Consider the following 137,537-nt stretch of genomic DNA (forward strand, 5'->3'; position numbering starts at 1 on the left):
GTAGAGGATTGGCAGTCTGGGTTGAGTCGGATCATCGAGACACCTTGTTACTTAGCTTCAGGCGAGGGGTGGAGATCTGGTAGGACGGTTGCCGGTGTTTCTAGTTTCGCTGGCATCGACGTCTCTCTGACGGGAGGTTTCGATAGTGAGGGCGGTGTCCTTGTTGGCGGCAGCAGCTTTAACGGAGATTTCGTCGGCGACGCTGTGGTGCTATTGGTGGCTTGCGGCAAATTAGGTTTGGGCCTTAGGCCTGTTTTGCTGCTAGTTTGGTTGTTCTGGATTTGGGCCTTGAGTCTAATTGCTGAGGTGGACGGATTGGAGAAGGAAGAAGGCATGGAAGGGGAGAATTCACCTCCTCTTCCAAATGTTATTTAATTTTGTTTTTTGGTCACAAAGATCAAATTCTCTGAGGGTCATTTTACTTATTTACTTCGGAGGATTCTGATCTTTGTTTGGAATAATGGTGCGTGGATTTCCTAAAAGGTGGGTGTACTAGGGGTTTCCTGAGTCTTATTCTTGTTGCAGAATGGGTTTTAGGATTCCCTAAGGAACTATTCTTTCTGTCGACCCCATAGAGGTGTTTCGTTTATGTACTGCTTGCTGAATCTATATAATGGGCTGACATTTTTTCATAAAAAAAAATGTACAATAACTTGTACGTGAAATTATCTATTTTTATAAGTTGTCACAGTTCTTAACTTTTACCAATTTAGTTTGTATTGCACGTAATCAAAATTTTGGGTTTTATTTCCTTTTGCTGTCATAAGTAATTATATAATTTATTGTCATTCTCAATGAAAAGCATTGCTTTTTTTTTTATGTGTTTTCTCAATGAAAAGCATTTCTTTCTTTTATGTGTTTTACTAAGAATTGATTGTAAGATTATCATGAAGGAAGAGTTATGGACCTTATAGTAATGGTACATACGTCAGTGCCTGATGACTACGATACACATGGCATAGTATGAATATGGTGGTCACCCCGGAAACCACATACCAAACCAATTTAATTATGCTAGCTTCTCATATTGTATATATAATTGTTCTGAATCATATGATTCACGACATGGATTTTATAATTTACTAATGCAGTTGAATGGTCTAATGTAAACTAAACGTAGTCTACTTAGTAATGCTATTATTGTATATTGTATTGTACAACATGATCGACATTACGAAGTAGGGCATTTTTCACAGGTAGCTTCAAGCATGGGTTGTTGTCGACTATAATTAATTTATGAGTCTAGTTGAAATCGTTGCATGTACACCACAAGAATATCAACAGATCGATTAATGAGCAATGAAGTGTTGGATTTGAACCGTACCACGTGTTCTCTTTGCAATATGTTTAACTTCGAATTCTAATTAGTTTATATGCTTTGCGTTTCTAACATTCTTTACTACATTGTGAAACCCTAGATATTATTAGGGTTCTTTGACAAAAAAAGAAGAAGATATAATTAGGTTCTTTGCCATGGCAGCTAATCTTGACTTTGGCTTGCAATTCTAACACTGGAAAGGAGACAACCTTTTACATGTATATATTGAGGATTGAGCTAGTGATACGCCTTTGCGGCACTGTCATTTGTCAATACAAGTACGTTGTCAGTTGATAGAGAAACCAAGCAACGAGTTGGTTACTAAATTAGGGTTCCCACTACACTAAAAATAACAATTTGAACATTAATTGTAACTGAGCCGAATTGAGAATATTAAGTTGGTAAGAGATTACGGTTCTAGTGATCACTAGGATAAAACAGATTTAATTTAATAATAACATATTACTTAGAATGGAAAAGATGTAAATGGGGTTAGGTAATCGATATTCCGCACTTTCAAAGAAAAAATAAAGATTTCATTCTAAATAAGTAAACATATCAAAAACTCTAAAGACGAAGATTGAAAATTTTTTGCTTTTCAAAAAAAAAAAGATTGTATTTTTTTGGAGAAATTACTGGTCACGCCCTGTACTTTGGGTGCCTAGACAGTTCAGTCCCTTACATCTTAATTTTAACAAATAACTCCTTGAACATTCAAATTTCACACAATTTGGTCTAAAATGACCATTTCACCCCTCATTTCCTCCTTTTTTTTGTTATTTTTTCTACTTCTCTCTTTCTCTCTCGGCAACCATCTTACCAAGATGCATTCCGACATGCCCCTCATGATACATCACCAATGTACCCATCAACCTAATGCATTCCTTTCGAACAATGCTCTTTTGTTCCAAATCTGTATCCAAAATACACGACAAAAATGGAGCAATCCCATCTGGGTTCAAGCACTCCGCAATTTTCTCAAGCTCCTCGACACCTATTTGGTAAGTATCCCGATCAACAACCACCTTTTGTTTGAGCTCGAAAACCACCTGTTGCACAGTGAGTCTCCCATTTCCTCTCCCCTTAGCATGCGTCTTCATCTTGATCATTGAATCCTAACTCAATAGCCCCAAATTCCACCTATTCCCTGCACAATCAAGAACCCCACTTCCTAACTATAGGAATCAAATCACTAAAATCCTGCAAAATTGAAAGCAAAACAAGATTTCAACAACCCAAATCAACATTATTGATTCCCACACCATAATGAACCTAACATAAGCTATGTTTTCATTCAATTTTTAAATAAAAGATTTGGGTAATAAACCAAAACATTCCAACTAAATAAAGATCAAAACTTTCTTTCTCTAACTCTACAAAAACTTGCCCAGATGAACAGGAAGCTTCAGCGTGGTGGAATAAGAGAAAAGTATGGGAGCTTCGTCTTGTTCTTCCGCCATTTTTCTCAAGCTCCACAACGGAAGGGGTGTCGAAATTGGGCTCACCAGCGGCTAATCGGATCACGGGGACTCCGGCGTGGCTAATCACATCCTCTGAATCTTCCGGCGCCATCTTTCTGAGCCGAGAAAGAGAGAGAGAGAGAGAGAGAGAGAGGGACTTGGTGTTCGACAATGAGGAGTCTAGTCGAATAAGAGGATGAGGGGCGATGACGAGGCTTTCTAATTCGTTTGAAGATTTCGACGATGAAGGGCAATGGTGGCTGCTTGGCTGGAGAGCAAGCAAGCAAGATCGGAGTGATCCTATGCTCGAACAGGTCGCAAACGACCCCGTGATTGGTTCGAGTTGGGGTCGCAAGATCGGGTGGCGGCTTCGTTGGGATCTACTGGCGTCAAGTTTGCGGCGGGACGACGAGGAAGGCTCAAGCGAGTTGGCAAGAGAGAGAGAGGAAAGACGGCACCGTCTTTCTGAGCTGGGAGGGGGGGGGGGAGAGAGAAGGAGAAAAAATAACAAAAAGAAAAAACAGAGAGAGAAGAATAAAAAAAAAAAAAAAAAAGAGGAAACGAGGGGTAAAATGGTCATTTTGGATCAAATTGTGTGAAATTTGAATGTTCGAGGAGTTATTTGTTAAAATTAAGATGTGAGGGACTGAACTGTCGAGGCACCCAAAGTACAGGGTGTGACCAGTAATTTCCCCTATTTTTTTTCTTTCATTTAGTTCAAAGCAGAGACTTTAATTTTTAGGGTCCTTGACCCAAAGCACCAAAATTGACCAAAATCCCCAACAACATATTTTTATTCTCACTTATCCAATTTCAAGTAAAATGACAATTTGGCCCTCAGCTTAATTAAAAAACTACATCCATGCCATTGATCTCTCTTTCTCTTCTCTCTCATCCATCTCTGATCAGACTCTCTCTCTTCTCTCTCATCCCTCTCCGATCAGACACACACACACATACCACACACTCTCTCTCTCTCTCCGGCACCACCAGCCAACGCAGCTGACATGACCGGCTCGACGGTTCCTGTTTCGCAATCATGGCGTGAATCCTTCCGCAGCTGGCCTCGCTTCCGTTTCCCGAGCGAGGAATCGACGCCGGAAATCGCACCTACCAAGGCGCCGAGTGAAGGCTTCGGCGCAGCGCGGATTTTGTACTGCACGGTGGCGGTGATTTGGAGGGGGATGGAGGGGACTGGATCTGGTACTGGTGCTGGTCCCATGACCTGAGGGTTTTCGATGGAAGTGATGCAACACTTGCCAATTGAGGTTGCTGAGGTCGGCCATGACGTCCTCCATCTTCGTTGCCAATTGAGGTCCCCGGTTCTGCACACTCTCTCTCTGATCTATACTGTTTTATTTGAGATTTGATATATGGTCGTAACTTAGATTCGATTCGATAGTTGTGAGAAATGTTGTTAGTTCAAATGTACCGGGTATATTGATGTTGGGGAGTACTTGATCGGAATCCATGGTTATCCAGTTAAGCGGTTATGTACAAGTATTAAGGCTTTGTTTGGCCTAAAAGATCGAGAGAAGAAGATTGGGAAGATTGAGGGGTGCCCAAATCAAATTCTTGCTTCTTCTTCTTCTTTTTTTTTTTTTTTTTTTTTTGGCGGTAAATTGGTTCAGAAGCTCAAAATGAAAGAAAAATGAAAAGAAAAAAAAAAAAAGTTCTATTGGGGCAATAGAGGCCTGTGAAAGATCTATTAGGGGCAATAGACGTTTTGAATTGATGTAATCTTCTTATTTTTTTTATGTAATCAAAGTTTTCTTTGTCTAAATTTAGGGAGATTAGTTTCCATTATGGCGACTGGGGGGCAATACATGGCTGATATACGTCTATTGGGGGCAATAGACGTTTATTAGAGGGCAATAGACGTCTATTGGGGAGCAATAGAGGCCTATTGCCCCTCTATTGGGGGCAATAAACCTTTCCAGTAAGGTTTTCAGAAAAGTCCGGTGGGCGGCGGCCAGTGACCAGATTCCGGCGACCGGTGACGGGGCTCCGGCGAAGTCCCCTATGGTTTCTCTCTCTTACATTTTCTCTCTCTCTCTCTCTAAGTAACAAAGGTGAGGGTAAAATGGTATTAAAAAAAAATAAAAACAAAAACAAAAAAATCTTAATGGGGTATTAGGGAAGACCTCCTTAGAGTGTTTTGGGTAAGAGGGAATTAAAAAATCTTAATGGGCTCCTTAGAGTGTTTTGGGTAAGAGGGAATTAAAAGAACTTAATGAGGTAAGTGGGAAAAAAATCTCTAGAAATAGAGTAAATGGACAAAAACCCTAATTTTTAATTAGAATCTCTTCCGATTAAGATACGCATGTTTACTTACAATGGAAAAGATATAAATATGGTTAGGTACTCAAAATTTCGTAGTTTCAAAGAAAAATTAAAGATTTCATTCTAAATAAGTAAACATGTCACAAACTCTAAAAAAGGAAAATTGCACTAATTTTTTTTTTTTTTCAATTAGTAAAAGAGGAGAGTTTATTTTCTAATAAAAAAATGTCTCTCGATTAAGATAAACAAATGTGTCATAAATTCGAAACTCATTTCATTAGACGAATTAGAAGGGCAAGTTAATTAGGGTATGCTAATAAATCCAAACATCTATTAGATGTACTGTGCTCAAAACAAGTCAAACCGGTATACTAAGCCAATTCATATTTTATATTCACTTGCTGCTTATTACCCAACAAGCTATCCAAATTATGATTAATGACATATGGTTTTGAGAAAAATAAGAGGGTTTAAATGGTAATTGCATGAGTTCACATGTCTGTTTAAGAATTGGAGCATTCTCACTTTCCACCACACAACAACTCATAAAATATGACCCACAGATCATGCGTGGAACAGCTCAATTAGATTTGTTCCTTCGCTATTCACAACAGAAGGCCGGATCGATATCTAATCGAATTTATTACAATCTTTTGGCCAATTTGGCCAAATCCTCCGTAATTAACTTGATAAGTTTTACCATTCATCTCTTTTAGGAAACTATTTGAATTTGATGATTTAAAATTTGAATTGAGCAAGATTTTTCCCTATTTAATCACTCTCTTGTAAAGAAAGATCCACAGCTAGATAGGGTACCTGCTTGAGATGCAAATATGTAAATATATATTCCATTTAATTCCCAGTAGACAATTACAATCCCTATGAAGCTGCAAAAAGATTTCTAGAATCTATAATTTAAATGGTGATTTGGTCCAACTTCATAATGTGCATATAGTATACTTATTTTATTAGTTTTTTCCTTTCTTAATAAGTTGCTTAAAGAATGTTACAGCTGGGGCTTTTAGGGCACACTGTGTAGGCTCAGAGACAAATTAAATTTGATCATGGAAGTACTGGAAATCACATGCAATGTGGAACCCACCTCAGGCTTAAGCCTAGCACTATTAATCAGTATCAATCTGTTTATTTGATCAAATAAAATTAGGGATAGGTTTCTATATATCTCTTAGTTCTACGGCCAAATATATATACCACCCAGATGTCTATCCTAAAATATCCACTTGCATGAATACATTGTGTAATTCATGAATTATAAAAATGGAAATCAGGTCTTATTATTTTGAAGGAAAAATGTTGAGAAAAAAGAATGTGGGAATTTGCATATTTTTCATGAGATTATTGAGGAAGAAAATGTTTGATAAGAAATAAAATTTGCAGACAAAGCCGTATGAATGAGTTAGTGACATCTACAGCGCGTGGGGTAGTTCTTGTTTGTTGTTATATTAATCCAAATATTTTAACACTTCAAATCATAGACAATCGCTTTCAAGTGGTAGTCTCCAAAGTCCACATCTAAAGCGAGAAAATGAAATTGTTTATATGGTAGAATAATCTATAACAATTATCACCATCATTATTAAAATAATGAAGCAATATTTGAATATGGAAGTTCTAAAATTAAGGCAAAAGAGAAGGAAGAGAAAAAGAGCATAAAATCTAAGCATATAAAACATTAGAATCTACACACAATCTGATCCAGCGATGCAATTATTACTGGGGCTTCCCCAACAGGTTTAAAAACCCCATTTGGAGATCGCTCATTTCAATTCTCAGCTCTTTCGATCTCTCTGCTACCACAGCTAACCTCTGCAATATTTGGCACAAAGTTTGGGATTTGCTCATACTAAAAAAACTCTCAGAGCTCGATCTCATATTTCTCAGGGTCGATCTCTGTGTGTATTCTCTCACTTCTGAAAGGTTAATTAAGGAGAAGATGGGGAGCAGTTATTTTGGGGAGCCAAACATGGGAAACGAAAGAGGAGGCGGATCGTCTTCTAGTTCTTCAAGGAAAGGGAAGAAGAGTAATTCGGACAAGCCGAAGCAACCGCAGAGAGGGCTTGGAGTTGCTCAATTAGAGAAGATCAGATTACATGGCCAAATGGGATTCATCAATCCTTACCCTACTAATAATTTCATCAATAACGTATGTTAACTTCTCTCAATCTATCAATCTGTCTATCTCTCTCTCCTTTGACTAGAATATATAGGTGTTTAATTTGGTGATGAATTATTGTACGTGCAGCAGCAGGTGGAGGATAACAGAGTGCAAGCAGCAGCTTATTCATCGTCTTTCGCTTCTTCGCAGTCTTCTTCATCTCCCTCAGTCTCTTATGGCTTCCACCCTAACATCATGGTATGTAACTGTGTATTCAAATTTTGAATTTTCATCAATTACTTCCATATATACACATGGAAAGTAGGCTTTTTTTTTGTTTTTTTTTTAATTTTTTTTATCTTAATTTCCAATTTCTTCTCTAATTTGTTGTTCATGACTCACCTTGCATATCTATCTGCAAACTTATCCATTTTTTTAAATTATTATTTTCTGCATATTTGTTTCCGATCATCATTCATCAGTCATCAATGCGTTCAATTCACATATATAGTTCTAACCGTTCTGTATATAATTGGAAATAATCTTTTAGATAAGGAGATTTATCTTGAGGTATTCATGAGCTACTTTACAAATATCAGTAGTAATTCATTAATTGGTTCCAAACCCTAGCTAGAAATTGAGAGGCACTCAAGTAGTAATTTTTGTTCAATCTTGAGGTGTTTCTAACTGATCTATTATCTATGGTGGTATTAATTTAGATGGGGCTCGGTGAATATGATCAAAGAGCAAGCATCATATATGGTGATCCTTCCCAACGAAACAGTACAACACCAAGGTTTGTATTTTTACTCGTATATACCTCCGATCCCATGCTTCACTCAATCTAGGAGGTTTGTGAAACTTCAATTTCCAGCAAGTATCATTTATTCAATCTGATAAAACTGTGCATCTAAATCACCGTACCTGATCTAAAGTTTGCTAAAACCAGCAGATGGGAACCCAGCAATGCCATGTTAGAGCCGACCCAACAGTTTGTGCAACCAGGCATCACTACTAGACACCTCCTAAATCCACCTGCAGAAGTACTAGAGGTACTTGATTGTTACTATACATGCATATGCCTTTCATATCAAACATAAAGCAAATTACCTATGATCTTCTATTCAATTTACATTGCTATACCTCTATATATATCAGTATATCAGTATATGTGTGTGTGATTGAAGCAAATCCTGTGAGAACGTAACCTAACTAATTTTCTCTTGTTGTTCATGCTTACATATAGGAGTTTCATCACAAGAAGAGCAAAAAACATAGAAGTAATTCAATGGGCTCAAGCAGTCAGAATTCTGAATCAAGTGACTCTCAAGAAGTAGATTTGGAACTCAGACTCTCACTTTAATTAGTGTAAGTTCAATCATTTCCTGCCACTCAAGATCTGCAAATTCAAACTGAAAATGGGGCTAGCTTGAAGTTGAGCAAGGGAACAAAAACATCAAGTTCATTTTCATTTTCATGTGGAAGAGCTCACCTGCTCATGTAATGCAAAATGTAAAGGCTAAGATGAGATTGACTTTTTCTGCATAAGACAGTGATGGAAATTTTCTTTTTGATCAATCATTATTTGCCAAAGAAATGACAAAAGTCCATATATACCAGGTTCTTATTTCTATAAAGATATATTGCACGAAGAGCTAGCATTAATTTTCACTAAATCTTAGTGAATTTATATTGATTTGAGCTACCTATAGGATTGTTTCTATTTTCCGAGTCCTATATATACAGTACATCCTTCGGGGAGGGGGTTCTGTTCTAATTTCTTAAGTCCATATGTTCGAATAGTCCCTGAACATTAACTGAGTGGAGTTTATATTCTGTTGGGTAAAAGTAAGAGACAACTTTAACATATTGGATGGAATCATTCGTCTTTTCCTTACATAGTAATATTCTAGTAATATTCTTGATATAGATGTGAGATTGAACAAATATATACAAAATATGTGTGTGTGTGTGTTTTGATAACTCTTAACCCTAGCTATAAAGATGAATGTGCATTGTCCTTAAAACATACTGTATATATCCTTCTATGTGCTCCAAGAGATGATAGTTCCTATCTTCGGTTTTCTTTTTGTTTTCCTAATTTTTTAGATGAAATCTTTGTCTTATATCTCATCTACCGATATCGTGCTTATATTGAAATTACATTCTTTAATTCAAGCTCCTATAGTCTTCAATATAAGCATTTCTTTGATTCTGAACTCTAAAACTGCATCGCTTTGTACAGCAACCTAATTACGGCACTGATAGCTAAATTTATAAGCTATTGATTTTCCTTATTCACACTTAAATGATGGAATTGAATTGAAAAAGAGGATTTCATAATTCCTAAAAGCCAATTCCCTCGTTTGGCATTATCAGATTGGAAATTTTAAATTTCTCTGTGGAAAAAAATGAAGAAATTCGTTATTTAAATTCCTCACTTCAATTTCCACCAAAATAGATGTCATTTACGAATTCCTTTGTAGTATTCAATTTTTATTTCCAAAACAAGATTTTTTTTCTATTTTATCTTTTTATTTGTTTTAAACTTTCTTAATTTATTACACATTTCAAATCCTAAATAGATGCAACCAAACAATAGAAATTGCAATGAATGGAATTTTTGATTGATGGAGTTAGAGATTCCATCATTTATAAATTCCTACGGATTTTATAATTTTCTCATCCAAACGCACCGTTAAGATTGTCAATTGTAGCAAGGGTAAACAAGGGTCTTTCCCGCAGAGGACTAAGGTTATAACTACTCAAAACAATGTCACAAAAGTGACCACTGTCCCTAGCGAACAGCAGTCGAAAACCTAATTAAAAACTTAATCTAAACTATTCAGAAAATTACGAAAATTTACAGAGATATACTAGACACACAGAGCGTCTAGCACACAAAATTTGGTATTATTCGGAATTGATTTACTATTCTAAACAAATACGAAAATATAGAGTACAGAAGCTGAAAATAACAAAAACTGGTTTTAAGATGGTTTGAAAACAATATGATGAAGATAGTTAGGGAAGATGCATCCACCCCGGACAATCACACACAAAATAAACCCTTTCTTACTTCGTACGCTAGGCAGGAAGTGCTCTACACCTAGACTATTCCCAAGCAATGCAACCTAAAGGTACGCTTATTAGATTAAACATGCAGAGATCATTAAGGTCTAAAAGAGTTTGAGACATCACTAGGCATCGCAATAAACTTAGCGCCTTGCTAAACCTAGGACTTAGTTTACTTGATAGTGAAAACTAACAATTGCTTCTCTAGAAGGTTTGAGGAATCCAACTATTGATCCAGGCATCAAACAATCAAAGCGGTAGAATCCTAACATGCATACTAAGCGTGCACTCAAAGCATACAAGCAAGAATTCATCAATGGAAAAGCAGTAAACTAAAGTCTCATCTTGAATTAAAAGAAAATAAAATCAAAAGTCAAATCATCTTGTAGTTCATGTCTAGGGGCTTCAAGCAGCCCCCTAACTAATAAAAACTAATTAAACATGGAAGAAACAAAACAAACTAAAGAAGGGGAGGCAGAGAGAGCGAGAGAGAGAGAGCTGCTGCAGAATCATCTCCTTTTATATGGTTAGAGGTTGCCTCCATCTTTCTTGTTGTGTAGGAAATCCAAAACTTAAAAGAATTAGGGTTAGCGTGCTTAGGTGGAGTTTTCCTATTGGCTCTTGAACTTGATGACTCATTCCAACCATTCACATCATGCCATTTGTCTATATTGAGCTGATATATGAAGCACAAACTCGTCCTCGGGCTTTTCGGTGTGATTTGGGCTTCGAAACATAAATTCCCGTCCAACCTCAGATTCACGCGCAGCCTGACCTTCTTGTACTAAATCGGTCATAACTTCCTCTAGAAAAATGATATTGACGAACCGTAAAAAGATCTGGAAACTAGACATCCGAGGCTTTCTATAAATATAAAGATCATCATCTGGATCGTTCTGAGCTGGTCTCAGTGCTCTGTCGAAGTTAACTGATCTGCACAGGCAGATTTCCCGATTTTGCCTTTCAATCCCTCTTTTACTTCTTTTCTCCTTCTTTACTCCAAGATACCTATAAAACAAATAAACAACGTAAATAACTAGAAAATATACTAAACTAACAAAGAAAGTATAGAGATTAACGCTATTAATATCACATAATTATGCTCCTATCAGGCACTTTATTTAATTTCTAATGTAATCCACCAACTTATTGCCGCTATCATCCATATATATATATATATATATATATATATATATATATATATATATATATATTGTAAATGATCCCTGTGGTTTGGGGTCATGGCTATGTTTGCCTTGGTGGTTTAAAAATATATAATTTTTGTCCTGGGGTTTCATTAATCAACTAATCTTAGTCTAACTTTAACAGTCCGTCTAATACCGTTAGTAGGCTCTCACTTGCGCATCACATGCTAAGGTATTTTTATTTTTTGCATTTAAATCTCAGTTACCCACTCTTTGTTTACAACTCCACATTTTAACTGCATCTCTTTTGCTCTCATATCTTTCGCACCGCTCTCAAGAACACCAACAAGAATTGAAAAATTAGGGCTCCTCATGAATTGGAATCTGCATCAAAGATTTCATTCCTCGATCATATCAACATGCGTCCCAGGTTTGTTCATACAAGTTCATTATTGTTTAATAATATATAACATTGAACAAACTTTGGCTAACGTGTTCATCCTTTGCTGACAAACATTAATTATTGTATTTGCTATTTCATCTAATCACCCAACAGTACTATACAAATCATGCACTTAAAATTTACTACATAGCCTTTGTATAAAGAATGATAGCTAACTTAGAATTCAAGATCTCAAAATATAACTTTTTGGCTAACCGCTTTCTAAGAAAAATAGCACAAAGAAAGATTAGGATATTCTAACCTAGGTTAGGAGGTGCTCTGTCGAGTTTCATAGAGGAGATGGTCATCTGACGAAGAAGATACGCAGTGGAATTTGATTGATATTTTGGTATTCCTAAAAGCAGTTTTAAGAAGATAGAGAATTGACACGTGGGAGTTGTAAACAAGGAGTGGGTAATTGAGGTTTAAATGCAAAAGACAAAAAGAACCCGATATGTGACGCGCATGTGAGAGCCTTACTAATGGTGTTAGACGGAATGTTATAGTTGGACCAAAATTAGTTGATTAATGAAACTCCATGATCAAAATAAAATATTTTTAAACCATGGGGGCAAACATAATATGACCCCAAACCACAGGGACCATTTATAATGTTTATATGTATATATTACGTACCAGCTGGTAAGATCTTATAGTAACTTCTTTCATGATCTTATACATATATGGTCAAGCTTGGTAAACTAGTAGTGTTAATGATCACCTGGACATGACCAAGGAACTGGTGGTCATTCCCCGATCCAACAATGTACTTTAATCTTGAGCAATACTTAATTAAGCTAGTTATGAAGTGGCTTCTAGAGTGTTTCGTGTTCCACTCTACGAACTCCAAAACGCAGATCGGACAACTTCATCCAAGATTGCACGTTAGATCAAATTTGAATACAAGGCTAGCTTCATCATTTTAATTATTCATCGAGTCTTGTTCTTTGCTCTTGCTAGTGTGGCTTTTTGAATATGAGGGTTCTACTCTCTAAAGTCATGAACATCAAATCAGAGATTTTCTTGTTTGATGTGTTGCCACAGTTCTTTCTTAATAAGTTAGTAGGTGTATCTCTATTTATTTATTACTTTTACTGTAATGCTGATTCTTTCTTGTTCTTCTTTTGGATCGTGCACATATATTATGATCATTTTAACAGGTTCTGTACGATGGAGAAATTTCAAATAAACAAACAGCTCTACCGATGTTTGGACATATTTTCACTTTATGAAAGCAAACTAAAACAGAAAGTGAACAGCTAACAGCTTAATTTGTCTCAAAAGAAAGCTACGTAAAGACATCGGCACACTAAGTAAGAAACTAAGAGCTGTCTTGAAAAATTCTTTTATGCTTAATACAAATGTATTATATCAAATAAGAAAAAAAACTGCCACCATATTAATTCCATGGGAGGGTGAAGACTTCTGCAGCAAGTAATTGGTTTACTGGACTTCGTCAGCTTTTGGTACATGCATAGGCTAAAGGCCAGGGTATCACACAGCCAAAGCAGACGAAAGAGCATTTATCTCATAGATTATATATGACAAAATATAAAAAGGTTTTTTGTTGTTGTGAAAGTTAATTATATTCATGTATATGCTGATTGATATAGGTATTAACATTACAAAGATACACAGTGTTGTCCAATTAACAAAATCTTAGCTAGTCTGAGCACAAAGATGAGGATGCCAAACTTTATTTAAACTAAAATAGAATAAAATAAAACAACAAAACCTCAGCTACATTATATTATTGATTGGTTCGAATAGTTGTTCGAGTAATTTTTTAAAGAATATAGTTGCTACCCCCTACCTTTGGATCAAAGGGCTAGAGGATGAATATGTGCGGGGATCGACCTTGTCCAACAGGTCAACTTACAAATTAAGTTATCTACTTGGTTGCAATCAAAGAACAGCAACATTCGATGTAGAGTTGGTCTTATGAGAAAAATTTGTACTATCAATTTGCCTTCCATAGTCAATAATTGCTTATTTGCTTATAAGAGGAGGGGCTACAAACACGGGCCAAACAATTGCCTTCATTGAATCCTTCATGTGCCATGGTCTACATGATGAATAATTACTGGACCATCTATTTTTTCGTCAGCCATCTTAGTGTTTATGAGTGGTTTTACACAATTATCATAAACATAGATGATCGAAAAACAAAATATTCTTCATTATGAATGAGAATTTTTCCGTCTCTTTTTTTTTTTTTCCTGAATTAGTCATTTTGAGTGTCTAGTCTTAGCTTAATTTTCGTTCTTCCTTTTCTTTTCTTTTCTATTAGTTTCATTGCTAGAAATTAATACAGCCATTTGCTTCCGTGAAATGATCTGGTGCAAAGAGAATTTTCGGCTTTTCTTTTGCTTTTTTTTTTTCTTTTTTAAAGATGCCAAATGAATGAACATTGACAACCAGATGTTATTATATTCTTTAATTTCTTGGGTTATTTTTGGTAAAGAATTGTATACTTTCTTTAGTTACCAGCTACTTTGGGGTTAGTTCTCTGCATGCATGTGAATTTATTCCCACCCCAAAATAGCACAAAACTAGGTTCCCTGCAAACAAGGCCACAATCTATTTTTAACAAATTTCGAACTACCTTTAGGCTTCTTTAAATTATAAAGAGAGATGGGGAGGAAAAGCAGGTTGCAAAAGAGCTAAGAGCTCATAAAACATAAGCCATTGGAGACACTCAACTCTTCAATGGCAGCCTTACACATCAAGCTTTTTTGCATCCTTCCTCTCCTCTTCGCCCTTGGCATCAATGCACAATGGCGAGGGCTTCCTTTTATCCCCAATCCGTTAGTTTCACACCACGGACACCACGGATTGGGTTTTAATCTTGACCCCAGCAACGGGGGCCAATTTCAGTTCTTTGACCCCGAGCCCGTCACTTTCAAAGCAGCCGGCGATAAACCGAAACCCAACGCCGGGGGTAAACCCAAACCCATCGCCGGGGGTGAACCCCAACCCATCGCCGGGGGTGAACCCCAACCCATCGCCGGGGGTGAACCCCAACCCATCGCCGGGGGTAAACCCCAACCCGACGCAGGGGGTAAACCCAACGTCGGGGGCATACCCAATCCAGCGGTCATTAAAGCCGAAGATGTTAATACTGTTCCCAACGCACAACCACAGCCGAACTTCCCTATTGGCAATAACCCGGGGGCGTGGGCACTTGTTTCCAATGACGCCGGTGTGTCTGCCATGCATCTAAATGTGCTTCCCAACAACAAGGCCATAATGTACGATGCCTCGGATTTCCATATATCGAACATCAAATTGCCCAACAATGAATGCCTTCCCTGGAAAAATAATAAGGGCGATGCAGGAAACGATTGTTTTGCTCATGCAGTTGAATATGATCTTGACAAAAACACAGTTAGACCACTCAAGGTTGGTTTATCGATTGATCTCACATTAATTTCATGCACTAGATCACGTACATTTATTTGCATCTCAACGTTGTATATAATGATTTTTTTCTTTTTCAAATTAATATATTCATCAAAAGCTCGATGTTTTCTAATGCAACAAAAAGCTAATCTCGTGATGATCTGCAAACAGGTTCAGTTTGATGCATGGTGCTCATCGGGAGGGATTTTGCCCGATGGTAGGCTCATCAGCACCGGTGGTTGGGTGAACGGATATAGAAGCGCTAGATATATAACCCCATGCAACGACGGCAAATGCGACTTCAAAGAGTACCAAAACGCATTTGCAGAAAATAGATGGTATATATTTCAAAATCATATCAATGCTAAAGAGCAACGGGACATTTTGTTATAATGCATTTGTTGATTAACTTGTTATTATTAGGTATGCAACTCAGATAACGCTAGCAGACGGTAGGGTGATTGTGGTTGGTGGCCGGAAAGCATACAGCATCGAGTACGTGCCACCAGAGGGACAAGAAAACAAGCAATCCATCTTCCTGCCTTTCCTTGACGAGACCACCGACATGGACGAGAACAATCTCTACCCGTTCGTCCACCAATCTACCGATGGCAACGTCTTCATCTTTGCCAACGACCGCTCCGTCCTCCTCGATCCCAAAACTAACAAAGTCATCAAGGAGTTCCCCAAACTCGACGGCGGATCCCGAAACTACCCGGCCTCCGGCATGTCGGCACTGCTCCCCATCGAGCTCAATGAGCAGAACCCCCCGGTCATCCCTGTCGACGTCCTCGTCTGCGGTGGCAATAAACCCGACGCTTTCAAAATGTCCGCACAGAAACCACCAGTCTTCGTCCCTGCCTTGGACGACTGCGGACGCCTCCGGATCACCGACCCTAAACCGGTCTGGGAAAAGGAGGTCATGCCCTCAAGACGTGTCATGGGAGACATGCTAAACCTTCCCACAGGTGAGCTCTTGATGATAAACGGTGCGATGGCTGGTGCCTCAGCTTGGTGGCAAGCTGAAGAACCCAACTTTACCCCTGTGATGTACAACCCCAAATTGCCCAATGGACAACGGTTCGTCAAGATGGCACCGACAACTATTGCAAGAATGTACCACTCGACCTCGGCAGTGCTCCCTAACGGTAAAATCCTCGTGGCAGGCAGTAATACTAACCCGGGCTACGACTTCAAGGCCAAGTACCCAACTGAGGTACGGGTGGAGACCTTCACCCCACCTTACATGGATAAGGCTTTGGACATCCACAGGCCGGAAATCAACGCCCAGGCCTCCGACAACAAGCTCAAGTACGGCGCACCGTTCGGCGTCCAGTTCAAGCTGAACGAGCAAGATAAGCCTACAAAGGCTGATATCAAGGTCACCGTGTACGCTGTTCCTTTCACAACACATGGCTACTCCATGAACCAGAGGCTTGTTGTTTTGGCGAACACTGAGCTCAAGGCAGAGGGAGCTGGCTTATATCGTGTCACGGCGTTGGCCCCACCAACCGGAGCGGTGGCGCCACCAGGGTCCTACCTGCTGAATGTGGTTCACCGCGGAGTGCCGAGCACGGGAGTGTGGGTGACGATTAACCAGTGAAACTGTGATACATGAAAAACGGCTCTAAGCCTGATATATTTGGTCCCTGAAAAATTAAAAAGAGGAATATTTTTCTTAATTATTAATCGTCTTCTTCAATCCTTGTATGCATATATATATGCATTTTTGTTATAACATTTTTCTCTTCAACTATGATCGATGCACGTAGCTATGATTGCTCATACTATTTCGATCTCTACGTCCATCCAAGATCGATATAATGTTAATGCTTATATACTTCCACTTTCCTAACTATTTGTGTAGTATTTTCTGATTCCTGTGTGAAGTTGTCTTCTTCAAAGAAAAATGTAATGAGCTAGTGGCTTTCAATCTTTCGTACGTCCACATCCGAGTATTTGAAGAAATGACCCAAAAAAATTAATAATGATATAATTATTAATAGATATTTAATTAGGATGAGTGAAATTCACACTCCCTTTATAATCCATGCTCCTTATTCCTATTTTTAGTAACTTAAATTTTGTTTTCAATAACTTAATTTTTGTTTTTTGTAAAATAGGGAGTGTTTTAACAGTGTGGAAGTCACGGGTTCAAATCTCACTGACATCAGGAATAGGGTGGAGTGGGGAGTTACATTGTCGTCCATAATATAAAAAAAGTTGGGGTGTGGATTTCACTCTGCTTAATTAGTGGCATCATTATAGGGTACTGGTATAGTCCCTTCAACATTTTTATATGCTTGTGAAATGTTTCCTATAACTTGACGGAAAACGATAATGTCGGTTAGGTGAGAGGTTTCAGCGATCATTGAGTACTTAAAGCAATTTCCAACCGTTAATAACCGGAGATGAATATGCAACGGCAGATTCAAAAGATAGGGGGTGAACATAATCCCCGGCTTTTCCTAGCCGAATTTCTAGTAAATTTCACATCTTATGTATTATTTAAGCGTAAAAACGTATTTAAAGGCATAAAGAGAGTGATAATACATACTAGTACTCTTTTTTTTTTTATCAAGAAGAAACTTCATTAATAATGAACTGGTTACAACGAGTTTTGGCAACATCTCTTACACAGAAATGACCACTGGACTTCACACTAGAACTCCGTAATGACTGACTGATGGAGTCAAAAAAACCCCGACTCAACTACAGACTCAAGACTCGCACATCAACTAAAAGGCAGAGACAACATGCGCAGGAGCAGTGGATGCCTAACTCACAACTTTGTCAACACTAACTCGCCACCCAGAGTCCTCCTGACCTGCCTTTGATCGACCAAGTCGACACTCATTGTGACTTAGAACCCGACCAAAATGAAATGCTGGACCATCAGACCTGAGACTAAACTAAACCCAACTCCATTGCCACCTTAATGTCAACACCGACAATCCACAAATACTCCAAATCGCCATCACCTCCGACCCGAAGCCACAAAGGGACGACCCATTAGAAGGCCAAGGATGATTGTCTAAGCTAGTATGCCACAGCCAGACATTTTCGCCACCGCTGCTGACCCAACTCCAGTCATACTAGTACTCTTTATCAACACATGTATCGCATGTGTGTAATAGTTTTTATTTGTATTTATATTTTTGGAGAAAAAAAATAAAAAAGAAAAGTAAAAATGAGATGAGATGAGGAAGATTCTATGGATATAAAGTGGGTTGGGAAGTTATCAAACATGTTTTTATTTTTTGGGATTGATTCAAAAAAAAAAAAAAAACAAAGGTTATTTTTTTTTTTAATTTTATTTATTATTTTGCTATTTATCGTAATATCCTTCATATATTAAAAACTATTTTAATTTATAGATAATCTTTTCAAAAAAAAAAAAAAAGTTTAGATAATTAAACGAGTATCCGACTTTTAGAAAGAAAAGCTAATCGTTTCATCTCTAAATATATGGCTAAACATTATTCATGCACACAAACACGACTAATTGTAGCATAGATCTGACTCCGTTGGACTAATGAGGACTTCTTGATTTTGTTTTAGCCAATAGGGACTACCTTTGAAGTTAAACCCATAGAAATAGTAGGATTAATATCTACCTCACTCTCAAGGGCTGCACGTCCTGCCAAGCAAAGTAAGAATCGTTCATAGCTGTCCTGCCCTAGTTGGCTACTTAGTACTTACGTAGTCACATTAGTAGTCCTAAGCACGACTTTCTCCTTAGCTACTTTCTTGGCGTCCCAGCTAAGCTACAATCACACAAATACTCATTCCCTAATTTCTCTATGTTTTTTTTGCAACATATGATAGTTACACCACTCCACTAAACAGAGTTCAACTCATTAATCAATTAGTTCTTAAGTTTCAACTTTCAAGTATTTGTAAGGAGCTACGTACTTGCTCTCTTTCGAAACATGTATTAAATTGGGGAGGTCAAAAACTATGACAATATCGTAGGAGCGCATATTTGAAGGGTGCGTCAAGCTATTTAAGGGCATCACGAATCTAAGACAAGACACCCCATTCTAAGTTTCAAATTGTCAACAACATAGATTGAGTAATAACACAGAGTAAGATGGCGATTCTGCGAGCTTTCTTGATAGGTTTATGCATCATTGCTTTTCATCAAAGTTTAGTTGATGCAAAGTTTTCGAAGAGCATGTACATCACCTGGGGTCAGCAACATGCTGCAATTCAAGGCAATGGCGAAGATGTCCAACTCGTGCTCGATCAAACTTCAGGTTAGAACTACTTATTATTTTGATTTACAGTGTGCTCCAGGTGCTTAGAGGCATTACTTTACTGACTAAAGCAAACAAAGTGTAGGCATTTAAACAGGGATTCGATGCTGCATGTAAATACATTGTTTAGAAATTAGTTCATCCATGACACATGGCATTCGTCATGTAATGCACTAAATTTGTAACCCACGAATTAAATGCCTATTGAAAATATAAACGGTCATGCAAAGGCCAGACTTTGCCTCTAATCAGACTACACTAACGGATGTTGTTATGCAGGATCTGCTGTTCAATCAAAGAGAGCTTTCCTATTCGGAAGCATTGAGATGCTCATTAAGTTGGTACCTAATAATTCCGCAGGCACAGTAACAGCTTTCTACGTAAGTAAACTTGAGCATGATGCAAAGTTGGTGTTGTTTCTGTCTCAGATTCATCGTTAACTTGCACATACTTTAGAAATTGATGCAAACTCCCTTTCCTTCAATGATGATTACAAGTCAAATTAAGTCCCCTAGGACCAACAGAATGACGTGCTAATTTCCCATACTTTTTACAGCTATCATCTACAGGAAGCACACATGACGAGATAGATTTTGAATTCTTAGGGAACGTTTCTGGACAGCCTTACATTATCCACACAAACATCTATACACAAGGAAAAGGAAGCAAAGAGCAGCAGTTTTACCTCTGGTTTGACCCAACAGCTGATTTCCACAACTACACCATACATTGGAACCCAACCACAGTTGTGTAAGAATCTTATGAGGACCTTCTTTAAGTAAACATCATCTTTCACTGTTGTACTAGAGACACATAGACATGCTTACATGCTGCTACCACAACCTATAAAAACACTATGGTCTCACTACCACAACCATTCCATCTCATTTCACAGTATATTTCCACTCATTTCAAGGTCTCACTACCACCAACTGATTCTTAACCTAATGTTCACTTGTACGATTTTAGGTGGTACATCGATGGACTGCCAATTCGTGTTTTCAGAAACTACGAAAACGAGGGGATTGCTTACCCCAGCAAGGAAGGAATGAGGGTTTACTCCAGCTTATGGAACGCAGATAACTGGGCAACCAGAGGGGGACTAGTCAAAATCGACTGGACCAGTGCCCCATTCATAGCTAGATTGCGCAACTTCAGGGGAAGGGCCTGCAAGTGGGATGGACCAAGCAGCACCACTCAATGCGCCGCCACTACCCCTGCAAACTGGTGGACATCCCCCATACACAAACAGCTGAGCAGTGCTAAATTGGGCCAGCTTAAGTCGGTCAGAGATAACTACATGATCTACGACTACTGCAAAGACACTAAACGATTCAATGGAAAGATGCCTACTGAATGCTCCAAACAACAATTCTAACCTCAAGCTAGCTATCGAATGCTATTTCAACAAAAGCTAAAGATCCTGCACAGTTTTCTCAACTGCCAGTTCACAACTGAGAAATAAATGTTCTTGTGGTTTCATATGTTTCAAGTTTCAACCTTTCAATTTTTTCATTCATTCCCATTTTGTCTAATTCGTGTATTTTCACTTTAATCAGTAAAAAAAAAAAAAAAAAAAAAATTGCTATTGAATTTCCCCTCATTTCTCAGAGCCAAACTAGCAGCTATGAATTTTATTACATAATATGATGATTCAAAACCCTACTATGTTATACAAAGCCAAATGCCCAGAACAATCAAACCCGTACCGAACAAAGCGAGGCCCAGGTGGGTCTGTTCTCCCAACAGAATTCCGAAAACGGCGGTGGCAGCAAACGTCGTCGCATTGGTGACGGGGACGGCGAGCGAGATGGGGGTGTGGCTGAGAATGGCGAAGAAAGTGGCGGAGGCGGAGAGGTTGACGGAGAAGGGAATGGTGTACTGCCAGATTGAGAGGAGCTTCAGCCATTTCTTGAGGGAAGTGATCGGCTGTGGCTGGGAGGATGAGGTGGACGACTTGAGGGCTTCGTCCCATAGGAGAGCGCCACGTCGCATTAGCGCGTTGGTGGCGCCCCAGACCAGGCCCACCGCGATCATCTTCTCTATGTCTCCGACCATTTGGGGTTTCAAGATCCGATCTCTCTCTCTCTCTCTCTCTTTCTGAGTCTCCGTCTCTGAAGTAGCAGTGAATGAAACGAAGACGACACCGTTTGAGCAATCACAAACAAGGACTCAAACGACGACGTTTTGTTTTTAATCATGTTTTACTGATTGTAAAAGGAATAGTTGCTTACCATTTCCTTACGGGAAAGGGACTCTGTAGTCCTATTCCTGTTCGGATAAAGTCCAGGACCGACCCTCTTGTATAAAATGGGCATATAGCAAAGCAATAACAGTTCATTCATTCCGAGAGAGAAACCAATTTTCTCTGAAACTCTCATCTGCAACTTTTCGTCTACGTTTATGAAAATGAAGAAACAGGGAATGAACATAGACCTGGATGAAGCAGAGGACTGGTGCTTCGTCTGCAAAGATGGTGGAGCCTTGAGGCTGTGTGACTACCAGGGCTGCACCAAAGTCTATCACCCCAAATGTGTGGGAAGGAAGAATACTTTTCTCAAAAGCGAGAGGCGATGGATTTGTGATCACCACTCTTGTTCAGTGTGTTGCTCCGGGATCAAAATCGGCTTCTCTTGCCTTCTTTGCACATTTTCAGTGTGTGAGAATTGCCGCAAAAGTAGTGATGACTCTGAGTTTGCGGTGGTGAGAGGGAAGGAGAAATTAGGCCTCTGTGAGGATTGTTTAGAGCTTGTTAGGCTTGCGGAGGAGAATGCGGAGTATGATGGAGATGGAGATAGGTTGGACTTTGAGGATCAGGAGACATTCGAAACCGGATTTAAAGAGTGTTGGGAGATCATCAAGGAAAAAGAGGGCTTGACTTTGGATGATATATCTGAAGAAAGAAGAGAGATGATAGATGAAGAGGAAATGACATTGAAAGAACTTCTCCTGCGGAAACACAACAACCGAAAATCAGATCATGTGGCATCATTTGATTCTGAGGAAAAGCCTAAGAAAGTGGTTTGTCCTAATTCTCCTAGGAATACCGAAGAAAATGGGATGAGCGAGGATGAGGATGATGAAACTACAGTGAAAACTTTTTCGCTGCACAAACAGAGGAAGAGAAAATTAGTGATCTCAGATTCTGAGACATCATCTGATTCTGAGGAAAAGGAGCCACATTTAGAGAATGGGATTAGTGAGGATGATGAAGATGAAATTACACTGACAGATCACGCCGCGTGCAGATTACACAAGAAGCCAAAACTGGTGATCTCTTCTGATGTTACATCACTTAATTTTGACAAAAAGTTTGAGGAAAAGGAGGAAGTGATGGATCCTAATCCCACTAGGAACGCCGAAGAAAGTTGTTTTGCGTCTGTAGTTGCTAGTAATATGAAGCTTGTCTACTTACGAAGGAGCTTGGTGGAGGAGTTGATGTCAAAGCAGCCTGATAAATGGGAGAGAAAGGTAGTGGGAAGCTATGTAAGAGTGGAAAATGACCCCAAAGACTATTTCCGGGGAAATTCCTCTCACCAACTTACACAAGTCAAAGGCATAACTAGGAAGCACGACGGTGAAGAAATTCTCCTACAACTGCTCACAAGAGATGTTCCCATTTCCTTGCTATCGGATTGCGATTTTACCGAGGAAGAATGTGGGGATTTGCGAGACAGAGTGGAGAATTATCTGATAAGGAGACCTACCGTTGTTGAGATTGAACATAAAGCAAGAGAGCTGCACGAGGATCTAACAAAGGATTGGATTGAGAGAGAATTCATCCGGTTAATGAATTGCATTCGTCACGAGACAAATCAGAGTGGATGGATCAGCACGAAGTTATCCAAGTATTTGGAGCTTAGAGAGATGCTAAAGCAAATATCAGAACAGGAAAGACTCTTGCAAAAGGAGCCACAAGTCATTGCAGAGGTCTTGGACTTGAGCGACTTATGCCTTGTTTAATATGTGTGTCATCATTTTGATCAAAATCATGTATAGGAAACAATTGTTTGATTCATGAAGCTTAAATTTTGTATAAAAGATCAACAAATCAGAAACAATACATAATGGTTATTCTCAGTGTTAATAGTCCATAAGAAATTACCAATTGTTTTTACTTTTTAGTTAAGACTCGAGATTTCAGTGTATGAAATTGAAATAGTTATTCTCAGCAATATGATCCTCAAATCCCTCATAAAAAATCAAAATGACAAATCCACAGCAATGAGAAAATATGACAAAAAAGGAAAGAAAGAAAAAAAGCATGGAAAACAATCATAATAATATGAATGCGCAACAAAAGAATTGAAACAACATTTTCAGAAGAGTTTAGAATAAGACTTCCAATGTCTAATTTGGTCTATGAAGTAACAAAAACAATCACATTAACGGTAAGAATGCGGAACAAGAAAATTCGACCAACATTGTTCTCATTGAAGTTTTGTCCTTGTACGTGATACCATATGATGACAACATCCCCTAATCTATGGATTTTTCCATATTCCCAAACATTTCCAAGACCAATCGAATCACGCCACTTCATTTTGAAGCTCAGGCGCCATTTAGCTTATTATCAAGGGCGGCGTTGTAATCCTCCGCACCCTATAATTGCAGGCTGTGGGCGCCGATATTGACGTGGACCATAATTATACAATTATAACATAACGGCGATGGAGCTAAGATAAGGTCCCCTGTAGTCCATTCCTCACGTGCCATTTGAAACTCTTTCTTTAACTCATTGTACCTTGTAGTTTTTTTTTTTTGGTTACATAGGGGCATTAAAGCCCAGAAAAAGAAAAGAAAAACTACTGCTAAATCAGCCAAAAGCAGTTACAACAATTCTAGGCCTCACTAGGTCATCAATATCGTCTATCAAAACTTGATTAATAAAGGAAGGGTTTGTGTCTGGTCTGCAAACTCTTAAATTATTGTCCAAACTATAGTTAGCTAAAATGTCTGCTATCATATTTCTTTCTCGATGAATATACTTAAAAAGTTGAGAGAATGAGATTTAAAATGAATCATTAAATATTTGCAATTAATATCCGAATCATTAAAGAGCGTAGATCAATAACATTACTTTGAATAAAATTTATGAGTATTTTGTAATTCTGTTCACTAAAAGAAAACCCTGACCGGCACAATGCAAAAAACAAAACGCTACCGTGGCCGTAGGCAAACAAGTCCCGCGGGCGCCGCCACCACAGGTGTAAATTACCAAAGTAGCCCCGACACAGTACCGCTAAAACCCCGTTATCCGTTACGACTTGCGACACAAATCTTACTTAGTCAACAAGTCAATAGCCTCCTCCAGACATAGAATTACAAAAGTACCCCTATAGTGTTTCCCTCTTTATTCCCCGTGATACCTATCAGTCCCGCCCCAGCCCTCCTCCGCCTGTGTGTGGCTTCAGATTTTTTCTTCTTCGAAATAAAAGAAAAATATAAATAAATAAAGTACTTGAAAGAAAAGAAAGAAATTTTTTTTTTTTTTTTTTTTTTCTGAATTGGTCGGAATTTCAGTTCGGATCGGAAGTTGGGAACCAGAGCTCCGATTCTATGATTTGAGAGACCCGATCGGGTTGAATTCGGGCATGGAGCGGATCGTCGGCGGCAAGTACAAGCTCGGCCGCAAGATCGGTAGCGGATCGTTCGGTGAAATCTTTCTAGGTGAGTAATTCAAATTTGAATTCCGAATTGTGATCGGAGAACAGTCACTGATCGTCTCTGTGACCGTTTTCAATTTCATTTTTTTTGCAGCTACTCACGTGGACACGTTCGAGATCGTCGCTGTTAAGATCGTAAGGTTTCGAACTTGAAATTCCTGAGCATGATCATCAATTTTGAGCTTTTGGTATTGGTTGTTGAGGTTGATGAAGTCTGGCGTGGTCAAAGAACTGTGTTTTTGGTAGTTTAATTCTGATTCTGATTTGTGGTGAGTGCAGGAGAACAGTAAGACGAAGCATCCACAGTTGCTGTATGAGGCCAAGCTGTACCATACGCTGCAAGGAGGAAGTATGTAGTAGTTGTGTGGTGTGATGTGAATAGATATAGACATGTTGAGGTTTTATGTTTTGGGTTGTGAAGATTGAGTTGGTTTGATGACTTGTTTAGGTGGTATTCCGAGCATAAAATGGTCGGGGATAGACGGCGAGGACAATGTGCTGGTTCTTGATCTGCTGGGACCAAGTCTTGAGGATTTGTTTGTGTATTGCGGGAGAAAGTTTTCGCTCAAGAGTGTCTTGCTGTTAGCTGATCAAATGGTAATGACAGTTGCTGTGTTTCGATGGTCTTTAAATGGAGCTTAACTCCAGCTCATATGTTACATGAATTCCCATATCATTAGTTTCTTGTTCTATCGTTTAGTTTTTCAGTGCAATTCTCTTCACAACATTGTGATTTCTTTTTATGACCAGATTACGAGGATAGAATATGTGCACTCGAAAGGTTTTCTGCATAGAGATATAAAACCTGATAACTTCCTTATGGGTCTTGGTCGAAAAGCAAATCAGGTGATGATGCATCTGCTTTCTATTCCTCTTTTTTTTTTTTTTTTTTTTTGAGAAATTCTTTCCAACCTTCCTTTTTCTTGGTTTGACCTGTCTGTTTGCATGTCAGGTTTACATAATTGATTTTGGCCTTGCAAAAAGATATCGGGACTCCACCACCAATCGCCACATTCCTTATAGGTAAAATATCCAGTTCACTGGTTTGAAATTCGAATTACATCTCTCTGTCTCTCTCTCATATGTTGTCTCCTTTGCTGACAAGTTTAAGGAAGCATGTGCAAATCGTCAACCTTTTAGTATTATATTGATATATATTCTCATTGTTAACCTTTGCCTCATGCAGGGAGAATAAAAACTTGACAGGAACTGCTCGTTATGCTAGCTGCAACACTCATCTTGGAATTGGTAAGTTAATGATGTTGAACCTTATAAACTTGAAGACATAAGTACTCATCTGCCTTGTTGGTGTCTGTCTCAGAGCAAAGCCGGAGGGATGATTTGGAGTCTCTTGGATATGTTCTTCTATATTTTCTGAGAGGAAGGTATAAATTCTTTTGTTCTTTGCTCAACTGCTCAAGACAACAATTTTCTTCTCTGGGGTTGGTAGTCATAAAAGGATGTTTAAACTACTTTTAAAGTTGTCAAGTATACATTGGAAGACTCATATGAAATAAGATAATAATTTTTTTTCCATCTTATGATGTTTTCGTTATTGTATGCTAATGATTCTTTTTCTGCCTGTAGCCTTCCATGGCAGGGTTTAAAAGCTGCCACAAAAAAGCAAAAATATGACAAAATTTGTGAGAAGAAGTTATCAACCCCTATTGAGGTATCCTTCAACCATTCATGTTATGGGCTCTTTGGAACTTATATATGGTGTCAACTAGTCTGACTGCTGTTTTCTAAAGGTTCTGTGCAAATCTCACCCAGTGGAGTTCGCATCATACTTCCATTACTGCCACTCACTGACATTTGATCAGCGACCTGATTATGGATTCTTGAAACGTCTATTCCGAGACTTGTTTACTCGTGAAGGTAGTGATATTCAAATTCTAACATTTTGTTACACTGCATATGTCCTCTCCCTCTTGGCTTGTAGTTCATGTTTTTCGGCAAATGGCAGGTTATGAATTTGATTACGTATTTGATTGGACCATCATAAAGTACCAACAATCGCAAAAGAATAGACCTCAGTCTCAGTTACCCGTAAGTATCATTCTGCCCAGTCAGTTTATTAGATTTTTTTTCTTTCTTTTTTCGTAATGGATCATGTTTCAAGACTGAATTATTCTTGTGCCTCTGATTTGAATATCCACTTGTTTCAGCCGGGTCCTGGAGGAAGCAACAGTCGTGCAATGCCAATGAATGTAGATAATCATCAAGGTTAGATCTTGCTGATGAACCAACGCCTCAGATAACTGATTTCTCAAGTTTGAGGATAGATGTTAACAAGAGATGTGATAATTAGACAACAGCAGGAACATCTATTATTGTCACAATCATATCATAGTTGGTGTTTAACCTCAGATGTCTTCTTGTAGAGCTAGTAATAATTTATGAGTGATAAGCAATTGCTTTACAAAAATTACATTTTTTTTATATAATTAATGGCAGGAGGTGCTAGTGCTACTTATCCATCTGAGGTGACGGATCGAATTAAATCAAGCAATGCCACTGGTCCAGGGGTCCGGATGCAATTTAAACCACCAACAAGCAGGAACTTAAATTACAATAATCCTCTTGAAAAGAATGTGAGTCAGTGTTGTTGAATAACTACTTGGATAACAAATAATAATAATAATAAATAAAAAATTTCTAACCTTTTACATGTTTCCATTGTTCTCGTATATTGTTTTGTTATTGAATTGTCAGACTTCAAACATATAAATTTTGTGCAAATTTTCCTTTCACAGATTGCACCTGAAGCATACACACCTCCGTCTACGTCATTTTCTGGCACCTCAAGAAGGAATCACTCCAAACCTCTTTTGCCTGCTGAAACTGCAAACACTAGTCACGGACATGGCAATAAAGTAGGTCCTTCAGGTAGCTGGATTCAATCACTGCAGCGCATGTCCTCGGCCAAGTGATTTACAAGGTAATTTATTTGGTTGGATGCATACTTACTCTGCACTGTGTATTAGCAACAGACCTGCTCTAAAAGATTCTAGCTGTACATCTTTGAAGCTGCAGGTGTATGGTGATTTAGGAAGATTGTGGTGATGCAGCTGTGGAGACATTGAATCAGTTCCTTGGTTGGTGGAAGCTCTCATTATTTTCCGTAAGGTGACTAAAAATGTGTTGGCTGTTACAAAATACAGAATTTCCAAAGCTTGGATTCTGTGGTGTACATAGATCCCATAAGTGACAAAGCAATCTTGTATTTAAGTTTTTCTTGTAACATGAATGATGTGTGATACTATTTTTTCCCCATTCTTGTTATTAGGTAATAAGTTGTCTCCATGCCATTTGATGGCTGTTGACTGTTTCTTTGTTTGCTTATGCCTAAAAATCACCGTTGTAGATTGTAATCGTAAATATACCTCATGAATGAAGTATCAGGCCTGATTGGCTTCCTTAAATTTGTTGTTTGTTAATTTGTGGGAAATGGACAAGTGGTGAGAAATCTGAAATCATGTTTGGAGTATTTAGTTTGAAATCTGACTTGTAGGAACTGGAAGTTTTCTTTTGTTAAATTTTCATATGTTTTCAGCTGCATTTAAAACTTATCTGAGAAGTTGAAAAAAACACAGAATCAAGCAAGATGTCTTGTGCGATAAAAAGAGCGTTTGGCTGTTATGAAGACAAGTTCATTCCAATTCCTATTCCTATTCCTCTCATAGATCTCCATCATCAGGTATGCATCTCTCTCTCTCTGTCAGCTAATCAAGTTATCTATCCCAGTTTAAACACTCTTATACACAGATTCTAATTAGCTCCTTCAAGACTTTGCTTTAAGCGGGAATGAGCGATAGATGATATATGGATGGTTGAGATCATGGAGAAGCATTTCACCTGTGCCATCTTAACTGTTCATATTTGATCTAACAGCTGCTGCAGAAGTAAAATAACAGACACACACCCAATCACAGACAAAGCCACACACACACACATTTCTATGTTATCAAATGAGTGGCTCCCCTTGAACTTCGTTCCGCTGTAAGATATGGCAACTATTACTGCATAGAGAATGTTCAATAGGAAATTCAAGCCAAGCATTCTCAATGTAAGCTTCAGGGTGGCCAAATTGTTTTTTTATGGTGTGGTTGAATTGAAGCCTTAGGATTGATGAAATGAGTAGTACATCGGATGGTTGCTTGCTGCACAGATTTATCTACGTGATCTGCATGCACTGTTGTTTGCCATCTATTTTCCGAAGTCATCTGATATTCTGATTAAGCTGGGAGATAATTTATCAGATTGTAGCTTTTCCATCAGTTTAGCATAATAAGGTTTTTGCTTGGACTTTGAGTTGAGGTTTTGAAGGTGATTGATGAAAGCTAATGCTTCAGTTTTAAGTACTTAATATTATGCAGCAATTGAGTTTCTGAGGTGAACTATCTATAGGGCCTCTATTGTGCTTGTTACTTGAAATGAAGGTTTCATTTATCTACTCGGGAAATGCACGTTTGTTGTATGTCATGCCCAAACGCTTGGGTTTGTAATTTACGCAATTTAAGGGGTCTTCTGGTTTTGTTGTTTGACTGCATAACCTAGCATCACTAAGGATAACTAACAACTTCATCCAAAAGCAGGTCCTTTTACCACAAGAAACTTGAGTAGGTTTAACCTCTGACGATATACAAGAGATTGAATATAAGTTTCTTGAAGCAGGTCCTTTTATTTTTCTTTTTCACCTTGGGAAAAATAGCTAGTTTTCCAATTAGAGCTTTAGAATGACACCAACATCCATGAAACATAAATACATCACATGCACGGTAACATTTTCGTTTAATGATTAGGACTATTGCATTATAACTGACATGTACAGTACGGAGCAAATAGAAGATCGGGACATGACATTCCATTTCTTTGCCCGTATAATATTACAAAAGCCCAACCTCAAAACTGTGCAGCACAACAAACCCATAAATATAATGGGTACCAAAATGAATGCGGTGTCAAGCATTCCCATCCCGTCAATTCTTTCCCAGGTTTTGCCGATCTCTTTGTTCGTTCACCAAAAGTGCACCTCTGGAGCTACGTTGTCTCAGTAAAGCTCATGAGCATGCAAAGTATCCCTACTCCAATGACAGCATCACCAGGCGGGTCATTTTTGGAACACTAAAATTGGTCTGTTGAATCCCGATTTGCTGCCCGACACGCTGGAAGTGATGTCTTCCACTGTTCTAAATCCAATCTGCAATCATGTCAAATATCAGATATTCCAATAGTTGGAAGAAATATCCCCATTTTGGTGAACCATTCCAAATTTGAATTATAATAACAATGTAAGCAACATACCTTATCCAGAAGTATATCCTGAAACAGCTGCGGATGGAATATAATATTTTGATAATTGGTTCTTGTTGCCTGCAAAGTGAGACAAAAAATGCTTTGGCCCAAATACAGTAGACAAAAAAGAAGGGGAGGGGGGAAGAGTTGAGAGCTGACAGGCTCTAAGAGCCATAAGAGCTTGGTGCAAAGTTGCTTCTTGAAAACGCAGAATTATTAAATAAAGGAGGGAAAGAATACCTCAGAAACTTTATGATTCTTATCATAAGACTTCCAGGGTTGAGGTTCCAGCACAAGAATGCCACCCTGCTCAGAAGGAAAAGAATTACTCAACTTTTTCCCAAGGTCAGCATGTGACCGCGGAATGCTAGAAATCAAGATCACATTTGGCTAAAATTGCATCGTTATTTTACAGCAGATAAAAAAATAAAAGAAAAAGGAAAAAGATGCATGTTAAAGAATAGACATAACAATTACCGGACGAAGTAGTCTCCATATCTTTGAAAATAGTGTAAGCAAGCCATCATCACCCCAATTCAGATGAATCCATTTTGTCACGCTCAAACTGAGAGTCAGGAGACAAATATTAGCAAACAAAGAAACACAATAAGGCTAAGAAACATTGGACTAGCAAATTAGAGTTTGTAAATAAATAATATGATATGACATTATACACGATTGCTATTCTCAGCTACAAGATTAGATCAACTCACATTCCACTAGTATAATAAAACTGGCTCTTGATAAAGGTTTGTAAAGCCAGTATGGATTACACCATAGGTCACAATAGGCTCCTTCTCTTAAGACTGCTACACTTGGAGGATCTATGGATACATATAACTGGTTACAACTGATATTGTAGAAAAATTGATATTTCAAAATTGAATGGTGTTCTGATACCTAAATATTTGAAGCTGTGTTCCCTAAGAGCCATGTTATCTATAGTTTACAGTCTTCTTATTTGGTAATCCTGTTCAGTTATTAGAGAGATCTGGTAAAAAGATTGGCTGGGGAAATAGTTGTAACTTTTAATAAAATATGGAGTAAGAGAACCATCACACCATTTCTTATATATATGGCTATACATATGGTAAAGTTCCAACATTAAAATGGTCTTTCTTCATAGGAATGAGATCTTATAAAAGATTAGCAAAAATCAGGAGCTTACCATAGAATGGTGTCATAATGCTTATTCGGGGGATCTCGGCTATTAACAAAATCTTCATTCCGGAAAGAGACTATGTCAAATAGATCTGTCTCTTCCGAAGAGCAATTCCTTGGGCTATCCTTTGTCTCTTCATTTGATGAACCTTCAATGCTGCAATCTGACCCATTTGCACTCTCACCAACCTTCAACTTAGAAGCATTTCCTGGTATCTTTTTAGCTTTCTTCATTCTCATAAGTTTTTGGAGGTGCCAGTATGCATCCTGAACTCGATCTGAAACATAAAACAAATACATGTCATATTATGTCATTTTTTTTTTTTTTGGTCATACATATTATGTCATCTACAACAAGTCAACAACACAAGAACCTCGAGGCCCAATATACATATTAAGCCTCCAACACATCAGCACTCTACCTATTTTCTGCTTGGGGGAACTATATCACAGAGTTCTATTTGACCCAATTAAGTTGACCTTAAATGAACTGGAAAAAAAAGGTCCATCAGGATTTGGGCTAATTTGTTAGAGAAGTAGGGGAGCTGAGTCTGATCACTTATGCAGAGTGCAAGAACTGCGTCCCAACCACTTAAATTTTCAGTCGGAAAATGCATATTGACCTAATATCTATAAGGCCAAAGCGAGCAGCTATTACTTGCAGAGACACATTATCTATGCATGTCAACTGAACTGTGTCCTCCACTAGCAAACTAGGATAGATACTGAACAATAACCATAGTTGTATTAGTACATGCTTGCCTTCGTGCCTGCACAAGTGCATAGATATGTGCATAGGAAATACAAACAACAAATGCTACATCAGTGCATCCTAAATCTCATGCAGGCAAGAGCTTAGCAAACAGTGTACATTTGGACCAAGATGCTGACTATATTTAACAGAGAATGAAGTGCAAAGTTTCAAACTCTTTTAAATTTCACAGACAAATATCAACATCAGAATTACAAACTCACCAGGATCAATGTCAACTCCAAGGATGCTCCGGCAGCAAAACTTTTTGGCTGTAGATACGTACAACTGTTAAATCACTGTAGGAAAAAAAGAACAACAAACACACTAGAACCATATACAAAACAAAAAAGATATCCTCCAATTTACTAAAAAAGTCTTAAACGAATAAAATCAAGAAATTCACTACATTTCCTCCCCTGACTCAGACTATCAGCATGTATCCATGTAAGCATTACTACTTCCGTTTGATTAGAAAAAGAGGAAAAGTACAATAAACCATAGCTAATAAACTCATAACACACAATGACGATCATTATAAGTAAGGATAACTACCGATTTGTATAGTGATGATCCCAGCATTGCAGCCAATGTCAAGACAGTCCTTGCCTTCAAACCATTCCTTCTTGAAAACCTTCAATCTAGGATCTTCCTCTGTGTCTTGACCAAGCTAAAACACCAGACAATACGAAGTAAGATTACATTTTCATAGAGAGAAACTGTATGCGGAAGGGTGAAAAAAAAAAAATCAGGAATCAAACAGAATCCTGTTACTTTCATAAGTCGATTCTCTCAAATACTTGAGAGAAGGTCATAATGAATCATGGATGCGACTTACACTATCATTCAAAAACAATAACTCGAATACCATCCATCCATAAACTTCAATCCAGCAAACAGAAACTACTGAAATTCAAAAATACCTAACCAATAAACTTCGAATTTGATGCCCTAATCTCAATCCAGCATAATGGGGAACCCCATAACTCCACCAAACACTAAGCACAGTTCAATATACTCTAGAAATAACTAAACAAAAACAAATTGCCCAAATAGATATTAGATTTTTAGCTTTTCATCGAATCGCCTAACCTCTATGAGCAGCAAGACACTATAACTGAAATTAAAGGAAAAAAAAAAAAAAAAAAGTGGTGGAGTAGGGGATTACACGATAGCCGTAGTAGGCTCTGTAGTTGCCGTAAGGGAAAACTTGCTTGCGTTTTTTATTTCTGTGCTGCTGCTCATCTTGATGATGATCATGTTGTTCGATCTTCTTCTCTTTCTCATTCTCTGAGGCAGCCATGTTCGCAGGAGCTCAGAAGCTTTGAGTGCTTTTGCTCTAGGGTTTAAGATGAACACTTCGTTAAATGCTTTTGTCTGGTTTTGGCTTTGGGTTTATATAAAATTACCCTTATTATATTAGTATACTTTACTCTTTTTTTTTTGAATCAATCGATAAATGATTGTCATTATAAATCTCATACCAGAATGGCCATTACATACCCCTCCGCTACCATTCTAGACAAGAGGTTGTGGGGGTACCACATGGTACATAGGGACTAGACCACTCATTAAACAACCAGTGCTCACTTTAAAAGCAAGCCTATTACTACGATAACCTAGGACATAGTAATAAGCCGAGTAAACTATATACTCATTAGCGCCCGAAAGAAAAACTAACAAGCATAGTCCCTAACAAGGGTTATTGAAAATACTGGAGACTGAGGGGAAAAACCCAGCCCAAATTAGAAAACCCTAAAGAGCAGCCCAAAAAGAAAAGCTGAACTCAAGGCCCAGCCAGACTGGCCCAATTCAAGCCAAGCATCTCCATTCCCTGTAGCTCCATGAAACAGTTATGGTGCACCGCCGCCACCACGACCTGCTGCCACAGCCTCAACAACCCATGCCACCACGACCCAAGCCTCCGCGGCCCACATCGCCTCGACCAAAGCAGCCACCGCCCGCACTGCCTTGAAGCAAGCAGCTATGTAGCGTCCCATGGTCCAAAGCGCCTAGACCTCAACGCCCCGCGCCGGTCCCGGAAGCCTCCAACACGCCCAGACGCACCAAAACTCCCTCGCCGGATCTACACAGAAACAACGCCTAGAGATGCCGCCCAGACCGCCGCCAACCATCCACATGGTGCACAACATGAAAGTCTCCCCTTAAGTAGTTTGCTCCCTGAAGCATTATGTTTTAGGAAAAGCAGTGAAGTAGTAGTGTCCAAACAAAGTGATATATTTTCCTGTTTCAGGCATCCTTCTTGTCCTGGGTATGAACTATTTTCGATAGACCTTGGGAGCCAACAATTTAAAAGTCTTGGGATTTGTGGATATAGTTATTACATTGTCAGTTCTTACGAAGAGAGCCTCGTCTTACTAGACATGGAAGAAGCAGTTGCTATTGAGGCAAATAAAAGATTTGTAGAGCAATAACATCCTCTAATTTGCTGGTGTTCTATAACGTGGGACTTCTAATCCGATATGCTGAGGGACTTCTCATTTGCAAGTATTGTGAACTTCAAATTTCCTAAAACTTTGGTGGTATCAGTTATAACTTTAATTGGTCTTGTAGTTTGAAGCTTATTGTAAATTTCAAATCGGACTATTAGTTACAATTTTCATCTGGTCTTGTAGTTTGAGACTTCGTATTGTATAATAATTCACTGAATTTCCTGAACAAAAATAATAATAAAAATGTAGATACCTCTACTAGCAAGGCTAGTTTGCTATCTCACCAAGCATAATTAACACCCTCTTTGGGACACCCACAAGCCATGGTGAGGCCCAACCGCTACTTGCATCTTGTAGCCCTATGTTCAAGTTACGCTACGGTATCCGGAAGTCGCAAATCCGTCGCCGGGAAGCCACATTTCCGGCCTTGCAAAGTTGCCCTCACAAACTAGGCTTTCTACACTAGAATAGTTATCTTTGCTTGTCCCACATCGAAAACCATGTAAAGGAAGAGCACTCTTTCACCTATAAAAGGAATGCCTCCTCCCACAACTCAAGATCATCCCATTACATGCTTTGTAATCCCTTTTGCGCCGCAAGGCTCAGCACACTAGTTAAACATTCAAGTGGACGTAGTTTCCCGCTAAGGCGGGAAATGAACCACTATACTTCTTGTGTCATTCTTTCTCTCTCTCTCTCTCTCTCTCTCTCTTTAAAGCTAACTAGAGACCCCTCGGTCACTAACGTTAACATTGGCGCCATGCTTGGTGACATCATGTGTATAACTCCCCAACCAAGAAGCTCCTCTTACTTGGGGACTTCGGGGACTTGTAGATACCTCTACTAGTAAGGCTAGTTTGCTATCTCACCAAGCATAATTAACACCCTCTTTGGGACACCCACAAGCCATGGTGAGGCCCAACTGCTACTTGCATCTTGTAGCCCTATGTTCAAGCTACGCTACGGTATCCGGAAGTCGCAAATCCGTCGCCGGGAAGCCACCTTTCCGGCCTTGCAAAGTTGCCCTCACAAACTAGGCTTTCTACACTAGAATAGTTATCTTTGCTTGTCCCACATCGAAAACCATGTAAAGGAAGAGCACTCCTTCACCTATAAAAGGAATGCCTCCTCCCACAACTCAAGATCATCCCATTACATGCTTTGTAATCCCTCTTGCGCCGCAAGGCTCAACACACTAGTTAAACATTCAAGTGGACGTAGTTTCCCGCTAAGGCGGGAAATGAACCACTATACTTCTTGTGTCACTCTCTCTCTCTCTTTAAAGCTAACTAGAGACCCCTCGGTCACTAACGTTAACAACTTCATCGGTAACTGCTTAGATAGAGATGAAAATCTATTGAGACATTTTTGGAGTAGTATATAATTCTAGAACTAAAATCATTTTACTACCTTGAAATCATTTGTGTCCGAAAATGTAACTTTTTTTTTTTGTCCGAAAATATACCTTGTCCGTCAAATGAGCCACAAATACACTAGTGTGCGCCATAACCCTTTTCCAAAAAGTTTCATCCATAAATGCAAAAAGAGTTTCATTGGTAACTGCTTAGATGGAGATGCAATTCCGTTGAGGCATTTTTGGAATAGTATATAATTTTAATATCAAAATGGGAAAATGTTCATTTACCCAAATTTGAGCTACACTAACCCCATTTACCCAAACATCTTAAAAGATTGCCTACTCACCCAACAAATTACATATTTTTTGCCCTAATACCCAATTAAGTTATTTTGATTAATTTTTGCCCTCTCTCCCTTTGTCATCTAGAGAGAGAGACTTTACCGGACTCCGGTCGCCGGCCGCTGGACTCCAGTCATTCGCAGCTGGAATCCGGTGACTGGCCGTCAGAATCCGGTGTCCGATTTTATTGCCTCCTAATAAACTTTTTATTACCCACTTTATTGCCCCCTAATAAATTTTGTATTGGCCCCCAATAAAAATTTATTGGGGGATAATAAAAGTCTCCAACGACCTTTTTGCGAACTTCCGACAACCTCTGGACCGGTGACGGGAGTCCGGCGTCCTGTTTTATTGCCCCTCAATAAACTTTATGAAATTTTATTGGGGGGTAATAAAAGTCTCCGGCGACCTCTTTTGAAACCTCCGGCGACGGGTGATTGGATTCCCGCGGAGGGTGACCGGGGTCCGGCAAAGTCTCCATTGACTTTTTAATTATTTAAAGGGCAAACTTGTCTTTTGACATTTAAATTGGGTACGCAAATCTTTTAGTGGAGTAAGTGGACATTTGTTAGGCGCAAATTGGGTAAATGGTCAAGAGCTTAAAAAAATAAAGGTTTTGCGGTTTTGGTTTTATCCCAACCGACTTGAACAATTTGGGCTGGAAAGGAAGGATGGTTTAAGGTAAAGTCTACGATTACGAAAAAAATGGTCTAAATTGGCCCGGCTCATGTTTTATTTTCTTAAAGTAGGCCCGTAGCAAACAAAATTAAAGTGAAGTCCAATGATGAATCCCATTCCGAAGCGCAGTCGGATTGTGAGGAGGAGCTGAGGCTTCGTGTGTGTATATAAAGGCCCATTTCATTCTCGATCTCAAACTTTCTCGGTAAAAGCAAAGAAACATGTCTTTGTCCTCCAAAAAACCCAGGTTGAAGTTGAAGTTGGAGTTGGAGGAGGCTAACAAGTCGCTCTACATGTGTGTTCTAGAGCACAGGAGAGACTGGGTGGCTTATGTTGTCCGCACCATCAGACTGTCGGATTTGTTATCATCTTCGGGGGACGATCCATTGCCATTACGGCAAGTGGCTTATGAGGCCGGTTCGCATCTTCCCGGATCTGTGGGTTGCGGTGTTTGGGGATCCCAAATTTTTTTCACCGGCGGCGTGACACCCAGCTCCTCTCACGGCTGGAGGGAAATAGGTCCCGACTCAGTTTGTCATACAAATGTTTATGCCTTTGAAACACGCACAAATGAGATCAGAAAGCTTGATGCCAACTTACAAGGAGGGAAACTTTACCCTCTGATGGTGGAGCTGGGCGGCAAACTGTACGCTCTTTCCTATAGGCTTGTCGGCCATCCTCCATCGTTTGAGGTATTTGACCCTAACATAGGCAAGTGGGAAGGTTTGCCCCAGCCTCCATTTTTCCAAGTTTCCTCTCCATATTATGCAAATTGCAACTTCTCTTACGCAATCGCCGGCACCAAGATCTTTGCCTCGGATGAAAACTGTCCCGTGTTCTGCTTTGACGTCGCCCACCCAGACAGAGAATGGAGACTGGTCTCTACTATGTGCCGGGGTGGCTCTTTTCCCTTCGATAACAAAGTAGCATTAGTCCTGGACCTGCAGCAGGGGGACGATGACAAGAAAATAATGTTTGCCTACAGTCATGAGCCTTGGCGTCTATGGGTATATCTTATGTCATTGTATGAAAACCAAGAAACTATCACAAAAATCGGTGATCTGAGGATGCCAGTGTTGCCTGATGAATTCGGTTTGCCACAACGCTGTGAATTTTTGCACATAGGAGGCCAGAAAGCCTGCCTTGTTATCACCGAAATCGGCTTCCTTGATGAAGACGACCCTGCTTATAATGAGCTCGGTACTCATAAGAGACACGGTGCAGTCATACCATTTCAATTTGAAGTTGATATCACCAAGGTGGACAAGGACAAGAAAAATTGTTTAACACTCCAATTTATGCCTCTTCGCAGCTTCGAATACCATACCAACCCATCCACTCTACCTGAATCTGAAGCGGTTGGTTGCTTTCTGTTGTAATAAGTTTATTGCATTGCTTAAGATGTTATCAATAAATAATATATCAGTCTCCTGATTTATTTGTATGATTTTACAAGTTCAAGAAGAATTGCTGTCGTGAAGAATTTTACCTTGTTTTTCTGTACTGGTAGCTCCAGCTTAAATTTTTGTCCATGAGTGCACAATATGGTTGTCTAAAGGCACAAATCTTCACTATCCCGGCCTGCCTTAATGAAATACAATTATCCTTGTTCCTAATTTTCTGATAATATATGATTAATCATTCAACTATAAAGGCAGTAACATGAATGTATGTATTCTTGCAAGATGGAAGCTGAATTCAGACTCTAGCCATGAGCAGTCATTTGCACATTCAAGATTCAAAAGGCGGCATCTTGTGCAACCAAAGATGTTCAGTTATAGGGGTTGTTTAAGATTTGATGAGAAAAGGTGATCAGCGTTCTTTTGTGCAAATGACTTGGGAGTTGGAATTTGTGGTAGTATAGAAAGGAAGGACAAAATGCTAGCTTAAAACGGGTTACAAAGGAATTGGAGACGAGCAGGAGAATCCTCCCATTTACAAGATTACATTTACATGTATAACGGTTGAACTGCTCGAGGTGGATGGGAAGTCTGAAGGCTTTTAAAATGGATTGTTGGTCGTATTGATATTCCTGATCAACTGACTGGAGTAGACTGGCTTATAGAAGAGGGACTAGCACAAGCAGTCAACAGTGGGGTGCCTAGGTTTCCTGATGCCTTCTGGCCTGCAGCGCAGAGTGACTTGTTACATCATGGGATGTGTATGACACTTGCTATTCTGAGAAGTGTTGCAGGGAAGGTAATTTTTGTTTGGTCTCAAGCTTGCAGGTAAAGCAATTTTTGTAATATAAGAAACAAAATTGGCATACACTAATATTTATACGTGCTGCTAAGACTATCTAACGAGTAGTTATTTTCATTAGTATTTGATTTCTGTGCCACTTGAGTTTTCTTTTACCCCATTTACTGGTATAAGGAGGTGATATGAGTATTCATAGGGTTCAAGACTTGAAGCTGTGATTGGATTTGAGTTCCAGGGGTTTTAAATCTAGAGGACCAGTGATGTCTATTTCTACTTCTCCGGTGCAGTTCTTAGTCTTGTGTGAGAAGTTTTTGTGGTCCTGTAATGTTGTAGCCTGTGTATGACGCTGGCTATAACCAGTATGGTTGCAGTTAACTAGGTAAGGCGCTAAGGTATTCTATTTGGACCCAATCTTGTTGTGAGTCAAGCTTGCATGCAAGGTTATTTCTTTTCATAGAAAAGCCAGTCAATGACATAAAAGAGGTTCTGCCAAACTTCTAGGTACCAATAGTCTGAGAAAAAGACCGCACCTTGGAGAATAGGAAGAAGAGTGTTATATGTTCATCAGTCTTTGCTCCTAATGGCACATGGTTTTTGCTTACCCAATTTAAGTATTATGTAACTTACTTAATCAGTATAAGAAGATTGTTACAGTCAACTGTTATGTTTGTTTTTACTTGAAAAGCATTTGTTTAAAATCTGGCAAAGGAATTGCTTGAATGTAGCGGCTATTGTTACCATGTGGAATGTTACTATGTGGGATGCAGAGCCTCCTAATGCTGTGCTAGTGAGCTTTTTACTGGAATTATGTGCAAAGTTTCCATTTTTAAGTTCTTTTATTGGGTCCTTTCTTGGTTTTATACATGTTAATGAATTCGGCAATTTCCCCAAGTGTGCACAAGGTTTTCTGATACTATCATCTTGATTGTCAACAAGTTTTTGAAACTTTGCTGGCTTGTGACAATTTAGTTTGGAACGTTGTACACACTTTCGGATGAGACTGATATATCCTCCTAGTGCCTTCTGAGATTTTGATGTTCTGGTGGCGTCTTTTTGTGTGTCTATACTGATGTATAGGTTCATCTTTGATTTCTGATTATCACAATCGTCTCTAGGATTGCTTGGATCATTCAATCTTCATATTAGTTTCTTGTTTTACTCTCCCAAGTTTGTAATCAGCTCATTTCTTTTCTAAAGTTACTGGCGACATTAAATTTTCTGATCTTGTGCCTGCTTATTATCAAAGTTTGAGATTGGCAATGCAAAGGATAATGCTTTGAAGTTTGAATGCTATTGTTGTTTATGACAACTCAGTATATTTTATCAGGAAAGGTGCTTCTAAAATCTGCTGCCAGTGACCTATAACTTTCAATTAAAGCTGCTTTTTATTTATTTACCATGCACAATAAAATCTAAAATTTTGAACAAAGCTGATTTTTGTTAAAAGCGAAGCAATCCCAAATAAGGTCTTAATGTAACGATTTCATGCTTAAGAGTATTATCATAAATTTTTTGTTAAATTGACATAAAACGACTCTTAAGAGCACAAAAAATTAATGGATTGAGTTAGACCGAAGTTGATTTAAAAAAAAAAACAAACGTAAATACTTTCTTTCAACAAACTCAGGTAATCATTTTGTAACAAATCCACCAAGAAAACCGAAGTTAATTAGTTCATTGAAAAGAATACATAACAAACAATTTACAACCTAACGATTTCTTACTTCAGAGTATTACCATAAAATTTTGGTTAAATTGACATAAAATGCTTAGAGCAACTCCAACAGCTTCCCCATATTTTGATTTTTCTTCTTTTGCTCCAACAGATTCCCTATAACTTTCCCTATTTTAGGGCACTAAACCAAATTCCCTATATTTACAGCAATCTCTAAAATTTTAAGGAAGAATATGGAGATTTTAGAGATTGTTATAAAATAGGGAATCTGTTGGAGTTGGAGAAGAAAAAGATGTTAAAGCTTTAACTTTTGCTTCCTTATTATACAGAAATTATAGGGAAGCTGTTGGAGTTGCTCCGACTCCAACAGCTTCCCCATAATTTTTGTATTATAGGGAAGCAAAAGTCAAAACTTTAAGCAATTTTTCTTCTCCAACTCAAACAGATTCCCTAAACCCTAAAATCTCCATAATTCTTCCTTAAAATTTTAGAGATTACTGTAAATTTAGAGAATTTCGTTTTCTCTTTCCTCACTATCCCTAATATAGAGATAGTTATAGAGAATATGTTGGAGCAAAAGAAGCTCATTTTTCCCTAAAATAGAGAAAAATTAAAATATAGGAAAGCTGTTGGAGTTGCTCTTACGTTTTATGTACTAAGAGCACAAAATATTAATGAATTGAGTTGGACCGAAATTTTGGCCCCATTCTTCACAGTACAAACTAGGCACAATTCATTGTGTTTTGGTGGCACATTTTCATGGATAAAAACCTCTCTTATACGCTTTCCATGCTCAATTAAAATTTTTCCTTTATTCTGAGATTTGATACATTCTTGCTATATATAACAGAAACAGATGAATTGGCCCCCAGCAAATGAGTACAAAGAAAATAACAGAGAGTAATTTCTCAAACTAAACTATAAGGCTGCAAAACTAATTATGTGATAAATATTTGTTACACTGGTTATTCAAACTTTAATTATAAATTTATCTACAAAGGGGATTTAATACATTCTGTAGGAGAATAGCTTTAGCCCAAGCTTTCAACATCAATCACACAATCTTGGTACCAGTAAGCCTTTCTCACTCACTCCAATTCCTTGAGGAAATCAACATTATCCACGAAAACCTGCAAAATGTGAGATGAATCAGACCTTGTAAATCAGGCAGGGCAATAAGCACCTATTAACTACGTTTGGTCTGAGTAAGCCAATTCCATAACGTAAGCACCTAAGTTGTACAGCCTCTACATTTTGGCAAGGAAGTTTACTTAATTGCACCCTATATTTTATACAAACGTATAATCTTTTACTGATTGAAAGCCAATCAAGTATAACTAACAAAACCAAGAAAGGCATGAACCATACCGACTTCCAACCATCAGGGTCCAAGCAAGCAGTGATCTTTGTGTTAAGACCAGGTAATGGCCCAGGTTCCCGGGTAATCTTGCCTCCGCAGAGTTTAATTGCTTCAGCAGTTTTATAGACATCATCCGTGCCTACCGCTATCTGTTCAAATAACAAAATCGCTCTACAAGATTAGTACATAAAAAGAGTGCCACAAAACCACGTAAATCATTGTTCATGTGGTATGGCAAAACTGGACTAGAAACAAGTAAAGGAACCAGATAACAAAATAGTATCCCAACTATAACATGCAACACAATAAGAAATCACACATGTCAGAAAAGCAACATCTTGTTCATAACAGATTGAAGAAAAGGGTCCATGTTCTACCTGAGCATAAGCATTTCCTTTGTCGTATTCAGTGACCCCATAGTTGTATGTCAATTCCAGAACAGCATTTTTGTCTTCAGGGCCATAACCAAGCATTGCGATAGTATACTAGAAGTATTGAGCAGAAGATTATGTCATTAAGGTATAATCACCAATCCCAAAATCAAAGAAGACTCTTCCAGACTTCCAAGAAACATATTTCACAAAATCATCCGTATTAATTGAGAATATATGGTAGTGGCCATTGGAATTTGATGACAAGCCACAATTTGTAAAATTATTGGATGGGGATAATTGTCTTATTCTCATCACGATTCTCATTTTTAGCTCTCATACTTAAATATCTTCAATGAAAGAGGCATCATAAACCAGGCTTTCTCATCTAGATCGTGATTCTAACAAGTCTTTGGAAACTTCAGAGTACAAAAGGCAATATGTTGATTTAGCCATTTAGGGGAAAATGTAAGTTACCTTGTACTCTGGATTATCTCTCTTGCGAAGAAGCTCCATGCCAAAAGCCTAGATAGCAAGAAAGGAAATAAGTATTGTGAAGTAACAAATGACTTCCAAAACAAATTAGCAGGAGAGACAGCAGATACAAAAGCAAAGCATATTCTGCCCAAAACAATTCTCACCTTCTCATAAAAAGCTATGGAACGATCAAGATCACCTACACGAAGCATAATTTGACACAAGGGCTCAGGTGTAGGCCCTCTTTCCAAGAGTTCAAACTTATAACCATCAGGATCTTCAACAAAAGCAATTACTGTATTTCCACCTTTCACTGGACCAGGTTCTCGGGTTACCTTGCCTCCCTTAGCTTTTACAAGTTCCACAGTCTTAGCAACCTAACCACAGGAGCACATACATTAAGTCCTAGAAGGTCCCCAGTTAAGAACGATCCAATACCAAAGTCATATATAAGAATAGAATAGGGACTTACATCCTCAACAGCAACACCAAAATGACCAAATGCAGTTCCAATATCATACTTGTCAACCCCATAATCTGAAAGTGTCAAATATTGAAAGTGGACATAAGAACTCTGCATCAGGACAAGTGCTTATCGAAGTAATTCACAAGCAGGTTTGCTTGAGCGCTGATGCCTCAGAATTTAGAATTTGGGAGAAGTTGATGAAAATAGTTAAAGATTGTTTAACTGTAAGTGAGTTCGATGACAAAATGGGAATCCTCCGGCCCATATCCAAGAAAAGCATTTGTATATCTTTCCTCTGGTATGTCACGTTTCCGCAGCAATTTCATTCCCAGGCACTCCGTGTAGAACCTGCAGTCAAAACACAATTTGAATTGAATTCTCGTTTCCTACTTTCATAATCATCCAAATACAAGACGACACATCAAATCAGCTACGCATGATGCACCGAAGAGAAGAGAGTTCATACTTTATGGTCCTGTCCAAATCCCCAACGCGGTATACAACATGGAGAAGCCTCCGTTTGTCCTGCTTGACCCACTCCAGGACATTCTCCGGTGAAGCTGTTGTGCTTGCCTGTGCTGCATTACCAGCAGACACCACCCCCATGGTTTTACCATCACTCCTCAACATCCTCGAAGCTTTCAAACCAAACGACTGCGACTGCGACACAGCTGTTAAACAATTCCAATTCATCAACTAGGTCCAAAACCAACACCATCTCATACTGTACAATCCACACACATTGTCATCAATTCAGCTCAACTTCACTACTATTTCCATGATCTAAACCACTATATTCTAAGCTCCAAGCTCCGTATTCAAAATTCCAAACTATTTCAACTACGACCATAGTACCATACTATTTGCATCACAAAAATCAAATTCACAGCTTCGAATCCTCAATTGAGCAACCTAGAGGCGAATTCAGCTCAAAAGTTACCGATTTAGGATTTAAGAGAGAGGGAAGCTTACCGCTACCGAGGTGGAAGAAGGCGAGCTGCCTCCGGGGCGGAGCGAAGGCGGTGAGGGAGAGGCCGCCGAGGCGGGAAGCTCCGGCGAACCTGAAGGTGGAGAGGGAGGGTCGGACGGAGGAGGCGGCCATAGGTATTATCCTCACCATGTCTCTCTGTGCCTGAGAGGCTGAGGCTGTGAGTGACTGAACTGCTACCTCTGCAATTTTGGGTTGTCGTTTTCGTAAGGAGAAGAAAGAGAAAGGAGAATAAGAGAATAAAAGGGAAAAAAGAAAGCCCCAGATGGAGTGGAATTAGAGAAACAAGGAAGATTCGAGTCGTCCTTCTAGATTTCTCAGAGAGGCTTCTGTTTGTTTTCGAGTTGGGCCTCCGCGGCCCAATGGTGGTCTGGTCTTGTTTTGATTGAAATGAGAGAGCAGACGAAACGGAAATGGAGACTGGAGAGAGAGAGTTGGGCCCGTGACCCAAATATAACAAAGATTAGGCTGGACGGTGTGACAGTCTTGGCTGGTTTCTTTCTTGATTTGGGACCTGGCTGTGGTCCATAACTCCATATCCAAATCCAAAGCATCAAAACCAAGAAAGTTGCTACCCATGCTTGTTGATTAGGTCTTAGAATTTCGTTCTAGTTCGGTTCGGTTCGGTTCGATTTTGTTTCAAATAATTTGGTGTGCGGAATTAAGCTGAACTTCATCAGTCTGGCCGATTTCCTATGTGATAGCAAATCGAATCATAGAAAATACAGTTGTTGCTTACGATGATTTAGACAATGAAGAAATTATAAGAGAGACAGACAAGTTAGAGAATTAAGAAATTTCAAGCTACACAATGAATATAGAATACGAAAATTGATCCAGGGTGTAATAATGAAGGACTTTGAACAAAACATACCAAAAACTCAGCAAAATATTCCCTTTAGGTAATGTCATGTTAAGGGTTTGGGTCCCAACTTTTTTGGCATTTTGTTGTAATCTAGCTAGTATCATGTATAGGTCAGTGCATTGTGGAAATGGAGTCATGGAGGTCCACCTAGGACCTAGCCATTTGTGAAAGCAACGAAGGGTCCAAAATCGGCCAAGTAAAAGTAATGAAAAGAAGTCACAGATTCAAAGGACGGCTAACTAACCCATACGCTAACTATTGCATGATTGGCTATAACAAATAGGGATCTCCCCGATTGGCTCAGGTGGTGTGGTTTGTGGCGGTGGCGGTGGCCATAAAAGTTGGCATAGTGTCCAGACTGTGGGGTTGGTCTGTCCAAATTCCAATAGCCAAGTTTTAATTTGTAAAGCTTTTTTTTTTTTTTTTTTTTTTTTGAGAATGAATTAATTTGTAAAGCTCATGTGACTTGATTGCGGAAAGAAATGAGACCAAGGCTCCCGAGTCACGGCTCTGATCACCTCAGCCTCACGAAAGTTACTATAGTCATGCGCGGCCGCCTGCACGCACTAAATAGTAGCTAGGTCAATCGATCTCCCTACCTCTCACTACCTTTTTTCTTTTTATTGTTGTTTGTTCGAGAGTTCTGTTACAGTACGTACTCTAGTTAGATTGGTTAATATTTGCGGTATGAGCTATTCTGGCAATTTATGTATTCATAAGTTCAGCAGCACTTTAAAATTTTTATGCTCCTCAACATATTTGTCCTTTATTTTGATTAAAAAATGAGTCCGATTGACTTATACGTCTCTAAATTTACTTTAAAAATACGTTGGAGTTTTACCTTTAACATTAAAAATTGAAGTTGACACTAATTGAGATATTAGTGGAGATTGAGAACGATGGATGGTGTCACTATTTTGGTTACACAACACTAATCCAAACCACATGTTATAAGCTCATTCATTCATTTTGTACTTATCCATTTCTTTATTTAGAAAGTTCGGCTTAAAACAACGACGCATTTCCCTTTTCTGGGTTGTTCCCACTTCCCACCATAAGACGAGAATGATCATGCATGCTCATGTTTTAAAAGTTTCCTATTTCTTTTAGTCTTTTCCTTTCTATCTAGCTCAATTGATGAAGCCCCAAAAGTTAAAAGCAAGGCTGTGGAAGAAAGACGTGTGTAATATTTAAAACCCAGAAAGAAAGAAAGAAAGAAAGAAAAAAATTAGGAACAAAGAAGATTGAATAGGGGATGAAACAGTCATGCACGCACTCTTTTGATAAAGCTAGCGGATTTGAATTATTGCATGGAAAGGGGAAAAAAGAAGATGTCATGGGATGAGATAGGTTATTATTATGCGAGTCGTTTTCATGATGTGTCGAAACTTAAAACATTAGAATATAAGTAAACGAAGCAAACGGCATGGTATAAATACCTTTATTTTTTGAAATGAGAGGGACTATACATTAGGGATAATGAAGAATATAACTGAGTGGTGATGATCAAGGAGATTTTAGAGGGTGTATTCATTTAAAAGTCTACAAATTTTTTTTATATTTTGGAAGTCTATGGGTATTCAATTGAGATTTTAAACAATCCTTTAAAATCTTAATGTATTTAATTAAAATTTAAAATTATCCATTCAAATCTGCAGATATTCAAAAGTATACGGATTTTTAATAAATCTTTAAATGCTGCATTTTGAAGGATTTTATAGTGCTTTTTATACATATCAAAACTAAAAAACAATCCAACCACTTTCTAAGAGATTTTGATGGATTCTTTCTCACTCAAAAAATGAAGAAGCTCTTCACCCAAAAAAAGAAAAAGAAAAAAACAGCTCTCAATAAACCTATCTTCCCACTATCCTCCTCTGCCTCTGCATCTGCTCTCATCTAATAATTTGTTTATTTTTATCACTATAGCTCTGGAAGCCTTAATCTTTCTAGCTAATTAAGCTCACTTTCAATGGTATTGTTAAGATGATATATACACACATGTTTTTTTTTTTTGAATCAAACCCGAAGCCGGATGCCGATATATATATATATTCATCTAAAGTCAGAATAGGCCGTTACATACACACATGTTTCTTTTGTAAATTAGATATAAAATAAATTATATTTGTGTAACATTTTAGTTGATTAGTTTTATCTTATTATTCATATATCATTATACACAACATAAAGAATGGTAGATTGCCATATATATATATATATATATATATACAGATCCTATCCAGAGCGGAGCTCCGCTTTGAAATTAACGTGTGAAGTTCGAGTTTTGGGTCACTTTTCGGTCGCACATCTACATCTCGACCGTTCAGTTTTTAGGTACTAGTGTATAGATCATCTCTGCAAATTTTCAGCCAAAATGATGATCGTTAAGGCATTGATAACTCCCTTAAAGCTAGTACGGTTTAGGTTGACAGATTCAGTCCGTCCATTGGCTTAGGCGAGTTAGATACCTTAACTATCATCAATTTGGCTGAAAATTTGCAGAGATGATCTATACAATAGTACCTAAAAACTGAACGGTCGAGATGTGGATGTGCGACTGAAAAGTGACCAAAAACTCGAACTTCACATGTTAATTTCAAAGCGGAGCTCCGCTCTGGATAGGATATATATATATATATATATATGAGACAGTTTTAAGGGACTGTGAGGGATAAATTCATCTTAACCACATGTATTAAATATAAAAGCAAAAATTATAACAACTTAAAACTGTGCTTTTATTTTCAGCCGCCAGATTCACTTGTCCGTCACAGTCCCTTAGGTGAGCATGCATTTGTATAAGCAAGCCATATTTATATAGGCATCAAATCGAATAATAAATTTATCTACAAGCATAAAACTGAGAGTAAATGATGGATAAAAATTCAAAAGTTATCTAGAGATTTTTCATGATATGAAATATGCTCTAAATAACAATCTACAGTGTTTAACAATGTCTCTAAATAAAATTTCAAATTCATATTAAAAAAGCGGACATTGTATAACGTACGAGACGAGACCGGAGACCTTAATTTTGTTCCCGCCAAGTTTTCATATCATCCACGCGCGCACTTCATCCAACTACATCCGGTCAGAACATCACATTCCATCTTCATTCCTTCTTCATTTTATAAAATAAATAAATAAATTCTTCATTCAATCCACTAAACGCCAGTGTGTTTGTTGTGCGGAACTAAAATTAAGAAATGAATTTCGAATGCATTAAAGAAAGGCATCTACACATTTGGGAAAGGCCGGTTTAATGACTTTGGATTTGATACCTACACAAATGGAGGATTTGAAAATCAAAGTACAAGATCAGGTAGATTTGGAATTCCATATTTTCCCAAACAAATTACACATCATTACCTGATCCCTCCCCCAAACACGACGACGGACGACCCCTCACAGCGCGTCGCACGAGCGGCTGTCCACAAAAGCTGAAGACCCCGCACTGACACAGACTCAGAGGAGAAGAGAAAGGGCCTAATCCACAAAACGACGCCGTTGCCCCACCACCCCACGCGCTCTCGATCCCAAACTCAGACCCCAAGCCAAAGCAAAGCACCACATACCCAAAAAAAAGCTCCAAGCTACCCAAAGGCACCAACCACATTTATGCTGAAACCACTTCTGGGGTCTTCTTCTCCCTTAAGTCTCTGTTAGTCCCTGCATTTTACCATTTCATTTTCAGTTTCAGTCCCAGTCCTTATTATATTATTGGGTTTCTTGTTTTGTAACTGTTTATTGAAATCACCAACCGTCACTTTCTCCAATTTGTTGTTTGTTGCTGCTTTCTATCCAACAGTTTTTGGGTTATATTGTGGGTCAGTTTCTCTTCATTCTCTGAGACTGTAATTTTCCCGGGGGCGGGGCTCTGGAAGATAAGGTTTCAGTGATTATGAGCCGGTTTGGGTTTGGCTTGTCGTTTTGAGTGATGGGTTGCGTGTATTCGAGGGTCTGTATTGGAGAGGTTAGTAGTTCAAGAGATGCGAGAAGGAAGGAGGCCCAGAATGCGAGGAACACTGAGATCCCAGTTTTCTCACCCGACTCTTCAAATGAGGAAGATGGTGATCAGTTCAACCAGGCAAACCATAGCAGAGATGCTGAAATGGGGATCACTAGGCTGTCGAGGGTTTCGGCACAGTTTCTACCTCCAAATGGGTCCAGAACTGTGAAGGTTCCTTCCGGCAAGTTTGAGTTGAGGTACTCGTATTTGTCCCAGAGAGGGTATTACCCTGATGCTCTCGATAAGGCTAACCAGGACAGCTTTTGCATCCACACTCCGTTTGGGACGAACCCGGATGACCATTTTTTCGGGGTGTTTGATGGCCATGGGGAGTTTGGAACCGAGTGTTCGCAGTTTGTCAAGAGGAAGTTGTGTGAGAATTTGCTTAGGCATAGTAAGTTTCAAGCGGATGCTGTCGAGGCGTGTCGCGAGGCGTTTCTTGCCACCAATTCGCAGTTGCATGATGATGACATTGTGGATGATAGCATGAGTGGAACGACAGCCATTACGGTTTTGGTTAGAGGTAGGAAGATATACATTGCCAATTCGGGGGATTCTAGGGCTGTTATAGCCGAGAGGAAAGGGGAGGAGTTGGTGGCGGTGGATCTTTCGATTGATCAGACCCCGTTTAGGGTGGATGAGCTCGAAAGGGTTAAGATTTGTGGTGCAAGAGTGCTTACATTGGATCAGATTGAAGGGCTGAAGAATCCAGATGTGCAGTGTTGGGGCACCGAAGAAGGTGACGATGGTGATCCGCCTAGGCTGTGGGTGCCGAATGGAATGTATCCTGGGACCGCTTTTACCAGGAGTATTGGTGATTCGATTGCTGAGTCAATTGGAGTTGTTGCCAACCCTGAAATTGTGGTTTTGGAGCTTACACAGAATCATCCTTTCTTCGTGCTTGCTAGTGATGGAGTGTTTGAGTTTATTTCTAGCCAAACCGTGGTTGATATGGTAAGGTATCTTGCTCTCGCTTTCTTGCAAATCAAGTGTAGAATCTGTGACAGTTATACGTGTTTCATCCATTGGATATTTATTGTGGTTCATGGCCAAATCTTATGTTCAGTTGCTTTCTACTTTGTTGTTGGATATAGCAGTTGTTAGGTATATCTCATGTTCAACACAAATAGTCATTAATAAATATGCGTATGTGCTGAACCTTTGATATTTGGGATTTAGAAGTTATTATCATGCAAGATGTACTGAATTCAAGAATCACAATAACCAAAAATTGAGGATAGGTTCAGAGTTTCTGAATTTTTGTGTACGCTATATTTTCTGTATCCATGGCGGCTGATCCTAGAGTACGTTTACTGACAGTCACTTCTGAGGTGTAGGTTTGCTGTTGCAAACCTGTTATATCAGCTGTTTAGAGTATTAATAAAAAAACTAGAGCTGTGCTGCTTCATCACATTACTCAATTTTTTAACTCACCTCTGATTAAATGCTATATGAACGAACTTCAAACAGACTTATCAACAATAGGTCAGATAATGCAAAAATATAATAATAGGCATTTGATCTAAACACTATTACAATCTTCCACATAACTGTTTTACCCCCCTCTCATAAACTGTGAGGTGACTGGCTTTTTGGGTTTATAAGTTACAATAGTTTTTAACATTTTTCTCTTAACAAGTATTCCATCCTTGCACAGAGTTATTTTACTAATCATTATAATTTTTTTACAATTTCACTTCTCTATTTATTCCTGTAAGATCCCCCGTCTTTTCCTTTTAGTTTTCTTAATCTTGCTACTATATTTTATAGGTTGCAAAATATAAAGATCCACGTGATGCTTGTGCTGCAATAGTTGCCGAATCTTATAAACTCTGGCTGCAGTATGAAACCCGTACAGATGATATTACAGTGATCGTGGTGCATGTAGATGGGCTAACTGCTGTAAGGGGACTGTCCAGAATATGATGTTTTTTCATATTTATTGTTAAACTTAGAAAACTGATAATATCTTATTCCCATAGACTGCTGTTGGTCAATCAGTACATCCTGGTTCTGTTTTACGGCCACCTGTTCCTCAAGTTGTAGAGGTTACAGGATCAGAATCTCCTTCAACCATTAGCTGGAACCCAAGGAACCCTCGCATAAAACATGATTTGTCAAAGGCACGTCTTCGTGTGATTGAAAATTCTCTAGAAAATGGGCAAGTTTGGGTTCCTCCACCTCCAGCCCACAGAAAAACCTGGGAGGAAGAAGTACTACTCGATTTCTTATCCTTTTTGCTTTCTCTTCATCATAGATTTGTATGATAGAAAATAAATGGCAAATTTCTCTAGTCATGAGTTCTTATTTGAAGCATGGTTTATGTCAGGCACAAATTGAGCGAGCTTTACATGATCATTTCCTCTTCAGAAAACTTACCGACTCTCAGTGTCATGTTTTATTGGATTGCATGCAAAGGGTTGAGGTCCAGCCTGGAGACATTGTTGTTAGACAGGTTAGGTTTCTTATGTATAGTGTGATACCCTTATGTATTTTTCTGCTCTCATACAAAATTCATTGTTTTTGGCATATGGATTGGGGGAACATATGGACTAGTGAAACCAACAATTTGGAAAGGATTAATATTACACAGTCAATTTGAATGTGGTTCAATTTTCTTGGAATGCTTCAGCAACATCAGGAATAGTAAATGCATATAAAATGTAGAAAATGAAATTTTAAAAACATTCTCATACTGGTTCTTATAATCAGGAACCTTATATAAATATAAGCCAAGCATAATTATTACATGTGTGATATAGGACAAAGGTAACCCCCTGTTTCAAAGAAATTTGATTTTCAACTTGGTGATCCTTAGATTACACATTGCCAAAACATAGCTTTTGCTACTAGTAGATTAGATGAGGAAGTTCAGAGGTTAACTTTAGTGTGAAATTACTCAAATTAGTAATTCTAACAGTTGCTATATTTTGTAGGGTGGTGAAGGTGACTGCTTTTATGTTGTTGGCAGTGGAGAATTTGAGGTGTCGGCAACCCAGGTTTCAAATATATCTTCTTCTGACTGTGCTTCATTTGGATATTTAATTCATGAGGTCCAACAATTTGTGCTGACTGGATACAATTGTGACAGGAAGAAAAGAATGGAGAGGTTCCGAGGGTTTTGCAACGATATACAGCTGACAAACTGTCATCCTTTGGAGAACTAGCACTAATGTGAGTCAATTATTCCTATTTTTCTTTAATCTGTTAATGCATAAGCTGAAAACCATCACAGCTTCTGTAAATTTACAATATGTTTTACACACGTGATGTAGAAATGAACAGGTCTGGGAATTTAAGGTTTCACACTCCTACGTGTGCTTTTGTCTCTTTTATTTTCATCTTTTTAGTTATGGTGCCTGAGAAAATGGGACACACAATAGCTTGATGGATTGGATTTTGGCTCGTCTCAATCTTTGTAATTCACCCTATCATACTTCAGGTATAACAAACCACTCCAGGCATCCGTTCGTGCTGTCACCACTGGAACTCTCTGGGCTTTAAGAAGAGAAGACTTTCGTGGAATTCTAATGTCAGAGTTTTCTAATTTGTCATATTTGAAGTTGCTTCGATCAGTGGATCTTTTATCCAGGTTGACGATATTACAGCTCAGCCATATTGCTGATTCTCTTTCTGAGGTTTCATTCTCAGATGGGCAAACAATTGTCAATGAGGTATGCTTTACTTCGTTGAGGATATCCATTTACTCTGTTGTCCTTATCTTACAGATACCTATCATGTATTTGCAGAATGAAGGCCTATTGGCATTGTACATTATCCAGAAAGGAAAAGTGAGGATTACAGTTGACGCAAGTTCAGTTAGCAATCCAGTTGTCTGCAATCTCATGTCTGACAATCAAAAACAAGGTGATAATCCTCAGAGCGGTAAAGAGATCATAGTGGAGAAGACAGAGGGAAGCTACTTTGGCGAATGGACACTTCTCGGGGAACATATTGATTTGTTTAATGCAGTTGCTGTGGGGGATGTTGTTTGTGCTGTTTTGACAAAGGAAAATTTTGATTCAGTCATTGGCCCAATGACAAAGCTTACTCAGGATGATCAGAAGTATGTTGTATTCTCAGAAAGTCTCAGTTCATAAGTTTTAGATCAAACTTTTATTTTGAACTCCATGGCTAACTTTGGAGCTCTCTGATTACAAATCAATTTTCAACTATAATCCTTCATGTTGTATTTGATAACTCAAGACTGTAGCATAGCTCTGGTACTATTCATTGATGGAATCTTCTATCCCTTGTTGTACAGATCAAGGGATCAATCTTCGGAAACTTTAATGGAATCTGTTAAAAGTATTGATATCTCTGCTCTTACTAAAGTTCAGCTTGCTGATATGGTATGGTATACAGTGTCCACTTGTGGTCATATTTCCAAAAGTAAATTTGTACTTGGATTCTCACATCATCTAAATGGACGTTGTGTCTTTCTTGTTCAGGAGTGGAGAAAGTGTCTGTATTCTACTGACTGCAGTGAGATCGGGCTTGTTCTTTTAAGAGATCCAGGTTGGTTTTCTTTTTTTAATCTCATTTTTTTGTTACCTGGTCTTCTACCTACTTGATGGAAGTGGTTCATGTTAAACTGGGATTTCTTTTTCCTTCTTTCGGGTGGGGGAGATCATTACTATGCCATTTATTTGGTGAACAGTTTTTGTGCCTTTTTTTACTTGGCAATGCAGTTTCTATGCCCTTTGTTAAAGAGAAACAAAGTTTTTTTTGGTTAGAAAAAGAGAAAGAAAGTTGATTACACATACTACACTGAATTAGATGCAATAGTTTTCAGAAGAGTTTATTTCTCTATGAGCAGTGCGTAAACTGATGAATATACGTCTTGTTGACATTGATTGCCTATCAGAAAATTTGCTTAGTTTGAAAAGGTTTTCAAAGAAGAAGGTCAGAAAGCTTGGAAAGGAAGCACAAGTATTAAAAGAGAAGGATCTAATCAAGAGCATAAGCCCTTCAGCTTGTGTGCCACAGGTTCTATCCACTTGTGTTGATCAGACACATGCTGCAATACTGCTCAATACATGCATTGCTTGTCCATTGGCCTCAATACTTCGCACGCCCCTTGATGAACCATCTGCCCGATTTTGTACAGCCTCTCTAATTACTGCTTTGGAAGATCTCCACAAGGTCTGCTGTCTGCAAGTAGCTTATTTCCTCCGCTGTTTTTCTTTAGCTCTTGATTTTGCTCGTAACATCTCTCTTCTGCATCTTTGTCCTTTTCTGTTTTACTTTTGAATTTCAGAATGACGTTCTCTACAGAGGCTTGTCTCCTGATGCATTAATGTTGGACCACACGGGACATTTACAGGTTGGTGTACTGCTTTTTAGTCTAAATTTGTTGATAGTATCTGGATTAAAGATGGAGATTGATGGAGAGAATTGGATGAGATTATCCCTAACTACCACTTTTTTCCTTTATTGTAGCTTGTAGACTTCAGATTTGGGAAAAAGTTGTCTGGCCAAAGAACATATACAATTTGTGGAATGGCAGACTTTTTAGCTCCAGAGGTAGTTCAGGGAATAGGCCATGGTTTCCCAGCTGACTGGTAATTATGTAACTTGGATGATGCATGCCATGTTTATCCTAGAACTTAAGTATTCCATAAAGTGATGCATAAAGGCTTGAAAGGAAAATATGAGACGTATCGTGCGGAAAGTAAATAAATTCAGATCAGTTTGTATAGTCAGCAATGAAATTGGGAAGATTTACAGAGGGCATATTCATAAACTCAAAAAATTAGTGTTCGACTCGTGTGCAAGTATGATAATATATTCTTGCTATTAACTGTAACTAGTTTTGTTGATTAAGATTTATGGGAAAATTTTTAGAACAAGAAGCTAGAAGCAAATTTGTTTGGATATTTCAGGTGGGCATTGGGAGTCTTGATATATTTCATGTTACAAGGTGAATTGCCTTTTGGGTCATGGAGAGAAAGTGAGCTTGATATCTTTGCAAAGATTGCGAAGGGACAACTTAAACTTCCTCAAACTTTCAGCCCTGGAGTTGTTGATCTCATTACCAAGGTATTGCAGAAATCTTTGGGTCATCTCTCCTATATATATATATATATTTATATATATAATATCGTTCACATTCTTACTCCTAATTAATAATGTGTTCAGTTACTTGAGGTTGATGAAAACACCAGACTAGGAAGCCAAGGTTGTGATTCTGTTAAAAGTCATCCCTGGTTCGATGGTATTGATTGGAAAGGGATTAGAGACTCTAGTTTTCCTGTTCCTCAGGAGATCACCTCTCGCATAGCTCAACATTTGGAAAGTCACTCAGACGAGTATAGTGCTCCTCAAGGTTCTCCGTCACACAATGAAGAAGAACTTGACATTCCGGAATGGTTTGATGACTGGTAGAAGGATGAAAATGTACAGGATTTTCAACCTTAGTAAACAAGCGGCATCTCTTTTCTGCTGTGAGATTGACTCATGGTTTTGCTGAGCAATGAGAACCGCGGTCCCATTATACTTGACTTGATTTACATGTGATATTTCACAGGCTCTGCTTCTAATTAGCCATTGTTGAGGTCAGTGAATAGATTTCTTTTCTTTATTTATTTTTTCTTTTCCTTTTTTTGGATGCAAGTCCCCCTTCTGTAAATACATATATGTGTAAATAAATGAAGATCCTTCAATGCAATCATAGATTTCACGTTGCTTGTGTAATAGCAGCATTGAATTCTTATATCGTTTATTCGAAAGTAGTTTGTTTCTGATTTCCGAGCAAAAATTTCAGTTTTATAAAATTGGCTGGTGGTCTATTACATCCAAAACTCCGAATAGCGATCTTCTCCTCCGAGATGAATGAGTATAGACTATAGAGCATCATGTCTGAGCTAGTTATAGTCGAAGACTATACAGCAAGAGTCTTCAACTACATGAAGTGCCAATGTTGAAAATAACATTACGGCCGTTACATTATTGACAAATGTTGTTTCATCGAGGGGCCGTTGCAGTTTTTGGACCTTAAAGAGGGGACCTTGCCACTTTGCCCACTTCTAGCTATGTGCCGGGGGCCTTTTTGGATCATACAAGGGTTTGAGCGTCAAAAAGAAAGAGGACGAGGACGGAGGTATTTGCTTTTTGACGGTGTTTCCGTGGCTCGAGGGTTGGGAAACAAGGCCGAAGCAGGTGTTAGGTTTAATTAATTGGACAAGATACTTGACACGGCTCATAGATCGAGTCCACTAGAATTAATTATATCTTCAAGACTAGCTTATGAATTATAGAATAAGACTAGATATATACATAATTATGAGGCATCGAGCAGACAACTTGTAAAGACAAAAAAAAAAAATAAGGTTAACATAAAACATGTAAAGATGATTCATAGGTGGTTTCCTTGAAGACAAACAAAGCAGGCTCAGCTCTTGCATGCGTCAATTTTTCATACAATAATATACAGCCTTGCAGTGATCAAAATACATATTACAACTCTTGCGCCAGCGATTTAGACAGGTTTAGAATCTTGTTTGAGGCTCATCGTATTATATTTACAATCATGGCTGACTTATAAAAGAAATAACAAACTTGCATTTCACCAGAAAACAACTACAGACTGACGATAACCTCGATTCCGTTTTCGTATTAGTTCGATGCTTTTGAAGAGATTAAGATATTTCATAATCAAAGTCATTTCTAGAATAAAATGAATTAGCGTGATTTATTTCATGGAGACCAAAGTGGCAATCAATTTCTTGTTGCCTAATTAATGAAGTTCCTTTCTTGGCAAGGAAGCTAAAGCAAAGCATATTTGAAAGTTTGATGAGAATGATACTGCAATCACGCAATGTATAAACAAACAGTTTGTGTCTTTGTGACCAAGGAATCCATAGATTAAAACAAACAGTGTTTGAGGGTGTGCCTGTTCCCTCTCTGAAGTTATAAACAAAACTAGCTAGTACCTAAAATCTATGAACTAATGATTGCTTCCATAAACAGAACATGTATGATGTAGCAATTACACATTTGAAGAATGTTGAGGCTGTTCAGACCTTTTCTCTCTATTGGCAAACCACTGGACTGTTCTTCTGGCAATCGGCAACCAAAGCCGCCTCATTCTTTCCTCTTTCACATTGTTACCAAGCAATGAAGGCTCTTTGGTTCTGTTCTTGATACCCCAGTTTCCAAATCTCGAAAGAGCAGTGATTTCTGACATTGATCTCTTCTCACCTTGATTCATAGAACTCGAGGCATGAGTTGGTAGGGTTGAAGCTGCAAAAGTAGTACTGTTTTTGTTCATTGTGCTGCTGACTTTGTTTTCGAACAATCTCTTCATCTCCATCTCCTCCCTAATCTTCATAATCTCATCATTTCCTGTCGCTTCCCTCGGCGAAAACTGCTCATTGTTTAAACGAGCTGATGTGAAGAATCTACTGCTTGACATTGTATTAAGCATCTCCGAGTTCAAGAAAATGAGGTCCGAGGAACTCAGATTACTCCATCTGTTCTGGAACACAAAATCAGACACAACAATTTTGTGCTTGTGTTTGTGCAGGACCTTGTCATCATCATCATCCTCCTTGAGAATCCCAGCTTCTTCTTGGATCAACAGTTCCTCTCCTTTATCAACGCCCTTCTCCATTTTCCGAAAGCTACTTCCCACACTGAACCTTGAAGAGCCGCAGTGGTCTTCCTCTCTCTGAACAAAGAGCTCAATGTTTGAGTCTTCTCGCCGCTCTGATTGGCTATCCCACAAGACTCTCATACTGTTGGAGTATGCAATGAACGTGAGGTCCTCAGAACTGACCTTGTGCCTGCAAAGAGGACAGCTGGAGTGCTTCTCAAGCCAGTGATCGATGCAATCAATGTGGAAAGCATGCTTGCACTTGGGAAGCAATCTGAGGACTTCGATGTCTTCAAATTTTGACAGGCAGACTGCACATTCTAGCCCTTCCTTTGACCCTTTAAGATTAGAGAATCTGAAAAAGGGAAGTGCCTCAATCACTGTCTTGTCAATACCAGAAAACCGAGAGCTTGTGCCGATACGCCCCCCTTCCAAGTGATGGTTGCCATGAACAGAAACTCTTCTATGGCAGAACTTGGCATACACTAAGAGAACAAAAGTCAGAGCAAACATGAGGGCTAAAATACCTATAACCACAGCAACACTTGGTTGAAAATTAGATTGATCTGTTTCAGAATCATAACCGCCTACAGATTGTGTTTCAGCATCCATGAATGGCACAGAAATAAAGAGAAGCAAAACAATCAAGCTCGAACGAAACATTGGAAAGAAATAATCTTGAAACTGACCTAAGATTCTAATCATCCTTCCCAAGCATTCTGTAAGCACAAAAGGTTTTTCAGCACATATTCATGCCTATATGTGCTCTTAAAAAATTTGAACTATAGGGAAAAGGGTGAGATGGGTTTGTTTTAATGTCTATTCATTATATATATATCAATCTGATTGTTGACTTACGATCAGTTTTCTTGGTTTCTTCTTAGGCAGTTTCTGGTGTGTCCTCATTTGATTAAATCAATTTTATATAAATTCAGTGTCTATACGCTAATATAGATACTTGAGAAGTGACGATAAGGTGGGAGAAGGATTAATTGCATGTAGACAATGTATGGCTTCTTATGGTAGACGCTAATATGCATTGCTTGCTTAATGATCCTGCATTATATTATTAGTATCACATGCAACATGACATCATAGTGGTTTAAAATTTCAATCATTCATTAAGAAACCATTAAAGTAATGAAGTTGAAACCTGGTTTTAGAGCTTTTCACAGGTAATGTTTGTCCCCAATGTGTTCCGCGTTGAGTCTGGTGTTGGATTAGCTCGTCTTCCCAACATTGTGATTTGACCGAATCTACAGAGATTATTAAGATTTTTAGTGGCAAATGAAAGTCAAAATTATAGGTAGCGTATGGTGCATGCTGTATGCATTAGCAAATATAACTAAGAAAGTCAAGATGATCGAGTTGGATTGAGGGATTTGGTTTAGGTGATCTCATTGCACAGGACAGCATTTTAGCCATAAAATTAACTTGGCTCCAACCAGTAATATTCAGACCTGAAAAGTACATATAACCAACCCTGAATTTGATAAGCACTTCCATTGAGTTGAAAATTGGGTTACTGTCTCATTAGTGTTCAATGGAACTGACCCAACTTTTCTAAGGGAAAAGCAAACTCTAAGATGTTTTTATATTATATGTTCGAAGATGAGGTGCCTCATATATTCTGTCAAAGATTCAGGTTTTTTACATTACCCATTTGGGAAAGTGAAGCTGTATCATATATAACAAATCTGCAAGCGTTTCAAGGACTGCACATGGAGGATGATGAGGCAGTAGGAAAATACAAGAGTTAAATGACAGCGGCATGGCAGATAGTACGGAGACTTAAGAATAAGATAATGAAAATGAACCCCCCAAACCCAAACCACAACCATATTCTTTAAGCTTCTTTTATATGTTGACAATGAGATTCTCCATTTGTGGCATTATTCAAGGCCTGCTCTATACTCCACAAGAACACATCCAATGCACTTGGTAACAATATTCAATAAAAACAACTTGATAAGGATCGATAATCTTTGCAGGCAATATACAAGTTGTTGGTACCATAAGATTATATACTAGATACACTAACAGTTGCATACCGCTTGAATCCAGAGAGTTCATGATTTCTTGCAAGATCATTTTGAAATTCAGAAGCAATTTATGTGGAAAGTAATGACACCTTGCTCAAGAACTACTAGAATGGAACTGAAATGTAAGGCCTTACTATCACAATAGATTGATAGAAGAAGGTTATCACTACAGAAGTAAAGAGATGAGCATAAAAAACCGTTGCCAGGTTTTCCTGGCCAAGTGTAATTTATTAGTCTGGTTAAGCGTAAACATACTGCACACAAGCCCAGAATCAGCTCTGAGCAGAGGCAGCAGGATTGCCATTTGGGACTGTCGCCAAACCTGTGCCACTTTCTGGATCAGAAGGCTCTTCACTTGCATGCCGAACAAAATCATCAGGGGACATGTGGGAACCGTGGCAAGCACAAACTATTTTGATTTGGTTTGTGCTGTATCTGTAAGTGACACCAGAAATCGTCCTACCATTGGGGCCTGGACCTTTGGTAGAAACCCATGGTAGATTTGGGCGGGAACCAGATCCCCCAAATTTTATGTCCGCAGCAATTCCTGGTTTTATAGCTGAAAAATCAAGAGAGAAATCCTCTGCCATTGAGCGATCAGGTGCATCTTTTGTCCTTGAATTCGTGCTGCTTACTTTCATGTCTTCTTCTGCTTGAGAAGAGGAGCCCTCTTCAGTGACATGCTGTTTTCCATCACCTTTTGCCCGTTCTAATCTCCCATCATACTGTGCAGCCTCAGATGTATTATGCGAAATTACTTGCATCACAGCTACATCAATACAAGAAGCATAATAAATTAGTTTTCAACCATCACCACTGAAAAGTGAAAGCAATAGTCAAGGACAGAGGAATGCTCCTGGGTACTGGGTACCTATACAATATGTATACAGGACACCTAAAATTTTCAGTCCACAGTTACCTGGGTTTGGTGGATTTCTGCCAGCATAGTGAAACTGCTGAGTATGGGGACCCCAAGAATTATCCTTATCCAATATTGGAAGCTGGACAGGTGAATAGCCAAACATAACTGGCAAGTTTCCAGGATTCATGGGTTGAGTCCCTGACCGTTCACTTGCAATAGGCATCACCTGCATCATTGCAGGAATCAGATGGCCTGATGTGCTGGGTGGACCAACAGGGTTAGAATCCTTCGGGAGAGAGTAGGGCATATTCATCATGTTTACTGATTGCACAGAAAATGGACTGCCATACGTCATGTTCCCAACCTTGTAATCATTTTCTGATGAAATATTAAACCTCTTCTGCCCATTTGGATCCACATTACTTGAATCAGCAAACCTGCGAAGCTCTTTTGGAGCATCAGAAGAGTCACCAGATCCAACAAATCGTTTAGAGCCATCGTCATGTTGGGATATCAGCCTTGAGGCTGAGCCCTCTACTTCAGAATCTGCCACGTCTTCATTTTCAGCAGTAGAGCCATCTTCTGTTATGGAAATATGGGATGCTCTTGTCTTGTCATGCATATCAGTGTAATGAGCTTCTCTCTCATGCTTCTTCTGTTGGTTCATCTCTTCAAACAAAGTCTTGCGTTTATTACCAGCATCTGTTTGTCTTTCCTCTATTTCATCAGACTTGTTATTCTTTGCAGCCCAGACTCCTCTCCCATTCAAGTTCATTGATGCGTCTGCATCACCATTGGCCTTGGAGAGGTCATTAAAGAAGTTTTCCTTAGGTTTCACTGAATCACTTCTTTGAGAGCTACTACTTGACTCTTGCTTCTGAGCCCCTCCATGAAGAAAGTCTTTAAAATCATCCGCTAGTTTGTTGTCTCTATCACCTTCTTCCGCTCTAGTATTTGAGGAGGCACCATTTTTACCCTTGGACTTCACAGAAGATCCCCCACCACAAGATAGACCCAAGCTAAGCTCAAGTCCACTCTCATCCTCCATTTTTTCTGAAAAATTATTTGAAGATTTCTCTTCTGTCCTGTACTCTATGCAGGCTATACTTCACAGTATCGACACCAAAGCAACGGTTCTAAATAGTGATTCCTGCAGAAAAGGAAATATCATTACAGGATTCCAGTAATAGTAATGTTGAGAGCATCAGCACTACTCCACTTCCCATACATAACAAAGACAAAGATCAGACAGTGGCTTTTATCTCTGCTTCAGATTAGATCATTAGCCCGACAATAAGGTCCAAGCTTCAGAGTAGACTGAAGCCAGTAAACAGAACTTATTGATACTATATGAAACAAGAGCTGTTACAGAGGTACTAGTCTAACATTTTCCACCCAGCTCCGGCAGATGGTGATTGCAGTCATTTCAGAACTATATATAATCACATAACTGACGAAAAACTCAGGATCTTTTTGCCACAAATAAAGCAAGACATGCCTTCAGAACACAAACTAAACCAGTACATAACCAACAATTTACACAAACTTGCGCGATTAATTACATTTGCAATTTTACATTTTCGTTCATAAAGTGTGAAAACCAAGACTGCAAACATTACATTTTCCAATTATTTCTTGTCCCAGGAGACAAAAAAAAATATATATAATATATACTCCAAGCAACTGACTTTAACAAACTACATAGGGCTAATATGAGCTAAAACTAATCATTATGGGAAATAAAAACCATAAGTAGCATAAGACCCAATTTAGGGGAGAACCCAGATCTGGTCATCATCATATTATGCCTATTCTTTAAAACAGAATACAAAAACGATCGCCCACCAAATTGAAAGACTGGAACTTTAACATAAAATTCAGTAGATTGAACATGGAGTCAGATAAGATGGGATAATCAACCAGTTACTTACTGTGATTAGATCTTAATGAATAGAATTCCCAAATTTCACAAAAAAATAATAATAATAAACTTGTAACAATTAGCTACAGATTTAAACAACAAAGCTGAAAACTTTGCAAGAGTATTGATGAGGAACACAAATAAGGAAAGAGAAAGAGAGACCTGAAGAGAGATGATGGAAACCCCAATCAAGCTGGTTTAGTGGTTTCTACAGAGAGCAGTGAAGGAAGAGAGAGAAAGAAACGACTTGTTACCAAAGGCAAAACCACCTCCTTCAATTTCTCTCTCTCTCTCTCTCAATTTTTCGGGTTTATTTTTTGGCGCACGTGAATATCATGCAAAAAACACTAAAAAAGACAAAAATTTAACAGGTAAAAACAGGGCAATTGTAATTAATTGTTGACACCAATCAATAATATCGTTTTCATCCATGGATTCTTCTTCGATTGGTGTTTTCATCCATGGATTCTTCTTCGCAAAGTGGTACCATAAGTTCTCTAGTGACAATTATTATATAAAATATGATATGTATGAAAAATGTTAACAGTAACTATATCTTTTTATTTTATTAACAAATAACAATTTACAGATGTTTAAAAATAAAATATATATTACATCGGATTGTCGCATAGACTATTTTGGTGGAGTCATATTTTTTTCTTACAAACCTTGAACAAATTATAGAAATATCATTTTCAACAGATTTTCAACAGATTTGCTAAAATATTATATATTTTTACCGTATTTAGCTCATAAATAAATATCATGTTTCCTCTGTACTTGAGACTCGTGCTCTCTTTTCTATTTTCAGTAAGATGCTCATCCGCGCCGTGAGACCCGAGCTCTTATTTTCGATGCTACAAAATCATGCATATGTATCTGCAAGGGAAGCGCATCTATATATATGAACGAAGAATCTGGGATCACGTACTCTTGTATAATATAGCTAGGATGATGATACAGGTTACTTGGTGAATTAATGTAGATATTTCCAAGTAATCAAGTTGAGTTTTGGCCACAAGACATGTTGATCGATGATTTTTTTTTTTTTTTGATAAGCACGTTGATCGATGATGATGTTGCCATTGTATATGTAAGAGAAAAAGGATCAGAAGAAGCAGTAAGAGGTGTTGCAGACTTGCAGTAGGAAGTCATTTTTGTTTTTGTTTTTGAAAGGAGTAGGAAGTCATTATTAACACCAAGTGTTACTGGTACGTAATAGTACTAGTATTACAGTTGGATCAATACAATATATTGGTCGAAATTGTTTGTCGACTTCCTTGCATTTATGTTGTTCAATGCAAGCTAGTGTGGTTGTAAGGCTTGGTTCGCTCTCACTTGAGTCATTTCTAGTCCTCATTTTGTTGGCCGCTTCATATGTGTCCTTGATGACCATGACCGGGGCCCCTCGTATGGAGAATGCTCATCGGATCAGTAATTTTTTAGGTGTCCAAAGTAGCAAGCACTTTGTCTCTGAGTTTCATAATGCGCGCCTATTCCAGCGACTGGACCACGGCCGCAGGATGAACCAGTTGTGTTAGGGATGCACAATGACTTGGTCATGTTGCTCTTCCTCGCTCTCACCCCTCGAGCTTACAGATCAGTACACAACAACTACACATGGGGTTCATTTGTGATTTCTACTATACCTACTCGAGTAGTACCAGCACTAATACTAGTACTACTACCAATACCAGTAGTATTTATTCAAGCAATATCCAAGTTAATGCCGATTATAGGTGGAGTGTTGTGCGAACTTCATTTGCAGATTTGGTCATGGATATCTTCTCTTCTGAAACGGCCGAATGGAGAGAGTTAGTATATATTGAGGGAAAGAATCCCGTGTAATTAGAAATGGAGTAATTGTAATATTCTAGATTAGGATTGTAGCTATTATGATATCCTAAATTGAGAGTTTGAGTTGTATTACCATAATGATCCCTAGAATTGTGGATCGAGTATTAGCATGGTGTGTATAAGGTGTAGGCAACTGTACTGACGAGAATTAAGAATTAAAACTTTCTTCATCACATCGTTTTCTTTATGGTATCAGAGCACCGACTCTGAGGCATAATCTGAAAACAAGAAAACCAAAACCAATCCCTCAATGGCAGGAGACGACGTTTTGAAGATAGAGCAGAACAAGGATTCAACCTCTGCTTCACAGAGAAACCCCGAACCATGGGAGAACCCAAATCACCCCCCTTTCTCCATCATTCAGATCAACCTGGCGTAGTTCTTGTGTCACAACCACTGATGGAAGATAATTACACCACATGGGTCCAGTCTATGAGCATAGCCCTAACTATCAAGAACAAGAAAGGTTTCATCGATGGGACTCTCAAGAGACCAACACACAATCCTAATGAGCAGCAACAATGGGATCGATGCAATACCCTTGTCAAGACTTGGCTACTTGGAGCAATGTCAAAGGAAATCTCGAGCAGTGTCATTTACTGTAAAGAAGCGAGAGGTATGTGGACAGAACTTCAGGAGCAGTTTTCTCACACAAACACAGTTCAACTATTTCACATAGAGAATGCTATTCATGACTGCGAACAAGGTGCAAGTTCAGTTACAACATTTTTCACAAAGCTTAAAAGTCTTTGGGATGAAAATGATGCCCTCTGTACTTTTCCACCGTGCCAATGTAAAGCAGCTGTTAAAGTCAAAACCTATCTAGAAACACAGAAGACTATGAAGTTTCTGATGGGACTTGGTGATGGCTATGTAACTATTCGAAGTAATGTAATTGGAATGGATCCACTTCCAAATGTAAACAAGGCTTATGCCATGGCCTAGCGCCATGAGAAACAGGCAGATGTCTCTAATGGGAAGACAACTGCACCACCTGAAGCGTCCGCCTTCTCTGTGAAGAAATTTCATCGAGCTACTAATTCAATAGAAGGAGAGATGAAATGTGAGAAGTGTAACATGACAAACCATAGCACGAAAAATTGCAGGGCACATCTCAAATGCACCTATTGTAATGGTAAAGGGCATACCTACGAATATTTTCGTAGGAGGAAAAATGCAATGGAAGGAGGGCAGCGAGCAAGGACCAACCATGCAGCCTCTTCCAATGACAACAAAGAAGGGATGACAACCTTTCCCTTTTCACAAGAGGAGTGTAATCAAATGCTTGGCCTTCTAAGCAAATTTAAGATTGTTGCTAGCAACCAAGACGAGTATAATCAACTGCTAGGAGCCTTGAACAAGCCTAACACATCCGCAGTCAATCTTGTTGGTAACGTTCCCAATTATGAGGAGCTTTCAGGTAAAAGTTTCAGTGTTTCTCGAGTCGGTAATGAACCAACCTGGATACTTGATAGTGGTGCAAGCGATCATATCGTTTGCCATCCTCATTTTCGTACATCACTCAAGCCTGTTCATAATCGTCTTGTAAAACTACCTGATGGAAAATCTGCTCATGTTACTCACATTGGGACAATTGTTTTTTCTCAACATTTCATCCTCTATAATGTTCTTTGTGTTCCATTGTTTTACCTACATCTCATATCTATTAGCAAACTTGCATTTGATTCCTTTTATATCACCAGTTTTCTTAGACAAGTTTGTTTCATACAGGACCTACGATTGGGGAAGACGATTGGGACGGGAACTGAGAGTGAAGGACTTTACTGCCTTAATCTACCACAGAAAGGAACATGCAATGTGGTGCGCACCAAACCTCAAAACTTATGGCACCAAAGACTAGGGCACCCCTCCAGCAAAGTATTTCCATTGTTTCCTTTTCTTGCAAATAAAACTTGCGATGCAAGTACCTGTTCTGTCTGTCCTTTGGCCAAACTGACCAAACAACCTTTTCCATTAAGTGTTACATTGAGTGAATCTTGTTTTGATCTCATACATGTTGATATCTGGGGTGGCTATCATGTCCCAACATTTTCTGGTGCACAATACTTTTTAACTATTGTTGATGATCACTCAAGAAGCACATGGGTTTATCTAATGAAACACAAGTCAGAAACACGCACTCTCATTGTACACTTTGTTCACTTAGCCGAAAATCAGTTTGGGAAAAGAGTCAAGGTCATTAGGAGTGACAATGGGCCAAAGTTTAAACTCACAGAATTTTACTCATCCAAGGGCATTTTACATCAAACCAGCTGCATCAACACGCCACAACAAAATGGCATTGTTGAGCGTAAACATAGACACTTGCTGAATATGCCTCGAGCGCTGCTTTTTCAAGCAAATTTACCTAAGCCTTTTTGGGGGGAAGCTATACTTAGTGCTGCCTATTTAATTAATAGAACACCAACACCACTTCTTCAAAGCAAATCACCATTTGAAAAACTTTTTCACAAAGAGCCAACCTATTCACATTTAGGAGTTTTTGGATGTCGGTGTTTTGTGTCAACTCATCCTCTTCGTCCTACCAAATTTGATCCTAGGTCCACTGAGTGTATATTCATCGGATACCCACATGGGCAAAAGGGGTACAAAGTTTACAACTTGGTGAGTAAGAAAACTCTTGTATCAAGAGACGTGATTTTCTTTGAAGATGACTTTCCTTTTCAAAACAATCCTCCACGATTTTCTCCTTCAAATCCTATCCATAATAATCCCTCAAATATCTCTCCATCACACTCTGGGGTCATTCCTTCTTCGAGTCAATCACCACAGTTTGATTTTGATATTATCACCCAAATCTCTCACCTAATCCTCATCACAACTCCTCATCTTCCGCTGACTTGAGTCACTTGGCCACATCTTCTACACAAGATCATGTCATTGATACATTACCAGATCCTATTCCCCAAAATATGTCTACATCTCTACCACCAGACAGTACACAAGCCCCACATTTACATTCCTCACCACCACCTCCACGACGATCTTCTCGTCCCACCAAGCCTTCAACCAAGTTGCAGGACTTTCATATTGAGGCGGCTCTTCCCTCACGTACTGTCCGGTCGTCTTCTTCGAACGAGGTCGAGATTCCTTCCGCAGGTACCATTCATTCTCTCTCCACTGTCCTTGCTTATGATAAGCTTTCCCCTGCTCACAAAGCCTTCACTGTCAAGCTTACTATGCAGCGAGAACCTAATTCTTTTTCACAGGCTGTTCAAGAGCCAAAATGGCGAGAGGACATGCAGAATGAGATAAACGCCCTTACGAAAAATCGAACGTGGAGTTTGGTACCTCTCCCTGCTCACAAGAAACCCATTGGGTGTAAATGGGTGTACAAAATTGTTAGCCAAATAGCCACCCTCAAGTATAAGGGGTACAAGTAATAGTATAGAGATTTAAGAAAAGTTGTCAAACCCACGAGGATTGGATTCCTTTCACTAGCTAGGGTGTTAACCTAAGGAGAGCTAGAATATGCAAATGTACAATCACAAACCTAAATTCACAAGAAATCTAGGCTCATGGTGAGTATGTGCATTGTGGTGGTAGTGAGATTATTTGTTGGATAGAGTGGTGAACCAAATTAAATTAAATGCTCAAATGTAAACTAAACTACTCTAAAATAAACTAGTAATATAATGGACGAAGTTAGGGGTTGGATTGTCTACCACTAACCTCCCTTGCAAGTATTGAAGTTCAAATACAAGTGATGCTATTCTAATTTTCCAATTACCCTCTTTGCATCCGGATAAGACTACAAAGGCTTAAACTCCTTTAATGTTATCAATTCCAACCGGATATGTCTAGAATTAACTACCTAAGAACAATTCCTATTACCGGTTAAGTCTCAATTCATTGTTCCTAGATGCATAAAGCTTTGAGTTTAGATAATCATGCAAGCAAACCAATCCTAGATCTAGGTGATTTTAACTCACAACCTTCATATGCACATAGAGGATGCTATCATGCTATCAATGCTCAAGGTTAACTACTCCCTAAACATTTTTTTATGAGATGACAAACACAACACATTCAAAGTAGTTAAGTTTGAATGAATGCATTCACTTCTTGAATTAGCGTATGAAGATGAAAATCACAAATAACATCAAATGTAAATTAAAACATCAATTCATACAAGTTTGGCTAGGGCTTTCAACCCTAGCCCCAACAAAGTAACTACTCACTCATAGTCATACAAATTGGCATCAAATCTATAAAGTAAATCAAGGTAAATTAAAGAGTTATTAAGGGAAGAAAGAACTAGTTGAAGCTTGACAAATCAATGGGTAGTTTCTCCTTCATTTTCCTCCTTTAATGCTCCTTGAATCCTTCTTGATGGTGGAATGGATGGATAATGAACTTCTTGATGGTGATGATGAATAGAATGGTGATGAAGATATGATGCTCATTTGGCTAACTTTGAGTGGTAGTGATGGAGTAGTAGTGGTGGTGATGGAGTTTATGATGGTGGAAGATGGTAGTTGTGGTGGTGATGATGGAGGAGATGGAGTAGATTGGGTATTATGGGTTTGGATTTTGAGATGTGGATATGGAGGTTTTATGAAGGAGATGAAAAGAGAAAGAAGATGTAATGGGGTGGAATGGGTGATGCCTTAAGAGTGTGATGAATGGATGCTTATATGGAGAAGAGAGAGAGGAGTAAAATGATGAATGGAAGCAAAATGAGCATCTCAAGCATTGTAAGAAGCATGGAGATGGAGTATGACTGTATGAGAGTGGTAATAGATCCTAAAAACAAGGGAAAATGGTATGGAAGAGATGGAGTAAAAAGAGAAAAGTAATGATGAGCTATGAGAGTGTAGAGTAGAAAAGATGCCTAAGGGAGAAGAGAGGAGCAGCTAGCTCTCTTTATTAGGCATGGAAGCATGAAAATGAAGAGTGTTGGAGTGGCATTGGGTCACCAAAGTCAAGGTAACAAGCATGAGAGAGAAATGGAGAGAGTGTGCAAAGGATGCCTATTATCCAAAAGATAATATGATGGATTAATCTTGCCATAGTCTTGTAGGATTCTTCTAAGGCTCTCCTTTATAATTTCAGCATCATAGACTTTCCAAAAATGCACAAGAAATCCGCCCAAAGAAGGTTCTAGGCCAAACTACCATGTTTTGACTTTGTTTTCTGCTTCTGAAGCTTCCTTCAATTGAATCTCCACCGAGACTTCGGAATTGGCCTTCGACTTCTTCATACCAAATGTTCCTTGATGAGTTTAGATCATCCTGGGAAAATTTCAGAGCTTAGTTCATCGTGGTTTGGCCGGAAATGCTGCCGGAATCAGTACGGGTCCAGTTTTGCCGTTTTCGTCTTTTAGTCAGAAACTTGGACCGATCTTTTGAAGGCCTTTCACTCCGAAATAGCTCTTGTACTTTTCATAAGAAATGATCATTAGAATGTCTAGAATGTATCTGGAAAGTTTAAACTCATTTGGAGTTTGTTTGATCAAGATGCCACCTCTCATTTCTTGTCTAGCTCGCTTTCTCCAAGCCGGAGTAAGAAAATGTGCTAAGGTTGACTTTTTAGTGCATTTCCATGCTTCTCTATCATTTCCTAGCATGATAAGGAAAACAATATAAATATATATAAATAAACACAAATGTTAAGTAAAAGTACAAGATTAGGGAAATAATGGAATTGAATTAGTCAACATTAAATTGGACTTTAGAACAAGTAATTTCCATATTTTAGGGCACAAATATGTATATGAATTGTGATCCAACAAAAATAAAGTACAATCCTGATGGCACAGTTGAGAGATATAAGGCACGACTCGTCGCTAAAGGGTTTAGTCAAGTTGAGGGTGTTGATTACAAAGAAACATTCACACCAGTTGCTAAGCTGACTACAGTTCGCGTTCTGTTAAGCCTTGCAGCTCTACGAGGTTGGCATCTACATCAATTAGATGTCAACATCGCTTTCCTGAATGGTGATCTCTATGAAGATGTCTACATGCAACTCCCACTTGGTTTCCGACGAAAAGGGGAGTCTCGTGTCTGTAAACTTCACAAGTCCTTATACTCCCACTTCCAAAATGCACCCATCACACCTCAAACTCTTACTAACTTAAGCATCGAAGTACCTTTTGCAGGTATTCTCTTTTTGAAGCTGAGAGCGCCAAGCTCAAAACCCAACTCTAAGGATCGTCACCCAGTTCCTGCAACACGAAGCCCCCACTCCCGCTCCAGTCAGAAGAAGTATGTGAGGAGACTTTCCGTGAATTTGTTTCGCACCAACAGAGGCTGGTGGAACCAGATCTCGTGTTGGAAAGATTCAAAAGCAGTAGCAGCGAGTCTGTGCTACTGTCATCCAACAGAGCCCCATTGGCATCAAGCTCTTGGTCTGCACTGCTAAGCAACTAAATTGCTTCCAAGCAGTCACTTTCAATGGTGACATTTTGCAAATTCAAAGACTTAGCCAAGTCCATGGGTCACGGACGAACGACTCATGAACAAAAGTCTCATAAAATTAGAAAGAAATGCACAATTGCCAATGAATGATAAGCAAAAATAGTAATCACATTTTTGGATTCATCTCATATGTGATTTATACAGTAACGATATAAATCCAAGTTTCTCTCATTCATTTCATTTAATTGTTCATTTTTTAGGTAAGTACATATCTAAAGAAAAGATGAGGAACTGCGGCGTGGGTTGGAAGCTTCCATGGAAAGCACGAAGATGAGGATGAAATCATCACCGCGTACATTAATTCTTGCATATGTAGGGTCTGAATAACAACCTATTAGAGCACCACTTTCGAAACTCCACATTTTGGACACAGCCTAATCCAATATTGCTAGTTGATATAGTATTATCACACCGGCAACAGAAATCAGCTGCTTGCATTTGCTATCATGTGACAATGTCCTTCACAACATTGAGATTCGATGGGCAGACTCTCTTCTCTGCACTATGGGCAAAATACATGAACTATAAATTGAGTAAAAAAAAAAAACAAGCTCGATATCATAGATTGATTACACATAATCCACCCATAATGACACATTGTCATCTGGATAAAAATGAACAATCAAGCAACATGACTCCAACAATCTCACAAATTATAGCAAATCATATTTCATAAGTTAACAAGGCATATTAAACCATGCATACAGCTTGGGGTTGTAGGAATGATCAAACCAGTGTTGAAGTCTGTAGATACCTCTACTAGCAAGCTAGTTTGCTATCTCACCAAGCATAATTAACATGCTCTTTGGGACATCCACAAGCCATGGTGAGGCCCAACCGAGACTTGCATCTTGTAGCCCTATGTTCAAGCTACGCTACGGTATCCGGAAGTCGCAAATCCGTCGCCGGGAAGCCACCTTTCCGGCCTTGCCAAGTTGCATCCACAATATGCATTTCTATACTAGAATAGTTGTTTGCTTGTCCCACATCGAAAACCATGTAAAGGAGATGGCTTCCTTCACCTATAAAAGGAATGCCTCCTCCCACTTAAAGACCATCCCATTACATCTCTTGTAATCTTGTTAGGCCGCAAGGCTCGACACACTAGTATAAGCTTTCAAGTGGACGTAGTCTCCCGCTAAGGCGGGAGGCGAACCACTATACATCTCGTGTCACTCTCTCTCTCTCTTTACTTATCGTTAATTAGATTCTCCAACAGATCCAAGCATTAACATTGGCGCCGTCTGTGGGAAGCCAACACAAAGGCTTCGTCACCTACTACGAGCTTTGACCCGAAAGAGTCGAGTCAATGCTCGTTCAACATCAAAACAGGGCCGGTCAACGCCCATCAGGCTCGGTCAATGCTTGGTCAACGCTGGAGATGGTCGGTCAACGCCCGGCGGGGCCGGTCAACGCCAGTCAAGGGTAAGTCAACGCCCAACCAAGGTCAACACTGATTACAGCCGGTCAACGCTGACCATGGTTGGTCAACGCCAGCCACCAAAAAAAAAAAAAAAAAAAAATTTTTTGAAAAGTTGGCGGCAAATCTTCTCTGGACACCCAGAGATCTGCTTAGGCCACCCTCCTTCTTCTTCGTTGCATCCTCCGCCAGCAAGGCTCCGCTGCCCAAACTCGGCGGCACCGCTAGCCTTTCAACCATCCCAGGTCGGTCAGGCAACAGGTTCCTCCGCTAGCCTTCGCTAGAATCCTCCGCCGGACGACTCCTCCGCTAACCAAGCCTCACCGCTGACCGCAACCAGCGGCTACACCTCCGCCGAGCACCATGCTCCGCTCCGCAGGCCAACCCGCTGGTCAGGTCACCGCCGAGCTTCGCCGTTGGCCAAAGATCCGCTAAACTTCATCAGCGGACCACCATCCAGCAACCTCCGCCGGGCATCCTCCTCCGAGCTTCTCCGCTGGGAAACCTTCGCCAGAGCTCCTCCGCTGGGCATCACCACTGCTCCGTCGGTCATGCTCCGCTAGATGCGAAAGCCAACCACCGCTGGCATCCTCCGCCGGCCCTTACTCCGCTAGGCACCTCCGCTGAGCTTCTCCTCCGCCGACCAAAGCTCCATCAACGAAGCCCGCTAGCTAAGCTCTGCTCCGCTCCGCCGAACTTCTCCTCCGCTGGACTGTTCACTGCTGAGCAGCACCTCCCTGAGCACCATGTCTCCGCTGAGCTCCGAACTCAGAGCTTAACTCCAGATATCCGCCGAGATTAGAGCCTCCGCTGAACTCCAACTCTCCGCCGAGCTCCGAGTCGCTGCCGAGCTCTATGTCTCCGCTGAACCCCAAGCATCGCTACCTAATACCAGCCAGCACGCCAGCCTAGCTCCAGCAAAGCCTCCGCTGAGGGAAGCTAGCGGCCAACACCCCTCCCCCATGATGGGTCGTCTGGGCTCATCTTCTTCTTCCGCCACCCACCCTGAATTTCTATGATTTGAACTGAATTGTGATATAGATGAGAAGGGCAGTGACTGCGAAATGGGTTCTCTCTCCCTCTCTCTCTCTCTGTGGTCCCGAGTCCAAAGGAGAAGAAGATCTAATTCAGTTCCTGCTGTTACGCAAAAAGAGATAAGTCTTTATATCATTTTCTTTGATACGCACGTGCCTCTGCAGAGACTAGCAATTTAAGGCCACACATAAATTGTAGTCTTTTGTGCATATTTAAAGGACACGCAACATCACTCACTTTGGTTGCAGCATACTCACTGGTATGCACATGTCCACGTGCTGCACATAATCATACATAGCATGTTGTCTGTCAAATAACTCGACGCAACTATATACTTATGCACGTTTGTGCTCTTGTCTGTGATATTAGCTGCACGTGTCCTCTATATTAACACTATGCCACATGCATAAATTCTCAATTGGACACCACACTAGCTCACACAACTATTGATAAGAACATTAATTAATGACATCCAATTCCACATGCTACCATATATAGAGTATTATAATTCCCTCATGTATATATATGCTGCCTTATCAAATAACAAGATATATTCAATGTCATGTACAGATTGATGCGCACGAACATGTTGGTACCCATCTAATTATATATTGGCTAGCTTCTTATGCGATTTTTATCAACTCGTAGACACATACACATATAGAATAATAAACTCAACTATACATACATGCTGCCACTTGGCAACCTGTGTCATGTAAATTCAAGTTTCATTACCTCTTTACTTTCTTGTACTAAAAAGTACTTCTCTAAATTTCATTGCCAATTAGAAATCGTACTAGTGACACACTACCACACATGTTATTTGTCATCTGTTACTACATTGCTTATACTTGATACATATATTCAAAATCTTGATTATATCAAAGCATAGAAACAAGCTACAAATATTGATTTCGAACTATTAATCACTTATTTTTGTTTTTGGAGGAAGCAAGACCGATCACTTCAAACCAAACACCTCTTATGTGGACAAGGCCAAACAAGCTATTTGCGGTCATTATTCGATCACTTGGAGCGTCATGCTTGGACAACTCCAACGTGATTTGGGTACCTACACCAATTTCTCCTCCAACTCGCTCCAAATCGGCATAAGATAAGTCACTATATCTTATGTTTTACGCTCTTGCAATTAGAGCCTTTGCCATGACTATACATGTCTCCATCACCCTTAAGCATGCCTACAACATGTTATTAGCAACTTTACTACAAGTACATGCTACACACATACATGCTTAAATTCAATTACTTGTGACATGCATCTAGAAGCTTGTGACACTTACGACTTACTGAAACATGCTCGGATAAACGACTTGCTCGGGTTACGACTTGCTTGGGTATCGAGTATGGCCACGACTTGCGTTTGGGCCACGCCTCGCATGCTCGCACAGCGCCTACACACTCAACTACACCCAACTTGCTCGAACAACCCAACTTGCTCGAACAACCCAACTTGCTCGATCATGTCCAACATGTTTTACTTAAGCCCCAAGTTCACAAACGCTTCGTTCTATGTCACGGGGACTACTCCCACAAAATTACTTTGGACACCCATTACACTTACCACTATCTATTATGCATGTTATATGGTCATAAGATCCACATCTACAACTACCAATATTTTTCGTGTTCATACACATTAATGGAATATTGAATTCTTCTACCATTTGTTGCTCACTACAAATCGAATTCTTTTCGCATTCCATTAATACGAGCGGTAACCAATATAACAAAGCATTCTACATATGCGTGTTTTTTGTCTCATTGTGCAGGATTAAACGAGTCTCTTCTTGCTTACGGAGTTCGGGGACTTGTAGGGGCTCCGTACCGCCCGGTTACTTATGCTTGGTGACATCATGTGTATAACTCCCCAACCAAGAAGCTCCTCTTACTTGGGGACTTCGGGGACTTGTAGATACCTCTACTAGCAAGCTAGTTTGCTATCTCACCAAGCATAATTAACATGCTCTTTGGGACATCCACAAGCCATGGTGAGGCCCAACCGAGACTTGCATCTTGTAGTCCTATGTTCAAGCTACGCTACGGTATCCGGAAGTCGCAAATCCGTCGCCAGGAAGCCACCTTTCCGGCCTTGCCAAGTTGCATCCACAATATGCATTTCTATACTAGAATAGTTGTTTGCTTGTCCCACATCGAAAACCATGTAAAGGAGATGGCTTCCTTCACCTATAAAAGGAATGCCTCCTCCCACTTAAAGACCATCCCATTACATCTCTTGTAATCTTGTTAGGCCGCAAGGCTCGACACACTAGTATAAGCTTTCAAGTGGACGTAGTCTCCCGCTAAGGCGGGAGGCGAACCACTATACATCTCGTGTCACTCTCTCTCTCTCTTTACTTATCGTTAATTAGATTCTCCAACGGATCCAAGCATTAACAAAGTCAAAGTCAACAATCAAGTCAAGGCTTACCCAAAGTCCACGTGTAGGGCTGAGATTGTTTAGCAAGAAACAAATGTTAGAAAAGTTAGCTGAGCTTAACAGAAATTAGTTACAATTAGCTACAGTCCCTTCTATATAAATGTATGGATGTAATTAGCTTAGCATTATCTCAAGCCTTATCAAAGAAAGAATAGAATCGTCTTCATCTCTCTTCCTCTGCTACTTCTTCTTCTTCCTTCTCCTTTCTTTACAGCCCTAGATTTTCAGCATGGTATCAAGAGCCAGGGAATTTCTCTTCTAGCATCTCTGCAATTACTCCAATCCTTTCTTCTTCAAATCTTCTTCTTCGATCTCTCAGTCTTTTCTTCTTCGATCCCTCCAATTTCATCTTCAAGATTCAAGCTTTCTTTCTGCAACAATGGTGGCTACAACGATTTCTCTTCTTGCTACTCTGTCTAGTATAATCTCTGTGAAGCTCGATGACAACAACTATCCTACATGTCACTTTCAGATATACTCTCTGCTTCGTGGCCATGGTCTCCTCAAGTTTGTGGATGGCTCTCACTCTTGCCCATCTCAGTTCTCCATTTCTGATGATGGTCATCTCACACCAAATCCCTCTGAGGATCTTGAAGAATGGCTTGAACAAGATTGCAATCTCATCTCTCTGATTACTGCTACTCTCTCCCCTGAAGCACTCTCTCATGTTGTTGGCTGCAACTCGACCTTGGAGGTATGGACCACTCTCAAAGATAGATATGCAACTGTGTCTAGATCTAATGTGCTCCAATTGAAATCCAATTTGCAATCTATTGAGAAAGGTTTAGATAGTGTTGACAAGTATCTACTTAGGGTCAAGAATGCTAGGGATCAGCTTTCAGCTATAGGTGTTAAGATTGCAGATGAAGATATTATGATACTCATACTTAAGGGATTACCATCTGAGTTTAGTATTGTGAGAATGATGATTAAGGCCAAGCATGCTCCGATTTCTATGTCTGAGCTTAGATCCTTGCTTCTTGCTGCTGAATCTGAAATTGAATGCGAGTCAAAGTTACAGTCACTTTCTTTGGGTTCTATGAATGCTATGGTTGCCAAGAATCAATTTTTATCTGAGTCCTCCGAGTCTAAAGGTCTTTTGCCTACACCTGTTGGAATTGGATGTCAAAGTGGATATAATGGGTTTGCTGCTTTTAACAATGGCTACAATGGGTACAATGGTGGTTTTAGGCCTAGAATCATCTGTTAGATCTGTGACAAGCCAGGACATTCTGCTCAAACTTGTTGGCATCTTGGAAAGGTCCAAGGCTCTGGCTCTTCTTCGTTTGTGCTTGAGTGCCAACTATGTGGTCTCACTGGTCATTCTGCAGCTGATTGCAACCAGAGACAGTCATTTGCTAGCCTTCAAGGTCAACAGACAGCCATGACAGCTTCTATCCAACACACTCCTGCTACTCCCACACATGAAGTCTGGATCACTGATTCTGGAGCCTCTTCACATTTGACATCAGATATTTTTCAGCTCAACAATGTGACTACTTACTCTGATGGCCGGTGACCAAGTCAATATTGGCAATGGTGCAGGACAAGGTGACTGGCAGGGTGCTGTTCCTAGGTCTCAGTGACAATGGCCTTCATCCCATGCCAATTTCCGATCCACTTCCAAACATCTTTTAAATCCTTATACAGCTTCACCTACAGTTTTTCCTTTGGTTCCAAGATATCTCCATCTCTGTGGCATAAAAGACTAGGTCTCTTCAAGTGTAATCACTTCAACACCTTGCTGAAATTCTTACTAAAGGTCTGGATATTCTCCTCAGTTCAGATATCTTTGTGGCAACCTCATGGTTGGTCCCAACCATTCGGTTGAGGGGGGATGTAGGAATGATCAAACCAGTGTTGAAGTCAAAGTCAACAATCAAGTCAAGGCTTACCCAAAGTCCACGTGTAGGGCTGAGATTGTTTAGCAAGAAACAAATGTTAGAAAAGTTAGCTGAGCTTAACAGAAATTAGTTACAATTAGCTACAGTCCCTTCTATATAAATGTATGGATGTCATGAGCTTAGCATTATCTCAAGCCTTATCAAAGAAAGAATAGAATCGTCTTCATCTCTCTTCCTCTGCTACTTCTTCTTCTTCCTTCTCCTTTCTTTACAGCCCTAGATTTTCAGCAGGGGCAACTCAGGCACCCATATATAGATGCATTGTCTAAAAGGTTCTAGTTACTGATTCCTTCATTTCAGTTCGAGCGGTTGCACGGTGTAGGCTGTCCAAGCTCCCAATTTCCTGTAGGACAATTCCAAGACAGGTGGGTACCAGATTCATTACAAACATCACAATACATCATATGAGATCTGTAGACACCGCTGCTACAATTTTCACAGTGACACATCCGACAAACCTTTACAAATCCCTCCTGCAGATGTGCATCATCTTCACCCAAGAAAAAGTCTGGTCCCTCGTACCCTATTATCACCTGCTCGCTGTTGAAATCTTCAAGATCTGGTACTGTAGGGCCATCCATAGACAAGTACTCGCTGTGCGCCGTCAAAGCATGTTTTTGCAACCAATGACTATCCTGCAAGCTAGGATAATCTTGGGTGGTATGTTCAACCTCCAAACAGAGCTTACAAGCCACTGCATACCAAACCACTACAGGCTCCTCACTAGGAGGCTCCGCAGACCTCCTAAATCCCCCCGTAGTGTATGAACGTACAGAGTAGATCCGAAGGAGCTCCGCCTCTGAGTGATATGGTATTGGTCTTGGTGCCATACTAGTGTCTTCATGACATTGATTAATACCTGTAGGAAGGTCAAGCAAAACATCGCGGTGGATTGATGCATGTTGATGGGTGGCACGACAATCCTGCAAGTTAGAACCCTCTTGGATGCAACCCACAACAGAAGCACACAGCTCACAAACCAACGTAAACCATTTTATAGGTTCCTTATCTTCTAACATGTCAGCAGGACCTGGTCATGGTTCCATTTTTGAATACAAAAGAAAAATAAAATCAGTGATGATGAGAAACCACCTCAAAAGAAACAAACTAAAAAAAAAAAAAATGAATCTTGGGTGAAGCATATACAGAGACAGGGCTAGCTATAGATCAAGCAAAGACATTCATGAACTCATGAGTTGATCCAAAAGTAAAATTTTGGCACAAGATGACTGGGCTGAATTTTGAATCGATGTGTATACAGCAAGCCAAGTAAACAAAATGGTGATGAAGAAGGAACCTAGGAGCAGAGGAGAGCTAGCATACCAGGTTCCGGAACCAAGTCGTAGATCTTACGGAGCTGGCCCTCTGAGAAATCTGAAGATGATCCTGGTACCATACTCGTGTCTTCATCATGCTTATCCTCTTCCATTTTGGTCTCATTTTCTCCTAAACGTAAATACAAAAACAATAAAATAAAATAAAATTGGGGATCATGCTGATGCTGACGACAAAACCAAAAAGATGACTGGTCACATGACATTGATTACCGTGGATGATTGCTGCATGATGTTGGAGATAATCATAATCCTGCAGCCGATCACAGTTGATGCGACCGTTGAATTTTTTACAAACGTTACAAAAGACCTTAAACCATTTTTTACGTTCCTTCTTGTTGTTAAGAGGGCCTGGTCATGGTTCCATTTTCGAATACAAAATGGAAAAGAAAATCAGCCCAAAAGAAACAAATACAAAAACAAAAATGAATCTTGGGTGAAACATAACATATGTAGAGACAGACAGATCAAGCAAAGAGAGTCATGAACTCATAAGTTAATCCAAAAGTAAAATATAATTATTAGGCTGAATTTGGAATCAATGTATATATAGCCAGCGCGCCAAGTAGACAAACTCGAAGGAACCTAAGAGCACAGGGAGGCATACCAGCGACCGGAACCAATGTGTAGATCTCACGGAGCTGGTCCTCTGCTAAATCGTCTGGCCTTTGCTTTGCCTTTCGGATCGGGGGATCTGCCCATCCGGGGACTTCACGCTCCCGACGCGAACTCATTGCGGCGAGTTCCAATTTTATCGGATGACGCCGAAGGGACTTCCTTGCGGCGAGTTGAGGGGATCTCAGTTATCACTTATGACCTACTTACCAGGTCGACGCTTATATATGTCACGAATCTGCCTTGATCAATTTTTCGGATGCAATCACGCTATGGGACAGTGAATATGTATTTCTGATAGAGCAAGGCTAAAGTCCCTTTATATAGCTAGGCATACAAGAATTCAGAACCTCCCATGAAGATTCCTAATTCTATATTGAATAGAGCTTTCCTAAACCATGCATGTTCTGGTAGGGACAACTATTTTCCTTAATAAAATAGATATGCATTCCTTATTGACTATGATACTGGAGTAGAACTTACCATATTATCTCGGTTACCTTTTGCACTAAAATATAATAGCTAGGTAGTTGAGAACTTGAGATGAAGCGTAAACAATACTAAGTCCATAATGATTATTATAGGCCTTTGTGAACAGCTAGCTTATACACTATCTATGAGATATTAAATGTGTATAAGATAGAGCAAGGCTCGAGTCCCTTTATATAGGCATACAAGAATTTAAGAACCTCCTATAAAGATTCCTAATTCTATATTGAATATGCAAAGAGCTTTCCTAAACTATGTCCTGTTAGGGATAATTGTTCCCTTAATGAAATAGGTATGTCTTCCTTATTGACTACCATTTCCGGTCAATCTTTAAGATATTAGAGTTCCTTTCTTGGTCCTCCTCTGCTGAATCGTCTGGCCTTTGCTTTGCCTTTTTGGCCTTTCGGGTCGGGGGATCTGCCCATTCGGAGACTTCAAGCTCCCGACGCGAAATAATTGCGGGGACTTGAAATGTTATCGGATCACGCCGAAGGGACTTCATTGCGGCGAGTTGAGGGGATCTCAGTTTTCACTTACCAGCTCGACGCTCTCCCCATCTGGGCTTCGTTTTCTCTAAGCCCAAATATTAAACAAAAATAATAAAAAGATAGGCTTTCTCCTTATATAATATTTACGTTTGTCCTCCCAATTTGGCCGATTCCAATTCCTAAACTCTCCACCAATTAGTTAATTTGCTCTAAAGTAACTACGTGTGCAATTAATGTAGTTCTTAGTTGCTGCTTTGTTTCAAAAAAAAAAAAAAAAAACTATGATTTGTTATATGGTGAATAATCATGCATTTCGTTTAACGAGTGTCATGGGACGTTTTAACGTATCTATAAAATACACATTAGCTTTTGATATCTGATTTTACATTATTTGAGGGACTATTTGTCTTGATTCGTATATAGTTGATAAAAATTCAAACAAAGTCAGGAGTTTTGGTCATATTGAACATTCATAAGAGTTCTGATCATATTCATCATCTCCTCTCTGTTTTTCTTTTTCGAAATTGGTTCATCATCTCCTTATCCATATTCAAATTAGATATTGGATAATTGTCCGATATTCATTTAGTTAAGCAAATCTTCTCACATCTTAAATGATGTAGATCATGGATAATAAGATGTATTTTGGATAGACTTTTACCTTTTTGTTTTATTTTTAATTTATATTTCATCATTTATCTTACTGAATTTACTTTGGAAAAAAATGACCTTAATTTTTTTTTTAAGGACAATTACATTTGTACTTTTTTTTTATGACCATTTGCATTTGTACTTGCAAGTTTCAACGTTACAAGGGCTGTCACAAAGAGCGTGATGAACTCCATATGATTTGTCTGGAGGAAAAACGACGTCCACTAGAGTTGAATACTTTGAAGATTCCTTGTAAAATAATATTCAAGACCAATTATACTATTTATTTTTATTAAGATACAGCTAGTCCATGCATGTCCTTCTCTTAATTTTCAACTTGTTTTTGGTTTTTGTGTAGAAATAGGAAAAGATAAACGATACAGATAAGTAAGGACTTTATTGTTGATTTGTTATTCTCATCTATAAAATAACTACTGTTTTTAAAATACTGAGCTGTTTTTCTTGGGTCTGACATCATTGGGTTGACCAATCAGCTCCCTATAAGTTGCTCCAAACTTTGTACTCTTCCATATATACCTCCTCATTCCCTTCTGTAAGTTTAAGTTCTGATATTAGAGAGAGAAAGAGAGTGAAGAGGAGAGAATGGCAGGAGGGTTTGGAGGAGCAGAAGTTGTACATGAGAGGGCTCAACACTATGAGCATAGAATTACTTGGTATTTCATCTTTACTTGCATTATTGCAGCTCTTGGAGGCTCCCTCTTTGGCTATGATCTTGGTGTTTCAGGTCAGTCTTCATTTCATTGCTTTACAATTTGTGGCATCAAAGATTGATCAGATTCTCCTTTTTTGTGTTTCATACACTTTGTTCTGGGCATCTTTAATTCACTGATATCAGCAAATCTTGTGACCATGTTTGTCAGACTGAGGTTTTCTCCAGAAAGTTTTTCTCTTTTTTCATTAGCCTTTTAAGTTCAAAACCAATATGATATGTGTTCATTCTTGCCATTGCCATTGCCTCTTAGATTAAACAGAACATTGAGAGGTTGAAGAAATGTGTTCATGGAAATATGTAGAGAAAAAGGAAGTTTTCTTTGTTTCCATACAAAATTTGATGCTTTTAAGGTATAATCTTTAATGATTCTGCATTTGTTCAGGGAAATTAATGGGAAAAGTTTTCTTTCCTTTTTCTTTTGAATTTCACATTATTATCATTTTCCAAATAGTTGAAACATATCATCAGTGATGTGCTGCATGCCTTACCTAACAATTGATCATATCTGTTTTGTGATTTACTTGTCCACAAATAGAGGTAAAAGCCACAGAAATAAAACTTCCTCTAAATTTGGATAAGCAATCAATGTATACCATCTGTCCATTACAGTTGAAAAGTTACATTTGATTTCTAAATTTGGATAAGCAATCAATGTATACCATCTGTCCATTACAGTTGAAAAGTTACATTTGATTTCAAAATCACTGCAGTAATTTCACTTGTTATGCTAAATTTCAGGTGGAGTGACTTCCATGGATGATTTCTTGAAGGAATTCTTCCCTAAAATCTATAGAAGGAAACAATTACACCTCAATGAGACAGATTACTGTAAATACGATAACCAGATCCTGACACTCTTCACATCCTCTTTGTACTTTGCTGGCCTGATTTCAACATTTGGAGCTTCCTATGTTACCCGAAGCAAAGGCAGGAAAGCTAGCATCATTGTTGGATCAATCAGCTTCTTCTTAGGAGCGGTCCTCAATGCTTCTGCTCAAAACATATTAATGTTGATCTTGGGACGAATATTTCTTGGCGTGGGCATTGGATTCGGAAATCAAGTGAGCCTAAACTAATGCACTTCACCAAAAAAATGTAGTGTACTTTGATGATGAATTTACTGACAGCTTTTCTTTGTTGATCTATGTATAATCCAGGCAGTTCCGTTGTACCTCTCAGAAATGGCTCCTGCAAAAATTCGAGGTGCAATTAACCAACTTTTCCAGCTGACTACCTGCTTGGGGATTTTGATAGCCAACTTGATCAATTACTTTACTGAGAAGATTCATCCATGGGGTTGGAGACTGTCGCTTGGTTTAGCTGCAGTGCCGGCAATTCTTATGTTTGTTGGGGGTCTCTTTCTTCCTGAGACCCCAAACAGTCTTGTAGAACAAGGCAGATTAGAAGAAGGAAGAAGGATACTGGAGAAAGTGAGAGGTACAACAAAAGTTGATGCAGAGTTTGCTGACCTGGTTGACGCCAGCACTGCAGCTCGAGCCATTAAGCACCCGTTCAGGAATCTACTTACACGAAAAAATCGTCCCCAGTTGGTGATTGGGGCATTGGGAATCCCGGCATTCCAACAGCTCACTGGCATGAACTCTATCCTCTTCTATGCCCCCGTCATATTTCAGAGCTTGGGTTTTGGCTCAGGGGCATCTCTCTACTCATCTATCTTTACCAGCGGAGCGCTTGTTATTGCAGCACTTATTTCAATGCGTTGGGTCGATAAGTTTGGCAGAAGAGCTTTCTTCTTAGAAGCTGGCACCGAAATGATATGCTGCTTGGTAAACTCGGTTCTAATCAAGCTCATTTTTCTTCCCTAATTTGTATTACATACTCACACTAGATTGTTCAATATACTGCAGGTTGCTTTGGCCATTACTCTAGCACTGAAGTTTGGACAAGGAGAAGTCCTTCCAAAAGGAATTGGAATCTTCCTTGTGATTGTCCTTTGCGTATTTGTTTTGGCTTATGGAAGGTCTTGGGGTCCTCTGGGATGGCTAGTTCCAAGTGAGCTATTCCCCTTGGAAACAAGATCAGCAGGACAGAGTATTGTGGTGTGTGTCAACCTCCTCTTCACAGCTTTGATAGCACAGTGCTTCCTCGCGTCGCTATGCCATCTTCGATACGGGATTTTTCTGTTGTTTGCAGGCTTGATAGTCATCATGAGTAGCTTCATTTTCTTCCTCCTGCCAGAAACAAAGCAGGTCCCGATAGAAGAAATATATCTTCTCTTTCAGAAACACTGGTATTGGAAAGGAATAGTAGGAGATGGGGAGCAAGTTGAACCCAATGGGAAGTCAGGAGCAGTAGTTTAAAACCTCTAGCACAAAGACATTGTGCAGTGCAGATTTCTTAGTCACAGTTGATTTCTGAATTCAGTTTTAGTTTTATAAATAATCAAGAATTAGTTTCAACAGATGTGGAATATGTCATGTGTGAATACCAGTGCGTGACTTAATCCGCCTCACCTCCTATTAAGCCTTGGGGTCAATTTTATATCACATCTGAGTATCTGACTATTTTTAGTAGTGAATATATATATATATATTTTTATTTGAAGTAGACAATATTTGAGAAATCAATTCCTAAATGAATTTTGTAAAACAGAACTTTGTCCTTGGCTATGAACACCTTGACTTTCCGTAAGAGTTAGTTAATATAGGATAAGAAGTTGGGAACAGATTTGGTGTTCAACCGAATTAATCAAATCCTTTCTTTAAAAACTTGGATATCCTTATCCTAATGGACGATATCCAAATGGATGTGTTCTGATATTACCCTCTTATCCCATTTCGTCTTTAGAAGAATGCTTTGCCTAATTGGGATCAATGACGTGACACCTAGCTATCTGTGTTAACATTAGTATTCTTCCCAATCAAGCAAAAGAAAGAAGAAAAAGAATTAAAAGACCAAAGGAAAACTTGGATATCCTTATCCTAATGGACGATATCCAAAATTCCAAATGGATGTGTTCTGATATTACCCTCTTATCCCATTTCGTCTTTAGAAGAATGCTTTGCCTAATTGGGATCAATGACGTCGAGCAAAAGAAAGAAATCTAGCTATCTGTGTTAACATTAGTATTCTTCCCAATCGAGCAAAAGAAAGAAGAAAAAGAATTAAAAGACCAAAGGAATAGCATTTTGAATTCCAAGGACCAGTGTACGTACCTAAAGAATACTCACTCACTCAACATGTTTGCATCAAATGAAATTGTTGTGAAGTTGAGGACCAACAGGCTTCTTAGCAGCAATTGAAATGTGAAATGGAGGCGAAATAAGCGAAGGCATGTAAGATTATGAGGTAGAATGCATCACCAAAAATTCTATACACCATTGCATATGCAAAAATACATCGACAGAGTGCTAAGATGCATATCATGCTAATAGCTTAGCAAGTTCATCAACTCTCAGGCTTCCCTGTGGTACAATGCTATCTAGAGGTTCACCAAAATCTCTTGTTTTCTTCTCACTTCCCTTCTTCGCATAAACTGTTATCTCTTTCACTTCCAACTCCGTGGCTTCTTGCTTCTGTTTTCTTACTACTAGCTTCTTACTCATTTGAGCTGCAACTCTCCTAGGTCGATGCTTAAACACTGGCCCAGGTGGAGCAGACTTGGCGAGAGCAACTGCCCTCTGATATATGATGTCAGCATCCAACGACAAATCGTCTAAAATAAGTGCACTCCCACTCCCAACAGCTTCGTTCAAGAGTGATATCACCTTCTCTTTACAGGCTGCACTCAACCTTGCTTGCTCATTGAGATTTTGCGAGTCTATAGAAGCATCTTGTGGAGTCTCATTACTACCAGGGGCAACCATGAGGGAATCCAACTTCGTTTCAGTGCTTTCAACAGTCACTGGCATGGTCCCGGTCCCCACTGATGTAGTTGCTGATGCTTCATCAGTATGGCATGTACTATCCAATATGTTTTCAGTTCCAGATGTACTGGAAATTGTTTCGGCCTCATCATCAGCATAGCTGGTATCCTGCGGTAAGGTTGAACTGCTATAGGCCTTCATTTCCAATTCTGCTTCATCATTTCTAAAGCCCTTGATGTCTGAGATGGAAATCGTTTCTGCCTCATCATGAGCATACCTGGTATCCTGTGGTATGGTTGAACTGCTATAGGCCTTCATCTCCAATTCTGCTTCATCATTTCTAAAGCCTTTGATGTCCGAGATGGTTACAGTTTCATAAGTGCCTCCCACAGTGGAAACTGTATCAATTGTGGCACATGGCTCAATATATGGTGAAGGGGATGGATCCTCAGTTCCCTCAGCACCCACAACTTCAGAACTTGAAGAGGTGATACTAGTGTCGATCATTTGAGGATTTTCGTCATTGACTGAAGCTGTAAAAGCACATAACGTCGATGCTTCTTCACCTTCCAAGGAAGGTGCAATAGAAGGTGAATCATCAACATCAGATTCTTTGACTTCCTTAAGATTACTCTCCGGATTTAGGAAAGAAGACTTCCATTCCCGTCCTTTCCACACAAGAATGTTCTCGCGTTCAAAGGAAATTAGCACACAAGGGACAAGATCCTGCATTTAAAGAGTTACAAAAATTTGCTTTACATGCTTCATTATGAAAATCATGATAAGATTCATGACCTAAAACAACTGAAACTAAATTAGCAGACCTTTAGTTTAGCACCTATTTTTCGGTAGTCACTCCCATTCATCCCTTGACAATCTATTCGCACTAGTTCACACTCTTCAAAGGCCTCTCTGACATTGTCTACCAGGTCAGAGTATACTCCATTTTTTCCTGTCAAAAACAAACTGGTCATTATCAGTTTCCGAACAGACAAAATTGAAACATTCTTATCCTCATTCCAAACATTATGTCTAACAAAATTAGGCATAATTGTTGTACCTAGCTTGCGTATTGGTATCAGATTCCTCCCCTTCTTGCGCATTTCAGTTGCTTCTTCAACTGTTAGTCCCTCAGGAGCCCTCTGAATCAATCTAGGATACACAGGAGTGATAGGTCTCCAAAGCATGAGAGGAAACCGCGGCCGAGTTTTATAGTTGTAGTTTCTCCCCCGGAAAAGAAAAATCACCCCACCTCTTCTATAAATGATTTTCCCTCCAGTTCTTTCCTGTCACATTATATACTCCAACAATAAGGAACTTGAAGCAACAAAAACCAAAGCAACCTAGAAACAACTGAAATGCATAGATACTAAAATTGTAAAAAGATGATGACACAGACTACTGTGAACTCATGCCATATCTTCACAACCTATTCCTAAAACGCCGTATCTTTAACTAAACACGAAATACAAATTCGGAAGAGCTAACTAACCTCTAATTGCTGGCACACATTTTCCATGTCGACTGTACACACCCCTTTACATTTTATCTTGCACACTCTCCGCCGCTTCCAATGAGCATGAATATTATCCAGCATGTTGTGTGTCAATCCATCTCTACCTACAAACAACAGTCAATTTTCGACTCTGGTAAAACTCGTAACTCTGCATTTGAACTACTCGATCCAAAATCTCCCAATTCCTAGAGTGGAAAGGAAAACAAGTATATACCCATATTGAGTTGCCTTCTGGTCTTAACACAGCTATTAACCAAGTCTTTGACTTCCTGATCGGTCAACGGCTCACCCAATATCTCCTCCCTGGACTTGACATACTTGGGACCCGACCCGGGTAAATACGGACCCGGCGACTGCACCGGCTTAACCCCTTTCTTATGCGGCGGCGGCAGCTGGAACGAATCGAACTCCTTCAGTTTCTTCTTGCTCGGAGGCAGTGGGGCCCGACCCGTCCACGGCCGGCCCATCGTGGTTGGGCCGAACGGCGCGTAGGGCGGCTCCCGGAGCTTAATGGGCTTCTGCTTCGGGGTCTCGGTGTAGCTGTACTTGAACTCAAACGGCGCGCCGTCGATGACGTACGAAAGCCCGTCGTCGCCGACGGAGATGTTGGCTTTCCGGTCGATTTCCGGCTTCTCTCTGGAGATACTCGAGAGCTTCGTTGGTCTGATGACGCGGCGAAACGCCGGGTGCGAGCTAGGGTTAGGGTTAGGGTTTTTGGAGTACTTGGATTTTCTGCCCGGAATTGAAGGGCTTGAGGGAGACGAAGGCGTGCCTATGGATTTGAATGTTGCTTCGGCGTCGGAGGAGGAGGATTCGTCGGCGGAGACGGTGGCGATTCTGGTGGCGGAGTCGAAGCGGCGCTCGCGGCGGACGTCGTCCTCGATTTCTTGCTGGGCGCGGCGGCGCTGGTTGAATTTCTCGGCGTTGGCGTTGTTCCACCGCGCGAATCGGACCTCCGTGGGCGGGCGGTTCTGGAGCGGGTTGTGGGCCGGGTTCGGGTTCACCGGTGGCGCGAAAATGGGGCACGAAGTCGGCAAATTTAGCGCCATTTCGCTGTTGAAGCGCCCAGAACTTAAAGCTTGGAGCTTTAGAACACTATAATCATGCTTGAAGCGACGTCGCTTTGAAAGTTGAGAGCTTGGTGGGTTTTTCAAGTTTGAGGTTTTTGCTGGGAAATTCTCAGATAGAGAGGTTTAAGCTCATCGGCCAAGCGCGACGCTAGAAGAAGCTAAGGGATGCCCCCAGGAAGCGACGTCGTTTTGACCCCACTACATGTGAATGGTTGAAATGTAATACTGAGCAACATTAGGGGTATTTCTCAGTCCATTACTGCTTCTACTTCCATTGCTGGAGTGTGCAAGATTTATAAGAGCAGAACCCAAAGTTGACCAAAGCCTAAAGAGGTCTCTTCTGGGCTCACCCAAAACCCATTTCAAGGTACTCTCTCTAGTAGTTCTTCATTTGATTTTCTTATTAAGATTTAGGGGATGTAAAGGGGAATAATGATGTAAAGTTTTTTTTTTTTTTTCCAGCTGTTTGAATTGTACATACAAAAATGGGTGTTGCTGCTCTAACCCAGAGACTATGCAACTTTGAAATCCGGAGACTGGTTTTGATAATCGGTGTGGCGGTTGTTATTGTAGTTGTGAATCAGTGTTTTGAGCTTCCTTATGGTAAAAGATTTTACTTTTCACCTGCTGATACTGGTTCAGCTTCAGTGGTCACATTGTTGGGTAATGTTACTGGTTCAAATGATTTGGAGTCTGGGAAGTTTGATGTTGTTGGTGTAGTGGGGATAGTGGTTAATAATACTGGTGGTTTAGAGTTAGAGGAGTTTGAGTTGGAGAAAGATGCAAGTAATGTAACTGTTGAGAAGAGTTTTCCGGTGGGAATCAATACAAGTGAAGATGATATATCTAGTGGGGAAAGGACAATAGATTTTAGACATGATTCTGTACCGAGGGACAGTAGCATAGGTGAGAGTTACAAGTTAGACAATGACTCTAAAACAAGCTCAGCGAGTGAATTTCAAAACGAAGCTGGGATTGTGTCGGTTGTATCTCAAGGAGCCGCTAGAAATAGTCCGGGAAACATTAATGCAGTTTCAAAGGGTAACATCGAACAAACTACTGATATTCAAGTGGAGGATAAGAAGACTGTGCCATTGCAATCTGTTTCGGCCACCTTGCATGATAATTCGTCAATGACTAGTATTTCAACACTAAGGAAGTGGAATCCACGACCAACATCAATATCCCAGATGAATTTGTTATTGCTTCGAACCCCCATTTCTTCTAGTTCTATGGTATGTTAAATTTGAGGTTCCAATTTGAGCAACAAGGAATGAGTTTTCTAAATTCTCACTGTACTTTTATTGGCAGTAGAACCCACGGCGGTATTCCACACGTGATCGTGAACTTCAATCTGTAAAACTGGAGCTTGAGAATGCTCCTATCATAAGGGACAATCCCGGGCTCAGTGCATCTATTTTCCGAAATCTTTCCAAATTTATAAGGTAAGCTTGTTTTGTTTCAATAAGTTGAACTATCCGCAAGGTGTAAGCGTTTATGAACTGTTTTGCATTTTCCTGCTGGCCTGTCAATTGCTTAAACTATCTCTGTGGTTTTGATTTTGGTACATTCATCTGCTCATCATTGAAGCTTCATATTAATATTTAACGATTTTCTTCGTGATTTTTGGGCATTGCATGAGCACCCACTATATAGATACAGAATTGTGATTTTGAATATATTCTTGTTTGTCTCAGTTTGAAATGTAGGGGATCAAGTAATCTATAGCATTTATACATATTCTATTGCAGGAGTTATGACTTGATGGAGCAGAAGCTCAAAGTTTACGTTTATACGGAAGGTGAAAAGCCCATATTCCATCAGCCTTTGATGCGGGGGATTTATGCCTCAGAAGGATGGTTTATGAAACTAATAGAGGGAAATAAAAGATTTTCTGCGAGGGACCCCAGAAAAGCTCATTTGTTCTATTTACCCTTTGATTCGCATATGTTGAGGTTGAAACTTAATGGCACTGGTAAGCAGGGTCTAGAAAAGTATTTGAAGCGCTATGTTGGAGTAATTGCAAAAAAGTATCCATTTTGGAACAGAACAGGAGGAGCAGATCATTTTCTTGTTGCTTGCCATGACTGGGTAAGCTACTGATTCATCAATCTAATTTCCATTTTGTAGTTCTACAATCACCAAAGCTTGAATCTTGTGATAATACTGCACAAGTCTTTAGTCTTGTCAGAATGATGAGGCCCTATAAGGCTATAACTCACTACTCAGCACCTGAGGCATCATGCATTAGTGTAGACCAACTCTTGGTCCATCATCTGTGCTTCCTAATTATGCTTTACAACTAGGTAGACGGTTGACTAAGTAGAGTTCTGTTGTGTTAGTTTTAGTTATAACGATCATAGAGATTCATACAATCCCCGACTGAGAAGGCTGCTCTGTTGCCTTTTCAAGGGGATAATGGAAACTTAAATTTTTTTTTGAAGTGCAACATACTCTTTCATTATAATATCCCCTACTCTTAAGCCTTAATCTAATACAGCTTTTACTATGGAAATTCAGGCCCCCAAGATCACAAGCAAGAACATGGGGAGTTGTATCAGATCTCTTTGCAATGCCAATGTTGCTAGAGACTTCAAAATTGGCAAGGACACCAGTCTACCTGTTACATATATACGTTCCGTGGAGGATCCTCTGGCAGATCTTGGAGGAAAACCTGCTTCCGAAAGATCTATTTTGGCCTTCTTTGCCGGGGGCATGCACGGCTATCTCCGACCAATTCTGCTACACTACTGGGAAAACAAAGAGCCAGACGTGAAAATCTTTGGCCCGATGCCACGAGATATTGAAAGCAAAAGACTTTACAGAGAATATATGAAGAGCAGCAAGTACTGCATCTGTGCCAGGGGTTATGAGGTACATACACCTCGAATAGTTGAGGCCATATTCCATGAGTGTGTGCCAGTCATCATATCAGATAACTATGTGCCTCCTTTCTTCGAGGTATTCAACTGGGAGGCATTTTCGGTTTTTATACAAGAAAAGGATATCCCTAACTTGAGAAACATTCTGCTTTCTATCCCGGATGAGAAGTACCTGATGATGAAATCGGAAGTAAAGATGGTGCAACAGCATTTCTTTTGGCACAAGAAACCTGTCAAGTATGACTTGTTTCATATGATACTTCATTCAGTTTGGTACAATAGAATTCTTCAGATAAAGAAATAGAGTTTTGGGTTTTCTGGTCAGCTCAATTTGTCTGTAAATTTGTATGTATGATGGGTTAAATTTGGTGGTTAATGTAATTTCGAGTTTAAAAGTAAAGATGATCCTGTTGTCCAAAATGTCGGTCAGCAGTGCACAATCAGTGGCAGTCATGTAATTGGAGTAATGACTAATGGCAAAAGCGTAGGGGGTTAGTCCTCAGTGAATACTATAAGGGAAATTCGTCCAAACAGTGTCTGAACTTTTCCAGACTATTAATTTTCATACCTATACTTTGAAAAATGTCATAATGGTACCTGAAGTTTTGGCCCCGACCTAATTTCTGTACCTAGCAACAGTAAAGTCGTCAAGGGTGTTAAATTTTGAGGGGTAAATCTGGAACTTCAGGTATTCTCAAGGGAAAATCTTCTAAACAGTGTCTGAACTTTTCCAGACTATTAATTTTCATACCTATACTTTGAAAAATATCAAAATGGTACCTGACGATTTAAGCCTGACCCAATATTCATACCTAGGAACAGTAAAACGGTTGACTCCGTTGAACAGTACCAGAAAAGTATGCCAATAACTACCATGCCCAATACGAGATTCAAATACCAATATCAACATGGTATACCTAGATCTAAATATTCATATACCCGTATCCAGAAGAACTCAGGAAGATACGCGTACGATGCCAGACCACCGCCAACAGCCGTGCTCAGACCCATACTTGATCGGAACCCGACCTTCATCTACATCGACGACCTGAATTCGGAATCGTCCTCCGACACCCCAGAACCTGACTTAGGGTCCCGCGTCAAGGCTTTCTAGCAGATTGCCCAAACTACGACATCCCGTTTTGACAGAGATCGGAATCGCTTCGCCATTCCATTTCCGACAGAGATCGGACCCAGACTTGACCCAAAGTGGAATTACCAAAATTTCAGATTCCTTTGTTATTAGACTCGTCGGATTCCAACCTAAAGCATTGAAATTTCCTTGTGCATCCACCCAAATAATCTCCATGATTCCAATTATCTGGTGAACTAGGCTTAAAACCGAGCAAACACTTGCAAACCAAACCATTTTTGCTGTTATAGCTACCAAAATTTCCACATGCATCTACCTAATCACGACTTTTCTTTCCTTCTTCTCTGTTGTCTTCTCCCAAACCCATCAAAAAAAGAAAAATTGAAATTGATTTCAGCTGCAAATAATTGAATTTGATTTTTTGGATTGTGGGTTTTGGGATTTTTGATTGAAATCGAAGCAGAGAAGATGCTGGAGAAGATCGCGTTGCCGGCGAAGCCATCACTGAGAGGGAATAATTGGGTGGTTGACGCCTCACATTGTGGATTCGATCTGTACTAGCGAATTCCAACATATCTTCTAGTACCAGAGCTTCTGTTAGGAGTAAAGAACCCGAGTTCAATTTTTTCTCCTGATAGAAAACTGAGGTAGGTAGCTGAGTTCTGCGGCTCTCAACTGCTTTGGAATCAACTCCCATATTCGAAGTTGCGATCGGATCATACATCTATAGATGTAAGACGAAGACCTTTGACTTCGAGGTCTGGGGGGCAATGTTTGAACCCAACGGTAGTTATTGGCATACTTTTCTGGTACTGTTCAACGGAGTCAACGGTTTTACTGTTCCTGGGTATGATTATTGGGTCGGGCTTAAATCGTCAGGTACCATTTTGATATTTTTCAAAGTATAGGTATGAAAATTAATAGTCTGGAAAAGTTCAGACACTGTTTGGAAGATTTTCTCTTGAGAATACCTGAAGTTCCAGATTTACCCCTCAAAATTTAACGCCGTTGACGACTTTACTGTTGCTAGGTACGGAAATTGGGTCGGGGCCAAAACTTCAGGTACCATTATGACATTTTTCAAAGTATAGGTATGAAAATTAATAGTCTGGAAAAGTTCAGACACTGTTTGGACGAATTTCCCATACTATAATAGGTAAAGCTGGAAGCATCCCTATGGCCTATGGTGGCAACTTGCAATTAAAGGCACAGAGCCCTAACAAAAACAAATAATGTCAGCGGAAAATAATGAATCCTTTTCCCTATCAATAATGGCGCTCTTTAAAACGTACTTAATTCCATTTTTCAAAGCCAAACGGAAACTTGTGTTCTTTGTCACTTTGCAGGCCTTGAACTGAACTCAGCTCAACTCACTCTTCTTCTTTTCTGGGTTCTGTTTGGCTTAAAAGAACAACCAAGGAAGATCAGCCTCAGGTCAGTTCTTAATCTATCATGGTAAGTCCTTCTAGCTAAAGCTTTTGAGTGTTTTACACTGTAGATTAAGCAGCTCTGATTGTATAAATTCATATATAGATAGGTATCAGAGACATTTTTTGTGTTCATAGATATCAAAATAAGCAGATTAGTAGTAAGATTAGGGAAACTATCAAAGAATTAAAGGCTCTGATAAGCCAGCTTTCAATTTGTGTTGTCTGCAGTTGTTTCTGATCAGGAAATGCTAATTCTTTGAACTCTCTTTGTTTCTGTTTTCACTATAAGTTCAATTCAGGACACATTTCAGTATCTAAACGGATGCTACTAAAGTTCTGTTCATTTACATGTCTACTAGTTCCAATACTAATGCTTCTGCATTCGTTGTTCCGAATGTGATTCTGGGTTGTTTAAAATGCCTATGATTGTATATAATACCCACCTATTTTCGTGACTCTGTAATTTTATTGCTCCAGGATCTTATGCTGGGCTTGGTAAACAAGTTATATATTCCTGAGATGATTTGGTAGTTTCTGCATTATAGGGATTGCAAGGATTAGTGCCCAGTATGGACTGCTCTTTTCAATTTCTGAAGCTATTGCATATAGAAACCCGGAGGCGGCTTTTAGTTCTGGGGGTAGTAGCTGTTACTTATTTATTGTTTCAGTGGCTGTTGCTTCCCTATGAAAATGCTCTCCGGTCTCTATTGCCTCAAAGTCAGGTTCTGGATCATGTCACAGGTAGCTCCCTCGCAATCCATTCTTCTGCCAAGTCTGTGATGGTTCGCAATCCTCTTACAGTTAATTCTTCGGATTTGATCGATGCTCCTAGATTTGGTGGGGTGGAGAGGTATGCTGATAACTCTAGTCTTGGAGGAGAGATTGTGCATGAAAGTGAACCAAATGAAGAGGAAGGATTTAAGGAAATTGATTCAGTATTGGAAGAGAAAGGGATAGATAATGCTTTTGAACATGCTGTAGATAGAAATGTAGATGAAAATTCTTCATCTGGGAATGGTGTAGATATTGTTGCAAGTCTAGCCTTGGTCAGCATTAGCAATGAAGAAAATGGTTCTAATCTAGTTAAGGCTGATGAAGCTAGCGATGACTTCCCAGAGCCAACTGTGTTATCAAAAGATGAAGTTTCTACAGAGAATACTCTGGAAGAAAATACAACTGAGGCAGCAAAGAATTCTGAGGGCGTCAAAACTATATTTCCATCCTCTCAACTCATTTTACCCGCAACAGCTTCATTCATAAACCAGACCAATGTAAGTTACTTGGTGTTCAATGCAAGCTCTTCTGTTGGTTCTGCTTCCCTGGAAAGTGATGTTGTGACTATAAAAAATGGTTCTTTGACAATGACAAGTCCTGGGAAGAAGATGATGAAGTGCAACATGCCGCCAAAATCAATAACATCAATACATGAGATGAACCTTACACTGGTGCGGCACCATGCTAAGCCACGTGCATTGGTATAAATATAGCAAACTTTTGCTGTTGCTAATCTAATCGTACTCTCAATGCTGAAGTTTATGTAGGGGATCCTAATCTTGTATTTGATTGCAGAGACCACGGTGGTCCTCTGTGCGTGACCAGGATATTCTAGCTGTGAAGTCACAGATCCAGCATCCTCCCATGGTCAAAAATGATCGAGAACTTTATGCCCCTCTCTTCCGCAATGTTTCAATGTTTAAAAGGTAAGTGGAATTAGAAGTACGGTTTAAGTAAGTTCTACCCAAAATTGAAGTTTTATTTTCCACTTTGAAGAAACTGATGCCTTTTCTCGGTTACAAGAAACTCTTTTTACTGACATTTTGCTGCATTCTCAGGAGTTATGAACTTATGGAACGCACATTGAAAGTCTATATCTACAAGGAGGGAAACAAACCCATCTTTCATCAACCAATACTAAAGGGGTTATATGCTTCTGAAGGATGGTTCATGAAACTGATGGAGGGACATAAGCGTTTTGTTGTGAAGGATCCACGAAAGGCTCATCTGTTTTATATGCCATTCAGTTCAAGGATGCTAGAGTTCACTTTGTATGTTCGCAACTCTCACAACCGGACAAACCTACGCCAATATTTGAAAGCGTATTCTGAAACAATTGCAGCAAAGTATCCTTACTGGAACAGAACTGGTGGAGCAGATCATTTTCTTGTTGCCTGCCATGACTGGGTATGCTCTCTATGCATCTTTCCACTTTCTTGCTTTTGCCTGGATGAATAATATAGATATAAATATGATAAGATACTAGAATGAGATTCCACAAATGGCTGAGAGATTAATGACTTAATGCCAAATGAATCTGTTCAAATTGGTGCGCGCCGTAGCACCATTATCAGAATCATATGTTTCTCTATATAACTGTGCTCTGTTCATCTCGGAACGAACGTATTTTCTTCCTACATAAGTGTGCATTTATGTACTTTTAACATGATAGATTGACTTTTGTAGGCTCCATATGAAACTAGGCACCATATGGAACGTTGCATCAAAGCCCTCTGCAATGCTGATGTTACTCAAGGCTTTAAAATAGGAAGGGATGTCTCTCTTCCAGAAACATATGTTCGTTCCGCAAGAAATCCTCTTAGAGATCTTGGAGGCAAACCTGCTTCCGAGAGGCAGGTTCTTGCCTTCTATGCTGGAAATATGCATGGCTATCTCCGTCCAATATTGCTGAAGTACTGGAAGGACAAAGACCCAGACATGGAAATCTTTGGTCCAATGCCTCCTGGAGTTGCAAGCAAAATGAACTACATCGAGCATATGAAGAGCAGCAAATACTGTATCTGCCCCAAGGGTTACGAGGTCAACAGTCCCCGGGTGGTTGAAGCAATATTCTATGAGTGCATTCCGGTGATCATATCCGACAACTTTGTGCCACCATTTTTCGAGGTATTGAATTGGGGGGCTTTCTCTTTAATCCTTGCAGAGAAAGACATTCCAAACTTGAAAGACATACTACTTTCCATACCGGATGAGAGGTACCTTCAGATGCAACTAGCAGTCAAGAAAGCTCAGAAACATTTTCTGTGGCATCCTAAACCCCTCAAGTATGATCTCTTCCACATGACACTTCATTCAATTTGGTACAATAGAGTTTTTCAGATCAAACCCAAGTAAGGTTGCCGAAGTTTCGACATGTGCAATGTGAAACATCAAGAGCAGCATAGGTGGAAATGAGGCCCTTTTTCTCTCTCTCTCTCTCTTCTCCTCCTCCTCCTCCTCCTTCCCTATGAAGTGGTTAAATTATGTGCTAGCCTACGAAAATAACTGTAACTGCTATATTTTCACCTTGTAAATTGTAGTGCTTCTAATCAATCAGTGTTAGACTAAAAAACGACACCCGAATCAAAGTTTTGTACAAAAATGACACTCGCAGTACATTGTGTGAAATTGAAATCTTTGGTGTATTGTTCATAGAACCCCTATTCCCTTTCTGTGCCACCGATGAAGTTGGGGGGTTCTATAATAGTGCTTTAGATTTTGCTCGATTACATTGAACTACTGTAATTCGAAATTTCAATACTACAGAGCACTGTTAAACTTTCTGAGAACCAAAGCGTGGTCGGACAGAAGTAACAGTTAATTGGATTTCCTTGCAGGCTAGGCTTCCAATCCTTCCATCAACGATAGAAAAAGTTGTCCCTCCGGGGGGCCGGGCTAACCCCTTAAAGCAAGTTCATCCATTGGATCACCGGGTCACCTACTATTCACTACTTTTTATTGTATATTTTCATTCTCTTGGAGGGCACGAAATACACTGTGCAAGTCACCATGGTGACCTAGAAAGTGATCCAGGGTGACCCAGGGCACGAAATACACTGTACTCGTGACCCAGATGATGAAAATAACACTAAAAAACAGTGAATAGTGGGAGACCTGGTGACCCAACGGGTGAACTTGCTCTTATTAGACAAATTGGATTTCCAACACGCCACGTGTTAATTCGTGCTGCTTCCACACCCTGTGACATTGACGTCTAATCGCGTGGGCCCCCACACTGCAATCGCTGACTGTTTTTAACATGCAGACTCCAGAAATCCACCACGTATAGTTTTGAAGCCCGTAATCTTGCCTCCTAAGTTACTCAAACGCACTCGAATGCATTAAAATTTTAAAATCGAGAGTCGTTAGATTAGTCACAACTCATATTAAAACTCCAGAAAACTTCCGAATCTAATAGTTTATAATGGTACTATGGAACACCCCAGTCTTGTTGGTTCAAAATCTGGTTTTCACAGTTGGTGTCGGTTAAAACCTTTTAAATTCTGTTAAAGCTTGAAAAGAATGAAACTTGTGGTATGGGTCAGAGCTCTTTTTCTAAAGCCGAAATTGGATAACGATCATGGATTGATTGCACCATTTCATTCCATTGACCACTTTTCATTCGGTTGGTGCGCGCTGTTCCCAAAATATACACCAAGCTTTGTCTCTCTCTCTCTCTCTCATTCATTTATAGCTCACACTTTTTCAGAGCTTTAATTTCAACTTTGAAAATCTAAACCTTCTTTTTCCCTCTATAAATTGAATTGCCTTCTCTGTACAAAAACCTGTTTCTGGGATCCAGCAGATTTGTCTCTGTTTCATTTGTAAGTTGCTCTGTCTGATATAATGGTTACATTTTGTTTCAATGATGATGGGCTGCATTCTTATGATTTACTTACTCATCTGGGTGTTCATGGTTCTGTTCTAATTCTGTCAAAGTTTCATTCTTTTTGAGTTGTTCTGCACTCGTCTAATAATCTAATATCAGCCTTGATTGTTTTGTTTGTTGCATAATTCAGGATTCGAAGAATTAATGGGTGATGTATATATTAATAATGAAATATCTGAAATGCCTTTAACAGTGAGTACTCTTAGTCTTTCCTATTTGAGATTGTGCATTATTGATGCCGTGCTTGAACATTATCATGTTTATATCTAAGTTCAGCAGCTTAATATTCATGAGCTGATTGTTATGCATCTATGGATTAGGATTTCAGACACATATATATTTTAGTTTCATTCAGAACTTGTGTATAAAGATCTAATGTATGTCCTTGTATCAGGCCTATAATGATACCGTGATGAACACGAATCTAGTCATTGATAGTCTGGGGTTCTTCTCATCAATGGATGACATTTTTGACCGTCTATTGATATTGGCCAGTTATATTGGTCATCGATGTATTCAATTTGTAGGTGAGCTTTCTCACTTACTGATTTATCTATGTCATGTCACACAATGCCTCTGATATTCAAGTGTTTTGTGTCTTTTTACAACTGTCTGTAATGTCCAAGCTAGTTCAGTTCAGTGGGACACTTTTCCACATTATTCTCATTCAATCATGTCTGATGTTATTGCAGAGGATCTTGCCCTCAGAGAAGCTGATAGATACTTGGAGGATTTGGTGAACTTTTCTGCTGGACAGCATTTAAAATCATTGAGACATGGCATTTGTAAATCATTTTCTGAAGGTTCTTCATCGTCTTCAAAACCTTATATTTCTGATCGGGACCATGAAATCTGTGAAAGAAGAGTCTCAGGCTCTAGGGATGAATTCCTTGTAGATATGAGATCTGAGATTGTAGAAACCAACTCCAGTCATGTGGCTATTCCATTCATTTGTAAAGGGTAATATTAGGTTTATGCAAATATTAATGTTTAAAATTTTCTCTAATGCAGTAGAAATTGAAGTCCGGCAATTAACCTAGTTTTTATGAGAAAACATCATGATCCATCTACTTTCAAGTGAACTGATTGCACCTCCTTCCCTTTTTAAGTACTAGAATCTACCATCACAAATGACTAACTGTAGTTGTTTGCATTTCTTAAGTCTCATTCTAGTTATCGTCATTGTTAACTTGTTGTTGCTTCCACTTGATGTAGGTTGATGCTGCCATTGTATGGTTTACAGTTTGCTTGGAGGTTGGCAATGTCTTGTTGGAGAAGTTCTTTCTTATATGCTAGAAGTGCTCATCTGCGAGTTCGTAGGTAATTAAGTAGATTTTTGTTATCAACTGATGGATTCATATGCCATAGAGTCTATGAATGGCTTCTTTTTGTTTATATTTCAGGCTGGATTTCGATTTACTTGGTGTATCTAATTTGTTACCTTTACATATCTTTCTTCATTGTTTTAGGTCTTAATAGAGTTTAAAGGTTCGTTTTTACATTTGTAGCATCGCATCTCGTGTACAGAGAACATTGCGAGGTTCATCTGATGATATTGGATGGTTGCAGCGCATTCCTAGCATGCCTTCTGTAAATGATGGTACAGAAAGATTCTTGGAATTGCTTGCCGGAATAAGGTAGTAGAAGATTTGTTAATGAAATGTGTTTGATCTTGTTATATATTATAGTCTTCTCTGTTTAGTCTTATCCGGTATCCAGCTTGCTAGTGGATTGATATGTTTATATATTGTACTTATGTCATCCATTATACTTTAGGAAGGGAAAGCACGAACTGCCCAACTCATTTGTTTATCTACTAATTCCGGGTATAAGAAGATTTCCTTTTCTTTCTTTTTCCCACTTGTGAGTTGTGACTTTGTTCTTCCCATTTGTTCAATCTACATTTAGTGTGGGTGCCTATAGTTACAGGAATTAACTTTGATATTTCAGGACTCTTTAGCAATCACAGTCCATTGTATTTTGTTGGAACTAAGAGATTCTTTTCAAAGATGGGTCTAGCATGCCATATTGCGAAAATTCACAGCGAGGTAATGAATGATTACAGTATTCATTGTAAAATGAGATTGACCTTGGTATGGTTAAGTATTGACTAATTACTGAATGTTTTTAAGATCACTAATGATTGCATATTCACCTTCTCAATTATCTTTTCTTCTACATGGATGGACCTTGTGAAAGACTGAAAATATTATCTTTTTTTGCTTTCCTTTCTCTTGTGCAAAGGTATCTGTTGAGCACAATGCGTGGGAGCTGAAGCAATATATCGAGGAGCTTTACTGGGGATCCGGAAAGCGTGTGATGCTGCTAGGGCACAGCAAGGGTGGTGTTGATGCTGCAGCTGCATTGTCAGTCTACTGGAATGATTTGAAAGACAAAGTTGCTGGTTTAGCACTGGTACAGTGTCCATATGGTGGCACTCCTTTAGCTTCTGATATTCTTCGTGAAGGCCAGGTTGCTGACAAAGAAACCCGTAGGATAATGGAGTTTTTGATATGCAAGCTAATCAAGGTAAGGGTTACCTTTTACTATGCATTTAACCATTTACCAAGCAAGGTCATGAGGTAGTTGATTTCTTTGTGCATGAACCTAGCACGTAGAAATTACAAGTTGTGTGTCTAGAGACCATCATCGGTGAAGCTATCATACAAGAAGCTTCAATTTTTATGAACTACGTCTGGAACTCCTATGTGTAGTTATGCTTATAATGGGTTTTCAGAGATCATGAAACTCCTTCATATCAGCCTCACAAGGGCTTAAGAAAGGAAATTTTGGTACTTTGTGTTTATTGTTTCTCAAGCCACTGCCTACGCTTCTTATAGGTTTCATTTTCAATAGCCTATACCCTGCTTTACAGATTCAGTATAAGCAATCAACACCTAGTTAGCCCTTCTGCAGTTTGTACATTCAGTTAGGGTAAAGTTGGCTGGCTTCAGTCCTCAAACATTTGAAGTATATGTGCTACTCTTGTTTCTTTTGTGTTAATTATAGTTAGGAAACGGGTGGACAGAATATAACCAGTAACACATTTCATATATGTATTGTAGGGTGACATACGGGCACTGGAGGATCTTACATATGACAAAAGGAAGGAGTTCATCATGAAGTACAAGCTTCCTGCAGAGCAAATTCCTCTAATTTCCTTCCATTCTGAGGCTAGCATTGCCCCTGGTGTCCTTGCCACAATGACTCATATAGCTCATGCAGAACTTCCATGGCTTCCCCTTCCAAAATTTGGCAATGAAGAAGCGGACAACATTGTTCAAGCAAGTCGCCAGATGCCTGTAGTGATTCCTTTATCTGCGGCAATGGCTGTGTGTGCGCTCCACCTACAACTCAGGTACGGGGAGAAGAGTGATGGATTAGTGACATGCCGTGATGCTGAAGTTCCAGGTTCAGTTGTAGTCAAGCCAGATCGGAAGCTTGACCATGCATGGATGGTTTATTCTTCGAGGAAAAAGAAGGCTAGTGAGGCCGATGCCTCTGAAATGTGTGAGTCTATTTTAACTCTGCTTGTGGAGCTCGGAAAGGGAAAAGCTTTGAATTGATCAATGCCTAGTTAAAGCCAGAGAATCGTTTGCTTTACCATTTCCTTTTTACTTTGCTTTAATTCATTTGCTGTTGAATCAATGGCAGCGAAATCGTGCTATGTAAAAATTTGAACTCGAATTATTCTACTGTGAGGAACACAGTCCATCTTCTTACCATTACATATTGTTATAACGCTGGCACAACTACTTGTTGCAACAGCCCAAACCATATGTTCATTATGTGGAACAAAGTAAATATAAAGAGAGAGACAAAAAATAAGAAACCAAAAATCAGAAGCTGTTGATAGTACTGCAAGTGTAATGTACTAGCCGTAAGATGATTCAAATGATATGTTTCTTCTTCTTAATTATCCTCACTCCAACTATCTACTTATGCCAACGAAATTTAAACCTATGAGTTTCACGGTGTTGGTTTTACAAAACCAAAACTCAATATTATATGAATCAAATGACATAAACTGTAGAGCTTGCAGGCCAATTCTAAAACCAAGATCGAGAATCCATTAACTCTTTCAAGCATGGGTGACACATGAACTGCATGTGAAGGAGATAGACCAGTATATTTATAGAGAGCAATGAGAATATTCATATTTATTATGGTTAAATTCAAAGAAGAAAAAAGAAAAATGATCAGCTGGCTCCACATATTAATGGATCAAATGCAGGTTGGGTTCTGCTCTCTGCACAACAACTCCTCAAACGTGCTCTTCAATTCGATCACATATCCTTACAGCCTTGCTTATGTTAATGATGACCTATATGTAGTTGAAATACGAAAAATGAGAATACCTAGCGCTCTGCTAGGGTTGGGAGAGAGCCGCTCGTGGCCTCTCTGTACCTTCCTCCATCGTCGATGGAGCAAATTTCCGGCACTGTTCTCGGCGCCGTTACCTTGGCCCACGACTTCCATCGTGCGTGCTTACCAGTTGCGGCAAGGATGCTTCCCGGCGGCGTCTTTCTGGTCTCAGCCTCTATCTGATCGTGGTTGGTGTGGAAAAGAAGGGGTTGTGCCACCTTGCTGGGGTGGAAAGGCACCGGCGATGAATCGTCTCCGACCGAGTCGGGCAAGGCTGAAAGTGGGTCTCTTGGATAGATCTGGTCCTGCGGTGGTGCGGTGTACGGCGTACGGTTGCTTGACCAAGAGTATTGATGCTGGGACGATGACGTATCGGCGGCCGGAGTGGGTTTTTGGCTTCGGTGATGGCTTTTCTCCAGATCTAACCAGCGGGGCTTGGGTCTGGTGCAGAAGCTTTCCGGTCATCAATGGGCATCGCCACAAGGGTGGTGAGGCCGGCGGCAATGCCTTGCTTAGTGCGAACAGGTCCGGGACGAGGTACCTCCGGCGAGGTTCGGCGGCTCAGTGGCTGGGGTCGCGGACAAGGCAGGTCTGGGTGCCCAGAGAGATTTTGGGTGCCCACCTATGGATCTGGACCTGGGCTCCTATTGGTTTGGGCTTTTCAAGATGGGCCTTTGTTTGGGTTCTGTCTTCTCTTTGGATTCGTATTTGGGATCCAGGCGACTTCTTACGGATTCCTTTTTCTGCTATACTCTGGATTTGGAATTTTGGCTACCTAGGTAGAAGATTGCTCTCTACTCGACGTATTAATTTGTGTGGAGTGGGTAAGGTCGGTCACACTACCGGCGGTGACCTTGATAGAAGGTTACCCTCTATTCGACGTATTTATATGCGTGGAAGTATGGTCGGCCATACTATTGGAACCGTTTTACATCGCTCGGACTCTGTCCTGGGCGTCATCAAATGCTTAATTGCATCCCTTCGTACCTTTGATCGGTTTTATTTCCGTTGCTTTATGGTATCTAGTATTTCCCTTATTAGTTTATATTTTGATGTAGTTTCTACATCTTTAGGTTGTAATTTTTCTTATGTTTATTATTAATAAAATGGTTGACTATTATTCTCAAACAAAAAAAAATGTTAATGATGACCCATTAAGTTTTATGGGCTCCATATGGCTTTGCAACATTATTTTGTTTTAAGTTTCTCGAAAATATAAACATACACAAACTTCTTTTTTGACAAAAAAAAAGAAACACAAACCTAACTTTCTAGTTTCTTGACGCTTTATTAATTTTTCTCTTGAAAATATCAGTTTTCATTTTCATGAAATATAAGATCACTGTTCAAGTAAATTCAGAATATGTGTCTCGCCCAAACTCGAGGTTACTTGGTCTAGTTGAAATAGGGTTAGAATTAAAGATAATCTCGGATAATCTTAGAGATATCTAATCAATGTAAGATTACATTTCTATGTACAACTATGATTCTATGTCTTGTAATCCTCTATATAAAGAGGCTCCTATTATCAATAAAAACACAGCAATTTTCTCTCCGAATTTCTGATTCCCTAAAACAATCACAAAATTTCCTTTATTTTTATTTTTTGAAAATAAGGTCATAAAGTTTCCTTGATATTGGATATATTGCATAAATATCTACTTCATTGTTAGCGAAAACTTGATATTGGCTAACAATTTTCTTGCAAGTAAAACTAAAAGGATCAATGTAGTAAAGGTTAACCACAATAAAAGATTGGATATGTCATCCCAACCATGTAGAAACCAAACCTGAAACTTTCTCCAAAGGGAAAAAAAAAAATGTGGATTATAGTACACGATTTTTTGGTCAAAATAACATATTCTTGTCTTTTCACCAATATCTTCCCACCCCCATAACATAATCTCTAAACAATTCTAGAATACTAGAATTGACAGGTCTCCTAAATCTCAATTCAATTTTTTTTTACAATTTTTCAAAGTCCAAAAACCAAAAAGGTCAATAAAAAATGTTGTTGAGACTGTTTTACAATTTTCTCAATTTTAATCACTTTGTGAAAAAAAAAAAAACAATTACTTTCAATGCCCAAAATATTCTGAATATTTGCAGTAATACGTTGAATATGGTTTTTTATTTCTGTAATTTTTTTTAAAAGAAATGAGCTGAATATTGTTAATGTACGAGATTCAGCGATAGCCAAATCTTGTTAACGTTGGTTGAAGCCTAGACCTCTACTGAGGAGGCTGTAGCGCTATCGCTACCTGTTAAGTAAAATACAAAGGGCGTCAGAGGGAGACTGTGGTTGGCGGTCTTCTATACTCTGATGTCTAAGTCAATCAATGTATTTATGTTGACAGAATAACGTTAGGTAAGTAATAAATGTGTAGTTAATGAGGAGAGATGAGTGGACCTTTTATAGGTGAGGGAGAGACTGATCTCTTCCTTATTTTTTATGTGAGACTGATGTGCTTCAGTTCCCAGCTTCTGATGCTTCAGCAAGGTGATCTTAGCACGGCGCGTGACGACTCGTCAGCTGTGATCTCGGGCTGAGCCAGAGCTCAGATGATAGCCTGTTTGGCAGTGTTTCCATAGGTCACACCCTTGACAGTTGTTGGTGCCGCTGGCGGCAGTATGAGCGTGGCTTATTGTAGCTAATTATGCTTAGGCAAATGCTCATGTAAGTACAAATATAATTAGAGTGATGATTGATAGCGTGACAATCCAAAATTGATTTTTTTTTTTTTTGAGTTCAAATATATATATTCCACTGAATAAATGCCAGAACGGCACATACAAATGGTTCATAAGGACACCCGGTACCATTTACTGTTACAAATCTTGCTCAATTATTCAAAGACCTTGCTAAAAACTAAACTTAAACTAGGCTTACTCAAAATACTTTTGACTTGAACCTCTCTTTGCCAATGCACACAATTGTGGTGCGTCAGGAGGTTCAAATATTTAGTGTAAAACATAGAAAAAAATTACTTTCCCCTTGCCCTTATCTGTAGGACTAGAGGAACTTGGTGAACAGGTGAGACTCAGTGGATGAGCAGTTTCTTTGTCATTCTTGGTCTTTGAGGGATTTTTATTTCGAGCTCCAAGAGGACGCCCTCTTTTCTTCTTACCTCCTGGTATTTCCTGAAGTCCCAATGATTTGACAGTAAGGGGGGTGTATTGTATATGGAATTAGTGGAACTTTTAAAGAAATCTATGAAATTTAAAAGTCTGGGTATATTCAATATAGACTTTTAATAGTCCATGAAAGTCCTGAGGTATTCAATTAGGATTTTTAAAGACTTCATGAATTCCACCAAAATCTAGGGGTATTCAATTAGGACTTTTAAAAATGAATAAAAGTACAGAGGTATTCAAAATATCATTCATACTTATGGAATTAGAAAATCATGGATAATCATGGACTTTGTAGTGTTAACTATACATTCCAAACTGCAATAATTTTCCAGCCTCCAGACCAAAGATTTGAAAAAGTCTATCAAAGTTTCCTCTTAAAAAAAAAAAAAGTCTATCAAAGTTCTTCTCTCTACGCACGAAGAAGTTGGTCCTTCATCATCTCTCTTTCTTAATTTTTTATTTTTTTCTCTAATCTTTTATGATATCAACGTTTTTTGATACCCAACATGTTCATTGTAGTTCTTGAATGTGATTTTTTTTTTTTTTTCAATTGTGATACTTCGAACCCTAATAGCAATAAAAATTATTTATGAAACCCTAAAACTCAAATATTATGGTCTACCCCTAAGACCTTGAATAGTGTTGTTATGGCATACTAAATTTTATCTTATTAATTAATTATTCTCATTAATTTGAATTTATATTATGGTTCAAAGAAAGGTTGAACAATTGAATTTCAATTGATTGATTATAGATCAAGACATTGACCAATATTGCTACAATATATGTTAATTGGTGAAAACAAAATTGATGGGAATAATTAACCATAAACATCAAGTGATCTATATTGCATATTTATGTTGTTGGGAGATTAGGAATGAAAACAAACTCACTAGACAGACTAACGATAATTTATTTGAGTCAATTTGTATTAGAAGATATTTGAGGAGACAACGAGTTATTATCTTGTTTTGTGTTTGGGCTGCATTTGTTTTTTTTTTTTTTTTTTTTTTTATATATATTTTGTACATGCTAGGAAATCTGTAGAAGTCATTCATATATAGATTTGCATGAATCAATAAAAGTCTGTTGTTAAAATCAATGGTTTTAAGAAATCCATAACAGTCTATCAACTTTTTAAAGAGTCTGTAGACTTTTCAAAAAGTCTGTCATTTAAAAAAAGTCTGCACAAATCCAAATACAATACCCCCCCCCCCCCTAAATTTGGTGGTGAATTCCGGCATCTTGAGCTTCTTTGGTTGAGCCATTTGTCCCCTGTTTTAATCAATCAGAACTGGGTTTGCACATTCTGAAGTGAAGGAGTAGGAGTCTGTCTACCTCTCTTGTTGGGCATCTGTTCTTCAACAGGTACAATAGGTAAACCATTATCTTGTCTTTCTTCAGGCTCACGAAGCACAATAGATCTTTTGGCCTTACGGACCCATGTGTCTTTCAGATTCACAAAAGGTAATACAGCAACAACAATTAGAATAGAGGATTTAAAAGTAAATGCCTTGCCATCAACCAGAAAATTCATTTTCAGAAAATTAATTTTTGATACATGAGTTTACACCAAAGACTTGTTTTTATTTTTTTCAGCAGCAATACACAAACCTGTAGGATGGAAGACCAACAAGCAATCCTCACATCGTCCAAAGAGGTTGTCAAAGTGATAGTGATCACTTCTTCAACCCTTAACATCAATTCTCAGCTGTTTTTCCAAAAAAATTGGTTTGTGGATGTCATGGCTAACCCTAACCCTAATCTCCCCTGTGTTGTTAAAGAGTTTTTCATCTAGTTCAAGGGGATGGCCACCCACAGTAGCAATATCCATGATAGTTTTTTTTTTCTCACAAGCAGGAGGGATATGAGTGATACGTACCCATGGCTATAGGCGAATAAAAAAAATAGGGCTCATGAGGTTGTGATCTATTTTTTACTTTTTTTCTCTTCTACCCCCATAATCATATTCTATAATAAGAGTTAGTTAGTATAGCAACCGAAAAAGATACATTGTAGTGAAATCAAAATTGAAATTTTGATAAAGGTAGAGAATTCAACAAAATGATAAAGACCTTCATCTTTTAAGAACTATATATTAACCATAACAATAATCAAATAATCAATTTGTGATACATAAAACAATCTATTCCCAAAAAATAACTAGCATGTCATTTGAATGAAACTCCAGATATGTGTTGCGTTGTACACCACTCACAGTAAAACTTTGGTGTTGTTCATCAGTTCATAATATCAAGTGAATCGAAAAAGAAATCCATATTAATCTAAATCATCAAAGAGAAACCAAAACTTGAAATTTACCCAATGAATATCTATTTCACTTAGATAGTAACTGATCGAATTCAATGGTTCCTTCTTGCCAATTGCCAAGGCTTCTATAAATTTAGAATAGATGAATAATAGAACATGAACATATCAAATGAAGTATTGATGTTGACAAAAAAAAAATTAAATTCTTCAACAAGCTTAAAGATAATGAAAAATTGAAAGTAAGTCCTCCAATCTTCATAGACTTTCCAATTCCATAATTGAAAACAATCTGTGAAAGCCAGATTACTTGCAAGCAAAGACGAGCTATTGTTTTTTTTTTTTTCCTTTAATTTTCTACATAGACATAAAGAAGGGTAAAAAAAATTTGAGGCCCATGATCATCGGGGGCCATAGGCACAAGCCTATTTGGCCTATAGCCAGGGCCCGCACTGTACGTACCCAATAGTATAGCAAGTTCAGAGGAATCTTTTCAATTGGTGTCACACCATCATACTCCTTCAACATCATTAGAGTTCGAGCGACTATAGAAGCTTTGAGGCGGGCTTAAGGAGTACGCTTAAGGTTTTTTTTTATTAATTTCTAATTGAATAGTATTTTCAAGTTCCGACAATCCAAAATTAAAAAAATTATACATTAAGCAAATCTTGACATATATAGTTTGCATTCTCGCTACTACATATGCATATGCATGAAAAACGTACCTAATTTATTAATTAATTTAAGACAAGTGAAATTCCTCACCAACTCATAATGTTGGCTTTTGATACATTACAAGACACATTGAGAGCTCTGAATTTCCTTGTATTAATCAAACTAAATTTGACCTCGAAAGCTAGGCACCATGGTTTTGGCCTCAAAGTACGTATTGATTGGTAGAGACATGCACTGTCCAATTAGTGGTTAGGAGTAGGACCCAGTTAATATGCTAGAAATGTGAAACATTACTTTCAGGCTTTCCGAACCATGCATGCATCAGACTTGAAAAAGCTCAAATGTGTGGCCATGGAGGTTAAGGTTCAGACCCCTGGGGACCCCAATCAATAGGTAAGATATCGTATCACCAAAAAAAAAAAAAAGGGGAAGCAATTGGTAAGATAATATTTCATCAATCACAGAAAATGTCACTCAAAATGGAGTGGAAACAAAATTGAACATCTTGCAGACTTGTTTCAAGTTTGAAGAGCTCAATGTATTTAGGGGTGGGCGTGGTGCGGTGCAGATCGGTGTTAGGTCAAAACCGCAACCGCACCACTTCATTCGGTTGTTCTATATTTAAAACCGCAACCGCATTTGAAAAAACTATACCGCTTACTTTGGTTACACTGTTTTTCGATGCAGTGCATAGCGGTTTCTGTTGTGTTCGGCTTTCTTTTTTCCTCATATTTTCGACCAAATTCCACAAATTTAGCTGTCTTAAATGACTAAAATCATTTGCTGTACTTGAGTCAAGCATACATTGATTACATTCTAACAGCAGCAAGTAAAGAAACAACAAGCAGAAATAGCAGAACAACTGGCAATACAACAATCGAACAGAAAAAGAAACAAGCAGAAATCCCAATACAAATAGTCGCAAATTGAAATCTCAATCCCTTTGAAATTCCAAGTCGTTTAGCATCATAATGAAACAATATATCCAACCCGTTGAAATCCCTGAAATAGAAACAACTATATCACAACTCACAAGGGTAAATCGAAACAGTTTAACTCTCCTAACCAAAATCAAAATTAAAACAGTTGCTGTAGAATATCAAAATCAAATTCACACTTCGATTAACTCTCCCAAGTCCCAACCTACAGATTCGAACTCAAAGTCAATATCAAATTCAAATTCAAACTCAAAATCAAGAGCCTGAAGTGAACCTACCGATTCCATCCAGAGAAAAGAGTCGGCGTCCTTCGTCAACGTCCTTAGTCGGCGTGATTGGTCGGCGTCCAGAGATAAGGGGATGAGAGATTGAGAGATGAGTCGAGAGCGGCTGAAGACTGAAGAGAGAGGAATCAAAATTGAAATTACCTAAATGAGAAGCAGCTAGGGTTTTTTCCACTAATAACAATTCAACAACCATTTAAATATAATATTAAATTAAATAAATGTTAATTATTCAGACCGGTTCGGTTATTTCTTCAGAAGCTGAACCTGATCTCGAATCGGAAAACTCCGGTCCGGTCTGGTTAAGTCATTTCTTCAAGCTTGTTTCATCTGGTTCGGTCTCCCGAGCTGGTTTTCTGGGCCGGTTCGGTTTCTGCCCACCCCTACAATGTATGGCATAATTAACAACTTATTGTTTAAACTTATGTGATGAATAGAATTGCATGGCAAAAAGAACTTGGGTTAATGCATCATTTGTTGAGGCAAATCATGACGAGAGACTCATTGGGAAATCTTGGACCTTAAATTTCTTGATGGCATGGGGAACCAATTATGTAGGAGCTAGCCGAAATAGGTTGGAATTATATTACACTAGTCTTTTACCCATACATAAAGCACATGCTCACGAAGAAACAACAGTCGTGGGATGTATGCGGTTATATTCATACTCCTCTCATGTCTCTCTCCTGTAATTATCTCTCTATTTGTTTGTTTATGTCTTTTTTTTTCCTTCTTACAATAATAAGTCTTGCATTTATTTTTTTTAAAATTAGTTTGGTAAGGCTACTTGTGGAAGTTTAAGATTTAGTAAATTTTTTTAGGGCTACTAAACTTTTACTAAAACCTTTCTTGTAATTCCCTAGCAGCAACTATAGTAGCCGCTTCCAAGAAAAAATCCAAACCCTAGCCTCTCCTTCACGACTGTGCAACCTCTACCACCACAAGCATGGCGTCCACTGATTACATTACGGCGAGTTTCACTGCCTCCCTTGCCCTAGTGGGCTCTGATGTCGTTGACATCTCCCATTTGAATGGCACAGGAAACATGCCAAACTCTCAAGCTTTTCTTCTGGCCAAACCTCTGACGAAGAAACAATTCGGAGCCCCATATCTTCAACGTCATTTTAGATCGACGTATTTGGGTCCTTGAAGGAGGCTTCAAGGTGCATGACAGAACGCAAGGTCGTTATGTCTTCACTTTTGATCAGAAAAGAGACCGAAACAAAGTAATCCGAGGAGGGCCATGGTACTTTAGCCGTGCCCCTGTCCTGCTACAACAATATGATGGCTTGGAAGATCCGCTTGCTGTCCTCATGAACCTGCTCTTCTTTTGGGTCAAAATTACAGGTATTCCGCCAGCCCTAGAAGAGCAAAAAATCATTATGAATGTTGCTTCTATTGCGGGAAAATACTGGACTTTGATCAAAAACTGTTTGATAACAAAGGCCATATTAGGGCTCATGTTGCGCATGTTATATCTCAATCCTTCTTTCTGAAACGTACGCTCAAAATCATCCCTGGTGTAGTGAAAGAAATAACCTTTTTCTTTGAGAACTTACATGGAAAATGCAGGGCCTACAATCTTATTTTCCATGAACAGGGAGTATGCTCTATTGGTGATGCACCAGTGGTGCAAGCCAATGCTGATGAACAGTCTTCTCTGACCTCCCAGTTCCCAGGCTTTTCTGATCTCCGTTTTCAAAATGGTACTTTCCGTTTTCAAGGAGTGTAGACACTTATACTACCACCTATTGCTCGGAACTTGTTTGGTACCCTAGCTATGCACAAACATCGTCGTCCCATTGTGATGAGGAGTGAAAACCTAAGGCCTGCTGAAGAGGACAAATACCTTAGCCTTGGTTTCAGTAGAAGCTGAACAATCTGCAGCCAAGAGGGGCCGACCTACATTGCCATACACATCCCCAAAAAAGCTGAAAATTCTCTTTGGTGAAGGTGACGCGCGGCTGCCAGTTCATCTCTGCTACCAAAGAAGTTAAAAGTCTCAAAATTTCACACCAAGATCTCTGCCAAATCCCTAGGTTTGATTGAAGCTCCAGGGGGGTGTCCTGGTTCCTAAAGAAGGTATGATCCCAAAGGAAGCTATGCAGCTAGTCAAAGTGGATCAGAAGAAGAAGAAAAGGGGAAGACCATTGAGTTCAAAAATAAGAACTCCTCCTAGACTAAAAAGGTTTTTGCTAAAGAAATGCTTAGTGTAATATGCCCTGGTAAGCCTCCTAGCCCTAGTGTTAAGGGTAAGGAGAAAATTTAGTTTATTTTTCTTTTGAACTATGCCTATTTACTTGTATTTGGTAACATAGTTTATAGGCTTTCTTGAATAAGTGAGAATGGATACCACCAAATGATTGGACCTAATCTATGTATCGTTGTGGTTCTTACCACAAACTCTTTATCTACCCATAGATGGTAGAGGGAGGATATGTAATGGTTATTTATGGCTTGAGTATTAATATATCAACATGATATTATTTCAAAAAAAGTTTTTGAGGGCTTCGTTTTTGTTAATGCTCAAAGTCTGGCGGTAGCCGAACCTTCGTTTAACGCGGGTCCGGTGGGCGGACCATTACTCTGAGAATCGGGTGGTCTTCGCTAGCTGTCAAATGAAAGACAGGGCGTCAGAGGGAGACCGCGTTGGGCGGTCTTCACTTCTCCGATGCCTAAGTCAGTCGATGCATATAGACAGCATAACAATAAATGAGTGGTAAATGCGTAATTAATGAGGAGAGAGGAAAGAACCTTTTATAGGTGAGGAGAAGGCTGATCTTCTCCTTGTTTTCGATGTGGGACTGATGTCCTTCAATTCCCAGCGTCAGGAGCTTCTGATGCTATCTTGGCACGGCGTGTGGCGGCGCGTCGGTGGTGATCTGGGGTCGATCCAATGCTCGGGCGGTAGCTCACCTGACTGTGTATCCGTAGGATACTCCTTTGGCGGGAATCAGTACCTCTGGCGGTACTATGAGCGTAGCTCATTATAGCTAATTATGCTTGCAAATGCACATGTATGTACAGTTTTATATTTTTTGTAATAGAGACAAGAGTCCGTAAAGCTAACAAACTTTTCTCTATAATTGTTCTCATACTATTGTTCGATCATCACGTATTGTATGATTCAATAATCCGAACTCTTTGCTTTTAGATATTTTTTGAAGATCAGTTTTAACAAAAAAAAAATTAACAGGTACGTATAGACGCACCCATGGTTTTTTTTTTTTTTTTAAATAGAAGTTGATTGTTATTGAATAACCAACAGTCAATAGGCCATAGCTTACAAAACTTACATAAGAGTTCCGACAAGAAAATCCTGAAAAACCTATCCAAGCTAAAGCAAACTAATTAACATCATTGGGAAGCTCACAATTAAGCAAGCATATCCAAGAATGACAAAGCTTCTCCTCCTACGAAAAGAAATTATTCAACTAGCCCTCCATTCCCAATCACGGAAACAAAAGAGAAACTAGAAACGTCATAGAAGACTCATAGAAACTTACTCACCCTCGCACAGGCTTAACCTCGAAATAGAACAGCTAAGCAATAAACAGCTCCTTCCTATTCGAGTTGGAGCTTAAATCCACACCTGCATTTTTACCTTCTGCCTTCTTAACCTGGCGACCAGACGGACGACCCCTCTTCTTCTTTGGAGCTGGCCCCATCGAAATCGGAACCTCCACCAACTCACCAAGCTGGAATTCCGGTGGTATAAATGTCAAACTAGGCTTGAAGATCTTCTTTCTCACACCCAAATCCACCATTGGGCCTCTTTTAGCCCCAAGCCTAGAAGAAGACCTAGCAGAGCCCATACCCACATTAGAGATGTCGCCCGACCCAAAGCTGTGCAACCTAGTCAAACCTGTGGTCAACCCTAATTCAAAATTAGGGTTTCTCGTTGGTTTTTCTGGAGCAACACTTGCTGCAGCATCTGGCTCCAGTCCATCCACCGCCACCATATTTCCAGCCATCTCCGACATCAAGCCCAGCTCCGCCAGCCCCGTAGGGAGCATCTCCGGCCCCGCCATCGCTTCCACATAAGACTGCGGACTGGGCGCCAACTCAAAGCCCGATTCCAGGCCATTTCGGTCCGAATAGCCACCAGAGACGCCGTCATCCCTTCAAGTCATTTGTCACAGCCATCCTGTCCATGGACAAAGAACCCACACCTCTTGTAGATTCCATGGCACTTTTCATACCTAAACTCCAGAGCCACCACCACCTCCTGTGAAAAGTTGTACGTGCGCCGGGCCCATATCTGACGTCGTACATCATGGATCACCCATATCCTCTAAATCGGATCCTTCCTCACCATCGCCGCTTGATCAAACTATACAAATTGCCCCAAATCGTTTCCAAGTAGGGTTAGGGCTCGTTCATTATGCATAGCAATACGAAGCCCCGTCACCACCACCCAAACCTCAAGGTAACGCAGCAGTACCTCCTCCACAACATGAACACCATCATAATCCTCCACCAACAAAATTGAATTGTTATAAAACCAAGGGCCGCCATTGAGGACATGGGTCTTCGCCTCCCTGCTCCTTAATTGAACTGGAAAACGAAAATACCTCCCTCCTCCTGTCAGATCAAAACACGTTCTTTCAATCTCCAAACACCAGGAATCGCTGCTAAGAATGACGATATCACCACGCTTTTGGAGATAGCAGATGTCCACAATGATAAAAGAAAGGATCATGGATCGCTTCGCCACTCCCAATCAGATTCACCACAGCCACGTACCTCAGTTTATGCAGGATTAGCCACTGCTTCCATCGCCGCCATGGCAGCCCGAACTCAATCAGTTTTTCCACTAGAGGGAAACCCTAGCATAGAGAAAAGTCGACCTATAGAATTACTCGAAAAAATCTAGCTCCGCTTCTTTGGCTCTCACGCACCCATGTTACTTATTACTTTTGTTATAACATTAACTAAATTAGAACCATGATTCGATGGACGCTTTATATAGAAGATCGTTAAAGGATTATCTTGAAAACAAGTGTTTGTATTATGAAATTACCATACCGAAATGAGAGAAAATGTCGAAGAAGGTTGGCTAAAGAAAGTTGCTATGGCATTCCTCATTGCGTATTTACTTATGTAGAAAGTACAATCCTTTGCACATGCAGTTATGAGGAAATGAAGAAGCAACATGCATGTAAGTCTCTATCTGTACTTGTCTCTAGAGAAGGACCACGAAATCAAAGTTATTACGATGAAAAGATTCGTCCTGTTATATATCTCAACACCTTCAAAACAAGTAAAATGAACCAGGAAATTAGCAACGTCACAAATGGTTCAAAATTCTTTTAAGGAAATTGATGCATGAACTTGTTTTGTAGAATATATCCGCACGTTTTTAATTGAAAACTGATAATCAAGACCCTTCTATAGTTTAATAGTTGGTATATAGGTAGACATGAAGGGTCAATTGTCAACTCGATTGCACAATTTGAACATAAACCTCGATCAAGAACCGTAGTTTTTATTGCAACGATATCACAGAGTTGATGTAAGACGAGATAATTGCCAGTTTAGCCGAAGAAAAAAAAATGATTAGAAGAGTAGCAGCAATTCCTGATATAATGTAGCAAAGAATCGATCAAGATCGTAAATAATTGTTCATGGATTCCTTATGGGACTCCAATGGTCCAATATACCTGTAATAAAGGCGCTTTTTGTCCGATTATTGATTTCATTTTCTAAGTTCTCCTAGTCCTTCCTGGATCAGAAGTATATATAAAATTAAACTGGAAATGATCTGCAGAATATTAAATATTTTTTTGGGGGAAGAACTGCTTTGATTACTAGATTGTATTATTGTATCCCTGATTGGGAAGTTAATGGAATCAATACCTCCATTTGCTGAGTTGTTGTAACCAAAAAAATAATGTAAGCCCATGATCTCAATTATGAAGTCTGGTAGCCCTAATTGAAGACAGCCATTTGTCTTGGTAAACACGATGAAAAGAAGTATCAAAAATGTACAAGGACAATGATCTGACTAGAAGGGCACAATGAAACTGTAGAAGTCTCTGTAATCTGTACCTGTCTACCAGCAACAAAAATAGGTCTAGCTAGTAGGAATCTTAGGATTGGTTTTGGCAATGTATGTGGGATTGTAGGGAATGAGGCTTTCTTCTTTTGCGGAAAAGTAATTGTGTTTATTGGTTTTATCGCTCATTTAATTTAATTTTGGAATAGAGAGACACTTACTTTTTACGATCAAACTAATATGCATTAGAAGATTTGACAAAAGTAGCGAACTGTAGTCGACTTTAATTTATAGGGTGTTGCGTTAAACTTTTTCTTATTGAAATACTAAAAACATATTGGGCAGTAATGTTTCTATTGGGGGGGGGGGGGGGGACAATAATCATATTATTAGGGGGCAGTAATGTTTCTACTGAGAGGCAATAATCATATTACTGAGGGGCAATAATCATATTATTAGGGAACAATCAGTGTTCTAAAAAACGGTCTGGGCGCCCGCCTAGGCGCTAGGCGTCCATTGACCGCCCCGATTAAGGGCTAGGCGACAAGGGAAATCGTTTTGCAGTTGGACGGGCGCTCAGCTGGTCTGGGTGGGCGCCTAGACGATTTGGGCGGGCTGGGCGCTAGGCGGACTGACTCAAATCATAACAACTTCTCTCTCCACCACCTACGACTTCAACTCCACCAACCTCTCTCCTCCCACCGCTTTTCCTCCTCCTCTGAATCTCCGCCGTATATTTACTTGTAATATCTTCTTTTGGATGTCTCCATTGGATAATCACTAAGCTTTTAGTCCAGTCAGTTCTCGAAGCCCGACTCGGAGTTAGGCTTTTCCAGCAATTCGAACTCTGACCTGGATAAGTTATTATCGAGGTCGGATTTGCTAGCGTGAGCGACGCGATGGCGAGGGTGGTGGTCCAGCGAAGATTGAGTTAAGCGGTTGAAGATCAGGTCGTATTGCAATGGGAATGGAGTGGTGGTAATTGAAAATGGTGTATGGGGTCGCCGTGGGAAAGAGAGAATGAGGCTTTGTCTTCTGGTGTAGTGGGGCGCAAGAAGAGAAAATCCAAAGAGATTGGTTTAGCAATTAGAACCCAGCAAAGGCTGTTTCAAGTTGACACGTTTGCTAAACCAAACAAACGTGTACTCACAATTTGACATACATGTGGTTTGTTCATTGAATCAAGTCATATAACAAAGCCACTTTTTTTTTTTTTTTTTTGAGAGAATATAACAAAGCCACTTAAAATTAGACTTTATTTAGGCTAATATTATGATTTATTGTTAAATTCTTTCGATCTATTCTCTATTTTGATTATTTAAACTATTTATAATTAATTTTCAGATTTTAAATATTTTTATTTATATAATTATATGTCATAAAAATAATTTAAAAACTAAATAATTATAACCGCCTAGGCTCCCGCCTAGGCCCCTAGGCGCTAGTCCTCGGGTCACCGCCCGACTAGCGCCTAGCGTTTTTTAGAACCTTGGGAACAATAATATTCTTCCGTGACTTGTGAGATATCTGACGAGCTTTTTGAGAACTTCCGGCGACTTGTGACCGGATTTCGGAGACCGATGACCGAACTCCGGAGCGGTGACCGGAGTCTGGCGACCAAAATCCAGCAAGCATTGACTGGACTCCGGTCAAGTCTCCGTTGAGTTCTCTCTAAGTGACAATGGGTGGGAGGGAAAAATTATCTCAATAATATACACAAAATAATATTAAAAAAAAATACTTAATTGGGTATTAGGGCAAAAAATATGTAATTTGTTGGGTAAATGGGAAATCTTATAAGATGTTTGGGTAAGTGGGGTTAATGAAGCTCATTTTTGGGTAAATGGACATTTTCCCAAAACATGCATTAACTATTGGATTGAAAAGAAAAATAAACGTGTTTTTTTTTTTTCCCTTTTGAAACAGAGAAAATAATTCCAATGCTTTTTAAAAAATGAATAATTTAGCCAGTTTTGTCGGAGAAGTTTAAAATAACAATGAAAGTAAAGCCTCTTAAAATAAAATGATTATGACGGATCAACGGTTAAAGATTTTGACCGTAATTGACCACTGAATCAGCAAGATTGATTCTCGAAATTTGGAATGGTTCGGTGCATTTAATTCCAGTGAGGATTTGCATATTTTTAAATTTTAATCTAGAACCTCCTCGCTGTCTTGATCAGTCACTGCCCAATCACCCCATCGACTATGATCAATTTTCACACGAGAGAGAGTGGAGAGAGTCGGTGATAACTATCACATCATCGGTGGCTAAAAGCCAAACAAACCGCTAAACCTAAAGTCGACAGTGTAGTTTGGTGCGGTCCAATGCGTTATCAGTTCTAAACCCTACATCTGTCAACTGTAACCTATTAAATTGCGCAATATATACGTAATGAAAACCGAGTGAAACAATACACCGAATCAACCATATATAAGATACACACAATCATTTATCAATTTTACTGACTGAATAATTCTGTAATTTTGGTTAGTTACAGAGTTATTATTGTGAGGAAGGGGGGATGGGTGAAAATTAAAGGAAAGAATTATTAAGCTAGTGAAGATTGGGTGGTACAATACATCGTCCTCTTCCATGCTACTGCGGCAATCCGTAATCCTAATTGTCCCAGATGCCTTCGTACGCTGTACCATAGCCAGCTGTGTTCTTTAGAGACAGTACAATGTACATCGCCATATATCTTCACAGTTTCTCTCCGTACCTCTTCTCCCCCTCTCCAATATTGCCTATTAATATTGATCCAGAAATTACAGCAACCACTTAACAAAAACCCATCTTCCTTTAGAGAAAGAAATTAAAATTGCTAATGTCATAAAGATAGCGATGGCTTAGGTTCACTGTGAGAAACCAAAGCGAAAGCCCACGTTTTTTCCTTGAAAAAGCTTCAGTCTTTGATCTCCTCTCTCTCTGTGTGCCTCTCTAATAAAAACCCCCCCTCCTCTTCCTTTCTCCTTTCAAAGCCTTTTGGGTTCCTCCATTCTCTAGTCAAATAGTTTTGCTCACTCGCACACGCAAACAACACTGCACTCTCTCCAACTCTATATTCCCTCTCTCGGATTCTCTGCTCCTTGTCTCAGTCACCACTGTTCTAAGTTCTGCTAACACACCTCCATCAGTCCATCACCCAATTCTTTTCTCTTTCTTGAACCAGAGTTGCAATACATTTCCGTTTATAGTAAACAAAAAGAGAGAGAGAGAGAATTTAATCTCCAAGGCTTCTTCATTCTTAAAGCTTTAATCTATCTTTTAGCATCTATATATATATACAGTAGTACAAAGAAATAAGGTCGGTCAGTAAGTTTCAAATCTTTTGAGCAATGACCACTGACCCGAGCCACTCGGAGACCACCACCACCGAGTCGACCAGCTTCAACTCGTCTTCATTCTCCTCCTCCGCCTCTCCGCGCTCCCCGGGTCAGAATAACCCGTCACCAGGAGACTCCAACCCGAACGAGAAGCGGGTCAGCAGCAAACGGGCCAGGGAGAGCAGCAGCAAGCACCCGGTTTACAGAGGGGTCCGAATGCGGGCGTGGGGCAAATGGGTATCCGAAATCCGCGAGCCCAGGAAGAAGAATCGGATCTGGCTCGGCACCTTCTCCACCCCCGAAATGGCGGCGCGTGCCCACGACGTCGCCGCCTTGACCATCAAAGGCGACTCCGCCATCCTCAACTTCCCCGCCTTATCCGGGTCATTGCCCCGACCCGACTCCAACTCGCCCCGAGACATCCAAGCCGCCGCCGCCAAAGCCGCCTCCATGGACCCACCACCGCCGCCGCCTCCGCCGCCGTCGTCATCGACATTGTCGCAATCGTCATCCTCGTCGTCAATGGCCGACGCCGGAACGCCGGAGGAGCTGGGGGAGATAGTGGAGCTGCCGAGCCTGGGGACGAGCTACGAGTCGGCCGAGTCGGAGTTCGTGTTCGAGGACTCGGTGGAGGGGTGGCTCTACCCTCCGCAGCCGTGGTGGCAAAATGGTCATTTTGGAGAAGAGTATGGGTATATTAGGAATTACGATATGATAATGGCACCGGAGCCAGCCCTATGTGTTGAGGACCAGTTGTGGCAACATTAATGTCACCTGACCTTCATCACCTGCTTTGCTTGGTAGATGTGCCACGTGTGCCTCTCTTTTTCTTTTTTTTTTTAATTAGTTAAAGCCAAGTTCTTTGCTAATATGAATTTTTGGTTCTAATATACATTTCCTCCCTCTACTATTTATTTTACTAGCGTTCGAGTGTGATTTTGATTTTCTAAGTTAATTTCTATTGTCTTGATCACAAATGGTCCACACACAACATATCCCAGTTCTTTGTTGAAAATCTCACCTTCTTGTAATGTACTGTAATGAATACAATAAATTAGTTTGAAGTCTGGCTTATAATAATTCATCCTTTATGTTTCATGTTCGGAACTCTTCACTGTTAACACTGTATATCAGTAGAAAAAACTCATAATATTCCGAACTAGTAATAGAGGTCTCTTAAACTGATTCTCAAAATCTCATGTGTTGTTTGGATTTGGGATTCACTTGGTGAGATCGATTGAGCTGATTAAGATATAAGTCGGAGATAATTCACATGTATGTGGTGCTAGACTTGATATTTTTCAATCAAAGTACAGATTTGACAGAAGTATGATACCATCCGGTTGTAGTTTAATTAGGCAAAGTAGGAGTCAGTACAAACATATATTCGTTGTTAAATGAGAGTATGCTCAAATCTTTGAACAAAACCCCTAATTAGATTTCGTTAGTTACATTATTGGCCACTTGTGTTCAGCCATGTGTATATGCCTGCACATCCATCACAAACATAAGTCAGATCAACCGAATCGTATATATGTCACACAAATATGTGTATTATTTCACTCAAATGCTAGCTAGCAAATACCATCGATAAATGTTTCATCAATAAGTTGCTACCTATATGTATTTAGAGAGACTAGCTTACTCCTCTGACAATTGTGTTAGAGCTATCATGCAATTATGCATGAGTCCTTGTGTTTCTGACAAGTGTATTTACCATACATACACATTGACTCATTCTTTGCATACATAAATTATTATTCAAAAGCCTGCAATTTCGTTCTTACTGTAACAGGGTCTCAACGATCGCATAGAATCACTAACATTTATTAGATGCAGATATGAGTTTACTCTGCAATTTAAGAAATACGGATAAGCTGGACTGTAACATACGGCTACATATAAGACCCACACCTAATAAGGGCTTCATATATATGGGGTTGTTGGGATTTATTTATTTATTTTTTTTCTGTACTTTTTATCTACTTCTTCAATTGAAGCTGAAGATAGTTGTTGGTATTAATGTGACCCTTATACTCTAGCAAGTTCTAGTTAACAGCCATTATCATAGATTAGGGTACAACAATTGAGTTGTGTTGCAGTACTTCAGTTGACAGGGAAATGACCCCAAAAGAATTTATCATACTTTTGGGATAGTAATGGTCCTCTTAGCAAGATAGTTCAAAACAAAGAAGTCCGCTTCTATGAACAATCGCATCTCTTGGGCAAAACTTTTTGACATTTTTTAATTATGTGTTACGGCTTCTTTTATGATAACTTATGACATAATAAGACTTTTTGTGTCTGATTCTTTTTATAAATTCCGAATTGATCATTAATCGGCAGATACTTTACCTTGCCAAGCCAGATATGTCACAGTAGTCACACAACCTCTTTTGATTCCATTTTATATCATTATAGTATGCATATATAGTATAAACCTTTCTACCAAGTTATCAACCACCCCCTAAACCGGGAATTAGCTAACAAATGACAAAAAAAAAATTAAAAACTGAAAGTGCATGCATTGTTTAAACAAATAATGAGAAGATTGGAATATGTCAATCGCCGAATATATTGAAACCCTTGGATTTCCTAGCACATGGATACACGAGCATATTTCCTAGTTGATGTTAGTTGTTTTTTAGCATCATGACCAATAGAAAAAGAAGAAGAAAAAAGTAACCGCAAAAGAAAACATACATGTGTTAATGAAGCCAAACTTTGATGATAAGTTCAGAACACTTCCAAATGAATTGAATGAAACTAAATGGTCTATATTCTAAAGATAACCGAAGCAAACGCATCTATAATAAAATTGATTTTATGCATAATAACAGGAATGAAGCAACTAGAATCGGACTTTGATCCAATGTGACAAATATTTGTAACCTTTTATTTTAACTTTTTTCCTGCGAAGAAGAAGAAATAATGACATGGTCAAAACATATATATAACTGCCAAAAGGAGATGATGCATGGGTTTGGTGAAGTTGATTACAAACAGAAGCTTTTCGTTCAATGATAAAGATTTAGACAGGAGAAACCCTAAACCCTCTTGTAGCCATCCATCTGTGTTTTTTTAACTGCGTGTGCAGGGCTGGCTCCTCCATCTGTTATTCTGTTTGATTCAAATTTCAAGTCAAATCATCTATGACGACCCCGCCATTGCTAACAATCTGCACAGCTGGTAGATGTTGAAAGCTAAGCAAATATTAGGGACCCAGTTCTTTGATCACCGGGTTTTGTCTTATAACTGGGATTTCTATTAACCTGGGGTCTGCCATTATTGTACGTTAGGGTTTTGCAGAGGGATATTTATAATATCAAGGTGTATTAGTATTGTTATAATTTACGTGGCTGGAAAACGGTGTTGTTTTCAGTCCTCAACATCAATCGGGTGCCATGTCAAACTGGACATGACATATGACAGATCAGTCATTTAGCTGGGTAATACATCCCTAGTGTTCTTGCTCGATCGAAAAGAAGAGATGGGGTCATCTTCATTTAGCTTGAGTGATCGAGTACGAGACTTTGTTGGTCCGTTTTCCTTTTGATAGCTGAGGTCTAGGCCTTCCGGGTTTATGAGGTCTTGAAACCCAACCCCCAAACATTGTCACATGTCAATGCAGAGTGAATAATGAGATTCCGATCCACATATATGATTTATGTTAGTTGGATATGTTCATATGTATAACATTGTTAATCTTTTTTTGGTTACATTGTTAATCTTTATGTATATATAACTATAATTTTATTTTTTTGAAAGGAACTATAATTTTATTTATAGTCTCGTGGTTGTCTGAAGTTTTATATAAGATAGAGTTTTTGTCTATTTACTCAATTTTTAGGGGTTTTTTTTTCCACTTACTCTATTACGTTTTTTTAATTCATTCTTACCCAAAACACTCTTAAAGAAGTCTTCCCTAATACCTCATTAAGTTTTTTTTTTAAAGACTATTTTACCCTCACCCCTTTGTTACTTAGAGAGAGAGAGAGAGAGAAATCGTAGGAGACTTCGCCGAAGTTCGATCACCGACCGCCGGATTCTGCCAACTTTCGCCTAAATCTAGTCACCGGAATCCGGTCATCGGCTACCGGATTCCGGCCAACTACACCGGAATTAGTTCACCAGCCACCGCCCACCTGACTTTTCTGAAAACCTCGCCAGAGGTCTCCAAAGAGGTCGTCGGAGATTTCATAAGTCATCGGAAAGGTTTATTGCCCTCAATAGACGTCTATTTCCCCCTAATAGAGGGGTAATAAACCTCTATTCCCCCCAATAGAACTTTGAGTCTCCAGAATGAGAACTAATCTTCTTAAAATTAGACAAACAAAACTTTCATTAAAGAAAAAAAAAGATTATATCAATTCAAAACGTCTATTAACAGACCTCTATTGCCCTAATAGAACTTTTTATATTTTTTTCATTTTTCTTTCATTTTGGGCCTTCTGCATTTTACCCAAACAATATTTAAGCATTTTAAGAACATCTTTAGCAGACTCTCTATTTTGGAGAGGATGTTTAGCTTTTTATCTATTTTAGCAGCTGCACCATAGTCCTAAGTGGCTCTCCATTATAACTTTTAGCTATCTTGCTCCTAAATATAGAGAGTGAGATGAGACTCATTCTATAATTTAAAACATTCATTTTAAGTTATTTTATGTAATTTATAAATACATTTAAACTATTTAATCTTCATTTAAAAAATTATATAAATTCAAAACTAGCTAAAATAGAGAGCATTGATGCAGACATATTTCTAAAGTGGCTAGCTAAAATGACTTTTTAGCTACTTTGGCTAAAATTTGACTAAAAAATGGCTAGCATTGCTAAAGATGCTCTCATGCTCCAATTTTCTTTCTTTCTGGACTTTCTCCCAAAAAAAAAAAAAAGGCCAGAACGACGCCAATTCCAGCTCATTCAACGACTCGGAGACGACGTGAAACGTATCGAGCAGAAGCTCCAAGATCTCCCTAGCCTCAGTAGCCTCCGATCTCTGCTTCAATCCATTCGTCAAGGCCACAAGCGAGCTCTGCACGGAACCTCTGAACTGCTCGATCTTCTCCTTGAGCTCCAGGAGTGGGTCCCGCAGACGCACCATGGTGGAGTCGACATCGACGAGCTTGGTGCTGAGGTTGACGAAGTCGCGGTTGATGAGGTCGATGAGCTCGTGGTTGAGGGAGGCCAGATAGGACTGGAGCTCGGATAGGAGGGTGTCGAAGGGGACGAAGGTTCTGAGGTCGGAGACGTAGGCCTCGGAATCGAAGTCCGGGGAGAGGAAGAGCGCAGGCTTGAACCAGAGGGGGTGGGAGTCGAGGGGGTGCGCTGGTCGAGAGAGAGATGATGAGTGGCACATGGTAGTTTTTTAATTGGGTCGATGGTAATATCGTCATTTTCTTTTAAATCGGGTTAGTGGAAATAAAAATCTCTTACTGGAAGAGAGATGATATTTGCCTATTTTGATGCTTTGGGTCAAGGACCCCTATAAGATATTTATACACAATTACACATTGTGACATACAACTAAAATTTAATAATTTCTCAATTAATATTTAGAATTAAGTTTCTTCTTTTATGAGGTACCTTAAAATGGAAACCTAAGCCAACTCACAACCTCTTCACTACTTGTGTTTTCTAATTTGGAGTTTGAGTAAGAGTGAACCTATATGTTTCGATTAATAATCGATATTAGCTTAATACAAAAGGATGAAAGACAAAACTAAGGCAAAATGTGTAGGGTATTTTTCCCTAGGTGAGCAACAGAGATTAATTAGTCATTTGCTGGGAGAAGATGAAGCATTCAACAATAGGCATCAGAATTATAAATTGAATCGGTGGTGGGCTGTAGTAATCTGTCACACCTGCAACTTTAACTCTCAAGTTGACCTGTTATTATCTAAGGAATTGATCGCGTTTCCCAACTTAAGCATATGCTGTGCTTTCATACCTCTATTAATTTTTCATTTTTTACCTTGATTATATACTATAACTTTGAATTTAATCTTCCAAGGAATGTTGCAGACTTGTAGCTAGTTCTAATTAAATTAATTTTTAGAAATTTTTAGTATAACCAATTTGGGTTTTTCTACTATCATGCACTCACCAAGCTTATATAATTAGGTCAATAATTAATCTGGATGCTAATTTCCATGCATGGTAAGTCAATATATAGAATCTCCAAAACAAACACATTAGCATGCAATGCTAACTTCCATGCAAACTAAGTCAATAGAATATACTGTTTAATAAATAATTTAATCTAGGTTTTGATAGTCTTGGTCATCCCAAGTCAATTAATCAATGAACTAATCATTTCTGATTAGTAGTTTATTATGCGATCATCGTACATAGATCTGAATCAATCATGAAGATACCATTGGTCCATTGCATTGTTAAACATCGATTATCGTGATTCACATTGGAACCAGGGTTCCTTTTTTTTTTTTTTTTTTTTTTTTTTTGGAACCAGGGTTTTTAGCAAATAATTGAAGTTGATAATTATTTAATTAACTATAAGATACCGTGGCACATGCTTCTATTTCTATATATGAAACCCTAAACCTTTGTATCCGCTCAAATAAATTGACCAGGACCAGTTTGGTTCCTTAATTCAGTATGAAGATGATAAAAAATGATAATCGTGTATGGAAATTAAGGCCCTGATACAGCAGAATGCATGTGTTTTAATTTTATTATTATTGTTCCAGAGAGATCATTTTCAGCAATTTGTAGGGTTTTACGGTTCAGCCATGTTAGTGAGTAATTACTTATGTCGTATATACGTATGGATGTACTGTGAAACCATGCATGCTGTTGTTTGTGGTTGAAGTTTCTTGAAGCCAATTTCACTGTCGATGTATTAACTAATTTTCAGTGTCTTAACCGGAGCGAAATGCCGAAAATGTAGCGTAATTGTGCTACAAGTTCTTCATGCATGCACTAAACTTTGATGTGTTTTGAGAAATGTTTGTGCAAGAAGCTTGTCGTTGTAATTGTTGCTTACAAATCTAAAGTTTCTTGTCGTAGAAGAAAATGAAAATATCTAAGCAAGGTATTATATGGATTTGCTGTGGCTAGCTCAAATAAGTGATGTATCCACAGCAAGTGACAAGCACTTGCTGAGAACACATGGAAGGAGGAAAATCAGATCTATACTTCTACATATAATCATATATGAACGTGAAATTATATATGCTCTTCTGACCTTTTCATTTATTAATTTGTTTGCTGTTTTAATGAGTCGATCAGATTCATTTGTTGCTAGCTAGCTGGCTAAGCTTTGGAAGGTGGTTGGTGTGATTTGATGGTACGTACAATATTCCGGGCGACACCGTAATCTTTGTTCCATATGATTCAATAAAAGGTGACTGGTCCCTTCTATTTAAATGATATGTTTGGATGTATGGATCCCATGCCATTCTCTTAATAAGGAGAAGTCTTGTACTACAATGACTGATCGACCGACTAGAATTTGACATATTATGGGGGCCTCTCATAACCAGATTGACGAAACTCTTCCTATATATCTTCCCTAGCCAGCCATTTTGGCGTTAATCGATCAACACAGGATGACCTAATTGATTGATTTTTGAATCTCTCCCTCGAGCTAGCTATGCTCCTCGATCCTCATCTAATAATTGAAATTAATACCATCTCGTAGTACCATATCTTCAGACTTCAGAGTTGCAAATCGGGTCCCATACAGCTTGTGCCTATTGATTTCATCTCCTTTTAGTTTGTTCTAGCGTAGTCGATCTATAACAGAAACTTGAGCTCTCTAAGAAGGTCGTGGCTCGTGAAGTGTATAACAATTCATATTTCATCACGAGACATATGAAGTTAATTAAGCTTGAGGTCGGCTTTCTTGTTGAAGCTCGCCTCAAGCTTTGTTCGTTTGTCCTCTATCGGCTCTATGCATTTAATGTGGTTAATTGATTAAAGCTAAGATTGATGGTGATATCGTATTACAATTTACAAGCATAAATATAGGCTTATAACTCTGGAAATTATTTTATGCACCGACGGTGCAAATGACCCAACACTTATAAGATGTCGCAAAAAACTCATTTAGTCTCGTGGTGCCTTTAGGGACCAAGGGTTTAGGGACGCCTTTAGGGATCATCTTATAAGTGTTGGGTCATTTGCACCGTCGGTGCATAAAATAATTTCCAGAGTTATAAGCCTATATTTATGCTTGTAAATTGTATCCTCCTCCTTGTTATTTCATACGACACTAATGTATCCTCCTCCTTGTTAGATTTATGTTTTGGGTGGTTTCGGGTTTGGACCTTAATTTGAAATTTGAGAAATTTTTTAGTGCTCCCGTCAGTCCATGTCACCATGCTGACATGGTCTGACGCCCCAATAAGATTTTGACACATAAGTTTTATTTTCTAAAATATAAAATTATCGTTTCAGTTGACATTTGGAAAGACGATATTGGGTCCTTCTCTCTCCGTTTCTATCTCCTCATCTTCATCTTCCAATTCAATTATACTTTTCCTTCTCAAATAAAAATTCAGTTATACTTTCATTCATCATCAATTACACCATAATCTTCAAATCCCATCTTATATCTCTTGAGCAATTTTCATGGTCCAAGAGATTAATTTATGAAACACCAAGTCATCACGTATATAATTGGAATTGGAATCTCAAAAGTTAGAATCTACCATGATCATCACATCGAGAATAGAATTGATCTGACATCTAACGCTATCCATGGTCCCAAGCTCAAGATCCATGAGGACAGCGCGTGCAACATACCTTCCGCTGCTGGCTTCGTTGTAGTAGACGATTACCCTCAAGTTGGAGCACGGAGTCGCCGGTGTTGCGTCCAGTGGCAAAGATGGAGAGATGGAAACTTTAGAGAGAGGAGGGATAAGAGAGATTGAAACTTCTAGAGAGAGAGAGATCGGAAGACCCGGACAGCTTCTCATGGCAAAGAAGACCCATAAAGGTCATCTCACAAAAGAATGGAAAATTGAGTTTATGTTTTAACTTTAGCAAATCCACATGTCAATATTTGATTGCAACGTCACACCATGTCAGATTGCCAGGTGGACTGACGGGAGCACTGAAAAATTTCTCCCTTAATTTGGAGTCTTTCTTCAGTTTGGACTTGTTTCTCTTTTGTTTTATGTCTGTAATTAATATTAGATTATTTGTTGGATAAGTGTAGTATTTTTTGCTTTTAATGAATTATATTTTGTTTGACAAAAAAAAAATCCCTATAATGGACTACATACTCCATGCCCACACTTATAATGGATGCAAATAATTGTGTTAGGGCTTAACGAAAGGCTACATGGGAATTTCCATTAGCAGCAGTTCTGATAGGTCATTATCTTTCATAGTCGATCAATTCTTGGCAAACTAATAAACAACCTAGCAACCAGGAGGCCGGTCATAGGCTCATTATTTCAGTAATTGCAGGTCTAAGCTTAGATAATTAAGCTAGGTACTACCTTATTATATCATGCCATTAACTTCACTCAATTATTATATCATGCCAAGGTAGGATTCCACATATTCTCTCTAACACCCTCGGGAAACCCTAAGACCCTCGGTTGCCATCTCCTTCTCGTCCGGCGGCGGCCGGCGTCGGGACTAGCCTCCTGCTACACCGTCGTCATGGTTTTGCTGCCGGACGGGAGATCTAATGCCCCTGGGTTTGTCGAAGGGTTTTGGCTCGAGGTTTCAGTCCGAAAGTTCGGCTGGTAGGGTGCGAGGGGTGCGCGTGCTTCATGAGGCCGGTCGTCGATTCATGCTGCTGGTTTTTTGGGATCGACGGTGGCCATGGATCCCGATTGATGGCTGTGCGGTTGCAGGGCCTGCAGAGATGGGTCTTCTGTGCTGCTGCATGTTGCGGCGGTGTTGGCTGTGCACGGCTTCGATCGCCGGAGAGGGCGTGGCAAGGTGGGCGCGGTGCCGCAGCGACGTGGGTCAGGCGGACCTTGACCGGACGAGTGCGGTACGACAGCGTGGTGGAAGGGACACGGTGGACTGGCCGAACCAATGATGGGCCTGGTGCATTCCTTGGTGGACTCCCTCTTGGGCTGGAACTGTTTGGGCTGGGGTCTGCCCTAGTCCATAGCTAATTTGGGCTAGGGTTCTGCTCTAGTCCTTTGCTATTTGGGCTAGGGTTTAGGCCCTTGGCCCAACCCTATGTTTTTAGGCTATGCACTTTTGTTTTTTTATTTTGTGCCTATTTTACTATGTATGTTCATAGTTTAATAGGCTCGCTGAATAAGTGAGCACTGGTTGTCTAATGAGTGGTGCTAGCATACCACGTCCTAAACTTGTCCTGGTATGGCAAGGGAAGGTATGTATCCGTGCCATTCTGGCTTGAGTATGAATGAAATTGATGTTTGGTTCAAAAAAAAAAAAAAATTATTATATCATGCCTTGACTAATAATTTAGTTTTTCGGATAGAACAAGTACCTTAACACGGTTGGATTAGCAATTCTCATTAGAGTGCGGCTATTGCCACCATGTCATTTTTTCTGTTCATCCTACTTGCTCATTACACCTTATATTTTAATTTCAATTATTAAATTTACTTATCTAACTTATTTCTCTTTTCAGAAATATCCTTATATGGCATACACAATTAAAAAAGAAAATTTTTTTTTTTGCAGAAAATCTCTCATTTAATTTATATCAATAAAAGAAACTAAAATATATTAAATTTTCCTAATAAAATTGATTTACTTCCATTTTTTCTTTTAGGGGGGTGTATTCAATCTAGATTTTAAATGATTCTGTCTGATTTTTTATAATCCGTGGATTCTCGTGGATTCTATAGAATTTACGGATTGTTTTAATTCCATATGGATTTGGACAGATTCTAAAGTATTGTAATAGCAAGATTTGTTTGGATTTTAATAACTCCATATGGATTGTCCTAATAACAATAATAGAATAAAGACCAAAATAAAATAATACAATGAAAATAATTTTGGACAAAAAATAATAAAATAATTATTATAACTTCAAAGAAAAACGAGTTTTATAAAAACAAATTATGCATGTCAAAATACATTACCAAAAACACAAAAAGTATGCTCTCTCTTATGAAAGTTGCAAACAGAATAGGTTCCTGATTAACTAAACCCATTTGGGATCTCAACCATTTCAGCTGAAGTCTTCTGATTGCATGTCCATCCAAAAGTATTTCTCCTTCAACCTGGTTCATAAAATTTTTCAATCAATGAAATCATTGTCAACTTGCCAAAGCCACTTCCCCCAACTAGACCTACACTCTTACCAGCTGATCGAAATGTTAAGATTAAAGCCTTGTAAGTCTTGGCTGTCTGGTCTTGATGGATAACTGAAGTATATGTCTTGGAACTCTATTTCTCCTCTCACATGTGGCAAAGCCATCCCTTTTCTGTCTTCGGTTTTAATACTACATGGTCAATCATGTCAAGAATTCGTGATGTAGCTGCTAATGCCTCTGTGATGGCAGTTAAATTTGAAAGTGCACTTGAAATACTCCTACAATTGCAAAGCTATAGTATGAGTCCAAGTTTGAAGGCAAGTAAAGAAACAGTAAACAAGGATCAGTGTTTTGGAAAGCAACTCACAACATTGAAACCGGCTATAAACATGGGCATGTCAATTTATTTCGTTTCAAATTAGAGTGCCTCATCCTCTTACAGATATATATATATATATAAATAATAAACATGCTAGGACTTTTATCATATGCAATCTTTGATAAAGTCCTGATGAGAACTAAACTCTGGCCTCTATGTAAATGCCTTGCCAGATCTATGGTATGTTATGAATTTGTTATGATGTTGTAGAAGAAAAAGAGAAAAGAAAAACATGGTATGATATAATGTTAATAATTTTTGACAAGGGAATATTAATATTAATTTTTGTGATCATATCAGAACATCTTTGGACTTCTATCATCTTCTTCTCAGCATGCTAGCAACTTGTGTGCTCCGTCTGCATAGCGAAACATGCTATGTTTGAGCCCCATTTCTCCGAGGAGGATGAGGTCATTAACAACTTGGTTTCAGGGCTTTAAGTTCTTATACAAGTACGTACATCATCACCTATTTAACAAGACAGAATTGTCAAAAGAATACTAGCTTTACAGGTTGAATTTGACCAACAGTTCAGAATCACATTTGATATACATTGTCATTACAAGTTGCTACTTATCTACACCAACCTCGTTTCTGAATTGTGCATGTGGCATTATCAATCTTTCATGACTATATGATACACATACATAACATTGACGTGCCTCAAAGTACATAATACACACCAAAAACGAGCCCACCAAAATCAGCGTACCAACAACTACAAATCAACCTGAGCTAGCACAATCAAAGGCGAGCCCCCTTTATTAGATGAATGCGGGATCAGTTGAAAAGAGAAATTTCAATCTAAACACTGCCTGGTTTTATATTCACTTTCTTATATATAACTAGTTCTTGGTTCTTGGTTCTTATGAACAACTAAAAACAGAGAGCTAACGACTTGGTCGGGAAAAAAGGTTTACTCAATCCAAGACATAACTGAATGAATTGTAATTTCAGTGAAGAACAAGATTGATGTCACTATCATTATTTACATGATCATCACCTGGATTGTAGATGATAAACCCAAAAACAGAAAATACAGAGAGAAATTCAGAGGATAAAAAACGAATAGAGAATTTTGATTATACAAAGGTGAAAATTACCTTGGTTAGTAGAGAATAGAAAGGTTGAGGTCGGGTTAGAGGTTAGAGGTCGAGGTCAGTTCGTCTTCTGCTGTTTGAGGTCTTCAGAATGAATGAGAGAAAGAAAAAAAGAAAAACATCAAAATCTCACCTCTGGAGGCTGGATTTCTGATAGGGTTTGGTATTTATACCAAGCACCCTAGAATCCTACAGAATCAAGCATCTAATAAACTCCTTGAAAATCGTTGAGTTTTTGAATACCACCAGATTTTAAAGGAATTGTTAAAATCTTAATTGAATACCCCAAGATTTTAAAGGATTTTTGAAAATCTTAATTGAATACCATAAGATTTTAAAGGACTTTTAAAATACAAAACAATCCTATAGACTCCTAATTGAATACACCCCCCCTTAGTTTCAATGTTTGTTTATTTCAATTCACATCAAAGGCCCCCACCCCTAGAACGCGCCCCACGTGCGGAAAAAAAGAGAAAAACTTCGAGGTGTGGTTCTCTCCCGGCCGAACGCGGACGGCGTTTCGTCGCTGTGTTCTGGCCCGGGAGGGGATTCCGATGGTCAGGAGGGGCGGGCCTTCATGGCAGAGGTGCGGTCCAGGGGTGGGGGGGAGTCCTTCGATCTCGGGTGGGGAAAACAGATCTAGATCTGGGCTTCCCGATTTGCTGTCTACGGCGGCGGTGGGTTCTGGCGTCACCGATTCGGCGATCTGGGAGGTGGCAGTGGTGCGTTCCAGGGCTGGTGGTGGTGACTCGTCCTCGGTGTGGGCTGATCGGTCTCAATCTCCTCATCTGGGATCGGGGCGTTTGGCTGACAGGGTGCAGCGCTGGGTTGATGCTTTCCGTCGGCGTGTTGTGGCGGTTCTTGGGCTTCTGGGATCTGTTCGACGGCGGAGGTCTGATGTCGGCGCTGGTTGTTGGCTGCAAGCGTGGTGGGCTGATGGGTTGGGTCCTTGGATGAGATGGTGGTTGGGCCAGCCTTATGCTGTTGAGCCTTGCTGGTTGTTTTCATGTTCTATTTGTTTTCTGCCGAGTTGGTTGTTTTTGTTTCTGCTTTGCTTAGTTTGCTTGTGTTTTTCACATAAGTTATGTCCATATTGTAGCTTAGTCGGGGTTGTTGGGTTTGGTGCCTGTTTTTGCACTCTCTGTGCCTGGTCTGCCCTGGTTTGGCGGCGAGTTCCTTGCATATGCAAATGGTCGCTGCCTTCCAGTGGCGGTAATGAGTCTGCCCTAGGTAGGCGGCGAGTTCCTTGCTTCGTTAAATGGTCGCTGCCTCCTAGTGGTCGGGAGAGACTATGTGTCACTGGATGTATTTTTCAGGGGCATCATAATGGGAAAGCTGTGCATACAGTATTTATGCTTTGGTGTAGTCGGGTTACAGATCAAGTTATCTTTCCGTTGTGTCACCGCTGCTTTATTGCAGTTAAAGCGATTAGAGCCGCCAATAGTGCGCTCTTTGCTAGTTGGTGCATTGTTAAGTACATGTGTTTAGTAGAGACTCAGGATAATATGTCAGGAGGTTCTCTAGTTATCTATTGTAATCAGGGGTTCAGGTCAAATGTTCCCCCCCCTTGTATTCGACAGTTTCTTTAATCTAAGCCACCCAGGCTCAAGGGCTGCACCGCCCCGTCACCAAAAAAAAAAAAAAAAGAGATTGATGTTTTTTTTTTTTTGGTGTTTAATTTTTACTTTCGGTGTTCATAAGGGTATTGCAATGATTTTGATTGAGTTAATTCTAATGGTTTTGTGACTTGAATAACGAATTAATGATGAGGAGACAAAAAAAAAAAAAAGTAGTAACAAAATTTGGGTGTAGAAGATGAACATTAATGTTATCCAATGAGAAATTAAGTAGTCATTGTATTTGATTAATTGGTTATGTATTTAATTTTCTTTACGTATTTGAATTTTAGAAAATTAGTGTACGTATTAGTCATTTTGCAACGGTGACTGATACCTATTTCTGCACTCAGAGCTACAAAAAATTAATTGAAAGCTCTCCAACTAATTAGGGTTGGGTGCAAACCAATTAGTTTTGCATATATGGACAATATTACAGCTAGCAAGAAGCTACTTGCCTCCTGAGTGAATAATGTTGATATTGAGACTGATTGTGCAACGATGGTTACCGCTCTCCTGAGTGAGATGAAAGATTGTATGTTATGAGGTAGGTTGTATTTTGGAAGATTGTAAAGGTTATATAAGAGCTATCTCTTCCATTAAGGTCTAATCTATTTATCGTGAAGCAAATGGTGATGCCCATATATATATTGGCATATCTTGCTAAATTGCTAGTTTATCTTATTTAGATGATTAGTAGCTAGATAAGGCTACTGTGATTATCCATGATGTACTTTATGAGGCTAGTACTTGAGATGAAGGTTATATGTCTCCCTCGACGTACAATCATTCTTCTTTTATTAATAATAATCGGGTATGGGGCTGAGCCTTCCAGTTAGGCTGGGTTCCAAACCTTTAAAAAAAAAAAAAAAAAACCACTTGTCCAACTTAGTACAACAATTTTCATAGCCTGTAGAGCAAGTAAAAATGTATTGTAATACTTGGATGTTGAGCATCTCGACTAATTGTATTGTGAATCATTTATTACATGGCTCTGATACATTTTTTTTTTTTTTTTTTAGAAAAGAAGAAATTTCATTAATCCAAGAGATTGTAACGATAAGATTGATTTCGTAAGATTCCAACTACTCCAAATAGAGAAGAGAACTTACTCATACCCCTATTATAGAACCAGCAGTTATGAATACCATGATCGATAGTGGCTCAACTCTAGCCACATAAATCGGCCTTTCTTCTAGGCTACAAACAATCAATTTATCTTAAGAGTTCCGATACATCCTTACAACCAACTTCAAGAAGAAACTAACTCCCTCTAACACCATATACCAAAACCACCAGTATACGTGCAGAGGCATCTCCCAATTACATTGACAACAAGAAAACATCAAAATTAAAGCAATTAACTAGTCCCTGGAGTCACCATAACAATGGCACAACCACGAAACCAAGACAACCAAATTGTAGCTCAATTGAGGAATGACTTATTAGACTAACCAAAAACTAAAAAAATAAAAACAAACTAGTGCAAAAGAAAAGGCTGCCACAAACCGCTTTCCAATCCCTCAAAGTCGACTCAAGCTTTCAGGAAACCGCCACAGTCTCCATTAGTCGTGTTTCAGCCCACCACCGAGCACCAAACAACGTTGTATTCGACTCCAAATATTGGAACCCATGCCATATCGACTACATCGTTTTCCGTCAACAACGCAGCCCCACTCCACTATCGAAACCGTGTGAGAGAGAGAGAGAAAAAAACTGTTGTTGCAACTTTGAACTCCAACCACCACCCGCCACCAACCAAACGTGAACCCGTCCGACCATACCCATCGGACACCAATGAGGTTGGAAGTCATCGTCAGAGAAAGGGCTCCGTAAGACAGGGAATGAAAACCCTTTTGTTTTTTCCAACCCTAGTTCTCCCTGCAGAGTAGATGCGAACTGCCTTCAGATAAGTATCTACATAATCTCGCAATATTACAGAAGCAATTCATACTCTAGCTCTATATTAGATAGCAGAAATGCTTTGCTTTGTTCTATTTAAATGGCATCAAAAGGTTAGTATGTAGTGGCGGAGCCACATTGGGGCACACTGGGTCCCGTGACCCAGTAAGCTTTTAATATAAAAGTAGTTAAGTTACAAGGAATCACAAGCAGCTAGCATAGTGCAGTGGTCTTGGCTTTGTCTTGATATATTTCAAGTCCATGGTTTGATTCTGGCTACCTTCAATACTTTATGTTTAAATTTTGGGAAAAAAATATAAACAGTACTCCAACTATGGTCCATTCTAAATTTTCATACCCAACTTTCCGAAACTATCACGTTGGTACCCCAAATAGCCAGTCCGACCTAACATACGTACCCGCCGTCCATAACGGCGTTAACTTGCTCCTCTCGTGGCCTCTTTAAATCATGCCAGCTGTCAGAAGAGTTAACGTCGTCATGGACGGCGTGTACGAAAATTGGGTTGGATTGGGTACTCCAGGTACTAAAATGATAGTTTCCAAAAGTTAGGTACAAAAATTTAGAATGGGTCTTACCTCAGGTACTGTTTATATCTTTTTCCCTTAAATTTTTTCCAAAGGTTTCACTACTTTTTTTAAAAAAAAATTTCCAAAGGTTTAATTCTAGCTTGCAACACTAATAACTATTAATATTACTATTTTTTTGACAAATTTTTTCCAAAAGTTTCAGTACTTTTTGTTTAAATTTTTTTCCGAAGGTTTAATTCTACCTTGCAGCGCTAATAACTATTAATATTACTATTTTTTGTGTGGCTTGCTATTATGAACTTGACATAATTTTAACAATATTTTTATCTTAAATAATCTTATTTCTAGATTATAATATTTCTATCAAATTTTTTTATCAGAAATTTTAAGTTTTGATATATAATTTGAGTTCTAAAAATTTTTCTTTTCAATTTCAAAAGGTCCTCACCTAATAACTATTAATATTACTATTTTTGTTGTGTGGCTTGCTATTATGAACTTGACATAATTTTAACAATATTTTTATCTTAAATAATCTTATTTCTAGATTATAATATTTCTATCAAATTTTTTTATCAGAAATTTTAAGTTTTGATATATAATTTGAGTTCTAAAATTTTTTATTTTTAATTTCGAAAGGTCCTCACCTAGGATGAAGTTCTAGCTCCGTCACTCGTTGTTACTTTTTAGTGATTTGAAAAACTCTTGTAAAATAGAAAAGCATAGTTGCAACATGTATCGACTCTCAACTCAATCACAAATTTCTTGTTATTTTTCTAGGTTTTTTCATGTTTTGATATTATTATTTTGTTTTTGTGCTCCAGTAAC

General features: G+C 39.2%; 19 protein-coding genes across 26 annotated transcripts; 12 read left to right on the forward strand and 7 right to left on the reverse strand.

Annotated features, from left to right (window-relative positions):
* Positions 1-6,710: 6,710 nt before the first annotated feature.
* Positions 6,711-8,751, forward strand: LOC133727025 (protein SPEAR1). 3 transcript variants are annotated; one of them, XM_062154650.1, is made up of 5 exons: positions 6,711-7,225; positions 7,325-7,435; positions 7,897-7,973; positions 8,127-8,229; positions 8,424-8,751. In XM_062154650.1, the coding sequence occupies exons 1-5, from the start codon at positions 7,016-7,018 to the stop codon at positions 8,538-8,540; spliced, it is 618 nt and encodes a 205-aa protein (XP_062010634.1). In that variant the 5' UTR covers positions 6,711-7,015; the 3' UTR covers positions 8,541-8,751. The 3 variants fall into 3 exon arrangements, with proteins under 3 accessions (XP_062010634.1, XP_062010635.1, XP_062010636.1); XM_062154651.1 differs by having other exon boundaries at positions 8,130-8,229; XM_062154652.1 differs by having other exon boundaries at positions 7,328-7,435.
* Positions 8,752-14,480: 5,729 nt separating this feature from the next.
* On the forward strand, positions 14,481-16,997 carry LOC133711749 (aldehyde oxidase GLOX1-like). The gene is made up of 3 exons (XM_062137845.1): positions 14,481-15,241; positions 15,413-15,579; positions 15,665-16,997. The coding sequence occupies exons 1-3, from the start codon at positions 14,549-14,551 to the stop codon at positions 16,842-16,844; spliced, it is 2,040 nt and encodes a 679-aa protein (XP_061993829.1). The 5' UTR covers positions 14,481-14,548; the 3' UTR covers positions 16,845-16,997.
* A 2,266-nt stretch (positions 16,998-19,263) lies between these two features.
* LOC133727026 (probable xyloglucan endotransglucosylase/hydrolase protein 26) lies at positions 19,264-20,977 on the forward strand. The gene is made up of 4 exons (XM_062154654.1): positions 19,264-19,500; positions 19,780-19,880; positions 20,057-20,250; positions 20,470-20,977. The coding sequence occupies exons 1-4, from the start codon at positions 19,335-19,337 to the stop codon at positions 20,876-20,878; spliced, it is 870 nt and encodes a 289-aa protein (XP_062010638.1). The 5' UTR covers positions 19,264-19,334; the 3' UTR covers positions 20,879-20,977.
* A 109-nt stretch (positions 20,978-21,086) lies between these two features.
* LOC133727027 (uncharacterized) lies at positions 21,087-21,627 on the reverse strand. The gene has a single exon (XM_062154655.1). It carries the CDS (start codon positions 21,556-21,558, stop codon positions 21,166-21,168), a length of 393 nt encoding a protein of 130 aa, XP_062010639.1. The 5' UTR covers positions 21,559-21,627; the 3' UTR covers positions 21,087-21,165.
* A 282-nt stretch (positions 21,628-21,909) lies between these two features.
* On the forward strand, positions 21,910-23,463 carry LOC133730574 (zinc finger CCCH domain-containing protein 44-like). The gene has a single exon (XM_062158155.1). The coding sequence runs from the start codon at positions 21,910-21,912 to the stop codon at positions 23,461-23,463; it is 1,554 nt and encodes a 517-aa protein (XP_062014139.1).
* A 1,427-nt stretch (positions 23,464-24,890) lies between these two features.
* Positions 24,891-28,591, forward strand: LOC133711754 (casein kinase 1-like protein 3). 2 transcript variants are annotated; one of them, XM_062137856.1, is made up of 15 exons: positions 24,891-25,170; positions 25,261-25,301; positions 25,446-25,515; positions 25,615-25,763; positions 25,917-26,012; positions 26,119-26,189; positions 26,353-26,414; positions 26,488-26,551; positions 26,754-26,838; positions 26,918-27,044; positions 27,133-27,215; positions 27,335-27,392; positions 27,624-27,760; positions 27,923-28,107; positions 28,197-28,591. In XM_062137856.1, exons 1-14 carry the CDS (start codon positions 25,095-25,097, stop codon positions 28,097-28,099), a joined length of 1,296 nt encoding a protein of 431 aa, XP_061993840.1. In that variant the 5' UTR covers positions 24,891-25,094; the 3' UTR covers positions 28,100-28,107; positions 28,197-28,591. The 2 variants fall into 2 exon arrangements, with proteins under 2 accessions (XP_061993840.1, XP_061993836.1); XM_062137852.1 differs by having other exon boundaries at positions 24,892-25,170; positions 28,203-28,591.
* A 1,326-nt stretch (positions 28,592-29,917) lies between these two features.
* LOC133711765 (probable RNA methyltransferase At5g51130) lies at positions 29,918-33,779 on the reverse strand. Its single transcript, XM_062137861.1, has 8 exons — positions 33,545-33,779; positions 32,932-33,046; positions 32,601-32,648; positions 31,633-31,903; positions 30,942-31,029; positions 30,705-30,770; positions 30,474-30,542; positions 29,918-30,369 (listed from the first exon to the last, which is right to left on the reverse strand). The coding sequence occupies exons 1-8, from the start codon at positions 33,677-33,679 to the stop codon at positions 30,280-30,282; spliced, it is 882 nt and encodes a 293-aa protein (XP_061993845.1). The 5' UTR covers positions 33,680-33,779; the 3' UTR covers positions 29,918-30,279.
* A 3,616-nt stretch (positions 33,780-37,395) lies between these two features.
* LOC133711777 (uncharacterized) lies at positions 37,396-39,534 on the forward strand. Its single transcript, XM_062137871.1, has 2 exons — positions 37,396-38,564; positions 38,892-39,534. Exons 1-2 carry the CDS (start codon positions 37,428-37,430, stop codon positions 38,913-38,915), a joined length of 1,161 nt encoding a protein of 386 aa, XP_061993855.1. The 5' UTR covers positions 37,396-37,427; the 3' UTR covers positions 38,916-39,534.
* A 2,463-nt stretch (positions 39,535-41,997) lies between these two features.
* On the reverse strand, positions 41,998-45,025 carry LOC133711786 (probable lactoylglutathione lyase, chloroplastic). Its single transcript, XM_062137879.1, has 9 exons — positions 44,730-45,025; positions 44,224-44,428; positions 43,981-44,105; positions 43,764-43,828; positions 43,456-43,668; positions 43,292-43,339; positions 42,821-42,928; positions 42,452-42,592; positions 41,998-42,213 (listed from the first exon to the last, which is right to left on the reverse strand). Exons 1-9 carry the CDS (start codon positions 44,875-44,877, stop codon positions 42,172-42,174), a joined length of 1,095 nt encoding a protein of 364 aa, XP_061993863.1. The 5' UTR covers positions 44,878-45,025; the 3' UTR covers positions 41,998-42,171.
* A 3,881-nt stretch (positions 45,026-48,906) lies between these two features.
* On the forward strand, positions 48,907-56,366 carry LOC133711795 (protein phosphatase 2C and cyclic nucleotide-binding/kinase domain-containing protein). Its single transcript, XM_062137887.1, has 15 exons — positions 48,907-50,576; positions 51,393-51,524; positions 51,605-51,835; positions 51,952-52,077; positions 52,559-52,621; positions 52,714-52,796; positions 53,065-53,296; positions 53,372-53,688; positions 53,887-53,974; positions 54,074-54,140; positions 54,490-54,767; positions 54,883-54,948; positions 55,065-55,186; positions 55,508-55,664; positions 55,764-56,366. The coding sequence occupies exons 1-15, from the start codon at positions 49,551-49,553 to the stop codon at positions 56,007-56,009; spliced, it is 3,234 nt and encodes a 1,077-aa protein (XP_061993871.1). The 5' UTR covers positions 48,907-49,550; the 3' UTR covers positions 56,010-56,366.
* A 1,107-nt stretch (positions 56,367-57,473) lies between these two features.
* Positions 57,474-59,307, reverse strand: LOC133711807 (E3 ubiquitin-protein ligase ATL42). The gene has a single exon (XM_062137901.1). The coding sequence runs from the start codon at positions 58,921-58,923 to the stop codon at positions 57,613-57,615; it is 1,311 nt and encodes a 436-aa protein (XP_061993885.1). The 5' UTR covers positions 58,924-59,307; the 3' UTR covers positions 57,474-57,612.
* A 1,055-nt stretch (positions 59,308-60,362) lies between these two features.
* LOC133711800 (ninja-family protein mc410) lies at positions 60,363-63,361 on the reverse strand. Its single transcript, XM_062137894.1, has 3 exons — positions 63,206-63,361; positions 61,180-62,272; positions 60,363-61,029 (listed from the first exon to the last, which is right to left on the reverse strand). The coding sequence occupies exons 2-3, from the start codon at positions 62,168-62,170 to the stop codon at positions 60,533-60,535; spliced, it is 1,488 nt and encodes a 495-aa protein (XP_061993878.1). The 5' UTR covers positions 62,171-62,272; positions 63,206-63,361; the 3' UTR covers positions 60,363-60,532.
* A 12,851-nt stretch (positions 63,362-76,212) lies between these two features.
* LOC133711820 (uncharacterized) lies at positions 76,213-80,392 on the reverse strand. Its single transcript, XM_062137910.1, has 4 exons — positions 80,099-80,392; positions 79,705-79,842; positions 79,481-79,603; positions 76,213-79,187 (listed from the first exon to the last, which is right to left on the reverse strand). Exons 1-4 carry the CDS (start codon positions 80,223-80,225, stop codon positions 78,454-78,456), a joined length of 1,122 nt encoding a protein of 373 aa, XP_061993894.1. The 5' UTR covers positions 80,226-80,392; the 3' UTR covers positions 76,213-78,453.
* Positions 80,393-82,257: 1,865 nt separating this feature from the next.
* On the forward strand, positions 82,258-85,032 carry LOC133711863 (sugar transport protein 14). The gene is made up of 4 exons (XM_062137949.1): positions 82,258-82,479; positions 83,206-83,528; positions 83,625-84,254; positions 84,336-85,032. The coding sequence occupies exons 1-4, from the start codon at positions 82,338-82,340 to the stop codon at positions 84,786-84,788; spliced, it is 1,548 nt and encodes a 515-aa protein (XP_061993933.1). The 5' UTR covers positions 82,258-82,337; the 3' UTR covers positions 84,789-85,032.
* A 707-nt stretch (positions 85,033-85,739) lies between these two features.
* Positions 85,740-89,007, reverse strand: LOC133711827 (CRS2-associated factor 1, chloroplastic). Its single transcript, XM_062137915.1, has 5 exons — positions 88,025-89,007; positions 87,787-87,914; positions 87,355-87,580; positions 87,119-87,246; positions 85,740-87,020 (listed from the first exon to the last, which is right to left on the reverse strand). Exons 1-5 carry the CDS (start codon positions 88,857-88,859, stop codon positions 85,851-85,853), a joined length of 2,487 nt encoding a protein of 828 aa, XP_061993899.1. The 5' UTR covers positions 88,860-89,007; the 3' UTR covers positions 85,740-85,850.
* Positions 89,008-89,105: 98 nt separating this feature from the next.
* On the forward strand, positions 89,106-92,218 carry LOC133711855 (probable glycosyltransferase At3g07620). Its single transcript, XM_062137941.1, has 5 exons — positions 89,106-89,247; positions 89,343-90,115; positions 90,195-90,325; positions 90,632-90,971; positions 91,401-92,218. The coding sequence occupies exons 2-5, from the start codon at positions 89,366-89,368 to the stop codon at positions 92,064-92,066; spliced, it is 1,887 nt and encodes a 628-aa protein (XP_061993925.1). The 5' UTR covers positions 89,106-89,247; positions 89,343-89,365; the 3' UTR covers positions 92,067-92,218.
* Positions 92,219-94,089: 1,871 nt separating this feature from the next.
* LOC133711836 (probable glycosyltransferase At3g07620) lies at positions 94,090-97,731 on the forward strand. Of its 4 annotated transcripts, none has more exons than XM_062137932.1 (5): positions 94,090-94,310; positions 94,763-95,760; positions 95,855-95,985; positions 96,118-96,466; positions 96,746-97,731. In XM_062137932.1, the coding sequence occupies exons 2-5, from the start codon at positions 94,855-94,857 to the stop codon at positions 97,412-97,414; spliced, it is 2,055 nt and encodes a 684-aa protein (XP_061993916.1). In that variant the 5' UTR covers positions 94,090-94,310; positions 94,763-94,854; the 3' UTR covers positions 97,415-97,731. The 4 variants fall into 4 exon arrangements, with proteins under 4 accessions (XP_061993916.1, XP_061993908.1, XP_061993912.1 ...); XM_062137924.1 differs by having other exon boundaries at positions 94,831-95,760; XM_062137928.1 differs by having other exon boundaries at positions 94,090-94,289.
* Positions 97,732-98,324: 593 nt separating this feature from the next.
* Positions 98,325-102,674, forward strand: LOC133727028 (uncharacterized). 2 transcript variants are annotated; one of them, XM_062154656.1, is made up of 10 exons: positions 98,326-98,883; positions 99,079-99,140; positions 99,343-99,475; positions 99,641-99,908; positions 100,164-100,268; positions 100,457-100,585; positions 100,725-100,774; positions 100,899-100,996; positions 101,193-101,477; positions 102,014-102,674. In XM_062154656.1, exons 2-10 carry the CDS (start codon positions 99,093-99,095, stop codon positions 102,512-102,514), a joined length of 1,617 nt encoding a protein of 538 aa, XP_062010640.1. In that variant the 5' UTR covers positions 98,326-98,883; positions 99,079-99,092; the 3' UTR covers positions 102,515-102,674. The 2 variants fall into 2 exon arrangements, with proteins under 2 accessions (XP_062010641.1, XP_062010640.1); XM_062154657.1 differs by lacking the exon at positions 99,079-99,140 and having other exon boundaries at positions 98,325-98,883.
* A 16,860-nt stretch (positions 102,675-119,534) lies between these two features.
* Positions 119,535-120,874, forward strand: LOC133727029 (ethylene-responsive transcription factor TINY-like). Its single transcript, XM_062154658.1, has one exon. The coding sequence runs from the start codon at positions 119,951-119,953 to the stop codon at positions 120,704-120,706; it is 756 nt and encodes a 251-aa protein (XP_062010642.1). The 5' UTR covers positions 119,535-119,950; the 3' UTR covers positions 120,707-120,874.
* Positions 120,875-137,537: the final 16,663 nt, after the last annotated feature.

The sequence above is a fragment of the Rosa rugosa genome, chromosome 1, assembly GCF_958449725.1.
Source record: "Rosa rugosa chromosome 1, drRosRugo1.1, whole genome shotgun sequence".
Lineage (NCBI taxonomy): Eukaryota > Viridiplantae > Streptophyta > Magnoliopsida > Rosales > Rosaceae > Rosa > Rosa rugosa.

Bases quoted from the DNA above. Each gene is read 5' to 3' on its own strand.
- LOC133727025 (XM_062154650.1), top strand. From the start codon at position 7,016: ATGGGGAGCAGTTATTTTGGGGAGCCAAACATGGGAAACGAAAGAGGA. The intron at 7,436-7,896 runs GTATGTAACTGT...GTATTAATTTAG, and splicing joins GCTTCCACCCTAACATCATG to ATGGGGCTCGGTGAATATGA. The intron at 8,230-8,423 runs GTACTTGATTGT...GCTTACATATAG, and splicing joins CACCTGCAGAAGTACTAGAG to GAGTTTCATCACAAGAAGAG.
- LOC133711749 (XM_062137845.1), top strand. From the start codon at position 14,549: ATGGCAGCCTTACACATCAAGCTTTTTTGCATCCTTCCTCTCCTCTTC. The intron at 15,242-15,412 runs GTTGGTTTATCG...ATCTGCAAACAG, and splicing joins ACACAGTTAGACCACTCAAG to GTTCAGTTTGATGCATGGTG. The intron at 15,580-15,664 runs GTATATATTTCA...TGTTATTATTAG, and splicing joins GCATTTGCAGAAAATAGATG to GTATGCAACTCAGATAACGC.
- LOC133727026 (XM_062154654.1), top strand. From the start codon at position 19,335: ATGGCGATTCTGCGAGCTTTCTTGATAGGTTTATGCATCATTGCTTTT. The intron at 19,501-19,779 runs GTTAGAACTACT...GTTGTTATGCAG, and splicing joins CGTGCTCGATCAAACTTCAG to GATCTGCTGTTCAATCAAAG. The intron at 20,251-20,469 runs GTAAGAATCTTA...GTACGATTTTAG, and splicing joins TGGAACCCAACCACAGTTGT to GTGGTACATCGATGGACTGC.
- LOC133727027 (XM_062154655.1), bottom strand. From the start codon at position 21,558: ATGGTCGGAGACATAGAGAAGATGATCGCGGTGGGCCTGGTCTGGGGC.
- LOC133730574 (XM_062158155.1), top strand. From the start codon at position 21,910: ATGAAGAAACAGGGAATGAACATAGACCTGGATGAAGCAGAGGACTGG.
- LOC133711754 (XM_062137856.1), top strand. From the start codon at position 25,095: ATGGAGCGGATCGTCGGCGGCAAGTACAAGCTCGGCCGCAAGATCGGT. The intron at 25,764-25,916 runs GTAATGACAGTT...TTTTATGACCAG, and splicing joins TGCTGTTAGCTGATCAAATG to ATTACGAGGATAGAATATGT. The intron at 26,552-26,753 runs GTATAAATTCTT...TTCTGCCTGTAG, and splicing joins CTATATTTTCTGAGAGGAAG to CCTTCCATGGCAGGGTTTAA.
- LOC133711765 (XM_062137861.1), bottom strand. From the start codon at position 33,679: ATGGCTGCCTCAGAGAATGAGAAAGAGAAGAAGATCGAACAACATGAT. The intron at 32,649-32,931 runs GTAGTTATCCTT...ACGTATCTACAG, and splicing joins GATCATCACTATACAAATCG to CCAAAAAGTTTTGCTGCCGG. The intron at 30,370-30,473 runs GTATGTTGCTTA...ACATGATTGCAG, and splicing joins AGGATATACTTCTGGATAAG to ATTGGATTTAGAACAGTGGA.
- LOC133711777 (XM_062137871.1), top strand. From the start codon at position 37,428: ATGTCTTTGTCCTCCAAAAAACCCAGGTTGAAGTTGAAGTTGGAGTTG. The intron at 38,565-38,891 runs GTTGGTTGCTTT...TATTCTTGCAAG, and splicing joins CTCTACCTGAATCTGAAGCG to ATGGAAGCTGAATTCAGACT.
- LOC133711786 (XM_062137879.1), bottom strand. From the start codon at position 44,877: ATGGTGAGGATAATACCTATGGCCGCCTCCTCCGTCCGACCCTCCCTC. The intron at 43,340-43,455 runs GTGAGAATTGTT...CTTGCTATCTAG, and splicing joins CCATAGCTTTTTATGAGAAG to GCTTTTGGCATGGAGCTTCT. The intron at 42,929-43,291 runs GTAACTTACATT...CAATACTTCTAG, and splicing joins GAGATAATCCAGAGTACAAG to TATACTATCGCAATGCTTGG.
- LOC133711795 (XM_062137887.1), top strand. From the start codon at position 49,551: ATGGGTTGCGTGTATTCGAGGGTCTGTATTGGAGAGGTTAGTAGTTCA. The intron at 50,577-51,392 runs GTAAGGTATCTT...TATATTTTATAG, and splicing joins GCCAAACCGTGGTTGATATG to GTTGCAAAATATAAAGATCC. The intron at 53,689-53,886 runs GTATGTTGTATT...CTTGTTGTACAG, and splicing joins CTTACTCAGGATGATCAGAA to ATCAAGGGATCAATCTTCGG.
- LOC133711807 (XM_062137901.1), bottom strand. From the start codon at position 58,923: ATGATTAGAATCTTAGGTCAGTTTCAAGATTATTTCTTTCCAATGTTT.
- LOC133711800 (XM_062137894.1), bottom strand. From the start codon at position 62,170: ATGGAGGATGAGAGTGGACTTGAGCTTAGCTTGGGTCTATCTTGTGGT. The intron at 61,030-61,179 runs GTAACTGTGGAC...GTATTGATGTAG, and splicing joins CAGAAATCCACCAAACCCAG to CTGTGATGCAAGTAATTTCG.
- LOC133711820 (XM_062137910.1), bottom strand. From the start codon at position 80,225: ATGAGTTCGCGTCGGGAGCGTGAAGTCCCCGGATGGGCAGATCCCCCG. The intron at 79,604-79,704 runs GTAATCAATGTC...ATTTACGTTTAG, and splicing joins TCATGCAGCAATCATCCACG to GAGAAAATGAGACCAAAATG. The intron at 79,188-79,480 runs GTATGCTAGCTC...AACCATGACCAG, and splicing joins CGACTTGGTTCCGGAACCTG to GTCCTGCTGACATGTTAGAA.
- LOC133711863 (XM_062137949.1), top strand. From the start codon at position 82,338: ATGGCAGGAGGGTTTGGAGGAGCAGAAGTTGTACATGAGAGGGCTCAA. The intron at 83,529-83,624 runs GTGAGCCTAAAC...TGTATAATCCAG, and splicing joins GCATTGGATTCGGAAATCAA to GCAGTTCCGTTGTACCTCTC. The intron at 84,255-84,335 runs GTAAACTCGGTT...AATATACTGCAG, and splicing joins CCGAAATGATATGCTGCTTG to GTTGCTTTGGCCATTACTCT.
- LOC133711827 (XM_062137915.1), bottom strand. From the start codon at position 88,859: ATGGCGCTAAATTTGCCGACTTCGTGCCCCATTTTCGCGCCACCGGTG. The intron at 87,581-87,786 runs GTTAGTTAGCTC...ATAATGTGACAG, and splicing joins ATGTGTGCCAGCAATTAGAG to GAAAGAACTGGAGGGAAAAT. The intron at 87,021-87,118 runs GTCTGCTAATTT...CTTTAAATGCAG, and splicing joins AAATAGGTGCTAAACTAAAG to GATCTTGTCCCTTGTGTGCT.
- LOC133711855 (XM_062137941.1), top strand. From the start codon at position 89,366: ATGGGTGTTGCTGCTCTAACCCAGAGACTATGCAACTTTGAAATCCGG. The intron at 90,326-90,631 runs GTAAGCTTGTTT...ATTCTATTGCAG, and splicing joins AATCTTTCCAAATTTATAAG to GAGTTATGACTTGATGGAGC. The intron at 90,972-91,400 runs GTAAGCTACTGA...ATGGAAATTCAG, and splicing joins TTGTTGCTTGCCATGACTGG to GCCCCCAAGATCACAAGCAA.
- LOC133711836 (XM_062137924.1), top strand. The intron at 95,986-96,117 runs GTAAGTGGAATT...CTGCATTCTCAG, and splicing joins AATGTTTCAATGTTTAAAAG to GAGTTATGAACTTATGGAAC. The intron at 96,467-96,745 runs GTATGCTCTCTA...TGACTTTTGTAG, and splicing joins TTGTTGCCTGCCATGACTGG to GCTCCATATGAAACTAGGCA.
- LOC133727028 (XM_062154656.1), top strand. From the start codon at position 99,093: ATGGGTGATGTATATATTAATAATGAAATATCTGAAATGCCTTTAACA. The intron at 99,141-99,342 runs GTGAGTACTCTT...TCCTTGTATCAG, and splicing joins TATCTGAAATGCCTTTAACA to GCCTATAATGATACCGTGAT. The intron at 99,476-99,640 runs GTGAGCTTTCTC...ATGTTATTGCAG, and splicing joins TCGATGTATTCAATTTGTAG to AGGATCTTGCCCTCAGAGAA.
- LOC133727029 (XM_062154658.1), top strand. From the start codon at position 119,951: ATGACCACTGACCCGAGCCACTCGGAGACCACCACCACCGAGTCGACC.